General features: G+C 42.5%; 3 protein-coding genes, 2 non-coding genes and 1 pseudogene across 10 annotated transcripts; 4 read left to right on the forward strand and 2 right to left on the reverse strand.

Moving 5' to 3' along the window:
• The first annotated feature begins 8,239 nt into the window (after positions 1-8,239).
• On the forward strand, positions 8,240-8,398 carry LOC121435737. Its single transcript, XR_005972598.1, has one exon. It is a non-coding gene; the product is annotated as a U1 spliceosomal RNA (small nuclear RNA).
• Positions 8,399-11,950: 3,552 nt separating this feature from the next.
• Positions 11,951-17,931, forward strand: LOC121435599 (protein FMC1 homolog). Its single transcript, XM_041635055.1, has 3 exons — positions 11,951-12,072; positions 12,799-13,159; positions 17,641-17,931. The coding sequence occupies exons 2-3, from the start codon at positions 13,022-13,024 to the stop codon at positions 17,842-17,844; spliced, it is 342 nt and encodes a 113-aa protein (XP_041490989.1). The 5' UTR covers positions 11,951-12,072; positions 12,799-13,021; the 3' UTR covers positions 17,845-17,931.
• Positions 12,289-12,361, forward strand: Trnar-ccu. Its single transcript has one exon. It is a non-coding gene; the product is annotated as a tRNA-Arg (tRNA).
• A 4,166-nt stretch (positions 17,932-22,097) lies between the features above and the next one.
• LOC121435727 lies at positions 22,098-22,198 on the reverse strand (annotated as a pseudogene).
• A 7,216-nt stretch (positions 22,199-29,414) lies between these two features.
• On the forward strand, positions 29,415-87,862 carry LOC121435597 (putative RNA-binding protein Luc7-like 2). 6 transcript variants are annotated; one of them, XM_041635051.1, is made up of 13 exons: positions 33,105-33,188; positions 36,614-36,714; positions 43,292-43,359; positions 46,282-46,352; positions 47,938-48,032; positions 60,372-60,470; positions 64,694-64,804; positions 67,093-67,236; positions 69,984-70,160; positions 70,848-70,939; positions 76,058-76,087; positions 82,271-82,462; positions 86,574-87,862. In XM_041635051.1, the coding sequence occupies exons 4-13, from the start codon at positions 46,295-46,297 to the stop codon at positions 86,734-86,736; spliced, it is 1,161 nt and encodes a 386-aa protein (XP_041490985.1). In that variant the 5' UTR covers positions 33,105-33,188; positions 36,614-36,714; positions 43,292-43,359; positions 46,282-46,294; the 3' UTR covers positions 86,737-87,862. The 6 variants fall into 6 exon arrangements, with proteins under 6 accessions (XP_041490984.1, XP_041490986.1, XP_041490987.1 ...); XM_041635053.1 differs by lacking the exons at positions 36,614-36,714; positions 43,292-43,359; positions 46,282-46,352 and adding an exon at positions 29,812-29,861; XM_041635050.1 differs by lacking the exons at positions 33,105-33,188; positions 36,614-36,714; positions 43,292-43,359; positions 46,282-46,352 and adding an exon at positions 29,415-29,861.
• Positions 87,863-94,463: 6,601 nt separating this feature from the next.
• On the reverse strand, positions 94,464-112,633 carry LOC121435607 (killer cell lectin-like receptor subfamily G member 2). The gene is made up of 5 exons (XM_041635063.1): positions 111,842-112,633; positions 104,069-104,170; positions 103,587-103,732; positions 95,365-95,468; positions 94,464-95,022 (listed from the first exon to the last, which is right to left on the reverse strand). Exons 1-5 carry the CDS (start codon positions 112,605-112,607, stop codon positions 94,902-94,904), a joined length of 1,239 nt encoding a protein of 412 aa, XP_041490997.1. The 5' UTR covers positions 112,608-112,633; the 3' UTR covers positions 94,464-94,901.
• Between the last annotated feature and the right edge of the window lie 15,465 nt (positions 112,634-128,098).

A 128,098-nucleotide genomic window follows, 5' to 3' on the forward strand; every position in this document is an offset into this window, starting at 1 on the left:
TGCACTCAAGCAAAACCTCAGATAAGAGGAAAAACTGGTGTCCCTGGCTACTCAGTGCAAGTGGGGACTGTGATAGGCTTAACGTTCCCTGTTAGCCTCCAAGCCATCTGTCTGACCCGTTTCCCATAACTTGGGCCACAGAGATCAACCACAGAGGAATCCTTGCGCTCTTCTGCTCCAGGTGACAGAAACAACCATGCTCCTGTACTCTGGAACCCTGTGTGGCTGCAACCCGCCCCCCCCCAACCCTAACCCTGCAGCCCTTGGGGCCTGTACTCAGCTCCTCCCAGCTGTGGAGCCCTGCAGTGGCTCCTTGTTTTCTCACTGAACCTTGACTGATCCAGCTACCTAGCTGATACACAGAAAGAAATGTACTTTGTGAGTCTTTAAGTTAAAGGTGATTTTTTTAAAGCTATAAGAGATGCTGACATTTAAAAGAAATATGCTATGAAGAGAACTTGACAATGGATGTTTAGAAATGTTTATCACTACGTGACTTTGTTGTTCAAAATAATGTGCTAAAGAATGACTTTTCAAATACCGAACATACTGAATTACATTGTTTTCAATAAAACAATCTTTATTGCGCGAAATTAGGAGTTTTTACTGTTGCTAAATAAAAGTATTTTCTAAATATTGTTTACTTTTTGAAGTAACCCTCATTTCTGCTTTGTGAATGCTTTAAAATAGCCGTACTATGTTGCTGCAGTACTTACTACATGTCTGTAATTTAAAACTACAAGCTTGTGTAGACAGGTAGCCAGTCACTGCCAGGGTTAGACACAGTAAGGATGGGCCTACAATGGCCTAGTTCCCTAGTTTCAGGGCATCAGAAGCTGATAGACACATAGTCTTCCCCACGGAAAATCACACCAATTGTTTATCCCATACAAAACGGTATTGGATAACTGAAAACATACAAGTAACTAAGCGGGTTGAATTTAGGAACATACATATATACACACCAATAATGAAAAAAGAGGCCATGAATTTGAAAGCACTAGGAAGGGTTTGTGGGAGGTTTTGGAGAGAAGAAAGGGAAAGAGAATGTGGTGTGATTATAAAAACCTCAAAAGAAAAACAATTCAAAGAAGTATGGGCATTGTCTTTCACATACACGCACAGCTGAAAACACCAGGTAGGGTCTGCCACACGGGGGCTGGCTGTGCTCAGCATTGCATTGTCAATAAAGACCCCAAACACCTTGCAAAGCCCCGGATCCCAACAACCCCAGCTTCATCACCACAGCGGAAGTTGTCACTGGAAGGTTTAACATGTTGTTTGACTGGAGCAGAAGCTTGGTGAGTAGAGCTGGGTAACACAAAGTATTGCTTGTGTTTATTTCCTTAGCACCTACAAAAAGGAACAGGACCCATAGCCGCTGCTATCTCATCCCCGCCCCACCCAAGATGAGAGCACATGGACTCAAGTCAGTGCAGCTGACAGCTCCCATCAAGGCTGTGACTTTAGGATCAGGACTTTATTCTGAGAGAAGCCAGCTTCAGCCATTGTCCCTGAGTATCTGACAAGTGTTTGGGCTAGTTCTATGTAACAACACAGCTAGTGGCCTTTGGGAAGAGGGACTCAATTGAAAGAATGCCTCGCCATAAGACTGGCCTGAAGTGTATTTTCTTTACTGATGATTGATGGGGAGGGTCCAATTCGCTATGGGTGGTGCCACCCCTGGGCTGGTGGTTCTAGATTGTATAAGAAAGCAGGCTAGGGGCTGGAGAGATATTTCAGAGGTTAAGAGCACTGGCTGCTCTTCCAGAGGTCCTGAGTTCAATTCCCAGCAACCACATGGTGGCTCACAAACATCTGTAATGATATCTGGCACCCTCTTCTGGCGTGCGGGCATACATTGAGCCAGAATGTTGTATACATAATAAATCTTAAAAAAAAAAAAAAGAAAGAAAAGAAAGCAGGCTATTAAAATGCTAGGCTAAGGTTTAGCCATCACACTTGGCTATTTACTATTAACATGATGTACTAAAAGTAGAGCCCTTTGAGAAGATGACTAGACATGTATAAATGTAACATTGATAGGCTAATAAAGGTGATTGAATTAAGAAAAGAAAAGAAAGCGGGCTGAGCATGCCATGGTTTTGGCTAGATTTCCTGCCTCCAGGTTCCTGCCTCCAGTTCCTGTCCTAACTTCCCCGGATGATGGACTACAACCTGTAAGATGAAATAAACCCTTTCCTCCCCAGATTGATTTTGGTCATGGTGTTTTATCACCACAGTAGAAACCCTAGTTAAGACAGCCAGTGACCAGGGCCTGACAGTGCCCTGTGTCAGCCCTGAAAACTGCAATGACTATGACCAGGATGTTTTAATTGAACTAGATCCACAGTAGGTCATCAGGTATTGGGTGTGTAGCTTTGAGCCTGATTTAAGTATTATCAGAAACTTCTGGCTGGGTGTAGCGCCTTGCACAGGTAATCCCAGCACCTGATTTAAGTATTATCAGAAACTTCTGGCTGAGTGTAGCGCCTTGCACAGGTAATCCCAGCACCTGTAAAACTGAAGCAAAGCCGGGCGGTGGTGGCGCTCACCTTTAATCCCAGCACTCGGGAGGCAGAGGCAGGCGGATCTCTGTGAGTTCGAGACCAGCCTGGTCTACGAGAGCTAGTTCCAGGACAGGCACCAAAGCCACAGAGAAACCCTGTCTCGAAGACCCATGTTTGATGTCAAAACACTCCAGTTCTCCAACCCCTCTCAGCTTTGTTGCCTGCCACACACTTCTTTCTCTTGGGCTGGTTCCACCCCCTGTTAGCAGCGCTCCTTAGCAAGTATCCCATGACTCTGGAATCTCTAACATCATGGGTTGTCCAGGGTAATCCAGGCTTCAACTTCACAGCTTCACACAATGGCCTCTCTACTAGGCCTCCAGGGACACCTGTGACATGCCTGGCCTCAGTGGCTTTGTTCCATAACTCCACTCCTTTCTTCTGTCCTTAACTCTAAAGCCAGAACCACATAGCTGAAGCTGCCAAGTTCCACTGCTTGTTGGGACTGGAACATGGCCCCTCATTCAGTTCCATCTTCACTAGCTTTCTGTCTTTTACTGCCTAAATGGCTACCCTGTAACTTGCTCTGTAGACCAGGCTAGACTCAAACTCAGAGATCTGCCAGCCTCTGCCTCCCAAATGCTGGGATTAAAGGTGTGCACCACCACACCCTGCTCTAAGTTTTTCTTTAATTCTTTTTCACAAATTGGAAACTTAGCTGGGTGAGATCTTGCCCTAACGTTACCATTCCCTTTTCAATTTCTTTTTTTTTTTTTAAAGATTTATTTATTAAGCATACAATGTACTGCTGGCAAGGAAGGCACCAGATCTCATTACAGATGGTTGTGAGCCACCATGTGGTTGCTGGGAATTGAACTCGGGACTTCTGGAAGAGCAACCAGTGCTCTTACCCTCCGAGCCATCTCTCCAGCCCCCCTTTTCAATTTCTTAATCAGTTTATCTCCTTGAATGCAGGATTTAGCTCCGTTCCACTTCCTGGTGCTCTTTTTCTCCTCAAAATTTACATTTTGTAATTTACCCTGCTCAGCTTGCTCCTTTTCATTATAAATCTTCATTAGAGTTACCACTAATAACCCCACAACAGAGTCTATACCAGGCTGTTTGGGGATTTCTTCTGCCAATGGAATTAATTCAAAACTCTTCACTTTATCAGATTCTTCAGACAAGGGCAAAAGGCACCCACTTTCTTCAAAATATCACAATAACTATCTATAGGCAACATGTTCAAATTCTTCTCCTCTGAAACCTCTTGAGTGAGCCCCCCAGCAGTTCAGATGACTCTTGGCACCCCTGTTTCCATGCTCCTACTAGTATGGCTCATTAAGCAGTTCTTAAAACATTCCACTGCTTCCATAAACCAAAGTATCAAAGTCCAAATTCCTCAAGAGGAAAACATGTTCTGGCTTAACACAGCAATACCCCAGTTCCTGGTACCAACTTCTGTCCTAGGGTTTCTGTTGCTGTGAAAGAAACACCACAATCACAGCAACTCTTATAAAGGAAATATTTAATTGGGGTGGCTCTCACTTATGTTTCAGAGGTTTAGTCCATTATCATCATGATGGGAAACATGGGGGCATGAACACAGATGAGCTGGAGAGGGAGCTGAGGGTCCTACATCTTGCAGGCAACAGGAAGTTGACTGATACAGTGGGTGGTATCCTGAGCATAGGAATTCTCAAAAGCCTGCCCCCACAGTGACACGCTTCGCCAACAAAGCCACACCTCCTAATAGTACCACTCCCTATGAGATTATGGGAGCCAACTGCATTCAAACTATCAAACCTCGTCTACAGAGTGAGTTCCAGGACAGCCAGAGCTACACAGAGAAGCCTTGTCTGGTGTGGAATGGTCTTTCTGTATGCTGTGAATATGTGTTGCTGTTTTGACCTATGGCATGGCAAGATAGAGCCAGGTAGAAAAATCCAAGCAGGGATACAAGAGAAGGGCGGAGTCTGGGAGATGCTAACCAGCCTCAGATTAAGTAAGACAGGTAAGAAATGAGGTAATAAGCCATGAACCATGTGGCAAGCATAGGTAAGAAATATGGGTTAATTTAAATGTAAGAGCAGACTAGTAATAAGCCTGAGCAGTCAGTCAAACATTTAAATAAACATAAGCCACTAAGTGATTATTCAGGAACTGGCAGGTGGTAGAGAGATCTCAGATTACAAATGATATAGCAACGTGAAGCTATCAAATTTCCATAGAACCTGAGAAAACTTTTAAAAATAGAAAAGGAGGTGGTTCCTTCAAGAGTTTTTGTGGGACAGTGAGTTCTTGAGCAGCTAATATGTTAAGTAGAAACAAACTAAGTAAAACTGCCTGCCACAGCACAAGCATTGGCATTCTAGAGCTCTAGGAAAGGTTTAATGCAATTCTTACTCACGAACCTCCAACTGGGCTGTGAGCTTTAGGCTTGACTTTCAGTACCCCAAAAGTGGGCGGAGTCAGTCACCAAGGTCGTGGGCAGATATTCACTCTGCTTAGCAGTTTAAAGGTTTGTTTTCATCTGGCGATGGATGGAGATAGAGACAGAGACCCACACTGGAGCACTGGACAGAGCTCTCAAGGTCCAAATGAGGAGCAGAAGGAGGGAGAACATGAGCAAGGAAGTCTGGATCTCGAGGGGTGCATCCACCCACTGAGACAGTGGAGTTGATCTATTGGGAGCTCACCAAGGCCAGCTGGACTGTGACTGAAAAAGCATGGGATAAAACCGGACTCTCTGAACATGGCGGACAATGAGGGCTGCTGAGAAGCCAAGGACAATGGCACTGGGTTTTGATCCTACTGCATGTACTGGCTTTGTGGGAGCCTAGCCTGTTTGGATGCTCACCTTCCAAGAGCAAGATGGAGGCGGGGGAGGACCTTGGACTTCCCACAGGGCAGGGAACCCTGACTGCTCTCCAGACTGGAGAGGGGGAAGGGAGGGGTGGGGGGAGGGGGAGGGAAAAGGGAGGCAGGGAGGAGGCGGAAATTTTTAATTAAAAAAAAAAAGAAAAAAAGGCTAAAAGTAAAAGTGGTCTGGACAGAAAAACCTCTAAACAGGTTCCAATTTGCTTTACAATGTGCGTAGGCTTAACAAAAAAAAAATAGTATCTACAGTTATAGAAAGGAATAAATAGTCAAAAAAAAATCATAGCCTTTAAAGAGACAAATGAAATAATAAAAAAGCCAGGGAGTCTGGATCCTGAATTTTGAAATTTTTGATGGCCAATGGGTGAGAGCCAGCTGCTGAGAGACCTGGGATTGAAAGAGAGACATAAAATATACCAACTTAAATATTTTTAAATTGCCTGACTGGGTATGACTAAGAAACTCCATTTACACCTGTCTTCAAAATAAATAAATAAAGAGGAGGAAGAAGAGGAGAAGGAAGAAGAATGTTCTTGATTGCCAGGTCAGACTACATAGTTTCAGACAAGGCAGGGTGACAGACAGAGTGAAACCCAGTCTCCAAAACAAAAACCTACAACCAACAAAACTCCCGGTATCTGATTACTATCATGTAAAAGTAGTTTATCATGTTTTTATCTGATTACTATCATGTAAAAGTAGTTTATCATGTTTTTATCTGATTACTATCATGTAAAAGTAGTTTATCATGTTTTTATCTGATTACTATCATGTAAAAGTAGTTTATCTAGGACTAGTGTCAAAACCTGTCATCCCTGGGGCTGGAGAGGTGGCTCAGTGGTTAAGAACACTACCTGCTCCTCTAAAGGACACGGGCTCAACTCCCAGCACCCACATGTCAGCTCACAACTGTCTGTAAGTCCAAGATCTTACACCCTCACACAGACAGACATACAAGCAAAATACCAACGCACATAAAATAAATAAATTTAAAAAAGAAGAAGAATGTGACAGGTTTACAAGAGTAATGAACGGTTCCAAGAAGGTGCCCGCGGCAGTCATAGCAGGATTGCCGAGGCCAAGTTTTAAGGAAAAAGAAAAAACAAAAACAAAAACAAAAAACCAAACCTGTAATCCCAGTCAGTTAGGAGGCTAAGGCAGGAACAATTTCAAAACCTGCCTAGTGAGACCCTGTCTTAGAATGTGAGGGGGCTGGAGAGCTGGCCCAGAGGTTAAAGAGTGCTTGCTGATTTTAACAGAGGACCAGAGTTGAGTTCCCACCGCCCATGTCAGGCCACTCACAACCACCTGTTGTTATAGTTGAAAAGATAATGGCGGGCGAGGGAGAGACAGCCATCATGTGATGCGACAGAGCTCATGTCGGAGGGCTTTATCAGGAGAAGGGAATGGGAAAAGGAGGAAAGGAGGGAGAAAACCAGACTCTGGAGACAGGAGCAGCTGCGGAAAAGGGGAAAGGGAGGCAGAGAGAGGAAGCAGGCGGGGATGCCTTTTATGAGGGGACATTGGTGTAGTGAGGTCGCTGTCAGGAACCCTGAGCAGGTCAGAGTACTGCCTGAGTACTGGCAAGGGCATCCTGTCAGGTGACGGCCAGCACAATGCCTGAATTGTAACCACCTGTTACTTCGGCTCTGGGCTGATCCGACAGCCTCTTCTGGCCTTTGTACATACGTGTGCACACACACATAAATAAATTTAAACATCTCTTAAGTGCAAAGAGCGCTGTAGACACATTTTAGTGTTAAATCTCTTGCCAAGTGTGCTCAAGGTCTTAGATTCGATCCCCAGACTGTAAAGAATAGAAAACAAGAAAAGCAGGGGAAAGGAAAGATCAGATACTTTTTTTTTTTTAAATTTACAGCTGGGCAGTGGTGGCACATGCCTTTAATCCTAGAGGCAAGTGGACCTCTGTGAGTTCGAGGACAGCCTGGTCTACAAAGTGAGTTCTAGGACAGCCAGAGCTGAATAGTGTAACTCTGTCTCGAGAAACAAAAACAAAACAAACAAAAAGAGTAAATTTGAGATCTTCAGAGACAACAAAGGAGGCTGGAAATATAGAGAAGGCAAGGAGCCAAGTTTACAAAAAGGCATTCTAGTTTACTGTAATACTGAGTGGTGTCACCCCTGCCTGACTTGGGCTTGGACTCCAATTCCCAGCCTGCCAAGCACTGACCCCACGAACCCACAGGGTATTTAGGGTAGCACTAGAACAAGGAACATGTGGTTTTGTGTTTGTTTGTGCCACTCCCTCTGTCTTCCCCCTGCCATGCTCTTGGCCACCCGGTAGTCTGCTGTCTATTAAACTCGGGTACTTAATTTGGTTTAATCTAGTCTGATTGGATTCCTTTGCACCAGCAGAGAGGCTCTGTTAGAAAATATTCCTAACATTTACCTTTTCCTCCATAATAGCAGCACCAGCACTTTAGTGATTACTAATATTTGGGGTTTTATTTTTTATTTTTTGGTGGGGGTGGAGGATTGGTTTTGTTTGTATGTTTGTTTTTTTGAGACAGGGTTTCTCTGCATAACAGTCCTGGCTGTCCTGGAACTCGCTCTCTAGCTCAGGCTGGTCTTGAACTCACGGAGATCCAACTGCCTCTGTCTCTCAAGTGCTGGGATTAAAGGCGTGTGCCACCACCACCCTCCCATATTTGTCGTTTTGAGACAGGGTGTTGGCCTTAAAATCACAATAATCCTCCTGTCTCTGCCTCCCAAGAGCTAGGATTACAAGTATAAGTCACTACATTTGTTAGCCATTACTAAATACTAATTATATGTTCAACTAATTAGCGAGACAGTGTAACTTTGTTCTCACAAAAGAAAAATGATGTATACTTGCCTGGCAGGGGCAATAGCATGACTACAAAGGCGATTCTCCCAGGGGGAGAGTTCTCCATTGCACTCTGGTGTGCTGATCCCTGAGATTTCCCAAAACATGGAAAACTCGACTTCAGAGTCTGTGGTGGGGACTGTGCTCGCACCCTCTCCTGCTTTTATTTATTTATTTATTTATTTATTTATTTATTTATTTATTTATTTATTTTCAAGTCAGGGTTTCTCTGTGTATCCCTAACTGTCTTGGATCTCACTATGCAGACCAGGCTGACCTCAAACTCAGAACCTGCCTCTGCTCCTGAGTGCTGGGATTAAAGCTGTGCACCACCATCACCCCTCTCCTGCTTTTAAAGAAGAAAGAGAAAATAAGAATGGTGTGAGCTCTCTGCACCTTGTTCAAAGGAAATCTCTTCCCTTGACGTGATATGTACACGTGTTAACCAAACAATTCTGACTGTACGATAAATGATAGCTGAGGAGGGCAACAACCGAAGAAAGGTGAATTCCACGTTGATGTTTTAGGGAGACTGTTGTATGAGGTCACTTGTTTGTTTCCCGGCTGGCTGCCCAGACCCCCAAAATAACCACACAGAAACTGTACTAATTAAATCACTGCTTGGTCCATCAGCTCTAACTTCTTATTGGCTAGCTTTTACATCTCAGTTTAACCCATTTCCATTATTTTATATTTTACCACAAAGATCATGGCTTACAGGCAAGGTTTCAGCCTGTCTGTCTCTGGCAGCGGCTCCATGGCTTCTCTTTCACTCTGCCTTTCTTCTCCCAGCATTCAGTTTAGTTTTCCCTGCCTAGCTCTGTTCTACCCCAGGCCAAGCCAGTTTCTTTATTAACCAATGGTATTCACAGCATACAGAGGGGAGTCCCACATCACCTCCCCTTTTCTGTTTAAATAAAAAGGAATGTTTTAACTTTAACATAGTAAAATTACATAAAACAGTTATCAAGCAAGAATTACAGTTACAATATTTATATCTATTTTATCTTTTATCATAACTAAGGAAAACCATATTATTACTATCTACTCTTCAACTCCATCAAAGACTCCATCAAAGGATATAATATTACCTAAGTTAACAGGAAGTGCCTTGTTAGCAACTTCCAAAACTCTAGAAATGACAGAGACATCTCACTGCCTGGACTGTCACCTAAGGTTTTTCTGTATCATTGGGGCATCCATCTTTAGCCCACAGGCCTATAGCATCCAGCAGACTTGTCCATGAAGCAGGAAATTTCAAAGACATTTCTGCCTATATTGGCAATTTGTCAGTCACTTTCTTCTGGTCCTGCAGAATATCTGGCAGACTCTTTCATGAAGCGGGAACCCCAAAGGACCGTCTCAAAGGCAGGTTCAGCAGTCATTTCTCTGTGGGTCCTGCATATCAAGCAGTCCAGGCAAGAGCAGTTGCTTCTCCAAATGGCTAGTAAACTCCATAAGGAGCCTCTTCAGTGCCCATCTTCCTCTTGAAGAAATTGGTGCTGCCAGGAGGAGTTGTGTCTCATAGTCATGAAAAGTCCTAAGTTCTTAAACATTTTAAATGCCATATTCTGAAGGTCTTTGAAAGGTTTGAAGAATGCCCATCCATCTAAAGTACATATCTGTCCATCTAGAAAATCTAAATAATATGACTACAAGCTTGACTATTACAGATGATTATCTATTAACATATATTTCTTCTTCTTCTTCTTCTTCTTCTTCTTCTTCTTCTTCTTCTTCTTCTTTTTAGTTTTTTGAGCTAGGGTTTCTCTGTAGCTTTGGAGCTTGTCCTGTAATTTGCTCTGTAGTTCAGGCTGGCCTGTCTCTGCCTCCCAAGTGCTGGGATTAAAGGTGTGTGCCACCACCGCCTGGCTAACATATATTTCTTAATTATACATTACATTTTTAAATGAGTTATACAAACACAATACCTTAATCAAGAGCAAAAATACATATACACAGTATAACAATATTGACCTTAAATTTGCATCAATAAACCAAGATCCATACCAACGCAAATCTCTATAGCATATCCCCCTTGAAATATAAACAAACATTTATAAACAATATTTGGGAATTTGAGCATAGTTCTCTACAAACCGTTTCCTGTTTTTTGTTGAATGAAGTAATTTTTGAGGGTGTTCACAGCAACTTTTCAGGGTATCTTGGTCCATCAAACCACATTAGCCTGGAATGAATCCACAGGTTCTCATCCTCTGTGGAAACAAAAGAAGAACCTATTTTCCAAAGCAATATATCCTTAGATTCACATTTTAAAATCAAGATACCTTTAAAGTATATATGTTGGTCACTTAGCTCCTTCACGATCAAAAAATTCAAGGAAAACACAATAATACACATAATCCAGACTGTGTATTTTCCTGGGATTACAGGAGTGCACCACCACCGCCCAGCTTGTTTTATGTGTATATTTTTAACAGATTTTTTTTTTTTTACTCGCTAGTTTTATGTCAACTTGACACAGCTAGAGTGACCAGAGAGGGAGGAGCCTCAGATGAAATATGCCTCCATGAGATCAGGCTGTGGGTAAGTCTGCAGTGTAGGTGATTTACGGGGGAGGGCCCAGTCCATTACGGGTTGTGCCATCCCTGGGCAGGTGGTCCTGGACTGCACAAGAAAGCAGGCTGAGAAAGCTAAGAGGAGAAAACCAGTAAGCAGCTCTCTTCTGCGGCATGATAGATGTATGTACATGTGAATGCAGGTGCCCAAGTCAGGTCCCCTGGAGTTAAGGAGAGGTTGTAAACCACCTTATGTGCGCGCTGGGAACTGAACTCAGGTATGCACTCTTAACAACTGAGGCATCTCTCCAGCTTCATGTTTGCTTTATTTAAAAAAAAAAAAAATGTGTGTGCCAGGCGACAGTGGCACAAGTCTTTAATTCTAGCACTTGGGAGACAGGGGCAGGCAGATCTATGAGTTCGAGGCCAGCCTGGTCTACACAGTGAGTTCCAGGACAGCCAGAGCTACACAGAGAAACCAAATCTCAAAAACCAAAGAAAGAAAGAAGGGGGGGAGAGTTGTGTGCCAGTATGCTCACTTGTGTGTGCATGAGTGGAGGTCGGAGGTTGACTCTGAGTATCTTTCTTTCTTTGGAGACAGGCTTGCTCACTGAACCTGGAGCTTTGGCTAGACCGTGCAGCAGTGAGCTCTAGAGATCTTGCTGACTACTCCTCCCCAATGCTGGGGTTATGGATGCTGAAGATCCACTCAGGGGGTGTTGGGCTGGGGGAAGAGTCTACCTGGCTCAGACACCTGAACGGCTGGTATAAAGAAGTGACCGATGCTAGATAAAGGTTAAGACATAAGAAGCTAATGAGACAGGGTCTAGTTTGGCGACTTAAAGTAGACAGAACTGTCTCTTAGAAAATGGAGAGCCAAATGACCTCAAAAAGTGGTCTTCTCCAAAGTATACAATTAGGAATAAACCCAGCAGAAAAGCTAACTCCAAATTATTCCTAATTAGTTCCTTCTATAGTAACTATTAATTTTCCGCAGCCTTATATTTACAGCCCGCTTGAAATTTCGAAACACAGCCATTCTAACACATTGCTGGCGGCGGAAATGGTCTCAGTATTGCAACCGGAAACAAACTGACCACTACACAAACGCCACCTAACGACGGGCTAGAGCACAGACAAACCCTGAAAAGCAGCCCAGTCGGAAGGGGCCTGGCTTTCCGGGGAAATTTTGACGGAGAATGAAATGAGAGCGAGGAAGAACTGGCCACTTTTCTCGGTCGCCGATTTGGCACGGCATCCCCTCAGGCCCTCTATTGCGCAGGCGCAGTTCTACTACGCTCAGCAACAAGAACACGTAAGCAAAGGCAGGAGCCGGTTCTGCTTTCATTGCACCTACTATTTTACAGGGTAAAACCGTTGGCTCTTGATTTCTAAACTACATTTCCCAGCAGGCACCACTTTCATACAGATAATAGATTTGGTTCAGGGATAGGGTAAAGACAACTTTAGGGAGATGACGTATAAACAGGAAATAAGTTGATTATGATGTTTGAGCGCCTCAGTTCAGAGAGCCCCAGTGGCCTAATGGATAAGGCATTGGCCTCCTAAGCCAGGGATTGTGGGTTCGAGTCCCATCTGGGGTGGTCTGTTTTTTTCTTGTACCTTCCTTCTAGTTAAAACGCGAGCATTGAGTCAAATTTATTATTCATTTTGTTTTATGTATTTATTTTTGAGACAGGAGCTCACTATATAGCTCTGGTTGTCCTGGAACAAACTATGTAGAGACCAGACTGGTCTTGAATTCACAGAAATCTGCCTTTCTCTGCCTCCCGAGTGCTGGGATTAAAGGCATGCGCCACCATCACCCAGCCATTTTGTTTTAAAACTAGAGACACTGGTGTTTGCTAGTAAAGCTGAGGGGCTGCGGTTTGCCACATCAGGATACAAGCCCATTTTCTTCCCCGGGGCTGCGGGTGTCACGAAGTTTGGAGGTCGATGCGTTTAGTTTTGACATCCCTGGAAGAAATGGGTTAGACCTTTTTCACATGACCTGAGTCAAATCCACACTGTCTCCTGCCAGCCGCTTTTCTCCTGAATGTCAGCGGCCACCGACTAATGGACGTCCGAAGCGACGCCGTCCGAAGGTCCTCCGGGAGTCGCTACCTTTACGGTTCTCTTCCCAGCGCGCCCCTGGCGTGTCGCTCGCTCGCAGGCGGACGGTAGACGGCGCTGTGGCGCGCACAGGAGCGGCCGTCCCAGCGAGCGCGGCTTCGCGAGGAACCTGGCTCGCCAAGGACAGGAGAATGGCGGCCCTGGGGTCCCCGGCGCGCACTCTTAGAGGCCTTCTGCGGGAGCTGCGCTACCTGAACGCGGCCACCGGGCGACCGTATCGCGACACTGCGGCCTACCGGTACCTGGTGAAGGCCTTCCGAGCACATCGGGTACGGAAGCCGCGTCCGGGTCTCGGGAAGGGCAGACGAGGGTGGGTCTGGGCAGGGTGATGGCGACGTCTTGGGGAAAACGTGTCTGAGCTGACCTGTCCTCCACCTGCGGTTCTCACCACGTAACCCAGGCCCTGGGCTAGCCTGTGCCTCCAGTCCCCCTACTGACCCCAAAGCCACGTGGGGTGCACCTTCTTAGGGACTTCGTATTTGCCATCCCCCAGGGTGGAGCTGTCTCTGACGATTTCATTGGTTTGTCTGGTACATGGGTATGGGATTAAGGGACGGGCATTGTACAAAGTAGGCCCCAGGGGTCCTTACCCTTAAAGGCACAAGGGCACAAACATCCCCTCTCCTCACACTTTCCACATTAAGTTTTTATAGGAAGCAATGTTTTTGTGTGGCGGGAGTGTGTGTGTGTGTGTGTGAGTGTGTGTGTGTGTGTGTGTGTGTGTGTGTGTGTGTGTGAGAGAGAGAGAGAGAGAGAATTTCACTATTAAATTAGCCGACCTGGAATTTGCTATGTAGACCAGACTGACCTTGAACTCAGGTCTCCCCTGTCTCCTGAGCTCAAGGATTAAAGGAAGGCACGGGCCAGACAAAGACAATTTTTAAGATAATGAAGTAGGGAATATTGGCATATGTTTTATTTATGTAATATTTTGTTCACCATTGAGAAAAGCAATGACTTGTATAAAGAGATTGCACTACTAGCTAATTACCTTGCTATATAACAAGATGCATTTTTTAAAAGATTATTATGTATATAGTGTTTCTGTCTGCATGCATAGCTGCAGGCCAGAAGAGGGCATCAGACTTCACTATAGGTGGCTGTTAGCCCCCTTGTGGTTGCTGGGAATTGAACTCAGGATTTCTGGAAGAAAAGCTGGTACTCTTAACCTCTGAGCCACCTATAGTCCCACGTTAAAGGTTTCCCCGCTGTAACAAACATAAATACACAGAATGCGATCCTTAGGTACCACTGTGAAATCCACACTCCATTTCCTCTTAGTAGGAAAGGAAGGTGGTTCATTTCCCAAGTCAGTTCTCTGCCTTTGGACAGCTAAGGCTCAGGATAGTTACCTGTATAAGAATAAGCATAACTAGAATTTAGGAGAAGAAAATCTAATGTCCTTGAGCTTCATCTTACCGCTGAATTTGAACAATGGAAAACCTTAGAACTAAAAGCTGCTTAGCTTTTAGAAAGTCATAATGTTAGGGACTGTGTGTATTAAGAACTTGGACCAAAAATTAAGAGTAAGATTGCACCTGCCAGTGGTGACATACGCCTTTCATCCCCGCACGCAGACTCCTGAGTTTGAGGCCAGTCTGGTCTAGAGTTGAATTCCAGGACAGCCATAGTTTCACAGTGAATCCTTGTCTCAAAACACAACAAAACCGAACAGTAACAGCAAAACTCCTCAGAAAAACACCAACAATTCATGCTCACAACTCCACGGCTGGCCAGGCTGTGGTGGCACACATCTTTAATCCCAGCACTCGGGAGACAGAGGCAGGCGGATCTACAGAGCAACTTCCAGGACAGCTAGTACTGTTACACAGAGAAACCCTGTCTGGAAAAAGCAAAAACAAACAAACTAACAAAAAAACAAAACTCTAGGGCTGACCCACATCTTTAACCCAAGCACTTCTGAAACATAGGCAGGCAGATACCTGAGTTCAGGCCAACCTGATCTATGAAAAACGTTACAAGCCAACCAGAGCTTCCCTGTCTCAAGAAAATAGCAAACAAAACAAAACACCAACAACAAAAACAAGCCTCAGAAATGTCAAGTCTGATGGTAAGAGGCGGCAGGAAAGTACTTGTCTGAGGCCACTAGAAATTCAACTCTAGGTGGTGGCACATGCCTTTGATCCCAGGATTTGGGAGGCAGAGGCAAGCAGATCTCTGTGAGTTTGAGGCCAGCCTGCCTACAGGAATAGTTCCAGGACAGCCAAGATTACACAGAGAAACTCTCTCTCAAAAAACAGAAACCGAAACAAAACAAAAAAGAAATTCCATGCTATTTCTAAGCGAATGCATATAGACTATGGGGAATGATTTCTATTTCCTCCTGGCTCAGGGCTGACAGAAGCTTTCTGTGCTCATCTTTTCTGTTGCCTAGGGAGAAGGATGAAATTATTCTTTTTACATCACACCTGCAGCTTCCCCTCCCTCCACTCCTCCCAGTCCTCCTAACCTCCCATCTCTTCCAGATCCACTCACAGCCCTGTCTCCCCACAGAAAAGAGCGGGACTACTAGGGTCACCAGCTGAACATGGCACAAGATACAATAAGATCAGGCACAGGCACAAACCCTCATGTCAAGGCTGGGCAAGGCGACCCAGTAGGAGGAAAAGCTACCTTCATCTTTTAATGTATTTATATATCTACTTTTGGGGTGGTGTGCATGCCAAACATGTGGGGGCTGGAGAACAATTTGTAGGGAGTCAGTTCTCTTTCTCTACTGTGTGGGTTCTGGGGGACTGAACTCAGGGCATCAGGTTTAGCAGCAAGTATTCTTACCTACTGACTGTGAATTTCTTTTTTCTTTCTTTTTTTGTGTGTTTTTGTTTGTCTTTTTTTTTTTTTTCTGAGATAGGGTTTCTCTTTGCGTAGTCTAGGCTGCCCTGGAACTCACTCTGTACACCACGCTGGCCTGGAACTCACAGAAACCCACCTGCCTCTGCCTCCTGAGTGCTGGGATTAAAGGTGTGCGCCAGCCACCACACCTGGTTTCTTACAGTGATTTTTCAAGTCAGCTAGTATACATAGTGAGACCATTTTCTCAAAAAGCAGTCATACACACACACACACCAAGTTTGACAATGTGATTATGGTGTCACATACCTGCAAATCTCAGCATTTGTAAAACCCTTTTTTGAAGAAGATGGAATTACAGGCCAGTCCATGCTACATAGTAAGACCTTGTCTCTAAAAACATTCCGATTCTAGCAGGTGAGTGCTGCTGGTAATACATTAGATACTACATGCTTGAGTTGTCTAATTTTTTTTTTTAAGTTTTATTTTGTTTGTTTGTTTTTTTGTTTGTTTTGAGGCAGGGTTTCTCTGTCTAACAGCTCTGGTTGCCCTAGAACTCTCTTTGTAGACCAGGCTGGCCTCAAACTCATGGAGCTCCACCAGCCTCTGCCTCCCAAGTGCTGGGATTAACGGTTTATGCCACTAATGCCAGGCTTGAGTTTTCATATTTTAACTGTGGATATTCACAGGGGTAAAACACATCCCCATTCATGCACAATTTCTTGATGTTCCCACTCCTTTTTCACAACCTTGGAAACCCAAACAGTTAAGGGTAGAGTACTAAAACTCAAGTATTATGAAGAACAAGCATGCTATTGAGTTACTCTAGGCATTGATATGGACGTTTTAGCTTGTTCACGTCATTAGAATCCAGATTTTCCAGATGGCTAAATTGTACAAACAAGTTTAATATAAAAACATACTTTATATATATATATATATATATATATATATATATTCACAAACGCATACACATAGATACATATATATGATCTTCATGTTGCTACTGTTGAGTACAAAGCCATTATTTTTGAGATTTTGTAGTAAAAGAGATTTTGTAGTTTCTGATTTTGTAGTAAAAGGTGTTAGGTTTCAGGAAGTCCCTATATCCAGAAATGGGCTACAGAGAGGTTTTTGTACATTATATAAAAGCCAGTATTCCTCAGGAACTTGTGAAACGGGGTTTTCTACCCCACAAAGGAGTCATTTCCCTTGCTCTTGGAAGGTGGGACTTGTTCTCCATTTGATTGCATCTGTGATTGCACATCAAGGTCCCTGCTAGCCTTTGCGCATTCACAGTCCCTACTCATAAGTACTTGTACATTTCCAAGCCCCTGCACTAGCTAGCATCCTGGCCCTGCTAACTGCCCCCTCCCCCAGGCATGTTCCAGCTCTCTGTTCCCTTCCCCGAGCTATTCATTCTCCTTCCAACCCACTATCTCTTGCTCTCTCATGGCCCTGGCCACCATGTTCAGCCCACTGCATCTTCTTCTCTGCTATGGACTCTTCTAGATGAATATTTTCTCTTTTTCACAATAAAAATGATACAGTAAGTCCAGTGATGGCGGTGAATGGCTGCATAGGTAGGCTTGATAGTTCCAGGCCAGCCTGGTCTACTCAGACAGAGATCTAACTGCCTCTGCCTCCTTGAATGTTGGGATTAAAGGTGTGGGCCACCACCACCAGGCTGCTGTTAATTTTCTTGGTGTTGGGAGCTTGAATTACAAATAAAAACATGTAGTAGGGGGCAGACCCGAGGCATGTATGTTCTTTATGTGGCAGAACAAGAGTGCTCCTATGAAGGCACTAACTATACATACAAGCATGTTTGTATTTTCTGTTTACATTGTAGAAAAGCTCATGTATTAACTCTTCCCCTGTGGGTTTGTGGAAACTTTAGAGTGTTAACAGACGTCTGACTTTGTTAATTACTTTTTAGGTCACCAGCGAGAAGTTATGCCGAGCCCAACATGAGCTTCACTTCCAAGCGGCCACCTATCTCTGCCTCTTGCGTAGCATCCGGCAGCATGTAGCTCTTCATCAGGAATTTCATGGCAAGGGTGAGCGTTCAGTGGAGGAGTCTGCTGGTTTGGTGGGCCTCCAGTTGCCCCGTCAGCCTGGAGGGAAGGGCTGGGAGCCATGATGGAGAGAGCCCTCAGATGTCCCTTCATTCAAGAATTTAACCATTTCTACCAATATGTATTTATCATTAAATATTTTTTAAACTGTTTTTTTGTTGTTTAGTCCTGTATTTTTTTGTTTCCTGAGTGGCTAGGGAAATAAAACTGGAGGGGTCTGCAAATGAATTTGCTGAACTTTTTTACATTGGATTAATTGATTTTGTGGGTGTCGGTGCTCTGCACATGAAGGTTCATGTGGAGGCCAGAGGTTGACAAGAGGATGCCATCCTCAAGTGCTTCTCCACCTTACTTCTTTTTTTTTTTTTAAATATTTACTTATTTACTTATTTATTATATATACAATATTCTGTTTTGCTTGTATGCCTGCAGGCCAGAAGAGGGCACCAGACCTCATTACAGATAGTTGTGAGCCACCATGTGGTTGCTGGGAATTGAACTCAGAACCTTTGGAAGAGCAGTCAGTGCTCTTAACCTCTGAGGCATCTCTCCAGCCCTCCACCTTACTTCTTGAGACAGTATCTCTCACTGAATAGAGCTCACTATTTTCGGTCCAGAGACTGACTAGCACGTCCTCAGGACCATCTCTGCTTCCCAGCTTGGGGATTAGAAGCTTCCACTAACATGACTGTTAATGAGGGTGCCAGGGACATGTGCAAACTAACCAGGGAGCCTATCCCATCGGCCCTGATGGACTTGGTCTAATTTTATAACCCAGGGTTCTTTTTTCTCTTCTTTCTTCTTCTTCCTCCTCCTTTTCTTCTTCTTTTTTTAAAGTAATAAATGGAGATGGGCTCAGTGGTCAGGAGTGAGATGAGTTTGGTGTCTAGCCCCCATGTCAGGTACTAACAACTGTATAACTCTAGTTTCAAGGGATCTAGCACCTCTGCTCTCTACAGGACCTGCACTCATGTGCACATACTCATACACATAGACATATTTTTGAAGACATATTTTATGAATGAATGCTATCTGCATGTACACGTTTACGCCAGAAGAGTTCATCAGATCCCATTATAGATGGTTGTGAGCTACCAAGTGGTTGCTGAGACTTGAACTCAGGACATCTGGAAGATCAATCTGTGCTCTTAACCACCAAGTCATCTGTCCTGCCTCCACATATACATAATCTAAAAATAATTTTTTGTTTTACTTTTGCTTATTTTTGAGATTGGGTCTCATGATGTAGTTCTGATTGGCCTGGAACTTGCTATGTAAGCCAAGTGAACCTTGAACTCAGGGACCTGCCTGCCTCTGCCTCCAGAGTGCTGGAATTAAAGTACCACCATGCTGAGCTCTGAACATAAATATTTTATTTATTTCTTTAAAATATTTATTTATTTACTTACTTATTTACTTATTTGTTTATACAATATTCTGTCTGTGTGTATGCCTGCAGGCCAGAAGAGGGCACTAGACCTCATTACAGATGGTTGTGAGCCACCATGTGGTTGCCGGATATTGAACTCAGGACCCTTGGAAGAGCAGGCAATGATCTTAACCACTGAGCCATCTCTCCAGCCCCGAATATAAATATTTTAAAATATAAAAAAAAATAAGTAATGCAAGCCTAATGTCTTAAGGAATTATTTGGGTGTTTTTGTTTGTTTTGTTTTTTTGAAACAGGGTTTCTCTGTGTAGATTTGGAGCCTGTCCTGGAACTTGCAGGCTAGCCTTGAGCTCTTAGGAATTCACCTGCCTCTGCTTCTCGAGAACTGGGACTAAAGGCAAGTGCTACCACTGCCCGGCAGTTTCCTAAGGAATTCTTTTTGTTGTTGTTGTTGTTGTTTTAAAAACAGCTTTGGGGCCTGTCCTGGAACTCACTCCATAGACCAGGCTGGCCTTGAACTCAGAGGTCTCTCTGCCTCCCCAGTGCTGGGATTAAAGGCGTATGCCAAAACCGCCCAGCTAAAAAATTCTATAATTTTTTTGTTTTGTTTTTCGAGACAGGGTTTCCTTGTGTAGCCCTGGCTGTCCTGGAACTAGCTCTTGTAAACCAGGCTGGCCTCAAACTCAAAGAGATCTCCCTGCCTCTGCCTCCCTCCCGAGTGCTGGGATTAAAGGCGTGCACCACCACCACACAGGTGTGCATCTTTCAAAACTTTTATTTTCTTACTGTATGATTTGTATGAGTGCAGGTGTTTGTGTACCACCATGCAGGTAGAAAGGTAAGAGGACAATTTTAGGGAGTCAGTTTTCTCCTTCCACAGTGGGATCCAGGGACTTGAACTCATGTTCTTATTCTTATGCTTCAAGTGATTTTACCTACTTGCTGGTCTACTGTGTCTTTTATAAAAGTACACAACTGTAACCAGGTGGCGACGGCAGTGTATTCCTTTAATCCCAGCACTTGGGAGGCAGAGAGGAGTGGATCTCTGTGAGTTTGAGACCAGCCTGGACTACAGAGCAAGTTCCAGGACAGACGCCAAAGCTACAGAGAAACCCTGTCTTGGGGGAAAAAAAGGACCCAACTGTGATGTGTTAGGGTCCTGACAAGAAACAGATGGAATAAGCCTGAGAAGAGTTAAAAGGGATGTGTGAAGATTTGGGAAGAATTAAGTGATGTCAAGCAGTAAGCTAACGACAGTGGGAGGTATTACTTCCTTAGGCCTGAGAAGCAATGGCTTCTGTGGATGATAGCCACAGCTGAACCCCAGCCCATAGATGTCCAGGAAGAGGGCAACATCTACCGCCTACTACTGTCAACTTGCTCTTCCTTTTAAACTGCACTTGAACCAATGTTCCTAATGCGTTTGGCTAACCAATACAAAACTTGGCCTGTTTGGTATAGGTCTCCTTGCTCTCCAAATGTATTCTGTGACTTCTGCATCTTCTAGTTCCTCCTTATTCCTCTATCTTCACCTTGTCTGCCTCAATTCAAGCACTAATAATCCTTTTTTTCTGATAAAAATTATTTACTGACAATTCTTTACTACAATACTGAAGATAAAGCCGGGCGGTGGTGGCGCACGCCTTTAATCCCAGCACTCGGGAGGCAGAGGCAGGTGGATCTCTGTGAGTTCGAGACCAGCCTGGTCTACAAGAGCTAGTTCCGGGACAGGCTCCAAAACCACAGGGAAACCCTGTCTCGAAAAACCAAAAAAAAAAAAAAAAAAAAAAATACAATACTGAAGATATACAATACAGATTTTTCAGAAGCTGCTAGGTAGTGGTGGCACACACCTTTAATTCCAGTTGTAGGGAGGCGGAGGCAGGTGGATCTCTGTGTGTTCAAGGCCAACTTGGTCTACAAGAGCTAGCTAGGCCCAGGACAGACTCTAAAACTACAAAGAAACCCTGTTTCGAAAAACAAAACAAAACAAAAAAGAATTTTGAGAAGCCAATACCAGAAGAATAAAGAGAAACTGAGCCAGTAACGGGGAACATATAAATTTAATGTTACTGAGTACAAGTTCCTATGCTGTTTTTAGAAGTCACATGAAGGTTAAATGCCTTAAGTATCTTAAAATTCAATTTTCCTAGTACATAGAAAGGAATTTTAACTTTTAGTATTTCTTTCTAGTATCAATCCCAATGAAACCAATTTACTAAACTAGTTTAGCATTTCAGGAAAATGTATAATTAAAAATTTTTTGACTGAATAGTTCATAGAAGAAATTATATTTATGCAACTGCATGATATTTCTGATATAAATAATAATTTGCATTCACAAATAAATATTTTACTCTAGTCAAAATAATCCCAGCACTTGGGAGACAGAGGCAGGCAGATCTCTGTGAGTTCGAAGCCAACCTGGTCTACAAGAGCTAGTTCCAGGACAGACTCCAAAGCTACAGAGAAACCCTGTCTCGAAAAACCAAAAAAAGAAAAAAAAAAGAAAAAGAAAAAAAGTGTAGAAATAATAGACTACTGAACCAGATGGTGATGGCACACCTTTAATCCCAGCACTTGGGAGGCAGAGATAGGTAGATCTCTACAAATTGGAGGCCAGCCTGGTCTACAGAGTGAGTTTCAGGACAGCTAGAACTACACAGAGAAAACCTGTGTCAAAAAAACCAAAAGGAAGCCGGGCCGTGGTGGCGCACGCCTTTAATCCCAGCACTCAGGAGGCAGAGGCAGGCGGATCTCTGTGAGTTCGAGACCAGCCTGGTCTACAAGAGCTAGTTCCAGGAGCAGGCTCCAAAAAAACGACAGAGAAACCCTGTCTCGAAAACCAAAAAAAAAAAAAAAAACCCAAAAAACCCAAAAGGAAAGAAAGAAATATATATTACTAAAATTATAATTTTTACCTGATTTAAAAAATATGACAGTTTCACAAATTTGCATGTCCTCTTTGTGCAGGGCCATGCTAATCCTCTCTGTATTGTTCAATTGCAGTGTAAGTGCTACAGAAGCAAGGAAGTGCTGGGATTAAAGGTGTGGCCACCACCACCAGGCTGCTCTTAGTTTTCTTGGTGTTGGGAGTTTGAATTATAAATAAAAACATGTATAATGGGGCTGGAGAGATGGCTCAGCGGTTAAGAGCACCGCCTGCTCTTCCAAAGGTCCTGAGTTCAATTCCTGGCAACCACATGGTGGCTCACAACCATCTGTAAAGAGGTCTGGCGCCCTCTTCTGGCCTGCAGGCATACACACAGACAGAATATTGTATACATAATAAATAAATAAAATAAATATTAAAAAAAACATGTATAATGAATCAGATGTTCGCCTTCTACAATTTTGTGGAGGGGAAAGAAACCAATGCACTTTTGAACTATAAACAAGTTAATTTAGGCTAATTTGTTATGTACAGAATTTTTTCTTTCTTTCTTGTGGTACTGGGGATTGAACCCAGGACCGTACGAGTACTAAACCAGTACTCTACTCTTTTGTTTTTATTTTGAAAGGGGGAACACACACGCAGACACACACACACACTCTTTCTGTTTTTTTTTTTTTGTTGTTGTTGTTGTTTTGTTTTTTTATGGCAGGGTTTTTCTTTGTAGCCCTGTCTTGGAACTCACTCTGTAGGCCAGGCTGGCCTAAGAGAGCTGCCCGTCTCTGCCTCCGAAGTGCTGGGACTAAAGCGTGTGCCACCACTGCCCAGCTGTCTTTCTTATTTTTTCTTCCTTTTTTGATTTTTTCTTTTCTTTTCTTGTTGGGACCAATTGAATCCTGGCCTTCAGCTGCTCTTCCCTATCTAGAGCCTTCTAATTGAAGTTACTAAAAGCTGTGCCTTACCTAGAAGATCAGAGGCTGGGATTTTCACCTGTTGGCCATTGACGGCTGTGTATTTAAGCCTCAATGGTGCTATTCCATACTACAAAAAGGAAGAGAAAAAAGAAAGAAAACTAGGGGCTGGAGAGATGGCTCAGCGGTTAAGAGCACTGACTGCTCTTCCAGAGGACCCGGATTCGATTCCCAGCACCCACATGGCAGCTCACAACTGTCTGAAAATGCAGTTCCATGAGATCTGACACCTTCACACAAACAAACATAATAAAGTTAAATAAATAAATAAATAAATAAAAGTTTAAAAAAAAAAAGAAAACTAAAACAACACAGGATTTAATAGTGCCTGGGCTCTCAGAGAAATATTCCATAAAAGAAAGATAGGAACTACACTCACTTGCATAGGATTCCTTTAAAGTAATATTCATAGCCCAAAAAATGTAACAAAGCCATAAAGCATTCACAAAGGAAAAGGTTTGATTAATAGAAGCCTGTTCAGCCGGGCGGTGGTGGCGCATGCCTTTAATCCCAGCACTCGGGAGGCAGAGGCAGGCGGATCTCTGTGAGTTCGAGACCAGCCTGGTCTACAAGAGCTAGTTCCAGGTCAGGCTCCAAAACCACAGAGAAACCCTGTCTCGAAAAACCAAAAAAAAAAAAAAAAAAAATATATATATATATATATATATATATATATATATATACATACACATACATGCCTGTTCTATCGCCATATTGCTTAAAGCAGTTCCAGCTGTATAGTTTGAGGAATAGAAAGATGAATACAAAGAACTAGTTTGGCTCACTGATCAATACAAGGGGGTTCCTTACCAGGCTTCACACAGTGCTTTCCGCTTGACTGGGACTCACCAGGAGGCTCATCAAGAGAACGACAGGTGTCATTCTCAGGCCCATCACAGGATCCTTTCTCATCATTTTCCACAGCCCGAACATATCGCTCTGGTACCCAAATGGGCTTATCCGTTCCTGGAGGGAAAACACAAACAGCTCCTCTCACCCTAGCCAACAGGGGTGCGGGCTCCTTCCATTGTCCTGTAATAAGTTCTTTCCATCGTACCCATCCTAAGGACTGATAACTTTTATTCCAATGTCTTTCCATGGCTGAGTGACCCTCACAATCCACAGTTAAAAATTTAGAATAAATAAAATAGAAGCCAATTGTGCATTGGGAGAATATACTCCCCCCTATTTATTTTTGTGAAATACTGTTTTATAACCATATGCATTCTTTCTACTATTGCTTGTCCAGTAGGGTTATATGGAATACCTGTAATATGTTTAATATCATTATTTACACAAAAAGTTTGAAATTTTCCACTAGTATATGCAGGCCCATTATCTGTTTTAATAACATTAGGTAAGCCCATATAAGCAAAAGCCAGCAGGCAATGAGTTATCACATCCTTAATTTTCTCTCCACTATGCAACGAAGCAAAAACTACTTTAGAGCAAGTATCAACTGAAACATGCATATATTTAAGCTTTCCAGCTGAGGGTAGGTGGGTAACATCCATCTGCCAAATGTCATTCAGTTTAAGACCACGAGGATTAACTCCAGCAATGGGTGTATTATGAAAAGGAGCACAGGCCGAACATTGAGTGGTTATTTGTAAGGCAGTGGCTCTGGAGAAACCAGTATGGTGCTGCAAAGAACGAGCATTTAAGTGATATATATATATATATTTTTTTTTATGGAGTTTAGAAGCCTTTTCTTCAGGGCTGGCAAAAATATTCAGGTATATGCCTCTGCGAGTTGATTTCCCTTGGCCAGGGGTCCAGGTAATTGACTAATATGAGTCAATATGACTCACAAAAATAGGATCCCGTCTGGACCATAATAAATATTGTTGTTGTATACAGGACATTTTCTTTCTTTCTTTTTTCCAGTTTTTCGAGACAGGGTTTCTCTGTAGCTTTGGAGTCCGTCCTGGGACTCTTGTAGACCAGGTTGGTCTTGAACTCACAGAGATCTGCCTGCCTCTGCCTCCTGAGTGCTGGGATTAAAGGCATGCACCACCAGCACCTGGTTTTAATTGTATTTATGTTTGTGTGTTTGAATGTGGGGACCTGGAGTCAATGCTAACTTTCCTGAGTTGGTTCACTCTTTCCCCTGTTGGTCTGGGGATTGAACTCAGGCTGTTAGTCTTGCACAACAAGCACTTTTACCCACCTTCAACACATGTTCCTATCAGTTCAGGCGGGCCTTCGATTCAGAACGATGCCAGAGCACTTTGGATTTTTTTTTTGTTGTTGTTGTTCATCTTGCCTCAGTCTCCCAAGTAGCTGAGATTAGAGGAGGATACCACCACACAGATGGTAATTTCTTTTTCTTTTCTTAAAGATATTTATTTATGGGGCTGGAGAGATGGCTCAGAGGTTAAGAGCACTGCCTGCTCTTCCAAAGGTCCTGAGTTCAATTCCCAGCAACCACATGGTGGCTCACAACCATCTGTAATGAGGTCTAGTGCCCTCTTCTGGCCTGCAGGCATATACACAGACAGAATATTTTTAAAAAAATATTTATTTATTTATTTATTATGTATACAATGTTCTGTCTGTGTGTATGCCTGCAGGCCAGAAGAGGGCACCAGACCCCATACAGATGGTTGTGAGCCACCATGTGGTTGCTGGGAATTGGAAGAGCAGGCAATGCTCTTAACCGCTGAGCCACCTCTCCAGTTCCCTTTTTTGGTTTTTCGAGACAGGGTTTCTCTGTGGCTTTGGAGCCTGTCCTGGAACTAGCTCTGTAGACCAGGCTGGTCTCGAACTCAGAGAGATCCGCTCTTTCTTTCTTTCTAAGGCAAGTTCACTGTAACCTGGATTAGTGGACTCACTATGAGGCCAAGGCTGGCTTTGAATTTCTGATCGTCATGCTTCCTTTTTTTCAAGTGCTACAGACATTTGTCACCAGGATTGGCTTTTTTTTTTTTTCCTTACGGGTCGGGGGAGAGGGGGCTTCGTGGATTCTCAATACAATTGTCATTGAACTCCTAGAAGACGGAAGAAACATGTATACTTCAAAACCCCCAAAATTTAAGTAGCTAACATTAAGGAGTGAGGATAACCTGAAACCTGACTTCTTGGGAGTTGCAGAATAAAAAATTATCTAATACTGCAACAGAATAAACATCTTTTCAGATGAACAAAAATGGAATTTACTAGCAGTCAAAAACAAAAGCAAACTCTGAAGCAGGGGAGGTAAATGTCCATAAAGAATAAGTCTTGCAGGTCATAGAGTATAGCGTCTTCTACCCTTACAACTCTTGGTTACAGGGCGAAAGCTAGTGTAGATAGCAGTGTGAGCCTGGAAGTGTTCCAGTGAAAGCTGATTAGAAACACAGTACCGCTGAGCTGGAATCTCAGCACTTGACAGATGGAGGCAACATGACCATTTCAAGGCTATCCTCCAGTACACAGCAAGTTTAAGGTCAGCCTGGACCCTGTTTTACAAAATTCAAAAGCAGTTAGTCATAGTATTGAATAGCTCTAATCCCAGGACCTAGGACGAAAAGGCAGGTGGATCTCTATGAGTTTGAGGGAAGCCTGGTCTAATGGGTTCCAGGCCAGCCAGGGCTACAAAGTGAGACCCTACTTTAAACTAACCAGTCAACCAACAAAACCAAAAGAGCGACTCTCCCAACCCCAAACCAAACAAGGCAGTGGTGTGTATTCAGTTTCTGGGCAGCGGTTTGCAGAACCTAAAGAAATCTTCAAACAAAAGCAAATGATCCCAAATGGAAAGGCCGGGGTGTCGGAGGGGATGAAAAGGAAAGTGACGATATGACCACTGAATATATAAAACCCAACAATAGAAGGTGGATGCAGATTAATGATAGAAGGCATGTTCAGCATGCTCAAGACTCTGGATTTGGGGCAGTAAGATGGCTCAACAGGTAAAGACACTTGCCACCAAGCCTGCCAAGCTTTGATTCCTGGGATTCACATGGTAGTAGAGAATCAGCTCTGAAACTGTCCTGATCCCTACACTGTAGCACACAAAATAAATTTTTTGTTTGTTCGTTTGTTTGAGACAGGGTTTCTCTGTCGCTTTGGAGCCTGTCCTGGAACTAGCTCTTGTAGACCAGGCTGACCCTTAGATCCACCTGCTTCTGCCTCCCGAGTGCTGGGATGAAAGGCATGTGTCACCACTGCCGGCAATTTTTTTTTTAATTGGATTTAACCCTACAAACCAAAACACTTGGTAATAAGGCATAGGCAGGCAGATCTCTTTGAGTTTGGTTTAAGTTAGTTCCAGGCCAGTCACAGTTACATGGTGAGGTCATCTCAAAAAAACTCACTAAAATCCCCTCAAACAATTAATTACTCAGTCTTTTAGTGCTTTTTCTAAGAATTCATTTCTCAGGATAATACTGTTCATAATAGTGCATTTTTTCTAGAATATATTTAATTTGTACAGTTTTCTACCATTTTACATCAATTTCCTTCTTAAAAACATTTTTATGCATGAGTGTTTTACCTCAGTGTATGTATGTCCATATATGTATTCATGGCGCCTTTAGAGGCCAGAAGACAATATCAGATCTTCTGGCATTAGAGTTAGAGGGTTATGAGCCGCCATGTGGCTGATGGGAACTGAGAACTTGGGTCCTCTGCAGCCAATGCTTTTAATCTCTAAGGCTCTCTTCAGCCCTTTTTGTACAACAATTTTCAAAATCTGCAAGTATTTTGGAATTGTTTAGAATTTAGCGTTTTTTTTTTTTTTGTTTTGTTTTGTTTTGTTTTTTGTTTGTTTTTCGAGACAGGGTTTCTCTGTGGTTTTGGAGCCTGTCCTGGAACTAGCTCTTGTAGACCAGGCTGGTCTCGAACTCACAGAGATCCGCCTGCCTCTGCCTCCCGAGTGCTGGGATTAAAGGCGTGTGCCACCACCGCCCGGCTGAATTTAGCGTTTTTGAACCGGACATAGTGGCACACGCCTAACCCTAGGGTAGCTGAGGCCGGATGGCAAGTTTCAGGGCAGCTTGATTGAGCTACACAGTGTAAGGAATAAGTCATTTGGTCCACTGTCAGCATGAGCTGCATTTAGATAAAGCTCGTTATGGAATCAGGGGTACGCAGGAAGCCCTGGGCTCCTGTATTCTCTAATTGGCAGCTGGCTGCCTGTCTGGTCCCTCTTGATTGATCCCAGGGTTGAAAAGTTACAGTACGTTACCCGAGTGGGCTCACAAATCAGAAGAGGAAATCTTGGTCGTCCAGACATTCACTGATTGTTTTGTGTCTTGAACTAAAAGGGTGAGGAATTTGAGGAATGGGCAATATTGGAATTTCGGAAGACTTTTATGTCCCTAAAAAAACACACCCACCTGCTTCTGCCTGCTGGGATTAAAGGCGTGCGCCACCACCACCGCCGGCAATAATTGCTTTTTTTTTTTTTGCAAATTACTGGATAGCATTACTATAGTTTCTATTGGTCCAGTATGTACTTAATTTGCTGAATGTGTGTGCAATTGTAATGAAACTAAAAAAGAAAGAAAGAAAGAAGCAAAAAAAAAAAAAAACCATTTCCCTCCTAAGTATCTAGAAAGTAGTGACTTTTCACCTTAATTTTTTTGGCCAGTTTGTAAAACCAGCACGCAGTCGTGGCCTAGGTATTTCCCGTTGGCTCACTTGGGCCTCACGAGAATGAGTTGTTCTGTCACCCCACCAGGGGTAAGATTAAGAAATCAGCTACCGCAGTTAGCAAGAGTGCAGGGCGCCAGCCTGCCAGGGAGCTACGAGGCTGTCCGGAGGGCCCTGCAGCCGACGCGCCGCTGTGCAATACGGCCTGCCCCAGTTCTCACTTGCAGACTCGAATTTAGACTAGCAGCTTTCAGTTGTCCTGAACGTAGCAATAGGGTCGGGAGGCCTGCTCTCCAGTGTGCTGATTTCGCGTGTTATTTCCTGAACCTGACGTGTCCCAGCTAGGACACAGATAAGGGGCAGTGGCTAAAAGCCGGAGGAAAAGGTTAGGCGTCCTCGGCTCGGCCCGGGCCCTCCTACGGGTTCGCGACACTGGCAGCGTCCGTCCAGAGAGCACCAACCCTGAGAACTTCAGCCCAACTACTTACTCCGACTCGCTCTAAGCTTGGCACTTGCTAATTTGGGGCTGGGCCGCCAGCGCAGCCAGCAGAGAAGGCCTACATGCCACCAGGCAGTCTGCAGCGCAGGACCTAGTCCCGGGGGCCCAGCCGGCTCTAGGGTGGGCGAAAGAGCAACGCTCTCGCGAGACCTGGGCCCAGAGGGGCGGGGCCAGCGCGCGTGCACGCGCCCAGCGGCCGTTAGGGCGGACCTCTTCGCGGGAGGGGCAGGGCGGGGCAAAGCCAGCTGCGTGGCGATTGGCCGAAACCTCACGGGAAACGACTCGGCGCGAGCGACGTGCGCGCTCCCGTCGCGGTGGCGGCGGTGGCGAGCGGCGTCAGAGCTCGCTAGGGGGGGTTGACGGCTTCTGGCGGGTGTCGGTGTCGGGAGGCGGCGAGAGTCGGCGTAAGCCCGTGTCGCGCCTGTCTCAGGAACCTGACGGAGAGCGAGGACGCGAGGGCTTGCTCTCGAGGGTGCTGCCACTTTCCGCGTCCACGCCGTCGTGAGGAGCGCAACCCGGACACTCCCGCGACTTCTCCGTCTCCCCACACGCAGGCCTCGAGGCCGCGGCGGCCACCGAGACAGCGCCGCACCTCCCCCACCCCTTCCTCTCGTTCCCCCCGCCCGCCAGGGCCCGCTCGGCGCCCCACCCCCGTCCGCTCAGTCGCCCGCCCGCTCGCTCCGCCGCCGCCATGTCGGCGCAGGCCCAGATGCGCGCGATGCTGGACCAGCTAATGGGCACCTCCCGGGACGGTAAGTCGCTGCCAGAGCCCTGGGGGTGGGGGAGGGGACGCGGCCGGTGCGGGGGGGAAGGCCTCCGGGGGAGCACCGGGCGCGTGCGTGCGGTGGAGTAAGGGGGCTCCCAGATTGGTAACACGAGGTCCTGGGCTCCCATCCAGACCAATCAGGGCTCGGCAGGCGGGCTTGGGGGCGGTGTCTGTGCGGATTGGCGGGAATGGCTGCCAATGGGGCGAGGCGGGGCCTGGACGCAGAAAGGAGAGTTTGTGCTTTTTTTTTTTTTTTTGCTGTTGACTTGGCCGGGTGTGGAAGCTCGCTAGGCGGTCTTGCCTAGTGGGGCGGTCAGTTTTGACTGTTCACCGGGGACCGGCGGAGCGCTAAGGCCTCCGCCCCCAGCTCTAGCTTTTTCACCCTGGGCTTTCGGAAAGATCACCCCTCGTCGCCGCCCTCTAGAGTGTGCAGAGAAGCACCTCCTCCCCTGAGTCTCCGAAACCTTTACTAAAACCCCCAGTTCCAGGGACGCCTCGTCGAGCCCTCCAGAATCAACCTTTTTTTCCTTTCTCGCTCTCTCTTTTTTTTTTTTTTTGGTGGAAAATCTGACCCAAACCATGGTTTCTTAAGGTGGGCGTGTTTGACCCCATTTTGTAAGTAGGAAAGTGTTTAGGCCTATTTTTTCCCGAGAGACTTCCATTTTGTTAGACAATTTAATAGAAGCTTTCTTAGTAAATATTGACAGATTTTACGTGTGCCCTTAACACAGCTACTTTGGAAATCTGAGGCTTACCGAAGTAGAATTGAAGGAAACAAAGGGCTTTTAAAAATGCAGTTAGGTTAGAATTTTTATATTGCGTTATCTACGCATTGAATTATTCTTTGTTTTAGATAATTTCTAAAGTGATGAAATGTTGCTTTTGGGTGATAATTAGTATTGTACTTTCAAAAATGTCAAAGTTCAGTACTTACTTAAAAACCAATCCAAAGTCAGATTGTGGTGGTGCACGCCTTTAATCCCAGCACTGAGGGTGCAGAGACGTACGGATCTCTGTGAGTTCAAGGCCAGCCTAGTCTACAGAGCAAGTTCCAGGACAGGATACAAAGCTACAGAGAAATGCTGTCTTGAAACCTCCCCTCAAGAAAAAAAAAAAATTAAAAGCGGGATGCTGGTGTTATACACCTTTAATCCCAGCACTGGGGAGGCAGAGGCAGGCGGATTTCTGTGAGTTTGAGGCCAACCTGGTCTACAAGAGCTAGCTCCAGGACAGGCTCCAAAGCTACAGAGAAATCCTGCCTCAAAAAACCAAACAAACAAAAAACCAGTCGAAATCATGACTTCTAAAAACTCGTTTGGGCAAATTTTTTAGCAATCAAAATATATTTTGATAAGTTGTTTAATTTATCAGAAAACATATTATATATATATTTAGCTTAGTTGTAAATCATGTTGAGATAAAACCTATTTCAAATCTTTTTTAGCAATACTGACACTGCTTTCAGTGAATGGTTAAGTTTTAATAAAACTCACTGGGAACTTTTCTTACTAGAACATTAAGATGAATGAGGTGGATAACAGATTTATTGTATATAGAGGAGGGAATAATTGGAAAGTAAGAATTGTGTTTAGTAAGTAATCCCTTGAAAATTAACGTTAATTACAAACACCACTGGAATAACCTAACTGAAAATATTTGGGTAAGAATGCTTATAATTGCAGCATGTCTTAACATCGTAACCTGTATCTTTTCCATCCAGAGAGAGGGTGTTTAGAAGGGGCTTCATATAGGATCTTAACAATTCATCTTTGTAATAACATTTTAGAAACTTTGAGACTTACTTTTTGCAGTCCTTTTTAATTTGGATGGATGCCATTATTGGTATCTTTTGCATAGATAGGATTCCCTTATATTACTCCAGAGGGTAGTTGGAGCAAGGCAACTATGAACTATCAAGGTAACAATTCTCTGATAACAGCCCCTCTAGCATTGCAAAACTGAATACAATATGTATGTATATGTATAAATTTGTTTCTGTGTAGTACTGGCAGGAAGCTGGATTATTAAAATTCATTGTATTTAAATTTACATTTGTGTCTCTGTCCCTGGATATCTTTTTAATTCTCTAGATCAGTTGAACTTATGGTTGAACTCATGTTTATGAGTAAACAATAGTATTTAGTTGAAATGATTCCATTTTCAGTGCTGTATTGATTCAGAAGAAACATCAATTCTGGCCTGGTGGGAAACTGAGGCAGGAGGATTTCAGTGACTTCAAGGCTAGCCTAGGCTACCTAGTTACAATCTAGTCCGAATTAGGACAGAACCCTGCTTGAACAACAACAAAAAAGGAGCAAACTATATGTATGAAAAAGTGGGAAGAAATGATTGAATATTTAGCCAGGTATGGTAGTACAGTGAGACCATAACGCAATAAAACAAAAAAGACTTTTTAGATACCCCTGTTCTTTCATACATGCAGGATAATATATTACATTTCCTTCTTATCACATTTAATAAATATGTAATTAATGATTTTGTTTTTTTCATACAATAAACTTAAAGTTATCTAAGGATAGGGAAGTATAGGGATATTCAATAGGAACTATGTCACTGAATAGTACCATGTAATTTGAACCATTTAGTGGAAAATCTTGTGTTACATACACAGACAGCTTACCAAAAATGCTGTTTGTGTGTTTGGTCTGGGGACCCAGAAAGTGGGAGAGAGATGGAAAGGTAGGTGAGGGTGGGTATTTAAAGGCGCTTTGGTTTTGTTTGTCCCTGTAGATGAACTATAAAAGAGCAGTTGCGTAGTGGTACCTAAGATGGCAGTTACCCCCTATCCTTTAGTTTTGAATTTGTGAAGGAATTTGAAATGGTAAAGGAATCCTGGTTCTCTGGGAAAATGTTGCTCCCTCTTTGCAAAGATTTCTTCCCTCTCACTTTTCTAAAAGTTTTTAATTCCATTTTAACTCTTGGTTAAGTGCAACTTCAGTTACTTAAATCAGTTAATCACTTAGGTGACTCAAACCTTATTAGCATATCAGGAATAGGAGTTATGGTGGTAGTAAAATAGATGACTTGGATTACTGGGCACTTCAAGAAAGGAGTCCTTGGTGAGTGGGGGGGGGATTTGGACAGTCAGAAGGGCAGCATGGTGGCATTGGGAGGTTGGGCAGGGGGATGACCAGGAGGTGGGAAAGAAATGCATAAGGGAGATGGGAGGGCCAAAGACAAACTTTGCCTTCTTTGCAATTTTGCCTAGGGCCCTGGTGGTGGCAACCGCCTGTGTGCCACTGAAAATCGTGCCGATGCCTGGCATACTGCATAAATGGAAGCAGGGTACCGCGTGAGTTGAAACATTGGTCACACTATATAAAGTTTGTATATGTGAATCAGTGTAACTCAAACCCATGTAACTGGGGGTCTGTCTATATTTGGAATTTTCTAATAATACATTATAAGTTAAGGAAAAGAACACTGGGCTGAGACTCAGGAGACCTGGTTTCTAATTAGAAGCTTGGGTAAGTCACATAACCTTTTTCCTTCAAGTTAAATATATAATTTGTTATATGGAAAGCCATATAATTTCCTATGTTAACACTAAAAAATGTTGAATAAATAATTTTTTTGAAAAAGTCACAAGCGGATACCATTACTAATATTTTACCTTAAGTTTAAGATTAATTACATTTTTAAAATCTTATTTTTAGAAAAGAGAGATAATTTGCTTTCCCTGAACTTATTCTAGATGCTAGCAGGAGGGACCACATAGGAAATTTAAAGGAACATTTTAAGAGTTGTTTTGTGGCAGTTGAGAGAAAACAGTTCAGTGCCCTCAAACAGACCATAGTCATTTTGACTAGATAGAATTAATTGCAAGAATGTCCATTGGCATAAAGTCTCTTTGTGAGCACATAGTTTGGTTGGTTATAAGTCTCTGGCCATGATTCCAGAAAGACTTAGGAAGGTACAATTAATGAGAACTAAATAAAATTGAGGTGGACTGGAGTACCACCCACACCCCCAGTGATAGGGCTCAAACTCTGGGCCTTGCACATGCTAGGGAAGCTCTGAGCCACTGAACTGTACCCTTAGGCCTAGGACCTGGGCCTAGATTACATCCTAAATGTAGAAGTGTGAAGTTACAGAAGGTTATTCTGAAGGTACCATGTTTTAAAATTGGTTTAAATGGGAGCACAACCCATATCTGAAAGGTTAAAATGAACCAGGAATGGTGAGGTATATATATATAGTATAGATCATAGAAATAGAATTGTGTGGTATCATCCATAATGATGGACTGTTTTGATCAGACTAAAGTTGCCTTCAGCTGGGGATGTATCTCAGCAGTGGAGTACTTTCTTAGCATGTGCAACAATCCTCCCCTGGGGGACAAAGGGTGCTCCAGTGGCTCTGTAACTCCAGCAGGGCTCTTCTGTCAAGTCAGTGTTCTTGGAGTAGAAGATCATGATTGCTGTGCATGGGGCCCTCCTCTGATCCCAGCATTTGGAAGGCGGAAGCAAGAGGATCAGGAGTGCTCCAGACTCAGCTACATACTTAGTTTGAGGCTACCCCAGGCTTCAAGAGACACCATCTCAGAAAACCGAATCAGCATAGCACTAAAAACATATAAAAAATATTAGATAATTTTAGCTATTTGAGGTAGTAATTTTATTGAGCTGTATGATAATACTTCAGTTAATACAGAATGTTAATCTTAACTGCTATTCAGTTATATAATGTGTGATAACATAAAATTGAAAGGATAGTCATTTTAGGTAATATGCTTTGGAAAGTGCTGTGCAGAAAATAATTTACCTGTTCTTAACACAAGCTTAACTAATGGATCTAATCTGTGTCAATAGAACAGTACCTTTGCAAAATTATTGAATCAAAGATTTGTAGTGTTTTTCTTCTGTGGGTTATCTTCATTGTAAAATCATCTTTATTGTAATATGAGTTTCTCTTGTCATCAACACACATACTCTCTTAATTTTTTTCTCATCTTAATGAATCATATCTTGGTTAGTTGTAAGCCATCCTTTTATCATACTTGGTTCATTTCATTTAAGTAAAAGAGGTACAGCCTTTACTGTCCAAGTACACATTTTAAAAAGCATAATCATAGGATATTTCATAGTCTAGAGCATGTTCATTCTTTTAACATAAAAAATTTAGTAAACCTAAGGCCAGTTTTCCAGTGTCTGTAACTGATTTTTGTCAGGGTTCAGGAATCTCCAAAACAGTGATCAGTTAAAAGTTTCACCCCTCATTTTGCATTTTGAATTCTAAATAATAATTCTATCTACAGAATAGCCCAGAAAACGATAGTCTCACTTTATAGAACTGTTGTCTTGGAACTCTGCAGTTTAGCACTCCTCAAGTAAGCCTATGTTTCTGAGACAATATTTCAGGTAAAAAAATAAAATAAAAGAAGAAAGATTATTTTGTGTGTATGTGCAAGCACTGTGAGTGGCAAGTATGTTTTTAGGTAAAGGAGGGTGTCAACTAAGGTTAAAAGTATTTAGAATGGGGACTACAAAAGCAAGTATGTGTTATCATGCTGAGGTTCATCGAATCTTTGTACAGTAACATGCTAAGAGTGAAACCTGAAGTTGCTGAGGGTTCAGACAAGCAATGAAACCAAACATATATATATAGATGGCTTAACACTAAATGAAGTGTGGCAAGACTAAGTGACACATACCTCTGTAATCCCATCACTTGAGAGACTGAAGCAGGAGTACCTAGAATTCCAGGCTGGGCTACAGAGTGAGAGCCTGTCACAAACAAAAAGCAAAATCCCCCGTCCCCAAAAAGGTGAATTTGTAAACCTGGAAGGATTACGTTTTTAATCCTCTACCATTTGGGAGGCTGAAGCAGGAAGATGGTGAGAGGTTAGCCTAGGTTGCAAAAAAACAAAAAATTTTAAAAAGATGCTTAAAGCAGTAGGTCAGTGCTGAATTTGAGGAAATATAAACAGTTCTGCTCACCCTAATCAGTATATGAAGAAATTGTAGGCAAGAAGATGAAAGAAGTTAGAACATCTGGTTGGAGAAAAAAATGAGGGAGAGAATTCTGCAGGGTAAGTTTCTGATAAGAATCTTACCACTTTAACACCCTAGCCCTGGCCTCCCTCACACACACAAAAAAAATGTTCCTTTTTTGGTGGGTATGCGTGGGTATGTGTCTGTGCATGCAGGTATGTATGTGTAGAGGTCAGAGAACAACAGCTTCGTCTGTCTCTCTCTAGGCAGTTTGGCATTTACAAGTGTGTACCACTATGGATAACTTTGATTTACATGGGTTCTAGGGATCAAACTTGTGCTTGAAGAAAAGCACATTAGCAGTGAAGTTATTGCTCCAGCTGTTTGTTTTATACTGGTCTTGAAACTCCTAAGACACAAGCAATCCTCCAACCTTAGCTTCCCAAATAGCTGGGACTACAGGCATGTGCCATTCATTGTTCTACTCCTGTTCTTTTGGGTTTAAATGATAATTTACTAGTGACTGCTTGGGTAGAAATGGGAAGGCAAGTCTAACATAGATTAATTTTGTAGTATTATTGAGGATATAGAGGAAAGTAATATTTTAAAAATTAAAATTTACATCATGGTTTTGGTTTAGCTGAATAACTTAACAAGTCAAAAGCATCAGAAAGTGACATACAGCTCAGTCAATTGATTAAATGTTATATTTTATTTCTTAACATTGATCAGAAAAAGAACTTTTTTTGTAGAAAACACTATTGACCCATATTTTTTAATTTAGTTGTGAACCATGTACAACTGATGTTTGACCTATTTGACTCATCGTGAAAAGAATTTAACCAGCTGCCCTTGCTGAATCTTTTGTCCTGTCTCAAGAATATGGTAAATTGTTTGTTTTTATTTTCTTGAGACCTCATTTCTGTAGGCCTCAATTTTATATTTTAAACTATTCAACACTTGGCTTCTGAGTAGGGAGGGTGGATAGTTATGGAGGATGCATAGTGTATCAAGTTTTGTACTGTAGACTGTCATGCTGTTTATATATTATGCCCTTTGCTGTTAGTGCTTAAAGATGTTTTAAATAAAGGTTTAAACTTATTTATTTTTAGAAGTATGAATTGTTATAACCCTCGGCAAGTGCTTTACAAATAAATGCTCATTTCCCAGATATAGTGGCTCATACCTGTAATCCTGCCTAGTGGGAGGCTGGGCAGGAGAATTTCTGTGTTTGAGGTCAATCTGGGTTACAGAGTGAAACTGTCTCAAACTCCAAACCCCCCAAATCAAAACATTTGTTGGCTACTGTTCTAGATCGCAGACTAGCCACAGTTACATACACAGTTAACTTCCCTCCCCCACAGTTTCTCTTGGTAGCTCTAGTTTGCTCTGTCGACCAAGCTGTCCTTGAACTCATAGAGATCCTCTTGCCTCTTTAAAGGCACAGGCCGCCACCCCCCAGCTCAAATTCTTATTCTTGAGGCGGGGCCAGAAATCTATTTTTTTTTTCTTTTTCTTTTTTTTTTTTTTTTTGGAGACTTGAGTTTGTGTGGCCTTGAAACTCCTTATCTAAACTAACCTAAAGTAGACTGGCCTGGAACAGAGATCCAACTCTCCCTGTGTCCTGAGTGCTGAGATTAAAAGCATGCGATACCATGCCTGGTTCTTACAGTTTTTGTTTTTGCTTTTTCAAAAAGATTTTATTTATTATGTATACAGTGTTCTGTATGTATGCCTACGTGCCAGAAGAGGTCACTAGATCTCACTATAGAGGGTTGTGAGCCTCCATGTGGTTGCTGGAATTGAACTCATGACCCTTTGAAGAGCAGCCGTTGCTCTTAACCTCTGAGTCATCTGTCCAGCCTCTAAAAGAAAAATTTGTTTTTCAAGACAGGGTTTCTCTGTAGCTTTGGAACCTGTCCTGGAACTAGCTCTTGTAGACTAGTCTGGCCTCAAACTTACAGGCCGTCTCCCTCTGCTCTTACAGTTTTGATGTAACTAAAAATTCAAGAAATCCTATTGTAGATAAATATTTCCCACCCTTACTGTTTATGTTTTTGTTTTGTATTAATAATTTTCTTTTTTCTTTCTGTTCGTTTGTTTTCAAGACAGATTTTCCCTATGTAGATCTGGCTGTCCTGAAACTAGGCTGGCCTTCAACAAAGAACACTGCACTGCTTGTATTATATTTCATCTCTTGATTTTTGAAGGTTTTTTTGTTTTGTTTTGTTTTTGTTTTTTTCGAGGCAGGGTTTCTCTGTAGCTTTGGAGCCTGTCTTGGAACTCATTCTATAGATCAGACTGGCCTCAAACGCACAGAGATCTGCCTGCCTCTTCCTTCTGAGTGCTGGGATTAAAGGTTTGTGCCATGGCTGGCTGGCTGGATTTATTTATTTATTTGTTTATTTATTTATTTTTTAAAGCAAGGTTTTGGTGTGCGTTCCACGTTGGCCTTTATCATCCTCTGTTGTTCCAGGCAGATTTCTAAATTGTGGTACTGATTCTTCAAGCAGTTGACATTACAGGCCTGTGCCTCAAACCCCTGCTTAAGTTAATTATAGAAAGATATTTGTATTGCCATAAAAATAAATACAAATAAAAAGGCATGTTATAATGATAATGATACAGTTGAACTTTTTTTTTTTTTTGGAGACAGAGTTTCACTGTGTAGCTCTCACTAGCCTGGAACTCAATACAACAGGCTGGCCTCAACACAGAGATCTGCCAGTTTCTGCCTCCCAAGTGCTGGGATTGAGGGAATACATTACCATGTTTAGCTTGTTAGAATTCCATATATTAAAGGTTAGAATTTGTCAGGTATATTAAATAGAATAATATTGCCAATAGAAACTTCTTTGTTGAGTTAATGTTTCATTCTCTTTGGTAAGTATCTTGACAAAATTGAAAAACACCCCAAACCTTGTGCCAACTCCATATTTTGGAAAATACTGTTCTAGGTATTCATATAAGATGTAGAGTTTAATAAGAAGCCTGAGCTAATAGGTCAATCATTTTATAACTTAAAAAAAAGATGTAAAGTTATTTGCCAGTATATATCCAGCATATATCCTGGCCCATGAGTAGGAATGACTAACCAGAAATGACAAACTTTTGAAATGGAACATTCTCAGTTATCTCTAGGGAGGTCATCTAGACCTGCAGAATGAAATCACTTTATTTAACTTGGCTTCTCAGTTTTTTCTTCAGTGTTTTGGTTCATGAGAGTCACCAGTTCTTAAGATGTTACTAACAGTGGCAATGTGAAATAGGAACACGACAATAGAAACCCCGGGGAGAGCATGATTCTGGTTTATGGAAGGGGACAGAGAGGGACATTCTTCCTAGGAAAGAGATGATTTATCTAAGGCACTAGAAACTTGGATAGTATGATGAATCTGTCACAATTTAATTTGTAGTATTAGAGGAAATATTTATGGCTGGTGGTTTTTTGATACTTGTGTTGTTCTTTGCTTTTAAATTTATTTGTGTATGTATGCCTGTTTGTATGTGTGCATCATGTTAGCGGTACCAGAGGAGAGCAGAAAAAGTCATTTGATCCCTTGGAACTGGAGTTACAGGCAGTTGTGATTTGCCTGGTGTGGGTGTGGGAAAACAAGGCTAGGTTTTCTCTTCAGGAACATTCAAGTTTCTTTAACTTTTGGACCATCTTTCCAGCCCCACAGTAGTGTTTTTAATTGATTGTTGGTTGACAAACTTTAGGATATAATTCATTGATAGCAGTAGAATCTCAACTACTTTGCTTGGTGTCCCCCAGTTTGCTTTAGTCTTTCTGTTTTTGTTTTGTTTGAGATAGGGTCTCTGTGTTTTGGTTGCCCTGGAAATCCCCGTATAGATCAAGCTAACCTCAAATTCACAAAGACCTGCCTGCCTCTCTCTTCAAGTTAATTCTTTTTCCTAGAAATTTGAGGTGTATTTGATTCATTTGTTTGTTTGTTTCTCTGTCTCTCTCTGTCTCTCCCCCAAGCTATCTTTGAATTTAGGTGGTGATCCTGCCTCTGTCTCCTGAGTGCTTGGATCATAGGCATGAGCCTACCAGTAATCCCAGAAAGATCAAAAATCTAATATGTAAATATTTACAAACATGTATGTTTAACACTCTTTAGTTTGTTTTTTGAGACAGGGTTTCTCTGTGTAGTTTTGGTGCCTGTGCTGGAACTCACTCTGTAAACCAGGCTGTCCTCAAACTCACAGATCCACCTGCCTCTGCCTCCTAAGTGCTGGGTGTAAAGGTGTGTGCCGCCACCATCTGGCAACACATTTTCTTTTCTTTCTTTCTTTTTTTCTTACTGGTTTTTCGAGACAGGGTTTCTCTGTGGTTTTGGAGCCTGTCCTGGAACTAGCTCTTGTAGACCAGGCTGGTCTCGAACTCACAGAGATCCGCCTGCCTCTGCCTCCCAAGTGCTGGGATTAAAGGCGTGTGCCACCACCGCCCGGCTAGTTTCTTTTTTTAAAGATTTATATATAGTATTCTGTCAGCATGTAAACCTACACGCCCGAAGAGGGCGCCAGATCTTTTTACAAATGGCTGTGATCCACCATGTGGTTGCTGGGAACTGAACCTCTGGAATAACAGTGAGTGCTTTCAGCCACTAAGCAATCTCTCCAAACCTGGAATAGAGTTTCTTTAGAATCTCTGTTCTTATATTTCCATCATTACTGTTCTGTTAGCATCTTAAATTTGCTGTAAACCCTTTCTCTAGCTTCTTCCTTTTTTTTTTTTGGTTTATTTATTTGTTTTTTTATTTTTTTTAAATATTTATTTATTTATTATGTATACAATATTCTGTCTGTGTATATGCCTGCAGGCCAGAAGAGGGCACCAGACCCCTTTACAGATGGTTGTGAGCCACCATGTGGTTGCTGGGAATTGAACTCAGGACCTTTGGAAGAGCAGGCAATGCTCTTACCCTCTGAGCCATCTCTCCAGCCCCTTGTTTTTGTTTTTTGAGACAGGGTTTCTCTGTGGCTTTGGAGCCCATTTTTCCACACAGGGTTTGTCTTTGTAGCCTTGGCTGTCCTGGAATTCAGCTCTGTTGACCAGACTGGCCTTGAAGTCATAGAGACCCGCCTGTGCTCTGAATGCTGGAATTACAGGCGTGCACCACTACCTCCTGGCCAGTTTCAGGTTTTTTTTTTTTTTGTGTGTGTGTGTGTGTGTGTGTTTTAAGATTTATTTATTAAGCATACGATGTACTGCTGGCAAGGAAGGCATCAGGTCTCATTACAGATGGTTATGAGCCACCATGTGGTTGCTGGGAATTGAACTCGGGACCTCTGGAAGAGCAGCCGCTGAGACATCTCTCCAGCCCCCCAGCTTCAGTTTTTAAAATAATTTTGTTACATGGGTTTTCATACATAAGTGAGATTTTTAAAGTTTGTAAAATATCAGAAGTCTTTGATCATATACAGCAGCATTGAAATTACTAGCTATGCATAGTACATGCTTATAATTCCAGAATTTGGAGGACTGGGGAGGGAAAGTGTTTTGAGTTTGAGACCAGCCATGGCTGCATAGTTAAACTCTATTTCTAACTCCTATTCTTCCCCACTAACTCCCACAAATATTTACTTTGGTAGTTCTTTTTTTCCTTCCTTCAGATACAATTATTTGAAAGTTTTTAAGCTTGTCAGGAGGATTATGGTTAAAATTATACTAGTAGCTATTAATGATTATTAAAGTGTAGGACTAGCTGGACAGTGGTGGTGGCGCACGCCTTTAATCCCAGCACTCTGGAGGCAGAGGCAGGCGGATCTCTGTGAGTTTGAGGCCAGCCTGGTCTACAAGAGCTAGTTCCAGGACAGGCTCCAAAAGCTACAGAGAAACCCTGTCTTGCAAAACCAAAAAAAAAAAAAAAGGTAAATAAAGTGTAGGACTATATTAATCAAAGCCTTTTCTAAACTGTAAATACCATTATGTTTACATTTTCTGAAGAGAGAACGCTGCTACTAAGTGTGACCTATACATTCAGAAACAAATATCTTGACATTCAGTTGGAAGACTTGTAACTTTGCTTTTGTATAAAATATATGATGTTATTATTTAGATGTCTTGAGTCCTTTTATAAAGCATAATGTAAATTGCTTAAATATACAGTAGCTCAGACTGAATACATTTACTAAGGTAGCATGAAGGGGAAAAGTATTTTATAAAGTAGCTTAAGAAAAACTGGGCATGGTGATGCACACTTAATCCCTTGGCAGGTGAATGCAAGAAGAGCGGAAATTCAAAGTTATCCAGCTAGATAATGAGTTTTGGGCACCTGGGCTACAGGAGACTCTGTTCTCCCCCAGTCCCCAAAAAAACCCCAAACAAGAAGTACTTAGGGACTGGAAAGATGACTGGTTAAGAGCACTTGCTGCTCTTGTGCTCTTGTATCAGTTTCCAGTACTCACATAACATCTCACAACTAGCTGTGCTCCAGTTCCAGGGGAATTTTGTGCCCTCTTCTCACCTCTAAGAGCACCAGGCACAAGTGTGATACAAATACATACATGTATACTCATACACATACATATACATAAAAGTAAGAGCACAAGTAATTATAAGGTATAATCCCAGTACTTGAGGAGGCTGAGGCAGAAGGATCATGAGCTATAGTTTGAGGCACTAACCTAGCTTCTCTGTCTCAAAAGCAAAAACCAGTTGCAGAAAGGTTTATATAAGTGAATGTTAAAGGACTTAAAGATAAATGAGATTTGTAAGGTGCAAGGAGTACTGTATTATAAGAGTGATCAGGTTGGCTGACTTTTCAGTATAGTAGATAGTGGCTAGCTTTGCTCATGGGAAGATGCAAGGTTTTATTTAATTGTACACTTCTTAAATTATCTCCTTGCCCTGGAATAGTTGAGAAACTGGATATAGGTTTTTATGTAATTCCTACACTATTAATGTGAATGTGCAGCTTATATTGGAAGAAAGAGTATTAATAGCTTCTCTTTATATTAGGGGGATTCAAAAGAGGGTAGGCAAACAAGAAGCTAATCATTTTCAACTCTGCTTCTTTCTAGCTTTAGTTTTCCTATCACTGAGGGAGTGTAGGTCTTATTTCAGAAGGAACGAGCCTGTTGTGTACCAAGCTAATTGAGTGATAAAAGGTCCTACAGATGGTGGTGGAGAACACTTTGCTTGTTATACTAGAAAATGTGGGAGAACATTCCTGTCTCTGCCTTTACTATTAAATATGGGATACTTTCATTGCTTTGTATGCTGATGCATTTCCTGCTCTACTCTTTGTTTTTCCTAAGCTGAGCTCTGAGCTAAATACAAAGAAATATTCTGTACAAAGAAATATTGATTGTTTTTATAATGCTTGCCATTAATGCCTGATGATATACAGTAAGATAGGATTCTGCATACAATTAAATATGTCAAGTATTACAAACTTTAAGGTTCTTTTGAAATTACCATACTAAACTCAGTTCACTTTTGCTAACTTCACAGTTGTTGATCACATAGCATGGTCATCCACTCACAGCTTAAAAAAATACAGGGAGCATCGGAGAGAATGGGTAAAGTAAAATTTTGATGTTTTTAAAATAGCACCTAAATAAATGAAAGTTGATTTGGTTTATTGTTTGTAAGGGAGGGAGAGGGTGGGAGAAATTGAGGGGGAGGGGTGGGTTTTGGGAAAATAGCATGCACTGTGTATAATGTCAGATACTACTTAGGCCAAGGTTTTATGTGCTACTAATAAAATTTATATCAGGTCATAGGATCATAATTCAATATTGGGTATTGCAGTGGGGCTCATTTTCCTTCACAGCAGATTGAAGGGAATTTTGAGAGCAATATTGGACACATTTGAATGGGAACCCTGGTTTTAGAGGAGGCCTTTCTTTCTATTTCCCCCTGTGAAACTGATGCTTCAGTATCACCTTATGTTCATTTCTAACTAGAGAATTAAGTAGCATGCATTTCAGTTTTATTGTATACTTGTGACCCAGCTGTTTTCAAGTTTTACAATTTATGACGCCCAAGAAGGGATTGTACAAAAGAAGGCAATGGAGTTGTAATTCTGAAGATAGTTGTTTGGTGGACATTATTAATAGAACTTTGGTGCTTCTATTCAATGAAAAATTTGTGACCACCCAAAATTTTAAACCGGAGTCCTCACTGGCTGTGGTGTGACATGACTATGTATAATTCCAGAGTTTTGGAGGTAGAGGCAGGAACATCAGCATTGTGATAATTTTTTATCTGTATAATTAGTTTAGTTGAGCTACCTGAGACTGTGCCTTAAGCATAAAAAGCCTAATTCCTCATTCTAAAATCTTGCATTGTGGTTATATGTAAAACTTAATTAATTTTTGTGGAGGCCATGGGTCAGAGAGACATGTTTTTATAGGTAAAATGATTTGTTTTTGTTGTTGACTATACTTGGTCTAATCACTGCCTCATAAATTTTTTTTTTTCTTCCAAGGTAGGGTTTGGGGTCTCTGTATAACCATGGCCTTACTGGAACTTTCTCTGTATACCAGACTGATGTTACTGAGATTTGCCTGCCTCTGCCTCTTGAGTGCTGGGATAAAAGGAATGTGCCACCACTACCCAGCTCAAAAATTTCTTGAAAAGTTCAATTATATACAATAAATACATATTGAAGAAAGATCTTAAGAACCAAATTTCACCTTCCAAAAATTGTTCCCTTGGCTCCAATTTGTATTCCCAGACATACTCTGCCATTTGCCAAAGCTGACTATGGTTTACTTACTGTTCCCCAAACCTTCAAGCCCTTGTAAACTTTGTCAAAGATACTATTCTGATCTGGAATGTTCCTCTTTCCTCTTAAGTCTTGCCTGAAGCGTTTAGATTTTGGCTTCTACCTACTCCCTGAAGCCTTTCCCACTTTCTCCAACCTTTACATGGTAGTTCTAGTATGTTTAAAATATCCCTTTGACACTTGAATTATGTTATTTTGTGTTATTGTTACTTATTTCCTATTTCTCTAGGGAAAATGTGGGCTCTGTAACTCCATTTTGTAGAGGATAGAGTAACTAATAGGTTTGATTCAATGATTAGGATCTAGCTAGTATCATTTCCCCCATAATTTATTATTAGTTTTTAAACACGTGAAAATTTATTGGGAGAATTAACTCATATTTGTTTGTATGATTCAATGACCAGGAAACACAAACATAAAGCATGTTAAATTGATAAAATCCTGTATTGTAAGAATCTTTTGTCATTCTCTTTGTAGTCTTTTTTTTCCCCCTTTATTTTTTTCTCTAAGTGGTTTGTATTTTACCTAGTTGCTTTTGAAAAACATGGTTTGGGCCAGATGTTGTGACAAAGATAAAAATACAAGCATTTCTGTTTTAAAATTGTGTAGTTAAATTATACTATGTCATAAGCCCAAATTTATTCAAATGCTGCATGACTTTGTATTTTTGTAGCCAAATTGTTTGAAAATATTAGCCATAAAGTCCTAAGTAGAACTTTTAAAATATCAATAGAAAGATCCTCATTTACATGTCCTTCTCAGAGTATTGTTTTATTTTGAACTATTAATTTTATTATTTTAGTAAAAAGATTTTTATAATGGCTAATATTTGAAAGCTATATTTCATATTTTTTTCTACAGTTACCAAGTGTTAATGGAATACCTGCTTATTTGTAGTGGAATATTTTAGATGCTTTTTTGGCATTTATAGAAATTGATTTCTTTATTATTTTAAAGCTCACTGGGGCTACTGTTACTATGTTTATATATTTGTAATTGTTCATGTTTTTCTGATAGTGTTCTTCAGGCCATGTATCCCTTGTTAATACACCTAATGTGATTTCTTAAGCAAAAATGGGCACCCTATTAGATGAGATGTTTGATTAATAAAACATCTGTAAATTTTAACTCAGTCTAAGACCTCATTTTTAACCCTTCTACCAATGAGTCTTGTTTTACAATAGACTGAACTGACATTGCTGTTTCATTACCAGAAAACTTAGACAGGTGTAGCAGGGTGATTCCTAGTAAGTTCCCCCCCCTTAGAAATTTATTACTTTAAAAATTCTTAACATAATCACAGTAGAGTTTTAAGCAAAGCCTTTCTAGGATCAAAAAGCTTCTATTCTAGTTTTAGCTTTCTCATGTGAGCTTGTGGTAGTTTGGTTCTTGAATGAGATTGAGGCACTCAACTTGTCTTCCTTGAAACATACTTTGAAAGAAACATTTCTCATGTAACCCAAGGTCCACTTGTAGAGTTCCAGTCTTGGGCTTTAGCTATCTTCAGTAATGTTTTTTTTCTGGGCTTATACTTGTTAAGTCAGTATTGTAAAAACAAAACAGAAAATAAACACTCTGATTTTGTTCACTTTTGTTTTCATATACAAGAATCTTTACAGTCAACATGTACTTCTAGGTGCTGTATTGAAATTGCTGGCAGAGTCTATTCTATACAAACTGAACAATCTGGCCCCTTGTTTTATTTGTAAAGGTTCAATGTATCTATGCCTGCCTACTTCAATCTGCAAGGGAGTTTCAGAAAGGCCCCGCATTCGCCGAGCCGTGAGTTATCACTAACTTTTCAGATGTGTTAATGAATGTGGAACAGAAGCAGCTGTGTTTAAAAGAAAATAAAAGTCCATCAAAGTGACATATTATAGTAGCAGGCTTGAACACTAAATAGATTATTCCAAATTGTGTCACAAATAACATACTAGAGATTAGCCTCAGAAAACCTATTGTTGAAATGCTCTGAAGTTATGAGTTTAGCAAATTATCTTTCTTAAAAATGTATGTGTCCTACTTGCAAATCAGAATGTTCTTTACATCTTCTTAACCAAGCTAAAACAATCTGAACAAAATCTTACCCCATAGTGTTTAGTTGACTTTAATTAAAGTTAAGCTCTTCAATATAAGACCACTTAAAGGGGGTAAAGTTTGAACATTTTTTTTTTGTTTGGTATTCACATATGAAAGTACAGAACTTAATTTAAGAATTGCTTCCTAGTTGAAATGTTTGGAGTACTTTAGGTATCATGTGAACTACAGAGGTATTTACAATCTCTCTTGGTTTGTTTCAACAGTTTTCGCTTCAGTAATTCACCAGTAGGTTTTCATTTATCAGTGATACCAATTTAAGGCTAAACCACATTCTTTAGGGCTTATCATTCTGCATAAAGGAAACTACCGTGTGAGTTTTTCTTTTATTTCTTCAGAGATTCTAAGCAAAAAAAAAAAAAAGTTGTAACTAACATTTGTATTTTTACTCTAGCTAGTTACCTTTCCTTAGACTCTTTAAGCTTTTGAGTAAATAGCTATATTTGATAAGCAGGTTGGTTGCTTCTGTTTAGGAGTTGTGTTCTTTTATGTGAGCACAGAATATATTTTATTTTGCCTGGTTTGGCAATGTAGCACAGACCACATAAAACATGGAATATGGAATCTTTGGAGGTATTAAAGTTAACATTTCATTTAGGCAATGTGCCCTTGTTTGACTGGTGTGTAAGTCCTTCTTCCAGGTTTGTACACTCTTAAACACCTTATTCTACCCTCTAACTCCTCCCAGCAGCAAAAGGGAGACACTTCAACTGGAACAAAATAGTGGAAGAAATGGCGTCTGGGGTTCAGTGGGGATTCGCAGTGTGTATGCAATGTTTGCAAGATTATTTTTTTTATGTTTTTCAATTAATGTAAATAATTACAAAATAAATTAGTGTTTACTGTCAAGAGACCATTGTATACCAGTAGAAACTCTTGGTGGGTCTGCTGCAAGTTGCTTAACCTGTTGGGGCCTCAGTTTTTTCATCTGCAGTATGAAGGAGTTGGACTTGATAACCTATAAATAAATGAAGTCCATTCCTGCTCTAAAATCCTATGCTTTTCTGAAGTACTTTTATTTAACAGAATGCTTTGCTTTCCCACTTTGACTATTTGAATTACATTTGCAGTACATATACTGCAATTGCATGTTGTCTAAAATAGTTTTTCTATAGGATGGCATATAAAAAACTAATCCCTCCTGGGTTGATTTATAAGTGTCTGTAAGTAGATAGTCAGACACCAAAAGCTAGTAATAACTAGGACTTTCAGAATATAAACACTGTCTGTTTGTCTAACCTTGAGTATTATTAACTTTCCTATATTACAGGAGACACTACTCGACAACGAATCAAATTCAGCGATGACAGAGTATGCAAGAGCCACCTTCTCAACTGTTGTCCCCATGATGTCCTTTCTGGAACTGTACGTGGTTAAGTTGTTTTATTACTTACTAGTGTGCTACAAAAATGAAGTTCTTGGTAAACTCTTAATTTTTTACCAAATTACTTACTTTTTTAAACAGTGTTAGAAAAGATTTGCATCCCTTTCATTGCTTGTTTATTCCCACTGATAATTTAAATGTTCAATAATGGGTTTCCTTACAGAAGTAGTTGTCTTTTCCATTTCCCCCCACCATTCTTCTACTGGTTTTGTTATTCTTGTTTTTTCTTTTCTTCTGGTCTTAGAGATGAACATGGAACCTTGCACATGCTAAGCACATACTGAGCCACTGAGGCACATCCCAGGTTCTCTGCTATTTTGTTGTGGTGATGGTGGTGGTTGGTTGTTTTTTGTTTGTATTTTGGTTTTTCGAAACAGGGTTTCTCCATATAGTCCTGGCTGTCTCCAAACTCTTTCTGTATACCAGACTGGCCTCAAACTCAGAAATCCACCTCTCTCTGCCTCCTGAGTGCTGGTATTAAAGTACCATCACTGCTAGACTGTTTTTGTTTTTGTTTTTTTTTTTTTTTGAGGCCTGTCTGATGGTTCAAACTGGTAACCTTGAACTTGAACTTTTGACCTTCACACTTCCAACTTCTTGGATCATAGGTGTATCAGAAAACTACACCAACAATGGGTTTTTTGGTTTGTTTGTATTTTTTTCTTCCCCTTTTATTTATTTACTTATTTTTATCTAAAACGGGTATATTGGATTGGTTCCCCTGTGGAGTTGGGATTTAGGATACTTTTAGTGCCACTTTCTCCTGAATTAGCATCCTTCTATAAGCCTTGCTTTTCTTTCTGCCTCTAGGCTGACAGAGAGGACAGTGTGATAGCCAACACACAAGACCTGTGTGATCTTATGGCATTCTGGGTATTTCACACCCGTTAACTGGGAATTGGGATTCTGTACCAGGTGCTTTTTCTTATTTCCTCTTCTCTTCTGAAGAGAGGTGAAGAGATCTTACAAGTGGCATATTCACATAGGGAGGTGGTAACTGTCTCTTGGAAAGCATGCCCCCTCTTCTTTAAATGGTACAGAGGATCTTTAACTTCTGAATTTGATTGAAATTACAATGAGTAATTTCCCTTCACAGATACTTTTGTTGATGGGGAACTGTAAGGGGTTAAGTCTTGACTTCATTTTATTTCTCATTTGCCAGAAATATCTAGAATAAAGAAAGGATTTCCAGATTACTCTTTCATAAGCAGTGAGTAAGTACTCTTAGGCACGGATACCCAAATGAATGTGTTTTTTTTTTTTTTAAGTGAGATTAAGGATATCCCCCAAACATAAAAATATCAAGACATGTGCAATAGGAAGCATCTTTGTCATTTCTTAGTGGGAAATGCAGTTGAAACTATTATGTGCCTAAGTCTGGTATGGTGATCTAAATGCGGAATTCAGCATATTGCCAGCCTGAAGACTGAATCTGAAGTGTGACGCCAACAGAGCTACTGAGTGAGACCTTGTCTCAAACAAGAGTCTGAAAAAAGTTTTAAGTATAATAGACATAGTAAGAAATTTAGTTTGTGGGCAAGTTCAATACTTGAATTAGGACTGTGACAAATATTAACAGGTAATAAAATGATTCTGTAATGTTTCTGTAAGTACTTCCACTTTAAATTTTATTTTGTTTATAATCCTAACTTCAGGGATCTAAGACATGCACTACTGCATAGCTTTTTTTTTTTTTTTTTTTTTTTTTTTTTTGGTTTTTCGAGACAGGGTTTCTCTGTGGTTTTGGAGCCTGTCCTGGAACTAGCTCTTGTAGACCAGGCTGGTCTCGAACTCACAGAGATCCGCCTGCCTCTGCCTCCCGAGTGCTGGGATTAAAGGCGTGCGCCACCACGGCCCGGCCTACTGCATAGCTTTTTAAATATTTTCTGTTCTATTAATTCATTTGTAATCTATGACAGATCTCTCACTTGTAGAACACTGTTATTGTCCACATTTAAATCATTTATATTACGTGTAGGAGTGCTTTGCCTGCATTATATCTGTTCACTATGTGTGTGCCTGGTACATGAGAGGCCAGAAAGAAGGTATTGTATACTCTGGGACTGGAGTTCTAGGTGCTCGGTGAACGACCTTTTATGTTTGGGTACTTAAACCCTGGTCCTCTGGAAGAGCAACCAGCGCTCTTAATTGCTAAGCCATCTCATCAGCCCCACAGTTAGTGTTGTAGGAAATTTGATGATTAATTTGTTTCTATTTTATTAGGAGTGCATGTGTATGTTTTGGGTTGTGTTGGCACAAAATATGGAAGACAAAAGAGAACATTGGGTGTACTCCTCAGAAACACCCCTCACCTGCTTTGTGATAGGATCCTGGCCTGGAGTTTACTGATAAGGCTAAACTTGCTGGCCAGTGAGTTCCAGGAATCCCCGTGCTTTCATGTCCTCAGCACTGAGATTACCATGTCTGCCATTTTATATGGGTGTTAGGCATGCTGTCTAGTTTTATGTGAGTTTCACACAGCTGACGTCATCGGGAGAGAAGAAAGCCTCAATTGAGGAAAAGAGTCAAATGAATTCTGTCCCTCCAAGTTGTTTTTGGTCATGGTGTTTCATCACAGCAATAGCAACCCTAAGATACTGGGGCTCATCCTCAGATCTTTGTGCTTGTAAAAGAAGCACTTTACCAAATTTATCTCCCTAACTACAAAAAGACTATTTAGTGGATAAATTATCACTTCTTATAAGCGTAGAAAATAAAAGCAACAAAATTATTTCTTTCTTTCTTTTTTCTTTTTTTTATAAAAAAAATAGGAAAGGATATTATGTAACATTGCCTGTCTTTGAATTGGTTCTGTAGCCATGGGTGACCTTGAACCTCAGATCATCCTGCCTTCACCCACCAAGTGCCGGGGTTACAGATTGTATCCTAACTCATCTCTCTTTAAATTTCTATGTATATTGGAGATACATATATTTAAATTGTTTTTTCAGGACAGTGTAGTTTTTAGAGTTTTTCCTGGAACTTGCTCTGTAGACCAGGCTGGCCTCAAACTCAGAGATCCGCCTCCTGATCTACCTCCTGAGTGCTGGGATTAAAGGTGTGCACCATCACCGCCCGGTTATTGCATGCATTTTATGTGTGAGTGCTTTGTCTGCAGGTATGTATGTTTGTGCACCACATGAGAGTCTGGTTCCAGTATTGGATCCCCTAGAACTGGATCCATCTGTCTCTGCCTTCGGAATGCTGAGAAAGGAGTGTGCCATCACTGGCTAGCCAATTTTTTTTTTTTTTAAGATTTATTTATTATGTATACGACATTCTGCCTCCATGTATGCCCTCACGCCAGAAGAGGGTGCCAGATATCATTACAGATGGTTGTGAGCCACCATGTGGTTGCTGGGAATTGAACTCAGGACCTCTGGAAGAGCAGCCAGTGTTCTTAACCACCAAGCCATATTTCCAACCCGTGTTTTTTTTTTTATTTATTTTTAATTTTTTTTAATTTTTTATTTTATTTTTTTTATTTTTTTTCAAGACAGGGTTTCTCTGTAGCTTTGGGGCCTGTCCTGGAACTAGCTGTTGTAGACCAGGCTGGCCTCGAACTCATAGAGATCCGCCTGCCTCTGCCATCTGAGTGCTGGGATTAAAGGCGTGCACCACCACCACCCGGCCTTGTTTTTTTGTTTTTTTTTTTTCTTGTAGCTTTGGTGCCTGTCCTGGAACTAGATCTTGTAGACCACTGCCACCACCGCCCCTGCTCATTAATTTTAAGATTTAATTATTATGTATACAGTGTTCTGCCTGCATGTATACCTCCATGGCTGAAGAGGGCACCAGAACTCATTATAAATGGTTGTGAGCCATCATGTGGTTGCTGGAAATTGAATTCAGGACCTCGGGGAAGAGCAACCAGTACTTTTAACCTCTAATTCATCTCTCCAGCCCCCAATAATTTTTTTTCTTCTCTCTCTCTCTCTCTCTCTCTCTCATTCAAGTTCTATAGATTTTTGGGAGACAAGATCTTGTATATGCACCCTGAACTGGTCTCAGTCTCCCTTTGTATTGAAGGATGGCTTGATCCTTTGGTCTATTTTCCTAACAGGCACCTGGCTTTAGGTGGTGCTGTGGATAACTGAGTGGTGTTGACAACTGGTTATGAAGACACACTATGTACCCAAGGCAACTCTTACAAAGGAATGGGACTTGCTTACAGTTTCAGAGGATTAGTCCATTATCGTCATGGCAAGGAGACAGGCAGACAGCATGGTGCTGGATTGGTCACTGAGAGTTTCATTTACATTCTACTCCACGGGCAGAGACAGACAGGGGACCTGGTGGCATGCTTTTGAAACCTAAAGCCCACTCCTACTGACATACCTCCTTCAACAAGGCCATACCCACTAATACGTCCTAGAGAGTTTACCAGCTGGGAACTAAGCATGAATATATATGAGGCTGAGAGAGTCAATGCCGTTCCAAACCACCATAGGTATCCACTTTAGCATTAGTGTAGTTAGTAACTCATGGCTTGGATTGGGGCTTGAACTGTAACAAGTCAAAATTCCTAGCTGATCAGTAAGTGCTTACTACAGAAGGACCAAGAATTTTCCTCTCATTTTTCGCTGAACACCATAGACCATTTTAAGAGATTAGTGGTGGTGGTGCATGCCTTTAATCCTAGTGCTCAGGTGGCAGAGGTAGAATGATTTCTGTGAGTTTGAGGCCAGTCTGGTTTACAAGATCTAATTCCAAGACATCTAGGGCTATACAGAGAAACCGTGTCTTGAAAAACTGAGGGGGGGGGGGGGAGATTTGGTTGAGTTTTATAAGCAGTATTTTTTTTCTACAACTGTAGCACATTCCTCTACAAGAGAGGATGCAGAAAATATTTTTAATATTAGTGGTTGTGTAGAAGAAGGCTTTTGGATCTATATCAATATCATAAAAGATTGCACCTGCTGGAAACACCGAAATTTGAAAAACTCAGGAGGCTTAAGTAGTAAAGAATGCCAACATTTTGATGTAATGAAAAAAGACCCTGTTTTTATTCGGCTTTGTTTTTGACACATTTTTTTCCCCTGTATCATGTTTTGTGATCCTCCTGCCTCAGCCTTCTTAAGCAACTACTACCAGCATGTGCCACAATAGCCAGTGACTGTTCTGGCATTAATTTTCATGGGTTTTGTTTTTGTTTGTTCTTCGTTTTTATTTAATATTTATTTATTTATTTATTATGTACAAAATATTCTGTCTGTATGTATGCTGACCAGAAGAGGGCACCAGACGTCACTACAGATGGTTGTGAGCCACCATGTGGTTGCTGGGAATTGAACTCAGAACCTTTGGAAGAGCAGGCAATGCTCTTAACCACTGAGCCATCTCTCCAGCCTCCTTTTCTTCGTTTTTAAAGCATAGATTTTGTTCTTTTTTTTTTTTTTTTTTTTTTTTTGGAGACAGGATTTCTCTGTGTAACAGCCTTAACTGTCCTGGAACTAGCTCTGTAGACCAGACTGGCCTCAAACTCACAAAGATCCACCTGCCTTTGCCTCCTGAGTGCTGGAATTAAAGGCTTGCGCTACCACCTCCTGGCAAAACATAGATTTTTTTTTTTTAAAATCATGACTTATTTCTCCAAGTAATCATGCATTCTTCTCTTCAGAGTAAATTTTGCATTTTACTAATTTTTAGAATTGTTCATGCTATCGTAAGTGGTAACAGACCATTTTAACATTTCCCACAATCCTCTTCTAGAAGTCATTTGATTCTAGTTTTATCATTCTTTGTTCTCCAAATAGGATAAAATTATTCTCCTTTCAAAACATATGCTAAAATTTTTGCCTCCTTTTTTTTTTTAAATTTATTATGTATGCAGTGTTCTATTATGTATATAGTCTGTGTATGCATGCAGGTCAGGGCACCAGCTCTTATTACAGATGGTTGTGAGCCACCATGTGGTTGCTGGGAATTGAACTTAGGAGCTCTGAAAGAACAGTAAGTGCTCTACAGCTCTGAGCCATCTCTCCAGCCTCTCTTGCTAATTTTTTGCCTGTGTAAATCATCTGTACTTTTCCTGCAAACATACCTCATACATACCGATACTTGATAAAGATAACTTTTTAAAAAAATATTTATTTATTTATTATGTATACAATGTTCTGTCTGTGTGTATGCCTGCAGGCCAGAAGAGGGCACCAGACATCATTACAGATGGTTGTGAGCCACCCATGTGGTTGCTGGGAATTGAACTCAGGACCTTTGGAAGAGCAGGCAATGCTGTTAACCACTGAGCCATCTCTCCAGCCCCTAGAGATAACTTTTTATGAGTTGCTTTGAAAAATGGTGGCACTAGAGAGTTATGAGCCAAAAAATGAATTCTTTATCCATCAATACTTAATATTGTATAATAAGATCCTGAGCACCTGTTAAGTGGTAGCACATTAGAGGTCTCAGGTTTATTAACAGTGATCAAAACTGATGAATTTATCATTTCAGTTTGGTCAGTATACACTACATTGATAGCGTCAATGTTCTTTTTTAAACATCTTAGTATACATAAATCTGGAAGTACTTAAGAGAAATGAATTTTTCAGGATCAGGTAATTGGTAAGAGATGAGTAGATTTTTGGTTTTTTGCAATTATTTCAATGCCCAATATATTTTTATATCATACCCATGGTTTTCTCCATTTACAAGTGTGTGTTTGAGAAATAGCATTTTATTGTTTAAATTGTTTTGACATTTAATTGATTTATTTCTTGAGACAGGGTCTCTTTTAATCTAGTCTTCTTGAGTGTCCTGGAATTCACTATGTAGACCAGGTCAGCTTTGAACTCACAGGGATTCTTCTATTTCTGCCTGCCCAGTGCTTGGATTAAAGATGTATATTACCATGCCCAGCTTGTGTGTGTGTGTGTGTGTGTGTGTGTGTGTGTGTGTGTACATATGTACGTGCCTGCCTGCCTGCCTGCCTTCCTCCCTCCCTCCCTACCTAATTAAATGTTGTGATACACACACATACAGTGGTTTTTTTTTGAGACAGGGTTTTCTCTGTAGCCCTGGTGTGTTGGAACTCATTCTGTAGACTAGGCTGGCCTCAAGTTTGCAGAGATCGCCTACTTTTGCTTCCTGAGTGCTAGGATTAAAGGCATGTTGCCACCAACATGTGATGTAATTTTGTATTTCTATCCACTGATTATTAGTATATTAATATCAATAATTTATTTCATTTGTTTTTAGTTTGGGTATACATTATGACAGTAAAATATATGTTTGTGTATGCCAGTAGTTATAATTGGATCTGTGTAGGTGTAGGTACATGTTCTGTCAAACTCAGGTAGTGAGGTGCTTAAAATTTTGTTTTTTGGGATAGGGTTTTTCTGCATAGTGACTATCCGGGAACTTGCTCTGTAAACGAGACTGGCCTCGAACTCGGATTTGCCTGTCTCTGCCTCTTCTTCCTTTTAAGGCATTGGCCACCACAGACCGCAGAGAGGCTCTTAAAAATATTTCTTTTTTCTAAACCAGAAAATGGCATTGTAAAGCTTATATCCATGTACTTCTGTGCATGTTTTATTCTTTAAGTTCTTGGAATTGCTTATTCAAACCAGGTTTGTGTAATAGTCATGATTTGGACAACATGGGGAGTATAAAACATAGTCTGTAGAGATGAACAGACATAGACCATTTTTCTTAGGAATCTTAGAGTCCTTTTTGTAGTGGCGTAAGCGAATGCAGACAGATTGTAAAAATATATATATAGCTTTAATGGAGACTTAGAGAACCACCGTTCCCGCGGAGACCAGGAAAGCAGAAGCAGCGACTGGGAGCCATGCTCGCCAAATTTATGGGCAAACATTAGCCCGAGGCGAACACGCCCCCTTAGGGGCGGGACTTATCCCTACATCTCCCCTTTTTGTCTAAATAAGACAGAACTAAACCAAATACAACTATATACAATAATAACAAATAATAAATATAACAAACAATATTGAGAACAAAAGTTTTGCTAAACATTCTATCTCAAGGAGTCTAAATAATGTAGAGAGTAACTACAATTATATAATCTTCAACTCTGTCAAAGATCTGAGAAGGGAAAATATTACTTAACAAACGAGATATATCCAAAATGTGCAACAATTGACAGAGACAACTGACTACCTGGGCAATCACCCAATCACCCAAAGTCTCGTTTGCAATGTTGAGTCAACCAACTTTGGCTAAGGCCTAACATAACTGACATACCATTATTAAAGGCAAGGAACTTTTCAAAACTATCTTACCCTGTCTTGGCAGGATATGACAGTCCTGTTTTATCCATTGATGCACGCTCTGTATCTCTGTCAGTGGTTGAGGTATGGGCATTTCTTTGCCCAAAGGCCAGTTCTGCCAAAAAGAAAGGCTCCAGGTGGAGTGTCTTTGGTGCTCAACATTCTCTCGGGAATAGAGCGGTGTTGCCAGGAGCAATTGTGTCTCACTATCACGAAAGTTAGATTAAAGGCCATTTTCTACAGCTCTTTGAAAAGGTTGAAGATTATCTATCTATACTGAGTATGATCTCTATATCTCTAGAGAACCTGATTAGTCTAATTATAAATGACAAACTTAGATGACTATTTATATAATTCTCAATATCTATCTAACTTAAAGACTAAGACAATAAACAACTGTGTAACAAATGAGGATAATGACCTCCAAATATAAACACTGTACAAATATACATTGCAATATGGTAAATATATATCAATACACAAACATTATATAAGTATCTTAATCAGAGGTAGAAATGTACACTGCAATATGGTAAATATATACAATATATTTATCAATATATGTCAATACATAAAAAATGTTTTAAACAGATAAAAACATGCATGCATACAATAGTCAATATAATTTAACTTTGTATCAATATACAAGAATCGATACCAATATTTTTGTCTAAAAGCAGTAACTCACAATTATAAATCTATCATCCCATCCTTCCCTCTTTTTTTTTTTTCTTTCTTTCAAAATGATCCCTGAGCTTATAAAATTCCTCCCCCAACCTCCCAACCCTTAAATGATGTCCCTAAACCCAGGGGTAAACTTTACTGGGAGAGGGGACGTCGTCCTCAAGAATTACTTCCAGCTGTCATGGGGGCGACGTTCTTTCTGGGGGATCCTGTGAAAGTAAAGTGATGGTTAAATTTCAAGATCAATGTCTTTTAAAATTGCAAATAGTCTCTGAGTATTTTGTGCAGGTCTGACCAGAATGTTGTACAAGATGTGCACCATTTCAGCTAACCAAGTTGGGATCGTCTTGTGCAGCTGGTATCCAAAACAGGTCTTGTAGTAGTGCTATATCAGTATCATGACATCGTATCAACCAGGTAGAGTTGTTGTTGTGGGGCCCCATCTTCTTCCTGGAAACTTCAAATGTCACTTCAGGAAAAACTCATTGTTCATTGAGAAAAACTTAAACATTAATCATATAGACATATATAGACATACATATATATATATTCTATGAAAGGCATGATAGTTATTTTCAATGAAAAGTATGATAGATATGAAGAAAAGCAAAGATGTTTTCTAAATTCATATTTCTTTCTGTCCCATATCATGGCTCTTGACATGAGACAGAAAGTCCAGAAACTCTGGGTTTTTCTCTTACTAACAGGCTTGGAATTGGAGAGGGACTGAATCTTATGGTCCAAATCAGCTGTTCCCTCTTCCATAGTAATGAATTTCTCCTTAATATCAGCCACTAATGTTTCAGTTCCTACAGAAAGGGACTGAAGCTTATGATCCAAATCAGCTGTTCCCTCTTCCATAGTAATGAATTTCTCCTTAACATCAGCCTGGAGAACTTCAAACTGATTCTTGAGAAGATTGTTATCAGCCTGGAGAACTTCAAACTGATTCTTGAGAAGATTGTTGTCATTCTCAATTGTTTTTAAGCGTTCAATCTCTGCCTTAAGAATCCTGGATTCGTCTCGTAAAGACTTTATCATATTTCTATTATCAAACCATTTAGTGGCAATGAAAACTACGAATCCCAGAAGGATCCATAGATGTGGGGTGATAGACACCTCTTGTAAAATCTCCCACATGGTACAATTAAAAAACTGTTAAATTCTTGAATACTAACGTGTTCAGACATTTTATTTAGAAAAGAAAAATTTTTTACCTACAATGATTGATTCCTGCCAGTGGTGGTCTCTGTGTTTTTGGAGCCTGTCCTAGACCAGGCTGGCCTCGAACTCACAGAGATCCGCCTGCCTCTGCCTCCCGAGTGCTGGTATGAAAGGCGTGCCCCACCACCACCACCACCACCGGGCCAAGTCACTTTGTATCAGACCAAATCTGCCGCTGTGGCGGCTTTTGTTGCAAAATCTCAGGTACTTGAGCTTCTGTTAATTCAGGCAGTGGAGTTCCACTGCAAACTTAGCCAAGGCAGGCAGAATGGGCCTGTGTGGCCGAGTGTGTCTCAGACTCGGCACTGGGGCCTGAGTCAAGAACTAAAAAACAACACCTGGGAGGGTGCTGTGTTAGCTAGCAGGCTACCCACTTGAGTCGGGGGCAAAATAGCCCCACGTTGGGCGCCAAAATGTAGCAGCGTAAGCGAATGCAGACAGATTGTAAATATATATATATATATATATATATATATATATATATATATATATCTTTAATGGAGACTTAGAGAACCACCGTTCCCGTGGAGAAGCAGCGGCTGGGAGCCATGCTCGCCAAATTTATGGGCAAACATTAGCCCGAGGCGAACACGCCCCCTTAGGGGCGGGACTTATCCCTACACCTTTTGAAATGATAACATTGATTTTTCAGAAATTAAAAAGTTAAAAGCACTTAACAGAATCTACTTTATTAAACAGAAAAACTGTAGAATGTGTGGAATTTTAAAGAAGAGTTATTAGGATCAGAGATTTGGGGAAGCTTCTTGAAGAAACAAGTTTATAATGGGGAAAATAAAATGTAGAGCTGAAGTTTTGCAACTTACAACTTGAATGTCTGTTAATTACAATACCTGGAATAAACTTGTGGAAAATTATAAGAAGCAAATTATTCATTAATTTTTAAGGAAACTCTTTTAGTCATTTGAAATCAGTGAACAAAACATTTTATTTTGTTTTATTAACTTATTTATAAAGAGAAGTACCACCACCAGCAGCCAATGTTGGATCATTTGGTGTTGGACGCAGTAGTACTTCATTAAGTGTAATGTGAGGATGGATCTTGAGACTAGCAGAGGTGCTGGAGAATTGTTTCCTATTCCTTGTGTTTCTATTGTGTTTTTTTCTCTAGTCACTTTGTACTGGTTAGGAGACTAGGGTTATGGTAATTGTTAGCCATGGTATGATTTCCCTTGGATTGACGTTTACAATGGCAGGTAGTTGGGAGTTTCTTTTTGGGCTTGTTTGCTTTTTTTAATGCCATGCCTGGTACCATGTCAAAGCAGATATTTAGTCATGGTGGTATGTAAAGAGTAAACAGATGACTGGTTTCTAGAATTCAAAGACTCTATTTTGTAATTCCAGAAATGTGCCACTACGTGAAATTGTAATATTACTACAATTCTGTTCCTTCATCCTGTCTCTTCCCTTCCTCCCTTCACCCTATTTTTAAGTTTCATTTTTATTTAATGGGTATTTTGTCTGCATGCCCAAAAAGCCACTGTCCCATCTCTCCGGCTCCAGACTCAATAGATGATACTTGGTACCATACCCAGCATTGCTTCCCTCTCTTTGGATCCAGTATAAATGCATTCTCATGAGAAACATTTTTTGGGGGGTCACGAGATGGCTCAGTGACAATATGTGAGTCAGTCGATCCAGGATTGGTGGAAGGAGAGAATCCCATGTGTGATTCTCTACCCTCCACATACATACCATGGCAAGTGGTCTTTTTCTGGCTTCCTCATTGCAAAAAGCCTCTCATGTAGTATATTGGTATTATTAAGACTTGTAGTTGTTTTTCATAGTCTTTCTTTTGGTTCATTTTTCTGAGAGATGGTCTCATGTATGAGGCCAGGCTAATCTTGTATTTGCTGTGTCAATACTTCTGGCTTTGAACTTCCAATGCTCCTGCCTCTATCTTACAGAGTACTGATAATACAGGTCTGTACTACTGCATCCAGTTCATGGAGAGCTAAGGGATTAAACCTGGAACTTTGTGTGTAACAGATAAGTACTTAGCAACCAAGTTAACTCCCCAGCCCCAATTGTCTTGATTTATATTTTGAAGGTCCATTAAATGAACATATGAACTATAGGACATAACATATACTCTGAAGAGAACTGTGATACTGATGAAATTTTATAATACATGTTTTCAGTGAAATGTCTTCTTTTTTTTCCTAGAGAATGGATCTTGGAGAATGCCTGAAAGTCCATGACCTGGCTCTAAGAGCAGATTATGAAATTGCATCCAAAGAACAGGACTTTTTCTTTGAACTTGATGTATGTGATTTTGCTTTCATGTTACATTGTCTCTTGCAGTAAAAATATTTTGAACATGAATTAATGTCTCTTAGAAGGAAAGACTTAGGAAGATATCTTTGTAATTAGATGTAAATAGATGAATAAGGTACTGCCTCCCTCCACCCCCTATGTGCTCAAACCAGCCTCAAGTTTACAGTGATCTAATTGCCTCTCCCTCCCAAGTGCTAGGATTAGATATGTGCTACCATGCCTAGGTTAAAAAGATACTTTTTTTTTTTTAAAAAAAGAAAATTAGTTTATTTTTCCCAACAAAAGTAAAAATGTTTAAGAAAATATTCGTTTCATCAAATCTAAGCCACCCATTTTTGTTGTATTCAAAGTCTTTGTAATGAAGTCATCTACTGAATTTTTCCATTATTAGTTACTTTTACTGTATTAATAGATCATTAACTAGATGTCTCCAGTTCTGGGATGAAATTCAGAGCCCTATTCACAGTAGGCAAGCACTGTATATTGCCAGGCTACACCTGCAGCCTTGGGACCATATTTTTAGTGTAAAATATAAAAGAAATAGAAAATACTGCTTAGGCATCAGAGGTACCAATGTGATTTAATATAGTTGTTATATAGAAGCATTTCATGTATAAAAATAGAAAAATTTGAGGCTAAAGAGATGGCAGAGAACCCAAGTACACAACTTCCATCACTCAACATTTTGGCTCTCAAAGGATAATTCCAGTTTTAGGAGATCTAATGCGCTCTTCCTGATGTTTGCAGATACAATGTGTACACATGGTTCACATAGATACATGCAGGCAGAGCACTCATATGAAATAAATAGTTTAAAAAATAAAAATAAACTAAATTATATAAGATGTTTTAAAGAACACAACACCTTTCAAACTTTTTGCATTTTTATGAAATACATGCACATAAGACAAAATAATACATTAGGTAATTTTATTTAGTTGAAAATAGCAGTAAATAGATAATTGTGACTTTTTTGAACATTTAAGAACTTTTTCTTATGGATATGAGAATTATCTATAGAATATATTTAATACTGTCTGGGCATAATAAACAAGAGATTGTTTGCTGTTGAACGTTGTGGTTGGATAATGAGGTTATTTTCAGTCTTTCTGCATTACTGGTGAAAATTATAGCTGAGCCAAAATGTAATTTTATAGATAATGCTTAATTGCTCATTGTGACAGTATCAGCTATTTATTTTTGAGTAATACATTAGACTTTTCTTGGGTGGGCTACACAGTGTTGTTATACTGTCTAAATACTGCTTATAATACCAGTTTGAAAGATCTTTTCTGTTTTGACCCAAAAATAATTCTCACCTATGGTTTCGTCTCTGCTATATATTTTTAAGTTTTAGATTTATTTTATGTGTATGAATGCTGTGCTTGCGTGAGTGTGCCAGGCACATACATGTTATCTCTGGAGGCCAGAAGAGACAGCATCAGGTCTTCTGGGATTGGAGTTCCAGATAGCTGTGAGACACATGTGAATGTTGGGAACTAAACCGAGGTCTTCTACAAGAAAAGCAAGTGCTCTTGACTGCTGACCAGTCTCTCCCAGCCCCCATGAGTGATTCTTTTTGTATACTTAAATCCTTTGTACATCTTGGATTTATTTTGCTGTAAGAAACAGGTAGCTGGGGCTGGAGAGATGGCTCAGAGGTCAAGAGCACACTGCTCTTCCAGAGGTCCTGAGTTCAATTCCCAACAACCATTTGGTGGCTCACAGCCATCTGTAATGAGATCTGGTGCCCTCTTCTGACCAGCAAGCATACATACATACCTACAGAACAGTGTATAATAAATAAATAAATAAATCTTTTTTTTTTTTTTTTTTTTCGAGACAGGGTTTCTCTGTGGCTTTGGAGCCTGTCCTGGAACTAGCTCTTGTAGATCAGGCTGGTCTCGAACTCACAGAGATCCGCCTGCCTCTGCCTCCCGAGTGCTGGGATTAAAGGCATGCGCCACCACCGCCCGGCTTATCTTTTTTTTTTTTTTTTTTTATAAAAAAGAAGAAAAACATTAATTAAAAAAAACAAACAGGTAGCCAAAATACCTCCTTCATAGAACCAACAGTATTTCTTGATAAGGTCATTGTTATTTTCACTACTTTAGGATACTATATTTGACTTTACGAAATGAAAGTAGATTTTTGCTATGATTTAAAAGGTGATAGTCACTCTGCCTGTGTTATTTTGTTGGAGTTCTTATTTGGCCAGTTAAATTCAGTGCGTGCAGAATAAATTTCTATTGTTATTTGATGTATGTACTAATCTCTTTTCTTTTGCTATGATAAAATCACCAGGATCAAGGTAACTAATTTGGATGTGAAGTTCATCATCATAGTGGCAGGGTGGCGTAGGGTAGAGGTGGCAAAGCGGGCTGGCATCAAGTGAGCTTATATCTTAAAAGACAAGCAGGAGGCAGAGAGAACTAACTAAGAATGGCCTTTGAAACCTCAACGCCTGACCCTAGTGGCATACTTCTTCCAACAAGGCCACACTTCTTAAACCTTTATGACCAGGATTACCAACTGGGGTCTGAGTCTTCAAGTGCTTGAGAATATGTAGGATATCTCTTCAAACCACCACAGTTGAACATTTAATTTTCTTCCTTTCATTTTTGGAGAAATGAGTTTTGTAGCACTAATTGTCCTGTAATTCTGTAGACCTGTCTGGACTTAAACTTGGAGGTCTGCATGCCTTTGTCTTCCAAGTGCTGTGATTAAAGGTTTGCGCCAGTATGCCTTGCTTTAAAGTTTACTTTTATTACTATTTAGCTATAAATATTAAATATACCTCAAACTAAATACAACTTTGTTAGATTTTTTCTGGTGTAGGCATTGTTAAATTTCTTAATGGTGCATTTCATCTTTACTGTAAAAATTTGAAAACTGCAGAATACAGGCAGTTATCTAAATATTGAGAAATAACTCTTGTTGACATTATAATGGTCTTACATGGTGTGTGTGGGATGTGTGCATGCCTGTCATCAAAGATTAGCTTTCAGGAGTTGGTTCTTTCCTATCGTGTATCCTGGAGATAGAACTCGGGTCATTAGGCTTAGTAGCAATCGAGTCATATTTATGACTCAACCATTTCTCTTTGGTTGGTTGTATTTTTGAGATACGATCTTGGCTGTATTGCTTTGGTTGACTTGACACATGCTATGTCACTTAAACTGTTCTTGAGCTTGTTATTCTGCTCCAGTCTTCCAAGTACTGAGATTACAGGGGTTCACTGCTATATTATTACTGGGTGTTTGTTTTTTGTTGTTGCTTTGTTTTTTGTTTTTTTAATATTTATTTATTTATATGATATTCTGTCTGTGTGTATGTCTGCAGGCCAGAAGAGGGCATCAGATCTCATTACAGATGGTTGTAAGCCACCATGTGGTTGCTGGGAATTGAACTCAGGACCTTTGGAAGAGCAGGCAATGCTCTTAACCACTGAGCCATCTTTCCAACCCGTTGCTTTGTTTTTTGAGACAGGGTTTCTCTCTGTAGCTCTGGCTGCCCTGCAACTCACTCTGTAGACCAGGCTGGTCGCAAACTCAGAGATCTGCCTGCCTTTGCCTCCACCTCCCTGATGATGGGATTAAAGATGTATGCTTCCTCTATGATAACATTTTTAAGAATGGAATTATTTTTATTGTTCTGAGGTTTTATTTTTAAAAGGTTCTTTTCTCCAGACTTTATATTTAATTAATTTTTATTTATTTATTTATTTTTTAATGTGCGTGGTTGTGTTGACTGCATGAATGTCTGTGTACCATCTCTGGGTACCATGTGTGTGTTCAGTGCCCCCAGAGGCCAGAAAAAGGTATCAGATCCTCTTAGAACTGGAGCTATTAGCTGCCATATAAGTGCTGAGAATTGAACCATGGTCCTCTGGAAGAACAGTTAGTGCTCTTAACCACTGAGCCATCTCTCCAGCCAACTTAATTCATTTTTTATAATTACTAGAAATCCAGGGCCTCACACATTCTAGCCATATGTTCTATTACTAACAATTCTTCAACTTTGTGTTTTTCTTGTTTTAGGGTTGGGCTGCAGAGAGGAGTATAGCAGATTCAACCCAGTGCTTTCTACATAATAGGAAAGCACTTCTGTGCTTAGGGCTTCATTCCTTACCAAAAATACAGTGTTTAGTAAAAATATTTCTGGATAACATTGACTTTGTGGCAGTAATTGTTTTGTATTAAATTTTCTAGGCCATGGATCATCTGCAGTCCTTCATTGCAGATTGTGATCGAAGAACTGAAGTGTCTAAGAAAAGATTAGCAGAAACTCAAGAAGAGATAAGTGCTGAAGTGGCAGCAAAGGTAAGAATTTTAGTCATTTCATTAGTTCAAAGTAGGCTTGTTTTTGTTTGTTTGTTTTATTTTGTTTTTGTTATTATTGTTCGAGATGCCTTTTTTGCCTAGGCTGTTCTGGTGCTCACTTTGTAGACCAGACTAGCTTCAAACTCATAGAGACCTGCCTGCTTCTGCCTTTGCCTCCCAAATGCTGGGATTATAGAGTATAGTTTTAATTTTAAAATATGTATTTAATTTTAATTTTATTCACTCCATTTTTAAAAAATTTTCCCTCTTGTATATTTGAGACAGGGTCTCACTGTGTAGTCTGTGGCTGACTAGGAACTTACTATATGGCCAGGCTGCTCTTTAACTCAGAAATCTACCTGCCTCTGCCTCTGAGTGCTAGGGTTAATAAAGGCATATGCCACCATGCTAGGCTCATTCCAACTTTTTGGTTTTTCAGTAATTTAGATAGTAAACTTAAATAGGGAATTCTCTGGAATTGTTTTTACTTACTCAAATGCTAACTAATATAGCAATCATATAACAAAGTAACACTGATAATTATGTTTTATTCAGAATTGCCAGTCATACATGCATTCATTTGTATGTGATAAATATATGTATAGTTCCTTCCTTCCTTCTTTCATTTATTTAGTTTTTGAGAGGATTTTTCTGTAGTCCCAGCTTTCCTGTAACTAGCTCTGTATACCATGCTGGCCTTGAACTCACAGAGAACTTCCTGTCTTTGCTTTTTTAGGTTTTGTGTATACAGTGTTCAGCCTACTTGTATACCTGCAGGCCAGAAGAGAGCATCTCATTCATTACATATGGTTGTGAGCCACAATGTGGTTGCTGGGAATTGAACTCAGGACTTTTGGAAGAGCAATCAGTGCTCTTAACCGCTGAGCCATCTCTCCAGCTTCATGAGTGAATCAGAACCCCTGAAACTGGAGTTAAATTGTGAATCACTTGATAGGGATGCAGGGTGCTGAACCTGGGTTCTCTAAGTGTTGAAAGAGTTCTTAACCACTGAACTATCTATCCAGTTTCTTGATTCTTTTGTTATTAAAACACATAAGCTTTTGTAGCTACCTCCACAGTTTAAGATACTGAGGTAGCAATAAAAATAATTTTATGGCTGAGGTCATCACGATATGAGAAACATTGTAGCAATATTAGAAAGGTTGAGAACTACTGATATAAGGGATCATGTATCTCATGCTTAAGCTGTCTACCAGTGGTTAGGTTCTACGAACCTGTATTGGTTATAACCTCGAACCATAGTGACTCAAACTGTGTAATAGATCAATTAGAGTAAACTTGATTGCACAGTACTCTTGTCTTAGCAGTCATGTCCTGGCACATGTTTTATAGTCAGCTGGAGGCTGCTGAGATATTCTTTGAGAGCTAAACTAATCATTTTCTTTTAGTAGTTGCAGAGGCAGAAGCATCATACTCACTTATGCCGTGATTTTCAAGCCTTTTCTTAGGACATGCTTGTTCTCCATTGCTACAGTAAAAGCAAATGTACGAGTATGTTTAGAATCAAAGTACAATTGTGGGTGCATATGTAAGGAGGATTGAAGATCTTTGGTTAAATTATCAGTGTTAATTTAAAGAAAACATCACTTTGATAAAGAATAGTCATAAAAGAGTTGGGACCCTTGAAGAAAGGAATGTCTTCTTGGATTTTGGACACTTTAAGAAGTAAATATTATTGAAATACTACTTTGTTAAGATCGAATGTTTCTATTAAGTTAAACTTTTATTTATAAGTGTGGTGTTGTACTTGCGCTATATCATGAGTCCGAAATACATTGTTTTGCTCCTTTCAATTTTTTTTAATGTTATGGTTCTTTTGTGTATGTATGTGTGTGTGTTTTGCTTGTGAGTATGTCTGTGCATCATACACGGGCCTATGGAGGTGCCTGTGGAGGTCAAAATAAGGCATTGGGTTTCCTGGAACTGAAGTTATAAATGGTTGCTAGCTGCAATGTGGGTGCTGGGAATTAAACTCAGGTTCTCTAGAAGAGCAGCCAGTGATCTTAACTGCCGAGTCATCTTTTCAACCCTTCATTCTGTTTTTCTTTATTTTTTTTTAAAGATTTATTTATTTATTATGTATACAGTATTGTTAGTATCCTGTATCTATGCCTGCAGGTCAGAAGAGAGCATCTCATTCATTACATATGGTTGTGAGCCACCATGTGCTTGCTGGGAATTGAACTCAGGACCTTTGGAAGAGCAAGCAGTGCTCTTAACCACTGAGCCATCTCTTCATTCATGATATTCTCTTTTGTTTTTTCCAGGCTGAACGTGTTCATGAGTTAAATGAAGAAATAGGTAAATTGTTGGCCAAAGTGGAACAACTAGGAGCTGAAGGAAATGTGGAAGAATCTCAGAAAGTCATGGATGAAGTGGAGAAAGCACGAGCAAAGAAAAGAGAAGCAGAGGTAAAATTTGTTTGTTTGTTTGGGGGAGGGGGGTTGGTTCTGTTTTGAGATAAAGTGTTACTGTGAGACCCAGCCATCTTAGAAAGAGTTAAGTTCTTAATAGTGGTAAAATGTTAGTTTCTGTACTTCTTACAGAACATATATTTAACTGGAAATTATTCAAAATTTTATTAAAGGAAATTAAAACAATTCAGAAATGTTTAATTGCTATTATAATATTGGGTTCTGTTTTAAAGTAGCTTTTGGAAAATTGGAGCCATTGCTATGTTGAAATTTATAACTCAAATGTAACCAAACCAATTACCCACATAAAACAAACACACCTTTAGACAATGTGCTACCTACCCTTTTCCTCAGTAGTTTTACTTACCTAACAGTATCATCTGCTTTTACCTTGGGGGGCCTTCTCTGGTTCATATTTTATATAGGTAAAAATTCTAGCATCATGTAAACAAATTCTGTTGTGAATTGGTATACCCCCTGATATGTAGAAACTCAAATATATTTTGTGGAGATTGTGGAATAGTCTTTTTCAGTAGTTTCTATTGAACTTACAAACTGATGACATTTAGACTGCTTCATGATGATCTCTGTCTTTTCAACTCTGGGCAGTAAGCTTTTTTTTTTTTTTAATTCTTAAATCTCAAATTTAAAATATTTTCATGCTTAGAAGTGCAGAGTTGCAGATAAAGTGATTCACACCTGCAATCCCAACAGTTGAAAAGCAGAGTAAGAGGATCATAGATTTGTAACCAACCTATCTATTGAGACCCCATCTTGAAATAAAGAAAAAGATGGCAAGATCTGTTGTGACAAGATTAAAAATGAAGCCCTATCATTCAAACTAATGTTGGGTACATACTGTTTTTACTTCTGTTCTGTTCTTGTACTCTGGTTCTTCATACCAGTGTGGAAAAACAGCAAAAGGAAGCAATTTTAGTAAGTTCTTTAGCATATTACATATCTGAATGTAAGGATTTAGTACAGGAAGGAGGATAAAAGGAAGAAGTCATCATTGTTCCTTATAGCACCTGTATAACACCCATATCATATGATGACCCTCAGACATTAAAGAAAATATTATCTGGAGGAAGAGAAAGGCCTATGACATTGAATGCACGTTAGTTATTTTCACATAATTCCTCTTTCTTGGAGTTTAACCTGGAGCTTCATGCAAGCAGGCAGGGTAAGCACTCAACCATTGAGCTTATATTCACACCCCGCTTTTTTTTTTTTTTTTTGATTTTTTTCAAGACAGGGTTTCTCTGTGTAGCCCTAGTTTTAGAACTGGGAGATTTGCCTGCCTCTGCGTTCCAAGTGCTGGGATTAAAGATGTGTGACCCCACTGTGTTTTATCCCCTTTTAAAATTTCCTTTTGAGACAGAACAGGACCTTGAAGCTGCTCAGTGTAGCCTTGAACTTATGATTTCCCCTGTCTTCATAGTTTGTGTAATTTCTGATGATAATAGCAATTCTCCATTGGGAAGTGTTTTCCTTTTGTGATTAGTTAAGTAACTTATTTATACTTTGAAATTACCCCCCCCCTTAAAAAGTCTTAATTGTTTAATATATATGAGTGTTTTGCTTATATGTATATATATATATATATGTACTTTGTACATATGCTCATAGGCTGGAAGAAGGCAGTATACACTTTAGGGTTGGAGTTATGATAGTTGTAAGCTGCAATTTGACTACTAAGCATAGAACTGAACGGAGTAAGTAGCCAGTGCTCTTAACCACTAAGCCATCCTTTATAATATTTTTAAATTTATAGGTTATATTATCCATTGATGATTCGTGTGTGTGTGTGCGCCTGTGTGTACATAAATACATATTCTCACATGTGGGTCCATGTTCATGTATATACATATGTGAAAAACAGAGGATAACCCCAGGATCTGTCTGCCTTTATTTTGAGACATAGTCTCTCAATGGCTTGAAATTTGCCTGGTAGGTAACCTGACTAGCCAGCCACTCAGTTCTAGAGATCTATCCACTTGTCTTTAATCTCCTCGTTATTGAGATTACAAGCACACACCACCATGCTGTCATTTAGAGGAAAGGGCTTGTGTGGCGTGTAGGTGAGCAGACAACTTCTAAGAATCAGTTTTTTTCTTCCACCTTGGGTTTTCTTTTACAATGTGGGTCTTAGGAATTGTACTTCAGTGATCACGCTTAACAACAAGTGTCTTTACCCCCTAATCTATTTTTTCAGCTTTGCCTGGCAGCTTTTTGTTTTTTTAACTTTGGTTACAGGGATCAAACTCAGGTCTTAAGGCTTGTAAATTAAGCACTTAAAATTGAGTTCTTAGCCCCTTTATTGGAGATTTCTTCTTTGATCTTTTAATTCTCTTTTAAAGAACTCTGTACATTTTTATCCAGCTATTTTTATCAGTATTATTCTAGCTAAAGCTACTTAGGATTGGAAAATGTTCTTAACTGCCATAAACAAAAAAACAGAATCATCTTAGTAAACGAAAGGAGGATAGTGGATTGGCAAATTTACCGGTATGTATTGTTCATTGATGAACACCATGTCAGTGTTTGGCAACAACTCATCAGAATCCTGATGAATATTAACCTTTCATCTGTTGACTTGGGGAGGGGGAGTGAAGGATAGATGAATTTTTGATCTTCAACAGAGCTCTCAACGACTTTGAAAACATTTTGTGTGTATACATTATATTTTCTTACAGAACTTTTAAGGACATTTGTGTGATCATTGTTTTTCTTATTTTATTTAGGAAGTTTATCGGAATTCTATGCCAGCTTCCAGTTTCCAGCAGCAGAAACTTCGAGTCTGTGAAGTTTGTTCCGCATATTTAGGTCTTCATGATAATGACAGGCGACTTGCTGATCATTTTGGGGGTAAACTGCACCTGGGATTTATTGAAATAAGAGAGAAACTCGAAGAATTAAAGGTACATTGCATAAATTAATATTGCTTACTTTATCCTGGTTAACCTAGTTCTTTTACTCTGTATCTGTTTTCTTTTGGTTTCATTGACTAGGTCTTTGCTGTGTAGCTCTGGTTCATCTTGAACTACTGACAGTTCTCTTATCTCAGCCTCCCTAGTATTGTAATTACAGTTAGTTTTTGAATAGTACTGTGCTGAGAAAAAGAAGGTCATGTAGATGTGATTTTAAAAAAAAAAAGATTTTATGTGTACATTGTTCTGTCTGATTGTTTGCCTGCGTGCCAGAAGAAGACATTGGATCTTATTGTAGATGGTATTGAGCCACCATGTGGTTGTTGGGAATTGAACTCAGGACCTTTGGAAGAGCAGGCAGTGCTCTTAACCACTGAGCCATCTCTCCAGCCCTTGTTTTTTTTTTTCAATGTTAACTAAGGAATGATGGGGGACGGACTAAACTCAATGGTAGCATCCTTGCCTTTCATGCTTGGAAAAAGACAAATCATGATGAAATAAAGTTTTAACATGTTTTTCACAATTCTGGAAAGCTAACTTAGGCTAATAATTGTACATGACAAAATTTTAAATTGGGTTAGTTGTATTATATGAGAAACCAGATAGAGTTTAAAGTAAGCATAATTAAGGATTTGTCCAGTAAATTTACAACTGGTTTTTAAATTATTCATTTTAAAGAGAGTTGTAGCTGAGAAGCAGGAGAAAAGAAACCAGGAACGTCTGAAACGAAGAGAAGAGAGGGAGAGAGAAGAACGGGAAAAACTGAGGAGGTATGTTTGGGTCAGAAATAGTACATGTGTTTGAAACTCAGTCTCTAGCCTAAAGGGTATATGACTTGAAGGTGCTATTAAACTGGTTCTGGGCATAGAAATTTAGAAATTTTTGCCTTTAAAGAATGTTGTTACCATGCAAGCTGGGCATGCTATTACTCAATCCCAGAAGGTGGAAAGTGGAAGACAAAAACCAGTTCCCAAAAGTTGTCCTCTGACCTCTAAGAGCATGCCATGGCATACGTGTCACATGGGGGTGTGCAAAATAAATTAAAATTAATAATTAAAAACAAAACAATTAGAAATATTAAGTGGTGTGAATATAGAATGAGGCAGTCAAACACATTTATCAAAGGTTTAGAAAAAAGTCAGAAACATAGTGGGGCTGGACTGCGGTTGATGCACACCTTTAATCCCAGTACTTGCGGGGGGCGGGCGGATAGGCAGGTGATCTCTGAGTTTGAGACGAACCTGTTCTACATAGTGAGTTCTAGGACAGCCAAGGCTACACAGAGGTACACTATCTCAGAATATAAAAATAAAAGCAAAACAAAATTACCTTGCAAGACCATTTGAATAGGAATGATACAGATTCAGTAGCTTGTATTTATCTAAAATGTTTTAACCAGAAATGTTTCAAAATTTGGAGTGTCTGAATTGGGGTATATATGAGTAGACAAACCTCACCTGTTTAGCATCTCTAATTTAAAATCTGAAATGATCCAGAAATTCTAGTATTTGAGTGTCATGTCTGAATTTCACATTTTCCTGCTAGGGGTGTTCAGCCTTTATAGTTCTTAGCTAGTCAACTGAGCTAATATGATTTCCTTCAAGATTGTAGAAAAGCAAATAAGGAATGTTTCATGTCTTTAGGGTGAATGAGTTACAGTAAAACCTCTTGCTACCCATTGATTATTTTTTCCCCCTATACTGGGCTAGATTTGTACCTTCTTAGCACAGAACTGTGGCCTTTCCTTATTTTGGTGGTGATGGTGGTCTTGGGACTTGAGCCCAGGCGTGGTATATGCTAGGCAAGCACTCTAATATACCACCTTTTATACTTTTTGAAGAAGGATTTAGGAGATTTTGGGGTTTTGTTGTTGTTGGTTTTTTTTTTTTTATGTTAAACTATTACTGTTTTCTCAGTTGTAGGAGCCGTAAGTTATTATTTTGTTTTGTTTTGTTTTGGTTTTTGTCTTTTGTATTGTTTTTTCAAGACAGGGTTTCTCTGTATAGTCCTAGCTGTCCTGGAACTTGCTCTGTCTTCCCCTTCACCACCACGTCCAGTGGAGCCATAAATTATAAAAATTCATTAACTTGATATAGCAAGTCTGCTTATATTAACTCATTAATTAGTAAATTTAGTATTTTCATATTTAGAGTGTTTGAACATCCTTTTAGTCATTGTTGCCCATTAACATGTTCATAACTTTAAGCATTTTATAATAGACTGTCATACCACAAAGAAATTTACCCTTTCATTACCATGTACATTGCTCGTGTACATGGTGGGCATACATGTGTACCCTGCTTAGGTGGAGGTCAGGACTTTTCACCATGAGAGCCAAACTCAGGCCACCAGGCTTTTATGGCAATGCCTTTTCACTAAGCCATTTCATTGACTTGCTGGTAGTCTTTTTATTTTAAGAATAGACCAGAACAATGCTATGTTGTTGTCATCTGTTTTGAGAAATCTTTTGTCTCTTGCTCTTTTTCTTACTGCCTCACCCCTTCCCCATTTCTAATTCCCTGTGTTTTACATTTAACAAATTTTATTTCAGGACTTCTTTGTTTTTAGTGTATGCTGAGGTTGTACTCCCTTATCTCCCCAGTTTTTTCTGTTAATGGGGATGTGTCAGTATCTTTATGTATGTGTGTGTTATGTGTGTGTGTGCGCGCGCCTGCGCCGCGGCAGGGGATTGATGGGCGGGGGATGTGAAAGTCCGAGGACTGTTTTTTGGAATTGGTTCTTTTTTCACCTTATTAAGGCAGGTCTCTTGCTTCTGCGTTTTTATCTGCTGTTTTACTTTTATTATAGTGACACGGTCTCTGTATCCCTAGCTGTCCTGAACCTCTGTAGAATAGGCTAGCCTCGAACTTACAGAGATCCGCCTGTCTCTTAAAAGCATGCGTACCACCATATCTAGCTTACTTGATTGTTGATTCTAGGTCTTGTGTAACCCGGGCCAACTTCTTGAGTGCGTAGATTTCAAGTACTTTGTCACTATGCTTAATCCTAGGCTGTTTTTTCTAGAGATATTGTTCAGAATTGCATTATTTAGAATAGTGTAGATAAGCATTATATATAGTGTAGAGTAGTATAGATAAGCATTTTACATAGTGTTGGAATTCACAATTTAAGATTCGACTGATATAGTCAAATGACCTCATTTTTTGTTGTTTGTTTGAGAAAGGGTTTCTCTGTGTAGTCCTGACTGTCTGCCAACTTACTCTGTACACCAGGCTGGCTTCAAATTTACAGAGATCCTCCTGCCTCTGCCTTCAAAGTGTGGGATTAAAGGCATGTGCCACCAACATGCAATTACCTCACATTTTTTATAGGATTGTAGTATTTGTAGATGGTGAGAAAGTTGGTCACTTATTACCTCTCTTTTTTTTTTTTTAATTTCAAAATATATCCCCATCGAAGAAATATTTAGCTAGGCATGGTGGTGCATGCTTGCAATCCCAGGACAAAGGAATCTAAAGTAGAAAGGACCTGCAGCCTTGCTGCTAGTTTAGGCTATGTAGAGTTTGGTTATATAGTGGGTCTTCATTCAAAAAAAAAAAAAAAAAAAGAAAAGAAAGAAACAACAAAGCAGGTTGGGTGGTTCATATCTATAATCTTAGCATTCAGTAGAATACCTATTTCAAAGCCAACCCGGCCTGCTGCAAAGTTGAAACAGTTTTTTTAAATGCTGTGGAATTGAGGAAGTACTTTAAATACGTTCATAAGACAGAGTTATAAAATAGTATAACATTATACAAGCTGGTTTTTAATTGCTCCTAATATAATCATTTACTAAAAATAAAAATGTATGTCACTTACTAGCTATTTATATGCCAGGCTATGTGTTTAGAATTTGCCTTCGTTTATCTAATCTGTGTTAGTTAGGTTCAAACTGCTGTTTGGAGATTCTTGAGGAAACAGTTTAAAAGGAGAAAGATTTGTTTTGCTTGTAGACTCAGAAGTTTGAGCACCTAGTTTGCTCGCTCCATTGTTGTGGGCCTGTCATTAAGGCCCACACCATAGAGACTGAAAGACACAAAGGGTCATGATAGAGAAAAGCTACTTACTGCAAGGTAGGCAAGCACAGTAAGCTGACATGAGAGATTCAGACTTAAGATGCTCCCTTCAAAGAACCTACTCCTTTGAACTAGGTCTCATATACTGGTTTCTATAACAACAGAACCATCAAATTAAGAATCTTTTATCTGGGACTGGAGATATGGCTAAGGATGCTTGCTGCTATTTCAAAAAACTGAGTTCAGTTCCCAACAGCCACATTGAGTAGTTCACAACTGCTTGTGACTCCCAACTCCATGGGATCCAACACCTTCTGTCTTTAGATTTTATATCCATTGATTTGGGTAAAGAGCCCTTATGATTGAGTTGGCCTTTGATGATTAGATATACCAGTTGGTGACTAGATCATTAGCACATTAACTTTTGAGGGACATTGCATAGCCAGTAACATTTATATTGCTATTCCTGTCTTTCAAATGATAGATTAAACCAAAGGAGGATATATAACTTTCTCCTAGTTGCACAGACAGAGCATGGATAGAATCATAGTTAATATAGCTCAAAGCATACTTTAAAATATGCTTGCTGTTATTTATACATTCACACTACAAAATAAACCCTGCAGTGTTAGAAACTAGAATTGTTTATTGAGTGCTAACACTGCTGGGAAATGTCAAGGGTTGTTATATAAAGTGATAATCTGGTGTTGGATCATTTGGAAGGTAGAGAGATGGTTTGCTGGTTTAAATATATTTAAACTCACATATTTCCATTTCTGGGGATCCAGCCTCTTCTGATCTCAGACATGCACATGGGTTACATACATACATGCAGACAAATACGCACTTTTTTTTAAAAATGGAGGAATATAATCATTTTGGGATTGGAAAGATGCTTAGTGATTAACAACATGCACTTCTCTTCCAGGGGACCTGAGTCCAGTTGCCAGTATACACGTTGGGCAGTTAACAATTTCCTGTGACTCAGGCGCCACAATATCCAATGCTTCTAGCTCCTGAGTCATGCATAACCAGGCTTACATGTACACATACACACTTAAAAATATTATTTTCTGGGCTGGAGAGATGATGGCCCTGCAGTTAAGAGTTAAGAACACTGACTGTTCTTCCAGAGGCCTGGAATTCAATTCCCAGCAACCACATGGTGGCCCACACCGTCTATAATGGGATATAGCGACCTCTGTTGAGCAGAGGACTATGCAGGCAGAGCACTCAATATACATAAATAAAAATAAATTATTTTCTTTTTTAAGGAATATATATGTTCCCAGAAGACAAAAGCACAGTGATAGTGTGAACGCTATAGAAAAATAGGTGTGTGTGTGTGTGTGTGTACTTTTTTAAAATTATTTGTTTGTTTCTGTTGTTCTAGTATAGGAAACAGTTTCTGGAGAATTGCTTTTGTGATAAGCACACAGTTTCAGTCTCCAGAAGAATATTCTTTTATAAGTCAAGTGTCTATCTAGTTGAAGGAACTGCTGTGACAAGGTAGAGAATTCTATAAAGTTGTTTTTTTGTTCTTTTTGCTGGGGGTAGACTCCAGTGCATAAGTACATGCTTTGCTTTTATAGAAGTAAATGTCAGAGGCCAGGCTGTGGTGGCACACGCCTTTAATCCCAGCACTCAGGAGGCAGAGGTGGGTGAACCCCTGTGAGTTCAAGAGCTAGTTCCAGGACAGGCTCCAAAGCTACAGAGAAACCCTGTCTCGAGCTCCCCCTCCCCACCCCCCCCGCCCAAAAAAAAAAAAAGAAGTAAATGTCAGAACTCAAGGAAAATATCATTTACAAGTACAATGTACCAGTTTAAAAATTTATATAGTCACTTTTCTAAAAGTAGATATTCTTTTTTTAGGTCCCGCTCACATAGCAAGAATCCCAAAAGGTATGTACCATAGAAGATGGATAAAATAGTGAAGCTGTATTTTTCAAATGTATGTTCTTTGGATTATGTATCTCTTAAATTTGAATGACAGTAAATTATTATTGACTGAGCTGGGCAGTGGTGGAACACACCTTTAATCCCAGCACTTGGTAGTCAAACCCTGTCTTGAAAAAAAGAAAAGAAGTTATTACTGACTTATTCTTTTATAGTTCAGGTTTGAGCTGTTTCTTTAAAAATCTTTTGGAAGTTCAGAAAATATATGATAGGATTTTTTAAAATTTTATTTTATATACATTGCTGTTTTGCCTGCTTGTATGTCTGGGTGAGAGTGTCAGATCCTGGAGTTAGAGGCAGTTGTGAATGTCCACGTGGTTGCTGGGGTTGAACCAGGGTCCTCTGGAATTTCAGCCATTGCTCTTTGCTGCTGAGCCATCTTTCTAGCCCAGAATTCATTCATTCATTCATTTCTTTCATAGCAGGGTTTTTCTATAACTATCCCAAGTCCTGGAACTAGCTCTTGTAGACCAGGCTGGCCTCAAACTCACAGAAATCCACCTACCTTTGCCTTCTGAGTACTGGGATTAAAGGCGTGCATTGCTACTGCCCGGCAGAATTTTTTTAAAAGACAGTTTGAAAAAAATAAATCAATTTGAGTGGTCCATTTGAGAAACAATAGCCTTAACATACCTATTGGGAATACAAATAGGCTAGCCAGCTGGGGATTTTGTTGTTGTTATTGTGTGGGTTTTCTTTCGTTTCGGTTTTTGAGACTGTATCCATGTTGACTCCAGTTTGTCTTCTGGAACTGTTAGTAAGGATTACAGGCATGTGTCAACATACTTGTTTTTTCCAGGCAGGGTCTTGTGTGAATTAATTATCTTTCTACTTAGTGATAAGATTACAGCTGTGTACAACCACATTTGACACTATATCCTTAGTGGGTGTCTGTGTATGTCGTCCAGTGTGCCCTGAGAAAGTTGTTTATATTTGTTTTCACATTAATACCATTTGTTTTCACAGTAATACTTCCCCCAGTCAGTTTCTGTAAGCACCACTTAGAGCTTCTTGGTTTGAATGATAAAATACTTGATCTTCATATTTGTTAAACCCTAATTTTGCTCTTTCCTCACTTCATTGTAGCCAAGCAGGTTTTGTCAGCCTTCGACATGTTCAACTTGCTCTCATTCCAGAACTTTATACCCGGATGGTCTTCTCTATGCTGACGGATTTGCTTCCCTTTTTTCAATCTTTGCTCAAATGCCGTTCTGTCAGAAAATCCTCCTATGCCTGCTTTATGTAAACTCTTTTTTTTTTTTGGTTTTTCGAGACAGGGTTTCTCTGTGGCTTTGGAGCCTGTCCTGGAACTCGCTCTGTAGACCAGGCTGGCCTTGAACTCACAGAGATCCGCCTGCCTCTGCCTCCCGAGTGCTGGGATTAAAGGCGTGCGCCACCATCGCCCGGCTTTATGTAAACTCTTACTACCCATATCTGTTTGCTTATTTCTTTACTAGAGGTAGATCTCTAGAGACTTATTTCTTAGACTGTGAACTCTAAGTAAATAATAAGTAATAAGTTCAGGGACTTATTTTACTGTTCTTTTTTCTCTTGTAACTAAAAAGGTGCAATGGGCTAGGTACTTAGCAAATATATTGTCATGAATAATTATTATCTAGACATTTTTAAAAGTTGCATTAAATTGGACTGGGTAGTGATGGTGCACGCCTTTAATCCCAGCACTTGAGAGGCGGAGGTAGATGGATCTCTGTGAGTTCGAGGTCATCCTGGTCTACAAATGAAGTTCCAGGACAGCCAGATCTTTCTCATGAAAGATCAACTTATTTACCTATGTATCTGTCATGAGAGGTCTGTCTGTCTGTCTGTCTATCTAGAGAAACTTATACAAAGAATCCCTGTCACAACCAACAAACATGCATAATAAATAAAAAATTCATTTAAAAACAAACTATCACAATTATTACACTTTTGAAGTTATGAGAAAATACTTTTTGTTTTTGTTTTTTGTTTGTTTGTTTTTCAAAACAGGGTTTCTCTGTAGCTTTGATGCCTGTCCTTGGAACTAGCTCTTTTTAGACCAGGCTGGCCTCGAACTCACAGAGATCCGCCTGCCTCTGCCTCCCAAGTGCTGGTGCCACCCAGCTGAGAAAATACATTCTTATGGTAATTTGAAACTTTCTTTTTCAAATTAGTAGCTATAGTATCCTAACCTGTCCATGAATTTACTATCTTCCCACTTCCTCCCCCTGAATGCCGGGATCACAAATAAGCATCACCGTGTCATCAGTTTTGTCGCTCTGAAAGAAGTGAAACAGTATGCTTTTTATCTTTTTGCTTTCCTTCACATATTTCTGTTCTTTTAATGCTGTCTCCATCCTCATCTCTGTCTGTCTGTCTGTCTGTCTGTCTCTCTCTCTCTCTCACTCTCACACACACACACACACACGAGCTTTGGAAAAATGCTTAAATTCTGTTTGAATTTTAGCTTATTATAGGCATTCAAAACTTTAGTGGTCAAATTGTAATTTAAGTACGGAATGATTTATCCTTAAGTATTCTTTATCATTCTCTTTATATGCATCAGATATATATTTTTTTTCTTTTTTTGTGGGGGGTTAGTTTTTTGGTGTTGGTTTTTGTTATTATTTCTGAGTATATGCTGTGTGTGTAGAGGGGTGCCCTTGAAAGACAGAACATTAGGTTCCCTGGAACTAGAATTATAAGTGATTGTTTGCCACCTCATAAACATGTTGGGAATTAGACTTATATTGTAGAAGAGCAGCATGCATTCTTAGCTTATTGAGCCATCTTTCCTAGACCCCTAAATTTCTTAAGTGTGCTCAGAATTAAAAAAAAAAAAAGAAATTTCAAAAACTTGGCATGAAGTGGGAATACTTATTGTTGCCTTCATTTTTCATTCATATTCCTGAGGTAACTTTTTTAAAAAAAAATTTGCCAAGCAGTGGTGGCATATACCACCTCTAATCCCAGCACTCGGGAGGCAGGGGCAGGTGGATATCTGTGAGTTCGAGGCCTAGTCTACAGAGCTAGTGCCAGGACAGGCTTCAAAGCTGTACAGAGAAACCCTGTCTTTGGTTGGGGCGGGGGGAGTTATTTATGTTTGCATGTGGGTTTTTTGTTTGTTTTGTTTTTAGGTATGAATGCTCTGCATGTATGCCTGAATATCTGAAGAGGGCATCAGATTCCATTATAGATGGTTGTGAGCCACCATATAGTTGCTGGGAATTAAACTTAAGAACTTTGGAAGAACAGTTGTATTCTTAACAATTGAGCCATCTCTCTAGCCTCATACATCTTATTTAGAGTCTCACTATGTGTATGTAGCTCTGGCTGGCCTCAAAACTCAGTGTGCCACCACAACTTCCCCTGATTAATCTTTTTATTACTATTTTTGTTGCGTATGTGTTTTTGCCCGTGTATCTGTGAGTCTATGTGTATATGTATGTTTGGTGTGATTTCCTGAAGAGAGCTTTGGTATTGTCCTCTCTAACCCCTGTCTGAATCTGGGGTTTGTGTTTTCTCAGCTAGGGTGTAAACTAACAAGTCTCAACAGCCCTCCTGCCCTTTGTTTTCTGCTGAGGTTACAGGTGTGTGCTGAAATCTACACTCTAGTATTCATGGTTGTGCAGCAAGCACTTTTATCAACTTAGCTTTTTTTTTCCTGTCTAATAGTGGGGGTGGGTCCTTTTAGCTCCTTGGATGTTAGCAACGTCTGTACCACTGAGCTACAATTGTAGTGAGTCTATTACTGTCCTGCCTGCCAGCTTCCAAATAATCACATGGAGAATCCTTAATAGTTATGAAACCTCAGCTGGTAGCTTAGGGTTGTTTTTAGCTAGCTCTTATGAGGCTTGTCCACTTCATCCTGCTTCCTCTGTGTCTCCTCGTCTCTGCCCTTCTTTTCAGTGTCCTCTGTGCCTGGAAACCCAAGATATTGACCATTCATCTTTTTATTAAACCATCTTCACAGTATATGAAGAGATTATTCTGCAACACTACCCCCTTTTTGTCTAAAAAGGAAAGATTTTAACTCTATCACAATAAAAACTATATACAATATGAACAATTATCAGGTAGGAATTATACTCACAATGTCCAATTCATTTGTATTTGGCAAAGTTGGAGAGAGTACTGAATTATCTATCCTATTTTAGCCCAAAGTCTCATAACTAAGCCATTTTATGTTATAACTTTTATTACCACTGTTAAAAAAATTTTAGATCTTAAAAAATCTTTTTAGATAAACAACTTAAGCTTTTGTTTTTCAGCCTATATATTTTGCATCTCTTTAGTAAGTTTTCCTCTTTAATTTAATGATAGTGAAAACTGCCTTGTCTTCAGCTCCATCCGATACCCAAGAAGGATAAAATTTTACTTGAGTAAACCAGAAGTGCAGAGCAAACAACTTCCAAAACTATAGAAATGGCAGGGACATCTGACTGTCTGGACAGTCACCCTAATGTTCCTCTGTAATGCTGGGGCATTTATCTTTGGCCACAGGACTAGAATATATGACAGACATTGTTATAAAGCAGGAATTTTGAAGGACTGTCTTACCTTGTCTTGACAAAGTTTGGTATTTGCTTTCTATTTTGTCCTGTTTGTCCAGTTTGAACAGCATACTGTCAGCAATCGAGGCAAGGGCAGTTTCTTACTCAAATGTCTAGCTTTTGTCACAAAACAAACTCCTTATGGAGCTTCTTTGATGCCCTTCATCCTTTTATGAAGAATTGGTTCTGCCAGGAACAAACATGTCTCATTGTCATATAAAGTCTTATGTTATTAAAACAGGTCTTTGAAATGTTTGAAGACCATCTGTTTAAAATATATCTTTGTTTGACTTTGAAAACATACCAGGAATGACTATAAATCATGATTATTACAGATGACTAACTGCTAACCTATATTTTTTAATATCCTAAATAACTTTGAAATATCAAAACTTTACATAACCTTTTTAAAAGAGCTGCATAGGTAAAATACCTTAAATAATAGTAGACATTATATATATACACAGTATAACAAAAAGACCTTAAATTTATATCATATACAAAAATCCATACTAATATAAAATATTTGAGGCCAGTGGTTGTTTAAAAGTAGATTCAAAGGTGCTGGAGAGATGGCTCAGTGGTTAAGAGCATTGACTACTCTTCCAGAGGTCCTGAGTTCAATTCCCAGCAACCATATAGTGGTTCACAACCATCAGTAATATGATCTGGTGCCAACTTCTGTCTTCAGGGACACATGCAGGCAGACCATTGTATACATAATGAATAAATAAGTTTTTTAAAAAAGTAGATTCAAAAATCCACCTTTTTATCTCATCTTTTCTATATTATATCCCCCCTTTTTTCTTTATTGCATTCCTAGTTAACTGACATAAATTTATACAGTATGCATTGACTTCTGGCAATTAGTGTTCTAGGTTTTATTTTGAAATCCTAGTTATTAGTCATTAACATACTAGCAATGTGTTGCCATTGAACATATAATTTATTTAGAATAGAATTGCCATCAAGTACAGCTACTGAAGAATAACTTCTCAGTCCTGGCAAGATAGCTCAACCTGAGTTCAATTCCTGGGACTCTTATTGTGGAAAGAGTCTCCCCAAAGCTTGTCCTCTGACCTACACCTCATATCCTGTGATATGCTCATTGGCACACACATCCCTTTGTTTCTTTGTTTTTTGTTTTTTCCATGTAGTTCTGGCTGTCCTGGAACTCACGCTGTAGAGGAGGCTGGCCTCAAACTCAGACATCTGCCTGCCTCTGCCTCCCAAGTGCTGGGATTAAATGCGTGTACCATCACTACCTGGCCACACAAGACCTTTTTTTTTTTTTTTTTTTTTTTTTTAAATAAGAATGAGCTTTGGGCTGGAGAGATGGCTCAGTGGTTAAGAGCATTGCCTGCTCTTCCAGAGGTCCTGAGTTCAATTCCCAGCAACCACATGGTGGTTCACAACCATCTGTATTAAGATCTGGTGCCCTCTTCTGGCCTGCAGGCATACATGCAGACAGAATATTGTATATGTAATAAATAAATATTTTCTTAAAAAAAGAATTAGCTTCTTTTTGAAGAAAAATTTAAGTGTGAAATAAGAATTGTAGCACTAACAATGAATGAAGTAAATTATTTTCTTGTAGATCTAGATCCAGAGAGCATCGTAGACACCGATCTCGCTCCATGTCACGAGAACGCAAGAGGAGGACTCGATCCAAGTCTCGAGAGAAACGACATCGCCACAGGTCCCGTTCCAGTAGCCGCAGCCGCAGCCGCAGCCACCAGAGAAGTCGGCACAGTTCTAGAGATAGGAGCAGAGAGCGATCCAAGAGGAGGTACTGAAGTGCCGATCAGAGGATGCGGAGCTACCTTTAAGTTTTAGCCTTTTAAGTTTACTTATGTTACTTATGCTTAGATTATTGGTTTGAAACTTGCACCTGGTGTTGATATGTACCCAATTGTAGGTGTATACATTTTTTTCTGATTGTATGAGTAGTTCATGCAGAGTAATGTGTGAGCCAGAGTAAGAAATTGGAGCCAGTATGTGCAGAGGTTATTGCTTTTCTTTACTTGGGATGTTGGGAGTTGGGAGGGGTGCTGATAAAAACAAAAACTATTTTACAGGCAAATAATTTTAGGTACTAATACTCATGAGGTTGTGGGGATTTTTGTTTTCCAATGTGTATTAACAAATTAGGGACTCTGAGGTCCTTTCATTAAAAGAATTATTTAGTTCTGTTTGCCTGTTTTCCAAACTTGGAGCTGGTGCACTTCTAAAGAGCAAACACATTCTTCGATGTCATTTAATCTGCAGTATAAAACATAACATTTTGTGTTCACCTTTAGTGTGATGGGAAGATTCTGAGTTTTGAGATGCTACAACACTTCTTAGTATATCAGGAAACTTCAAAATATGCAATGAGAGAAGACACTGGACCTGATCATCTGGTGCGAGCAGATTAAGGATTAGAATATAGTGGAGCTGTTAAGCTCCCAAAACTCAGGTCACATGATAATCCTATGGAACATAAATTATACTTAAAATTACTTATTCCCTTCCTTGACAACCATGCATAGGTTTATGTAAGAGAAACACTTGGAGTGCCTAGTTACTAGTCTTAGGTGTTCTGTGGCTTACTCCACATAAAGTTCATAGCTGAATCCAGAGAAAGTTGGCAAAATCTTTTTAGACTGAATTACCCATTCCCTGAGATCACAAGCTTAGTTTCTTAATAGCCTTTCAGTCAACATTTTATTACATATATATCTGTCCTTGTTCTAAGTAGTCCTTCAAGTGATTCTAGTTAGTTTTTGTGTGTGTGCTTTTTGGGGGGTAATGGCAGGGGAGCAATGGCTTAATTGTAGCCCAGATTGGCCCGAGATTCATAATCCTTTTGCCTCAGCTTCCTTTTGAGTGCTGGGATTATAGGCATATAAGACCCTGCCTGCTTTATGAATTAGATAACTTTCCTCTGTGTTAGCCTTAGTTAAAAAAAAAATAGCAAAGAAATAATAGTATATTATACAATCATATTTATGTTGCTCTAAGCTGTTTTCTGTTTGGGAGCATACTTGACCATGGATTATAAAGCGCTAAACTGGATATCATAGGGCAAATTTTATTAGATGATGAAAATTTCAAAATGAGTTTTAAAAATGTTTTCAGATAATGGATCAGTCTTGAATAAATGGTGTAATTAGGTTGTAATTAAACAAGTAGGCAGATACCTGTAGGTCTCTTTCTCATATTTTGAAACTGGAATTTGGAGACTATCTTCAGTGCCATGTTCAGAAACAAACATTTTCTTAATGTTCTTGATGATTCGAAATCTGCACACTAAAATCTGAGAATTCATGCAGCTAGGTGGTAAAGGATCTAGATGATTCTGTGTTGACCTGCCCAGTTGTCACTTCTCTGGTATTTATCTACATGTCTTTATTGGTGGTGGAAATGGGAGGGATGTCCTAGCATTGTGTCATCCTGATGCTTCCTGAACTTGTGAAGTTTATTTATATAGGAAAACTTCCTACCATACTCAGCATGTTTAAAAGAGGATTATTTTTGTAAAACTATTAAAGATTTTGCTTTTCTCAAAAGTATTTCATATCATTGAATTCAAATTACTTTTAAAACGTTGTTTTTTTTTAAATGATTGCTACTTGTTATTTCATATATATAACATCAAATTATTGGTATATATGTGAGTTTTTGATGATAAAAAAAAAGTCCATTAAAAGTCTTGACATTTTGCTGTTTTCTTGCCCTTGCTGTGAAGTTCTGGTCTCCGCTATAAGTGAGTTATCTATATGAATCTTGTCTTGGCAGCAGTTCCCACAGGTCAGTGAAGACCTTCAGCAACCTTGTGCTTTTCAGGTGTTCTGTCATGTAGTACATACTTCAAAGTTAAACTACTTGGGTTCAGAATTCTTTGCCAAATAATTTAATTACATCCTATTGTTTTACCCTATCGTTAAATAGAAGTAATAGGAATATTTGGCTTATTAGACTTTCAGCAGTCACACTTAAGAAACTTACTGCATGTAGGGTATGTGTGATCTTGTACAACCATTAATTCATCTTTTTCAGTTACTATCACTGACCTCAGGGACTTGCCAGCATCTAATGTCATTGTTCTATTGATCATTTCTATGTTTAATAGTGGCTTTGGAGATAGATGGCTTGTGTGACTTGGAATGTGACTTTTTGTCTTTTAAGCATATTATTTTTTAAATGCTTATTAAGCATGAGCTCCTGTAATGCTACTCTAGGGCCTGAGGCAGGAGACTTGCCACAAATTGAGGCCAGCTTGGGCTAGGGAGAAAGACCTTGACTCGGAAAATAAAACAAAAGGGGGGAAAAGGGCATATAAAACCTCAAGTAGAATGATCTAAATTGGTGTTAATTTTTCAAGCTTTTGTTTTAATCATTTGTTACCATATTTTTGTATTATGACAAAGCACTTGAAAACAACATGAAGGTTTTTTTTTTTTTTTTTTTTTTTCTCTCACATTGTCTGAGATTTCAGTTCTTGCTTTTGGGCCCGTGCCTGGTGAACGAGAACACCAGTGCAGAGAGCCTATAGTGGAGTAAAGAGGTTCACCTTCTGACAGAAGAAAGATAGAACAAGGGATTAGGCACAAGATATAAGATACTCCCTTCTTGACTTATTTTCGTCCTGACAGAATCTTCTTAATGGCTATTTAGCTATGAACTTAGAGTGGATTAATTCATTGGCTGTACCGTCTTCATGACCTCGACGTTTTCTGTAGCACCACCCAGCAGTTTCAAGTCAACAGTACATGAGCCTTTTGAACATTTTATATTTGAACTACAATGCTCTCCTTATCTATATTTTTAAAACTGGTTATAGTAGTATTTTTATCTTGCCTTATGTTTTCCTGAAAGTATTGCTTTTTTAGGGCTAGTAGCATGCAAACTTAGCATATTGAGGTCCTAGGTTTAAACTCCCAATTCTTGACAAAAAAAAAAGTATTATGTAGTAATTGGCAGTGCCTCTGATCATAATTCTAAACCTTGGTTGAGAAATTTGTGTAAACATTCTGTATCACCTGTAAAGAATAAAATAAATGTAATATTTGTTAATTCATTTTAGGTGTTGAAAGTATATATTCTATGCTAATCAATATAGTTAGATTCTATGTAATGTCTGTGTTTTGTTTTCTGGTTGAATTTCTGAAATGAAGTTTTGTTTTTGTACTTTCTTTGAAAATGGGTGTGAGAATGGAGATAGTATTAGAAACAGTATTTTATTTTGGCCTAATCAGTTTTTGATACCTTCCATCTTGGTTTTAATGAATTCACTTGAGGAGTAAAGCAGATTTTGAAATAGCAAATGGTTATTTAAAGCCATATTATTGAGTAGTTCTATTTCTTGAGTTTGCAAAGTGCTGCCTGTAGAACAAATGTGATGAGAGCCTGTTTTTGTACAACCAGCAAGCTATGGATGGTTCTGCATTTTTACATTTTAAAAGTTGATAGAACAGAAAGACTCCTACACCCTGAGATTGTGTATGATTTACACTTCCTTATTTTGTCCACCCATTTAGCCCAAAAGATATGAATCTATACTAATTCATTGATCTCCATCCAATTTGGAATCTGATACCTTTCACTTTTAAAAGCTATTACCTATACATTATTTTTATATTAAATATCTATTAATTGGAGAATGTTCATGGTTATCTCAAATACTAAGAATTAAATCATTGTTTAATTTAGGCCTTTTAACATATAGCTATTTGTTGCCACCAATCTTGTTTTGGTGCCCCTGTCAGCTATAGCCATGCTCTTTTCTGTCAGAAAGTCTGCTGTCAGATGTATTCTAATCTGTTTCTTCAGCTATCAGAAACTTAATATTTCTCCTAGTCTTTGATTGGATTTTGGGTGTCCCAACATATTTTGCTCCTCAAATTAATATTTTTCAGATCCTCAAAAGAAAGATTCAGAGACCAAGACTTAGCATCACGTGACAGAGACAGATCACCTCGTGACCGAGATCGAAAAGATAAGAAGCGGTCCTATGAGAGTGCTAATGGCAGATCAGAAGACAGGAGGAGCTCTGAAGAGCGGGAAGCAGGGGAGATCTAATTAGCCGTGTATATATCTTCAATCCTTAAGCTTCCTATGGAGTTAACATGCTATTATTTAGTTCACAGCCATTTGGGGTGACAGTTCTAGATACTGATCCAGGCTAGATATGAACCTATTTTCCTTGATAAAGCCTAAAACTACATCCATAGTTTCTGGTGAACCTGTAATACCATTCTGAACGTACAGTTTTACATAATAAGACGCTGATCTCTATTCTTTCAAGTAGGAGTGATAGTGTATGAATTGTGTTAATGCCTTGCAATTTTTGAACATTTGTAAAATTCTATCTTCTATTCCAAACAGCAGCAGCTTTGGGAATTTTTCTTTTATAATTCTTCTTCCTTTGACTTTTGTATCTCCTAATACCTGTGCCTCCAACTGTAAGAGAAAAGGGGACAGGGAAGCAATATAACTTCTGTTCTAAGGTTCTGTTCACCTCAATTACTAGTTGATTATAGTTGAGCATTTCTACTGGATTGTGTGCTGGTGAAACTTACACAGGGCTGTCTTGTTTGGGGCCCTATTAGAGTTGAACAGCTGTTGCGTTACTTTTGCTTTTTTATTGAAAGTTTGAAACCAGACTTGTCTTTATTTTATTTTTTTTGTTGTTGTTCTATTAAAACTGCTATGTTCAGTATATTGGGGATGGGGCAGGGACTGTTTCATAATAAGCACTTGTTTTATTGTGTGTGTGTGAGTGTGTGGAGTATAAAGGCTATACTCTTAATTGTAAAAATAATAAAAGGAAAAGAAACAATCATCATCACTACCATCATTACTCTGTAACCTGTTTAGTAAGTTGTCACTAGAACTCTTTGCTGTGCTATTTTCCTCTGTTCTGTAACATCCTTAACAGTGCCTTACTGTACAAGGCACCAAAGGTAGTAAATATGTAATTGTGGATTTCAGATGAACTGTTGCTCCACCCAAATCTCTTGCTGACTATACTCCACTACTTCAGAGCTGTGTTTAACAGCTTCTATAAGGAAAGATTGGACCTGTAGAAGCAACTAAGAGTCTCTTGTTTGTATTCCTTAATTGACAAGCCTGAATAAAGTCAATATGTAACCAATATAATGAAACCAACAGTTTCTGCATTAAAGTGCTAATTACTTACTAATGACTACCTAGTAGTTAACAAATAACTTTTGTCCTTCTAGAAACAATATATTAACTAGTAAAATTAGTATATATAAGATAATTTTTGGGAGGAGTTAGGTCTCATGTAATCCAAACTGACCTAGAATTCCTGACCACTGTGCCTTTGCCTCAGTGCCAAGAGGCACTGCCTGGTCTTGGGTCGGGGGGACGGACACAAATTAGTGGCCTGCTGTAGTCTCCTTTGAGACAGGATCTTATTGACCTGGAGTTCACAGATTAGGTTAGATGTCTGGCCAGAGCCCTATGGAGGACACACGGGAATGAGAATCGCAGCACGGGAATTGCAAGTGGGTACTACCACACCTGGCTTTTTGCTGGGGGTTGGACTTAGGTTCTCACGCTTACAAAAAGTGCCTTCTTAACAGATCCAGGTTCCTTGCTCCATCTTTTGGGGCCAGGCTGACCTCCAGTTCACTGTGTCGTCAACGATGACCTTGAACTCCTGGTTGTCTCGCCTCTACTATTCAGTTTAAGGATTATAACCATGTACCACCATACCTGGTGAAAATACTTTAGGATACCAGTAAGACAATCCCAAGTCCCTTTTAATATTTCTTCTTTCGTCTGTTGTTTGAGACAATAGTTGTTCTTTGGGTGTTAAAACAGGTGATGAGGGCTTTCTGTTTGTAGAGATAGGGGGTCTATCAATGAGCATTGCCAGGGCCAGAAGATATTCCTGAGCTTTGCGAGGCCTGCATGACAACCATGTCTGAGGATCAGCCTAATTTCCCTAGCTAGCCTAGTAGGTGTTAGGCTGAAAGCCAGACATTGATCAGACCTGGATCAGTTGAGTTTCTAGGCATAGTGTGCCTAAGCTGGGAATGACAATAAAGGAGCCTCAGGAGTGCTGGGACAAAATGAGAATGAAGGAAAGCTGTATGTGGCACTGCCGTTTCTAGAACCCCTTTGTTACAGTCTTGGTTTACTTCAACTTTTTCTTTTGAACCTGAAAATAATCAGCAAAATTGGGATGTGAGTTATGTTAGGTCTCAGAATGTTCCCCCAGAAAGTGTGGTAGAATTTACTTGACAGCTGGAGTGGAGCTCAGTGATTGAGCACTTGTCTGTCTGTATGATGTCCCAGAATTCGTTCCAGAGTTGCAAAAACAAATCCATGATATCAATAGGAATTACCCAATATCTCAGAGTAGTCTGTCAAAAGTGTCTGCTGACAAGCACTCCACTCCCAAAGTCCAGGCATGTTGAGAAGTTGAGGTGGGAGAATTTCAAGGTGAATACCAACTAGCCTGGGCAACTTTTGAACGTTAGGCAAGGTTTGTTTGTAAAAATGTGATCTCTGAATAGTCAGTATCGAAATCACATAAGGACCCGGTCTTAAAAACAGGCCCAAGTTCTAATTTGTAGGAAATAAGATAAATTCAGAATGTATGTCATTTTACAAAACAACTGGTCCAATTTCTTCAAAAGGTCAAAGTTTTAGGTTAAAGGAGACTAAACCTTTAACCAGTTGGGGCTGGAGAGATGGTTTAGTAGTTGGGAACATTGATGAGGACCCAGGTTCAATTCCCAGCACTCACATGGCCACTCAGAATTAACTGTAACAGTTCCAGGGGATCTGATACCCTCAGACAGACATGCATGCAGACGGAACACTTATGATGCACATAAATAAAAAAAAAAATTAACCAAACTAGCCAGTAAGCATGTTTGTGGTCTAAATTAGTTGGGTATGGTGGTTTATACCTGTAATCCAGACACATGGGAGGCAGAAGAATTGCAATGATTTTGAGGCCAAACTGGGCTACCATAGAACCTGCTCCAATGTAAGGGGAAAAGTAGAGAAACAGGGAGATTGTATGGACTGAAAAGAACTTTTTAATTTGTTGGGTGGTAAACTTGCATTATATAAAAACAGTTATTTGATGTCTGAAATATCACATGAAACATGGCCCAGTTGTATGCACATATACATAAAAGTGAATGTGTAAAATGTTAAGTATTAGAGAGCTTTATGAGTGTTTATTTTCAGTTTTTCAACTTGAGCGTTCTGAGAATTTTTATAAAGTTGAGGAACACTTGGATTTTCATCTAAATTGCCATTTTTAAAATGTTCTAGGGCGGTTGTGGCGCATGCCTTTAATCCCAGCACTCGGGGGAGACAGAGGCAGGCGGATCTCTGTGAGTTCAAAGCCAGCCTGGTCTACAAGAGTTAGTTCCAGGACAGGCTCCAAAGCTACAGAGAAACCCTGTCTCAAAAAACAAAAGTTCTGTCCTGGGCTGGGAAGATGGCTGTCAGCACATGCCTACAATGTGCTGAGGTGGATCCCTAAATGTCAGGCATGGTGGTATGGACTTACGATCTTGACTGTGAGGATCACAGGTGGGCTCCTGGGGCTCACTGACAAACCAGACTAACGAACTGGTGAGCTGTAGGCTAATGACAGACCCTGCCTCAAAAAGACAAGGTGGGCTGGCTCTGAGGTTGGTCTCTGGCCTCCACCCAGTGCCACCTGTACACATGTATGAATACAATACAAGTAAAATGCTCTAACCTGGCAAATACATGGATTTTTTTTTTAGACCTATTAATGTATGTTGTATGTCAGAAGAGGGCATCAAATCTCATTACAGATGGTTGTGAGCCACCATGTGGTTTCTGTGAATTGAACTCAGGACCTCTGGAAGAATAGTCAGTGCTCCAGCCTCCACATATGGGTATTTTAAGCAAGATTTCTCAATATTTGATCTTTGAACATAATGAGAATCACACAAAGGAAATGATCACCAAGTGTATACACACACAAAATGTGCCTGAGGCCATCAGTCATGAGGCACCACCGCATACCCACTGGAATGCCCCACAGGAAATGGATAGCAGTATTGAGTGCCAGTGGAGACAACCAGCAGCTGGAACTGCCAGCAGGACTGAAAATGGTACCGCTGCTCCAGCAAAGGAGGCTCAGCAGCTTCTTGTTAACTAGGCACGTCCTTACCACAATTCATTAGCAATCTTTGTACCCAGGGAAACGAAAACATGGGTCCACACAAGGTTTGTGTTTTAATGCTTGTAGCAGTTATGTTGATAGTAGCCCCAAACTACAAATACTTGAAATGTCCATCGATTAGAAATCAGACAAGTGATCCATCCACACAAGGGAAATGATTGTTAATAGAAGTAGAAACGAGTAACTTGAGAACGTACCCAGTGGAAGGAGCCAGACCCAGAAGAGGGCAGTGCACAGTTCTCTTCATGTGAACTAGAACAGGCAGAAGTAGCCTTTACGCTTTGCCTCATAACTGGGTATTAGAGGATATCTGTACCTTGAGTGGCAATGCTCATGGGCTGCCTACATTGTCAGAAGGTACTCCGTGTGCTGGGCATGGTAGTACATACCGGGAAAGCTTGACTGGCCTATATGAGATCTTGTCAAAAATGGCTCCTGAAATACTCTGTTTTGTGGAAGTCAAATCTCAGTTACTGATTTAAAACAGGCCTAAATTTTAAAACTGCTTGGAAAAATTTTTGCAATATGTTTTGGTCATGTTTTCCCTTCTCCCATCAAATTATTACATTTATTGACTGTATGCATGCTTGTGTCACAGGGTACATGTGTAGGTCAACCTGAGGGAGTTGATCCTTTTACTATGTGAGGGATCAAACAGGTCCTCAGGCTAGTGACAGTATCCACCGAGTCATCTCAATGGCCCACCAAGTTACACAGAGAAACCCTGTGTCAAAAAAAAACAAAAAAAGGCTGGGCAGTGGTGGCACACGCCTTTAAGCCCAGCACTGAGGAGGTAGAGGCAGGTGGATCTCTGTAAGTTCAAGGCCAGTCTGGTCTACAAGAGCTAGTTCCAGGACAGGCTCCAAAGGCAACAGACACACTGTCTCAAAAGAGAGACAGACAGACAGACACAGGCACACAGAGAAAATAAAAAGTCCAAGAAGCCTGGTAGAGTGGCACACAACTTAGTGGTACAGTGCTTGCCATACAAATGTAAAGATCTGAGTTTAAATCCTAGAACTTACATAAAACCTGGTGTGGTGGCTCCTACCGTGAGATAGGAGCCACAGCCAGCTAACTTGGCATGTGCAGCAGCGAACAATGAATCTCTGACTCAAACAAGGGAGGTGAAGATTGTCTTCTTCCACAGCAGTGAACAATGAATCTCTGACTCAAACAAGGGAGGTGAAGATTGTCTTCTTCCACATGCACACTGTCACACCCCACCTACATTCATGTGTGTACAAACACATCATACATGCTTGCTCACACATACAAAAATTATACTTTTTTTTTAAAAAAAAAAAAGAGATGTGGCCAGATGTAGCACCTTCAATCCCAACACTCAGGAGGCAGAGGCAGCTGGATCTCCGTGAGTTCGAGGCCAGCCTGGTCTATGTCGTGATTATCAGGACAGCCAGGAATACATCCATCTCCAGGGTCAATACTCATAACCTCCCCTCTGCTGCCCTGTAAGTCCTTTCTCTTCCCTCTTTGACTCTCAGCTTTAGAATAGGGGAGTAGCACATGCTTGGAAGATTCTCACTGTCCGCTGTACTGTTTGCTTACTCTCCTGTTCAGGAAACTCACCCTTCCTCCCACTGTACTGGTACTGAAGTGCGGTGTCCAAGTTCCCATTTTGGTTGCAGTGTAACTGACTTCAGCAGTCCAGAGTGGCGCTTGCACCTGCCTGAGAGGTCACCTTTCTGTGACTAGAAGCTTTCATCTTGGGTTGTCTCTTTTGATTTGAGGATGGGTTAGTGAAGCACATTTGGTGACTGTGTTACTCTACTGAGGAAGTGGCCCAAAAGGAGGAAGGTAGACACATGGAGAGAAGCCTCTTCAGTTCCCCCTTTCTGCTTGGGCTACTTAGAATCGTTTTTTCTTGTTGTGTATAGTTATAGTTAGAAGTCCAACTTAACCCCTAGTTTACTAGGTCGTGGTGGGAATTAGATGTGCTAATACTGGCCAGTACACTAGCTAGAGCACCGGAACTGTTAATGGAAGAAGGTAGACAGTTTTCCTGGCTGGAATTGCTCAGCATTGCTGTTTGGATTCCCCACTGTTCTTGGGGTGTCCTTGGACTTACATGTACTTTAACTCACAGATTCACGTGCATTGTGGGAAATGCCTTTGCAGTTTGAGGTGAGCCTCTCCCCAAAGCATAGGTTGTCCTCTGCTGGTCAGAACTTGGACAGGGACTCAAGTGTACCTTTAAGTGGGGGCTGACACCTGTGCAGCAGAGCTTCTACCCGCTGAGCAATCTTGCTAGCCACCAAATTTCTCTTCACCAGTCATGTTTGATGGGCCACACAGATGGCCTCATTTTTACCTGATTGCACACAAACACACCACTAAAAAGATCACATTACAGGTACTGGGAATTAACCTTCCATAGTTTGGGAAGGGACCCGGGTCAGTAGAGGGGCACAGTTCTGATTGTAGCACTGCTGGCTTCATTTCCACCCACTCATCCCAGCACTAGTAAATTGAAGACTCAAAAAGCCAGGCTAATGGTCTGTAAGGGCATGGACTTTCCTCTTCTTCCGGACCCATGGCTCCGCTCTCTAAAAGGATGCTGGCTGGTTGGACAGACTGACATACACAGTAGACTTATAGTGTGGGGATGCTGGGATAATGCAACTGGGCTTGCTTCTCCAACTATACCCATGAGCAAACACCTCAAACCGTTCTCCAGAGAAGCATCAGGGAAGGGGTCCTAGTGACAGGAACACCTAGCAGCTTGTGGAAGACATTAGGGAGCTGGTAGAGCTCAGGCCTTCAAAGTCAGTGTCACACTGGGGAGCAAGACGTGACAGGATGTTCCAGTGGTGTGATGTTGGTACGTGATGGTGTTGGCACCCAACTCATTTCTCTTTATTCACACCAGGATCCCAGCCCATGGAATGGTCCAATCGCATTGAGAGTGGGTCTTTCCACATCAACCCAGCCTAGAAACTCCCTCACAGATACACCCAGAGGTCCCTCTCTTTTTCTCCCTCTTTTTTTTCTTTCTTTCTTTTAATTTTGGTGTTTTGAGACAGGGTTTCTCTGTGTAACAGTTTTGGCTGTCCTAGAACTCGACTTATAAGCCAGGATAGACTCAAATTCACAGAAGTCCTTCTGCCTCCCAAGTGCTGGAATTAAAGGCATGTGCCACTGCCGCCCAGCTTCTTTCTCAAGTTTAAAGTACTGTGGTTAACTGGATGGGTGGTGGTGGTACATGTCTTTAATCCCAGCACTCAGGAAGCAGAGGCAGGTGGATCTCTTGAGTTCAAGGCCTGCCTGGCCTACAGAGCTAGTTCCAGGACAGCTTGTGCTGTTACACAAAGAAACTGTCTCAAAAAACAAAGGAGACTCTTTTTTATTTATTTGTGCAGTATCCTGCCTTGTAGGACAGAAGAGGGCACCAGATCTTATTATAGGTGGTTGTGAGCCACCATGTGGTTGCTGGGAATTGAACTCAGGACCTCCAGAAGAGCAATCAGTGCTCTTAACCACTGAGCCATCTCTCCAGCCCCAAAAGAGACTCTTGAAATTGAACTGAATGCATTTTGCATTATGAGTTAGCCATAGGCTGGGTGTGTTAGCATACAATCTCTGTACTTGGGGAGAGTTGCCCAAGAACTTGAGGCCACTGTGGACCACACAGTAAGATCCAGACCAACCAGGGTTACACAGAGAGATCTTGCCATGCGTCTTCAGGGGACTTGTGACAGGAATGCCCCACTTTGAATCTGAAATGCCTGTTACCAGTTTGTTTCCAGCTGGTAGTGCTGGGTTTGGGGGCTGGGGGAACTTTCGGAGGTAGAGCCTGGACTGTGGAGGTATGTCAGCAGTGATACAGGCCTTTGAAACCTGTTCCCACCCCTGGCTCCAGCTTCTGTGGACTGGGCAGCTCCGCCAGGTGCAGCCCTCTGACATCACGAGCCCGGTAACTCTTGCCTCCTTGAAGTAATTTCTGTCAGATGTTCTGGTCACACCAAAGGAAAAGCAATGGATACGGCTCCAGACAGCTCTACCACAGGACACCAAGTTACTTGGTCTCCCTGGCACAGACCCAGGGTCTCGGAGAGCTGCAGTTCAGAGCTACGAGCCTGCCTTCTTCCAAACCCCCACAGCTGAAGTCTGGGTGGTCGTCGTTGTCCTCTGGGGACCTGAGGTGGGGTGAGGTGAGGGAGGAGAAAGAAGACACTCAGCTGCTGGGCCCCCACTCCTGGACAGGACGGGCACTGCAGCAGCCACTGCACATGGGCAAGGAATATCTGCAAAGAAGCCTGGCAATGTCCCCCACTGGTCATCTACATGGCACATGTGTTCCTAAGCCACAGACCTTGTATCTGAAAAGTAGACATGACAGTTCTGCCTGGGTGAATGGGTTGGGGACCCACACCAGGGTTGGAGTGACAAAGATACAACAATGCTAGCACTAGCCCCCCTTGGCTGGGTGGAGCAGAAGGAGGCTATAGTACATCAGAGGAGAGAACCCAGTTACTCACAGTTGGGATGGCAAGGGGACCCCATCAATCCAGTGCCAGCCTTCAGGGCCTCGTTGGGCCCCCACCCAGGAGTCTTTGGTAATCTGGTATTTTCTTAGGAAGTCCTGAGGGAGAAAAGCAAGCAGCTGTTCTTTGCACAGCATGGCTTACAAGGGCACCCATTTCCCGAGGCCTTTGCAGGATCCCAACATGCCCCTCCAGGAAGGAATCTGATGTGGGAGTGATTTCTTATTAATAAAGAAACTGCCTAGACCCATTTGATAGGCCAACCCTTAGGTAGGCGGAGTAAACAGAATGGAATGCTGGGAGAAAGAAGCTGAGTCAGGGAGTCGCCATGATTCTCCCACTCCAGACAGACGCAGGTTAAGATCTTTCCTGGTAAGCCAGCTCGTGGGCTACACAGATTAATAAAAATGGGTTAGATCAATATGTAAGAGCTAGCCAATAAGAAACTGAAACTAATGGGTCAGGCAGTGTTTAAAAGAATACAGTTTCTGTATAATTATTTCGGGTAAAGCTAGCCGGGTGGCGGGACACAGCCTCGCCGCTCTGTATTTCAACAGAATGGCGCCCGACGTGATGGACTAAATCCACTTAAAAACCTGAGAAGGCTTAAAAATAAGGGAGAGAGACTTTAACACAAATTTTTGCTGTTTGTTGGTGGCGTGCTGTAGAGAGATTTCCTGATTCGGCAACAGCAACAAAAAAAAAAAAAAAGCTGCGTCATTTTAAAGTGCGGCTTCTTGGGACTGTGCCGCCAGTGCAAACTCTGGCTTTAAAGCATTTCAATGGATTTTATGGGACTGGATGTTTGTGTTCCCGCTTGGGATCAGAAGGAGAGTGCTCTCAGCGCTCCCCGCCTGCACCTGGGCAGATGGCAGAATCAGGCTTAGGCAGGCGGAAGAGCATGGTGAAAGAGACGTGTTTTCAGACTGCGCAGTGCTCTGCGTGTCAGATTTGGTTGTAACTTGGATAAAAAGAGTTTCTGTGCTGCATGCTCAGTCTCAAAATTAAACTACTGAGTGCGGCTCCAATGAGGACTTGCTGTGTGCCTGGAACTGTGCACAGCTCAGGGGCACCAAATGGATCTGAGGCAGGAGCTGCTCGGCTCTGCCATGATGAACTGTGCTGGTCTCAGGCAGGAACTACCGTAATTACCATAAAAACAGCTTAGTTAAGGTTTAGACTGGGCAGGAAACAGGCTGTACCTTATTACCGTATTACCTGTACATGGTTCAACTTAAGTTTTTAAGAACTGCTTAACATTTTAAGAAATGCTCCTGGATAGTAAAAAAATGTTAGAGATTCACAATAAAACAGATTCAGACATAAAATACCACACTGTTGGATAAATATACGTAGGCTTGAGAGAGAGAAGAAAAAGAATATAGAGAATAAAGTTAATGGTTTAAAAAAAAAAAGGTAAAGTCTTTAAAGAGACAGAGTACAGATAGTTAAGAGATTAAAAAAATAAAGAAAAATAAGCCACGTAAAAATGAAAAATTCACAGAGAGTCTGGATTATGTACATTGTACTTTCTTTAAAATTTTTGACTGTGAAGGAGCTAAGTACAGAGAGACATTTCATTACATGGGCTGCCAAGCTAAACCAGGATGGATATAAGGGTATTACGATTTCAAAATTTGGGTCTAAGGATATGATGCTTTGGAAAGGGTCTTCTTTTGTTTTCACAGAGGACCAGACCCTGTGGATTTCTTCTATCCCAATTTGGTATGATAGACCACGACCTCCTGAAAAGTTCCTGTGAACACCATCAAAAAATTACTTTACTCAACTGGCAACTGAGATAAACCTGACACACAGGTTACACCCTAAATGATCTGATTAACAGCGCCCCCATTCAGCAGGAAGCAGTTTGGAGAGAAAAAACTGCGCCCATGTTCCCAAAATATTGTTTGTAAATGTTCTTTTACATTTAAAGGGGGAAATGATATAGGTATGAGTAATTTGCATTGGTGTGGATTTTACAGTCAATTTTGTTATATGTATATGTATTTCTGATCTTGATTAAGGTATTGTGATTGTGTAGTTCATTTAAAAATGTAATGTATAATTAAGAAATATAGGTTAATGGTTAATCATCAATAATAGTCAATCTTGTAGTCATGTTAGTTAGATTTTCTAGATATATAGAGATACATTTCAGTTAGATAGACATTCTTCATATCTTTCAAAGACTGCAGAATATGGCATTTAATGTTTTAATAACTTAGGACTTTTCATGACAATGAGACATATCTGCTCCTGGTGGCACCAATCTACTTCGAGGGAAGATGGGCATCGAAGAGGATCCTTATGGAGTTGGATAGCCATTTGGACAAGAAACTGCTCTTGCCTGGACTGTTGCATAAAATGGACACAGAGAACCCGCAGAGAGAGGACTGCTGAACTTGCCTAAAGGTGAGACGGTCTTTTGGGGTTCATGACTCATGAAAGAGTCTGCGAGACATTCTACAGGACACAGCAGATAGTGACTGAACTGTCTTTGAAATTTCCTGCTTCATGGAAATGTCTGCTGGATACTATGGGCCTGAAGGCTGAAGATGGATGCCCCAAGCATACAAAAGAACTTTGGGTGACTATCCAGGCAGCAAGATGTCTCTGTCATTTCTAGAGTTTTCTTATTTCTTGTTTACTTAGGTAGTATTATATCCTTCTGGAGTCTTTGATGGAGTTGAAGAATGAATAGATAGTTATTGTTTTCCTTAGTTATGATAAAAGATAAAATAGATATAAATATTGTAACTGTAATTCTTGCTTGATAACTGTTTTGCTATATGTAATTTTACTATGTTAAAGTTAAAGCCTTTCTTTTTTGTTTAAACAGAAAAAGGGGAAATGATGTGGGAGTGATTTCTTATTAATAAAGAAACTGCCTAGACCCATTTGATAGGCCAACCCTTAGGTAGGCGGAGTAAACAGAATGGAATGCTGGGAGAAAGAAGCTGAGTCAGGGAGTCGCCATGATTCTCCCACTCCAGACAGACGCAGGTTAAGATCTTTCCTGGTAAGCCAGCTCGTGGGCTACACAGATTAATAAAAATGGGTTAGATCAATATGTAAGAGCTAGCCAATAAGAAACTGAAACTAATGGGTCAGGCAGTGTTTAAAAGAATACAGTTTCTGTATAATTATTTCGGGTAAAGCTAGCCGGGTGGCGGGACACAGCCTCGCCGCTCTGTATTTCAACAGGAATCAGCTCAAAGATCTTGCCATGTAGAATATCTGTAATTATGGAAGTTGACCTGGATGCTCACTGGTAACCTGGTCCCCTCTGTAGACTTGGGGACCAGAAATGAGAGCGATGCCATCTCAAGAGGATATGACAGTCACCACACAATGGGGGACTCAAGCAGCTCAGAGGAGAGAAAGAGACCCTGGGCCAAGTTGGGAGACCCAAGCATGCCCAGGCATCAGCCAGTAGCCAGGAAGGGTTGGCTCATGGGGACAGGGGTTGATTAAGGTGTAGAGGAGTATGGGACAGATTAATGTTGCAGTCTCCTACAAGAGCAAAATTATCTTGCACTGGATCAATAGTATTAAAGCCACCACAAAGGTGAGTCTGGGGCTGGGCATGGGCCTGAGGTTAAAAGGCTTGCTGCCTGGCCTGGTGAGCTGAGTTCAATCCCCGAGACACACAGTGAAGGACTGAACCAACTCCTCTGACCTCCACACATACACTGTAGTGGGTGCATGTGTGTGTCCCCCACTCAAATAATCAGTACACTAAAATGTGGCATGACCTTGGCAATAAGAAACAGCCAGCGGTGCTGATGCACGCCTTTAATCTTCGTACTCAGGAGGCTATGAGTTTGAGGTCTACGGAATAAGTTCCAGGATAGCCAGGGCTTCGGAGAAACCTTACCTTGGTGAAAAACCAAACCAAAATGTGTGCATGAATATTGACTTAAGGAGTAATAGAATCCAAAAGGAGTTATGATAGGGCTAGCAAAGAGAAATGTCCTTCTAAATACTGGTCCTTGATTATTCTTGCTTGCTTTTGAAACAGTCTCTCACAATGTAGCCTTGCCTGGCCTGAAACTCCAGATTACTTGGTAAATGGGGTCACCACATCACCACATTTAGCTGGCCTCCAGTCTCCCGTCTCCACTTTCTAAGGGATAGGGGTTGCAGGAGTGTCTGCCGTATACACCTTTATATTACTTTTTAACAGTAAATCCAAATAGCTTTGGTGGTCTGAATGAGAATGGCCCCCACAGGCTCATAGATTTGAATGCTTGGTCCCCAGTTAATGGACTGCTTGGGAAGGATCAGGAAGGGTGTCCTTGATGGAAGAGGTCTAGTCTGTTTTGGAAGTGTATCGCTGGAGGAGGATTTTGAAATCTTACAAGCCCACGCCATGCCCAGTGTCTCTCTCTGTCCATTGTCATGCTTGTCTGCTTCCCACCATGATCATGGACAACCCTCGGAAATCGTAAACAGGCCCCTAATTAAATGCTTTCTTTTATATAAGAGCTGCCTTAGCTGGGTGATGGTGGCACTCACCTTTAATCCCAGCACTCAGGAGGCAGAAGTGGGAGGATCTGTTCCAGGACAGGCACCAAAGCTACAGAGAAACCCTGTCTCAAAAAAAAAAAAAAAAAAGGAAAAGTGCTTGCCTTAGGGCTGGAGAGATGGTTCAGAGGTTAACAGCAATGATTGCTCTTTCAGAGATCTTTTTTTTTTTTTTTTGGTTTTTGGAGACAGGGTTTCTCTGTGGCTTTGGTGCCTGTCCTGGAACTAGCTCTGTAGACCAGGCTGGTCTCGAACTCACAAGAGATCCACCTGCCTCTGCCTCCCGAGTGCTGGGATTAAAGGCGTGCGCCACCACCGCCCGGCTCTTTCAGAGATCTTGAGTTCAATTCCCAGCAATTATGTGGCTCAGAACCATCTAAAATGGGATCTGGTGCCCTCTTCTGGTGTGCAGGCAGAACACTGTATACATAAAAAATAATTTTTAAAAAAAGAGATGCCTTGATCATTGTGTGTCTTCATGCAATAGATCAGCAACTAAGACAACTAAAAAAGAAAAAGAAACACGCACACACTTAAGGATTTTGTGTTTATGTATGTTCATGCATGTGCAGATGAAAAACAGAACAAGTCAAATCATTTAAGTATCATAAAGAACACATTATGATATGATTGTGTTCAGAGCACTGATCCTTCGGTTAGATTGTACAAATGCTTGATCTCAAGCTGCTCCAAACTGGATGGCTAAACACACCTTTGCCCCCAGATGGAGGAGGGTCCAAGGTCACTGTGGGTTGAATGCGTCTGATCTGTCTGAGGGCAGGGCCAGGCTGTCTGGTGGCAGTTAGGACACTGGCTGGCTGTTTCAGGAGGCATTAGCATAGGGCTTAGCTGGCGAACCCACACTTGCTGGTCTTGCCCCAGCTTCACGCACTCTCTAGGGACCCACTTCTGGACCTAACCATGTCTCCACTGTTTCTATTCTGCAGATGCAGCCAGGCTGGGTGGGGCTTTGATGCAGGGAACTGGGCTGGTTTCTCGGCTTAGACTGCTCTGATTTAAGCTCTAAGTTCTCCATCAGTGCTCAGGTCTGAACCCAGGGAGGTCCTTGGGTCCCTAGAGGTGTACCCTTGAAGAAGCTGTAAGTTTATCTCTGCTTCCTGGCTTATAGTAGAACCCTTCACTCCTGCCTGCCACCACCTGCCACCCATACTAGAACTGAACTGATATGGGCAACCATGCCCTTCAACTTCTGAAGCTGAGCTAAGCGGATGTTTTCTCGTTATAAAATTAGCTATGGAGGTGAAGAAAAGGCTTAACTGGTAAAGAGCTCGACACACGAACACGAGAAGCAGAGTTTGATCTCTAGCACCTACATACTGAGCCAGGCAGGTGTCAGGGGGCTCACTGGCCATTCAGCCCACTCAAACTGGTGCGCCCCAGGTCCCAGTGAGACCCCTGGCATCCGCACGCAAGAACACACCCACGGCTACACATCCACACGTGCTTGTGTCAGCCTGACACCAACAGAGACATAGCTGGGGGGATCTTGATTGAGAAGATGCCCCCCCCAAGAGTGGTCTCTAGGCAAGTCTGTGGGGGAGATGTTCTTGATTAATAATGGCCCCTGTGGTGGCTAGTCTTGGTTGTCAACTTGACATCTGAAATGAACTAAAACGCAAATCTGGGCACATCTGTGAGGGAATTTTTCTTTTTTTTTTTAATTTATTTATTTATTATGTATACAATATTCTGTGTGTGTGTATGGCCAGAAGAGGGCATTACAGATGGTTGTGAGCCACCATGTGGTTGCTGGGAATTGAACTCAGGACCTTTGGAAGAGCAGGCAATGCTCTTAACCTCTGAGCCATCTCTCCAGCCCAGGGAATTTTTCTTAATTAAATCATTTGAAGTGGGAAATCCCACTTCTGATCTGGATCTTTGAGGTGGGAAGATCGACCTTTAATCTGGGTCACAGCTTTAGCTGGAAGTCTATATAACATGGAAGAAGGAAGCTTGCTCTCTTTGTTTGCTCTGGTTAGCAAGGCCATTCCTTTGTTGACATTAGAGCCTACTTCTTTGGGATTCCAGCAAATACTGAAGACCAGCTGGGACATTCAGCTTCATGGGCTAAACTATGGGATTCCTGGACCTTCCTTTAAAAGACAGCCATTGAGCCGGGAGGCGGTGGTGCACGCCTTTAATCCCAGCACTTGAGAGGGAGATCTCTGTGAGTTCGAGGCCAGCCTGGTCTACAAGAGCTAGTTCCAGGCCAGGCCCCAAAGCTACAGAGAAACCCTGCCTCAAAAAACAAAAACAAAAGCACAGTCATTGTTGGATTAGCTGGACCACAGCCTGTAAGCCACTCGAATAAATCCCTTTATGTAAACAGAAAGTGTGTGTGTGTGTGTGTAATTCATTCTATAAGTGCTGTTACTCAAGAGAACCCTGGTACAGGCTTGTGAGAAAGCAGGCGAAAGGGCTAGAGAATGGCTCAGAGGTTAAGAGCACTGGCTGCTCTTCCAGAGGACCTGGGTTCAATTCCCAGCACCCATGGCAGCTCATGACTGTGACTCCAGTTCCAGGGGATCTGACACCCTCACACAGACATACATGAAGGCAAAACATCAATGCATATAAAATAAAAGTAAATAATTATATATATATAACCAGTCTAGTGAAGCCTTTGCTTCCCTGGGACAATTTATGCTGGTCAGCAAGGGCTGTGACTAAGAAGAGACCGGCATCACTGAGGCAAACCTTCTGGGACGTGTTTCCTTGGGGTCAGCCACAGAGGCTGTGGTCCAGAGGGGACCAAGGCTCGGGCTTATGCTGGTAGCTAAACCTAGTGATGTGTAAGAGTTTCCCAGGTGGTGCTGGTTTGGGAGGCACAAAGAGGTCACCAGCAGCTGAGGCTTGCTTTTTCAGAGGAGCTGAATTTGGTTCCCAGCATCTCTATCAGGTGACGCTCACAGCCCTCTGCAATTCCAGCTCCTGGGCCCTGTACTCACATGCAGACACACTCACACATCAACAAAAATACATCTTTTCAGCTGAGTGTGGTGGGGAATGCCTTGAATTCTAGCACCTAGGACACAGAGGCAGAGGCAGGTGGACCTCTGAATCTGAACCAGCCTGGTTTACATAGAGAGTTCCAGGCCAGCCAGGACTACATAGCGAGACTGTCTTTTAGAAAAAGAAAAGAAAGAGGATTGTTTATGGTCACAAGGCACTAAGTAATTTCTGAGATACTTTGTTCCCCAGCACTTACAGCCAATCCCTGACACTTACACACCAATAAACATGCTGTATTTTCTTTTTCGAGACAGAGTTTCTCTGGCTGTCCTAGAATTCAATCTGTGGACCAGGTTGGCCTTGAACTCACAGAGGTACGTCTGCCTCTGCCTCTGGGTGCTGGGATTAAAGGCATGCGCCACCACAGCCCTGCTCATGCCGTCTTTCTATACCACATCCTGAGAGGGCCCATGGGTCTCTCCCAGCAAGCCTGCCTCTACTGTTAACTGGCTAAGTAACCCAGGCTGTCCTAGCTCTGCCTTCTTAGAAGGAAACCCTTGGACACCTGATATCTGGTCCCTGTGCATGTGACTTTAGCCCTTTGGGGCCTTGGTGACTCTAATAGCATGAAAGACTTGATCTAGAGATTTCTTCCAGGGCTAAAATTCAAGGACCTGGGATGGCACATCCCTCTTCGAGCCAGCCTTTCTTACCTGGGTGTGGCCCAGCAGGGGCAGCGTGGCATGGTGGGCCGAGCAAAATGCTTGGCTGCCCTTCCAGTCTTGGGCTTCTTCCGAGAGGTAGTAACAGTGTTCCTGAGACCACAGCCAGTCTTGAGGGCATGGCTGGCACCTGGTTCCTGAAAGCAGAGATCTGTGGGTCAAGGAGAGATTCTAAGGAGCTGTGCCTGAATACACGGAAAAAACAAAACCCGGCCATGACCTCTGCTAAGGGAGTGAATCTATGGGTAGGGAGCTGGTGAGCTTCGAGGTGGGAAAGAGGGTGGCAGAGAGACCCTTAGGAAGGTTGTACAGCCTGCACTGTGAGAAGCTCCCCTGGAGAGGGGCCACAAGCTATGGCCAAAGGGAGGAAAGGGCCAAGCTTTCTTCAGGCTGCACATTGCTCTCTCTGGTCTCAAAGGTGCTTCAAGGACACAGGGTAGGGACGGGATATTATGATATCTCTAATACCATACCACCTCTCGAGGCCAGTGCCACAATGGCTACAGTGCAGAAAGCCAGGAACACAGCCATGACCACCAGAGCCCAGCGCAGGGACTTCATGTACAGGGGCAGCCCTGGAAAGGGAACAGAAAGGCAAGTTATGAGACCACCACCACGACATTCGACACAAAAGCCACACTAGCCTCCGCCCACCCCACCCTGGCACCATCTCCATGGTCACCCAGGCAAAGCACTTGGGTTAGATCGGAGCTTCATACTGAGGAGACGTGCTGGAATATGCTCTGCCTCCTTCTCACATGCTAGGAGATAAAGGCTCTGGAAAATGCAGCAAGCGATGCACACACACCATGTGGTGTGCCTGTGTGCCAGACAGAAGTGTAGCTGCCACAGCTGTGGATGAGGGGGAGAGAATCCAGAACACCACGGGCACTGTGTCACAGAAGAAGGAGCAGGGGCTCGACCGCAGCTCTACAAGGTCAAAGCCAGTCAAGGTCAAGTCCTGACTCTACACGATTTTTTATCAAAATCTCAGCTGCCTTTCTAGTCTCTAGAAGTGAAGACGGGGGAAAGTGAAGGAGGCGCCATGGAGCCGCCAGAGGAGAAAGACGCAAGCTGTCAGCTGGAACCTTGCTGGTAGGCCACAAGCCTCATGGTAAAATATAAAATAATAGAAACGGGTTAATTTAAGATGTCAGAGCTAGCTAGAAATATGCTTAAGTGATTGGCCAAGCAGTGATTTAACTAACATAGTTCCTGAGAGATTATTTCTGGGAAATGAACGAGTGGCCTCTGACCACAGGGGCAGACTCCGTTCTCCACAGCCGTGGGTGGTCAGCAGCCATGGGCCTGGTCTAGGGCTCAAAGGCCAAGGGCACCCGGTAGAGGGGCTGCAGGCAGGGAATGAGTATGAGGGGCGGAGAAAGGACACAGCCACCTGGTTTCTGTTATCCTGCCTTTAGGGGTTTTGTTTTGTTTGAAGCAGAGTCTCTCTGTTAGAGGTTCTCAGCCTTCCTAACACTGAGACCCTTTAATACAGTGACCCCAACTGTAAAATTATTTTTGTTGCTACTTCATAACTGTCATTTTGCTACTTTTATGAATCTTTTTTTTTTTTTTTTTTTTTTTTTAAACTAATTTTATTTTTATTTATTTTTAAAGATTTATTTATTATGCATACAGCATTTTCCCTACATATATGCTGCAGACCAGAAGAGGGCACCAGATCTCATTACAGATGGTTGTGATCCACCATGTGGTTGCTGGGAATTGAACTCAAGACCTCTGGAAGAGCAGTCAGTGCTCTTAACCTCTGAGCCATCTCTCCAGCCCCTACTTTTATGAATCTTAATATAAATATCTGTTTTCTGATGGTCTTGGGTGACCCCTGTGACCCACAGATTGAGAACCATTGCACTATGGAGTCCTGACTGTCCTGGAACTCACTCTGTAGACCAGGCTGGCCTTAAACTCACAGAGATCTGCCTGCCTCTGCTTGCCAAGTACTGGGCTTAAAGGCGTGCGCCACCTCACCCAGCTGTCCTTCCATTTTGAGACAGGTCCTAAACTCAGGTAATCCTCCCACCTCAGCCTCTCAAGGAGCTGGGATTACAGGCTGTGACCAAGGCCAGCAGATGGCTCAACAGGGCCTGATGTTTCATCTCTGGAACCCGCACAGTAGAAAGAGAAAGCCCACTCCCACAAGTTGTCCCCTGACCTTCACACTGCATGTGTGTCACCGACCACCAATAAATAAATAAATATATATGTAAATTTTAAGAAGTTGCCATCATGCCTGGCCCAAGCCCCGCCTTTAAATGCTGCGTGTCATCCTGACAGTGAGGACGACGGTATCTTAGTTCCTATTCCTATTGCTGTGATAACACACCCTGACAAAAGTGACTTAGGGAGAAAGGGCTGATTGCGGCTCACAGTTCAAGTGTACTGTCCTGGCGGGGAAGTCAAGGCAACAGTAGCTGGAAGCAGCTGGTCACATGACTTCCACAAGATGGAAACAGTGAGGGATGGATGCATCCCTAGTGCAGTTGGCCACCCCATTTTATACAGTCCAAGACCCGCGGCATAGGGAATGGTTCTGCCCACAGTTAACATGGGATTTCCCACATCAGTGAACACAATCAGAGAAACCATCCCCACAGGCCTCCCAGAGGTCCATCTCCCTGCCTGAATCTAGATTCCACCAAGCTGACGAATCCATTAGCCTACACACCTGGAAAGTTGGAGCGACAGAGGGAGAAGCTGTGGGGGAAAGCAGCAGCAGCAGCGGCAGCCGCCAGGTCGGTGCTTCAGCAGAGGCGCAGGCGCGATGGAAGCCACAAAGCCCTCCGAAACCAGATCTCTCCGGACACGAGAGCACCGAGGGCTGCGGCCTCCTAGAATCTGGCTGTGAGGCCATCGGGGTCATTCGCTTCTCAGAGATGAGGGACAGCAATGGGTGTGTGGTCTTGCGAGGGTGAGGGTGGTAGGAAAGTAGTTACCGTATTTCCTCAAGCCGCAAGAAAGTCAAGACTGTTCTGCTGCGGGACTTTATCTGAAGTGAATAATTGTGCCAGGGCTGGTGGTGCACGCCTTTGATCCCAGGATTCGGGATGCAGAGGCAGGTGGAGCTCCGTGAGTTTGAGGCCAGCCTGGTCTACAGAGTGAGTTCCAGGACACCCAGAGCTTCACAGGGAAACCCTGTCTTGGAAGGTGGGGGGGGGGGGGGGAAGGGGATAAAACACTGAAAACTGTTTTTTTTTAAAATTTTTTTAAAAATTTTGTGCTGGGGAACTAACCCAGGCTCTCAAGCATGCTGAAGCAGTTGTTGACCCACTGAGTCCTAAATCCAGGCCTAGAATATTAATTTTTTTCAGATTTATTTTTAACTACATTCATGTGTGTGTTTGCTTGTACATGCCCTTGGAGACCAGAAGAAGGTGCTGGATCCCACAGAGCTGGAGTTATAGGTGGCTGTGAGCATCCCACTGTGGGTGCTGGAAAGTTCTCTTAAGTGCTGTGCCATCTCTTGAGCCTCTGTGGAATTTTTAAATACACGATTTGTCTTTTAAAGGTATTTTCCAAGATTTCTATCAACTGATAAGTAGATAATCAAAACACAATATATTCATGCCATGGAATAATATCCAGCAATAAAAACGAGGAATAATATCCAGCAATAAAAACGAAAGAACTACCAGGTTCATGCTACAGCACGTACAAACCTTGAAAGCAGGTTAACCCGAAGAAGTCAGGCAGCCAAGGATGGCGGCACAATCCTGTAGTCCCAGCATTCAGGAGGCTGAAGCAGGGACATTAGGAGTTTCAGGCCAGGGGCTGGAGAGGGCTCAAGGATTAAGAACACTGGCTGCCTTTCCAGAGCACCGACATGGCAGCTTACATGCCCTACTCCGAGCCCACGGCACACCTGGGAAACACTCATACACATAAAAGTAAATTAATTAATTAGAAAAAAGACTTTCAGGTCTGCCTGAACTACATGGGAAACCCTGTCAACAATCAAAACAGAAAGAAGCCAGATGGAAGGGTGCATGTTCTGTGAACCCAGTGACATGTATGTCCACAGAGTGTTTCGAGACAGAGAGACTGGTGGATCTGGGGGTGGATCTGGGGGTGGAAGGTTTGTTCTCAGCATGGAAAGAAAAATCTAAAACCAATTGGTGGTGGTAGCATAACCTTGAATGTGTAAAACCCCTTGAATTGCACACTGTAAGATGGCTCCTTGTATGTTCTATGAAGTGCATCTCAATACACCTGTTACCAAAAGGGGATACTTTACAAGGAAGATAAATTCACCAGCCACTGCAATTCTTGTAGCTGAACCTTTGTTTAGCTCTGATCTTCAGAAAGCAAAGCATGAAAGAAACCCAGGGGGTAAGTCCTCTTAAACCAGGCAGCGGACCCACCTAGTTCAGGCCCCTGCAGAGTTAAAGCAGAAGCCCCCACACCACCATTTTCTGTTTTGGGTTTTGAAAATAGGATTTCTATAGTCCAGCTGGCCTGGAGGTTTCTGGCCCAGACTAGCTTCAAACTTGCAACAATCCTGGAACAACTCTGGCATTCTGGGATTACGGGCTTCCCCACACATGCCACTTTTTTTTTTTTTTTTTTTAAAGATGGGGTCTCCACATGTAGCCCTCTGCTTCAGCTTTCTGGGTGCCAGGGTTGCAGGTGTAAGTCACCTTACCGGCCTACTAAACAACTCTTGGTCACACAAGTTACACAAATACACTCTCAGCTGGCAAAAACACTGGTACATCTGGGTTCCCTTAACACGTCTTCTCCCTACCCGCAGCCCTGCAGTTACTGCTAAAAGACATCATGTCCCCAAAAGAACATAAGGGGCTTATGCCAGTGGAAGGCTTAGCAGGTTCCCCTGGCCAGGGCCTCGGCTCCTCTCCATGACATGGACGTCTCCTCTGCACTGAGCTCCAAGAACATCCTTGCTTCAAAATCCTAACCACTCCCCTGAGACCCATCAAACCTAGGCCATCTTTGGAATTCTAACGCTGTCTCAGCGCCACCAAAGAGCCCTCATCGCCAACAGGCTCCCTGCCCTCTGCCCCACAGTCAGACTAACTTGTCCTCTCACTTTGTGACCGCTCCCCACTGCATGGCCACCTGGCAGTATGGACTCCCGGAGGCCAGGGGCTGGGTGGGGCAACCCTTCTCCATAGGAGGTGTGCCAATTGCAAGACAACCACGGAGATCAAACACTGTCTTCTCCCCAGAGGGATGCAGGGAGTAATAAGTTCTGACTTGTACGAATAGACAGACTGTCTGAGAAGCCACTGTGTGCCAGGTGTTGGAGAGCAGGCAAGTCGGTGCCTTTACCTTCCATCCCCCCCCAAGGATATACTTTGGAGGCCATCATGGCCCCTGTGAAGAATCCTGGGATAATAAAGCACAGTCCAGATGAGAGTGTGAGGTAGCAACCCTAAGTTCCCTTGGGGATAAGAGTCCAAGCCAAGATGTGAGGGAGAAGAGGAGGCTACAGCCCTTCACCTTTCTCAGCTTTCCCACCGCCTCTCCCTCCTGCCAGCTGCCCGAACAGTTGGTAGAACACTTGCCTGAAGCCCCAGATGTGATCCCCAGCAGCACAGAAACCAGGTGGAGTGGCACATCCCCCAAACCCCAGCAGTTCAAGGTCACTCTTCAGCTATATAGTGAGCTCGAGGCCAGCCTAGTATACCTGAGACCTTGTCTTAAAATATATCTCTCGGCCTTTGGTTCCTTCACTAACAGCTAGACAGCTCCTTCAGTACCCGCCCAAAGAAAGAAGGGACTAGACCAAGCAGCAGTATTTCCAGCCCTCTCCACAGTGGTTTGCTCCTTCTACGTACACACAGGACTGAGAAGCAGCTGACCTGGCGTCCAGCAGATCAGACTCTTGTTTACACTGCCTCTCTTGTTGAGATAACCTGCTCAACCTCCCAGGATCAAGCGCTCGGCAGAGTTCCCCAGCCAAGCAGGAGCCCACAGACCAATGTAACCCCTGTTTATTTCTCCATCTCTTCCGACGTTTTCCTTTAAGAGCTGACAATCTGCCATCCAGTCAGACACCTGGGAGAGACCTCCCCTTCTAGCTTAGCTCTATCCAACCTGTGGTCCTGCCCACCTACTCCGCCTCCTGAGCCCCCTCCTCTACCATAAATCCTGACTCTTCTCAGCCTCGAGCTGCCTCAGCCTTCCTCCATAAGACAGTCAGAGCTAATTTCTCAAGCAAATCCAGCAACGTCACTTCAGTGCTGGTTCTTCTTAGGTCACAGATTCTTGTGAGTTCGAGACCAGCCTGGTCTACAGAGCGAGTTCCAGGACAGGCTCCAAAGCCACAGAGAAACCCTGTCTCGAAAAACCAAAAAAAAAAAAAAAAAAAAAAAAAAAAAAAAAAGAATCTGCTCCTAATCCCAGGACTCGGGAGGCAGAGGGAGGATCTCTGGTATAGTTCAAGGCCAGCCTGGTCTAGGGAGCCAGTTCCAGGATAGGCTCCAAAACTACAGAGAAACCCTGTCTTGAAAAAAAAAATCTGAGCCAGGTGGTGGTAGTGCACGCCTATAATTCCAGCCCCTGGGAAGCAAGAAAAAGAATCTGATAAAGGAACTGGAGAGATGGCTCAGTGGTTAAAGAACACTGGCTGCTCGTGCAGGAAACCTGAGTTGGATTCCCGCACCCACAAGGTAGGTCTTACAACTGCTTTCAATTCCAGTTCCAGGGGATTTGATACCCTCTCCCGACCTCTGTAAGCACCAGGAACAAAAGTGGTACACAGACATACATGCAGACACTCCTACGTATAAAATAAAATTTAAAAGTAAACATGAAAAATAAATATGAAAGAATTTGGTAAAAAGCTATAGGCTGGTATACCATTGCCCCAAAGATGTCCCTAGACCTCTAGAACCCTAGAACCAGGGAATACAGGTCAGCTGATCCTGAACTGGAGGCTGTTCTGGTCCCAGCGTGATCATGAGGGTCCTTACCCATGAGGAGGGAAGCAAAGCAAGAGAGCAGAAGAACCCAGCCTAATACCACTGGCGCTGACAGCAGAGGATCTGAGCCTCCACCCCACCCCCAGAACCTCAGCGAGAGGCACAGCCCTGCTGATCCCCCCACCTTGGAGTAGGAGCCCGTGTCAGACCTCCAATGCAAGAAAATGAATTTGTTTGAGCAAGAGGCACCTAGTGTGTGGAAAACTTAGAACAGCAACGGTGAACTCATATCCTCCGCGGATAACTACTCACAGAATTCTCCACGGTCTTAGAGATCTAAGGCTCAAGCCTTCCCTCTGTCTGAGGACTCCCAGGAACGTGCTGGCTACTGTCCTGCCTTTTCATTGCCCCATATTGGGGCAGTTGACCCGCTGGGCAAGGCACTTGGCCCCTTCAGACTGGTCTTGCCAGTCTCTAATGAACCTCTACCACCCCCAACCAAGGATGGTCCCGTAGTAAACCTAAACAACAGAGCCATTCCTCACTCAGAACAACTTGTAACCTTTAGGGGGCTGGCTGGTTACTGTTTTGTCAGCTTGAGACAAGCAAGCGTCATCTGGAAAAGGGAAGCTCTCTGGAGAAAATACCTCCATCAGTTGGGCATTTTAGTATAAAGATGGATGTGGGAGGGCCAAGCCTACCGAGGGCGGAACCACGGGTGGGATGGGGGTGCAAGCGGGGGGTGGGGTGGTATAAGAAAGCAAGCCAGGAAGCAGCCTTCCTCCGTGGTTTGGTTTCAGTTCTAGCCTCCAGGCTCCTGCCTTGGCTTCCCTTGATGGACTGCAACCTATAAACCAAATAAATCTTTTTCTCCCCAAGTTGGTTTTGGTCAGTGCTTTATCACAGTAAGAGAAAGCAAACTAACACGGGGGCTTTCTTCAGTGTTTGGCTCGCTTCCCCTTCACAACCAAAATAAAACCTACGCACATCCCAGACGTCTGGCACTAGGCCAGCACAAGGTGCGCGGATGGGTGACCCTCCTCAAGGCGGGGGGGGGGGGGGGGGGGGGGGAGGGGGGGGGGAGAAGCCTCGTCCTAGGAGGCGTACCCAGGCCACGTGATTGTGAATCATTTCCCCTCACCCGAAGTTCCTTCTACTCGTACTTCTCCAAGATGCCGCTCACACTGAGAAAAAATAAGAAAGTTCCCCGGGGGAGGGGCAGGATCCTGGTTTGGTTCTTATTATTTCTGAGACGGAGAAGCAGGATGGGCTTGAGGCAGCCAGCGGGGCTCCTGGTTAGTCTGGTTCAGGGCCTGGGCACCGAGACTGCTGAGCACTCACCTATGAGCGTGATGGCCCGTGGCAGTTTCTTGCTGTCCATTCCTGCGCGCTGCAGCAGCTCGGCATCTTCTTTGCTCAGTCCGGGCTCCTGACAGCGGCAGCGACAGGTAGGTGAGCCCGGGGGGACAGCGCTGCCCTCGGCGGGGCCGATCCACTCGGTCGGGGTGGCAGCCAGTGGCGATGCACGACCCCACGTGGAGCCCGATGACGGGACTCGTGGCAGCCGCGGGAGCGTGGACGCGGAGCGGCGGGGGAAGGCGGGCGATTCTGGCACCGGCACGGTGAGGAAGCGCGTGGACGGCGCGGGCGAGGGCGAGCGGCTGCTTCCCGCCGCGCCCACGGGTTTAACGCGCACGTCTACCTGCAGCTCCATGGGCGCAAAGGACCCGGGCTCTTCTGACGCCGTCCAGGGCTGCAGCTCGGCCTTGCTGTCCCGGGGCTGCTCGGCCCACTTGGGGCTCGGCGACGGCGGCTCGCGGCTGCATGAGCCCAGGCGGCGGAAAGCGCCATAGCCCAGGCTGAGCGGCGGCAAGCGCGGGGGACCAGACCGAGCCGGAGGCTGCGGCTTCTCCTCCGAGAGCTCCCGGAGGTCGGCGTCCGCCGCCTCCCGCCCAGTCCGCTCCGGCCTCGGGATACCGTCGGGAACCCGGGGTTGCGGTGCCTCCACGGGAATCCGCAGTTGCTCCGTTTCCGGGCTTTCTAAGGGCTCCTCTGGGGACCCGGCCGCGGCCTGGCCTCCCCCAGAAGCTTCCCGGGTCCATTCCATCCCGCACGCCGAGTCCCCAGGACACGCCGAGCGCTGTAACTAGGCAGGGTTCCCAGAAACTTCGCGTAGGTCCCTGAAGTTGTCAACTTTACGCTTCTCTAAAGGACCCCTCTGTGATTGGCTGTGGTTACGAATTGGCCACGCCTCTCGGAGGTCCAGCCCCGCCTTTCCGTGGCACAGGTTGCTGGGCGGGGTTGGCGGAGCGAGTCACAGGGTGGGGTGGCTCTAAAAGCAGCCCTGGGAACCTGAGACCAGCAGATTCCCCGTCTCCTTCATCCCGAGCCCCACCCGTTCCCTGAGTTGGCTTTGTACCGCGTGTGTGGGTTCTGTTATAGATTAGGCGGGAAGCCATTGGCTAAATCCGTGTGGACAATGATTTCAGAAGTATCAGAGCAAAGGAAAGGGATGGGATGTTCTTCTAAAGAGTGGCAGAGGGTCACTGGTTGCACAATTTGGGAGAGGGTAAAAGATTCAAGTCCTGATTCCAACTCTGGAAGTGTGAAACTAACATATTTGGAGAATGAGGAATGAGCTAGGGGCCTTGGCCCACACCTTTAATCCCATCACTCTAGGGGCAAAGGAATCTGTGAGTTCAAGGCCAGTCTACTCTACGTAGGGAGCTCCAGAACAGTCAAGGTTTACACAGTGAAACCCTGTCTCACCAAAACAAACAATAACAATAACAAAAAGGAGTGAGAAATGAACGCTCATACTCCCACGAAGTGTGGGGCCCTCCGCCTGCCTGGTGAGGTAGCAATACAGATTTGTGGGGTTTTTCATTTGTTTCGCATTTTTGTTTGTCTTTTTTTTTTTTTTGAGACAATTTCTCTAGGTAGTCCTGGCTCTCTTGGAACTTGCCCTCTAGATCAGGCTAGCCTCGAACTCACAGAAGCACTGAGTGCTGGGATTAAAGGCGTGCACCACCACGCTTGGCCTGCATATGGTGTTTATTATTGTAGATTTTCTTTTAGCATTGAAGTGTGTATAGCAGGGTGTCTAACGGAGCTCTTGTGAAGCTCGGGCATCTTGAACCTGGAGTTACAGGTATTTGTGAGTCGCCTGATGTTGGTGTTGGGATTTGAACTAGATTCTTCATGATAGCGCAGCAAGTTCTTACCGTTGGACCATCATCTCTCCCGCTCCTGAATAGCCATTTAAAACACAGATTCCTTGCAGGGTCCTTCCACACTGCCTGAGTCTGCAGAGGCACGGGAGGTCACTGCTATTGTAACCAGTGCTCCAGGGTAGGGTTATCAGACAAAAAGAGACGACTCAGTTAACTCTGACTTCAGATGAGCAAGACAAGTCTCCTGTTTACATGGCAGGAGGCTTACCAGCTGAGCTATTTTCTCCCTAACACCATGAAAATGCATCTTAAAAGGCACCTGTGATTTCCAGGTGGGTATGGGGTGACCAATGCCTGTAACCCCAGCACTGAGAGGGGGAGGCTGGAGGATCAGGAGTTTAAAACAATCTTCATCTGCATATATTTCAAGGAAAATTTATTTCAAGGAAAGCCTCTTTTTTTTAAAAAAAAAAAGATCTATCTATCTATCTATCTATTTATTATGTACACAGTGTTCTGCCTGTATGTATACCTGCAGGCCAGAAGAGGACACCAGACCTCATTATGGATGATTATGAGCCTCCATGTGGTTGCTGGGAATTGAACGTAGGACCTCTGGAAGAGCAGCCAGTGTTCTTAACCACTGAATTATCTCTCCAGTTCAAAAAAATCTTTCTAAAACAAAAATTACAAATAAAACACCCAGGCTGAGCTAGTGTATGATTTTAATCCCAGCACTTGGGAGACAGAGGCAGGTGAATCTCTGTGAGTTCAAAGCCAGCCTAGTCTACAGAGTGAGTAGCAGAGAGATCCAGTCTTGAAAAAAACAAAAACCAAACTAAGACCACCACTACCACCACCACCACCAACAACAACAAAAAACCTAATAAAACAAAACACATGAAAAAAAGGAAGAAATAATGAAAGAGAAGGGTGCAAAAACTATCAGAGGTTTATAAGGGACACATGATCAGAACAGAGTCTGCTGGATTTGATGGCAAGGGTGCCTCTTCTGAGGAAGGTTTTGAGAAGGTAAGAAGGATGACAGAAAAGACAGCAGAGGTTTGAATTGTACTTGGGACATGAACAGAGGTAGTGGGTGGGGACAATTCTGTTAGAGAAGGTTGGTGGTGACAAAGGTACTAGGGATCAGACATACATCACGGCACCTGGGTATGTTCCTGTCCTCGAATCCTCCATCCTCGCTTTACTAACACCAAAGCCAGCTGGGTTTCCTCCTTCCCTTTGCCTCTGCTGCCTCAAATCTGCCGTCTTCAGCTGCTCTCCACTTTCCATTTTTCAGCGGGAGCTGTTTCCCACCCAACAGATTTATATATTGAAGTCTTTTCTCCCAGGACCTCAGCTGGAAACAGGGTCATTTAGCTGAGGAAAGGCCATACTAATGCAATATAGCTGGTATCTCTAGAAAAAGAAGACATTTGCAGAGACCTGTGCTCAGAGAAAATGCCAAAACTTGAAGGCAGAGATTGGGAGAATGTACCCAGAAGCCAAACAAACCAAATAAATTATGGAGGATGCCATCAAAGCTAGGAGAAGCTAGGGGTAGGGCAAAGAGTAGATGCTTTCCTAAGGAGCCAACCCTCCTGACGCTGTGATCTCGAATTTCTGGTCTCCAGAATTGAGGGGATAATTGAAGCCACTCAGTCTGTGGGACTCTGCCTTGGCAGTCCTTCCGACCTAGTAAGCTGCCTTCCTGGGAGGGCTTGGCCACCCTGGGTGGTCAGCACAGTATGCTTGTGCCTATAGCACCCGCCTTTCCCTGTGACTGCCATATGAGGTCTTCCTTTGTAGGAATCTAGCACTTGATGTGAGAAAGACAGAGCTGGAGTGTCAGAACTACAGGGGAGAAACTCCAGGGAGAAGATCTACAAACACTGCCTGAGTCTCCAGGTTCCTGTTGTCAGCAGGGCGGTGCTTGTGAGTTCAATTCTGTAGGCTTCATGAGACACTGTGTATCCTTCTGCAGTCGTGAGTTCAATTCTGTGGGCTTCAGGAGACACTGTGTATCCTTCTCTGCTCATAGGTTCAATTCTGTAGGCTTCAGGAGACACTGTGTATCCTTCTCGTGTGTCTGCCGTCCTTTTGCCATACTTTAGTGTTCTAGTTTCGGTTCAATTGCTGTGATGAAATGATAGAAAGCGTCTCAGAGGAGAAAGGGTTTATTCCGGGTTACAGTCCATCACTGAGGGGAAGTCCAGGCAGGAATTCAAGGCAGCTCGTCACATCACATCCGCGGTCTAGAGCAGAGAGGAATCAGTGTGCTCACATTTCTTGTTTGCTTGTGCTTATAACTTGACCTCTCTTACACAGTTTAGAACTCCCTGCTTAGTGAGTAATGCCACCCACACTGGGCTGGGTCTTTCCACATCAATTGCCAATCAAGACACTCCCCCATCCTCTAGATACCCTCACAGGCTAACCTGATCTACATAGTCCCTCAATTAAGGTTGTCTTGGGTTAACATATCTGCACGGCACATTCTTTACTCAAAATGCAAGTGGCAGAAAGCCCAAGTCCTACCACGTCTTTGGATTCCTTTGAAATAAGAGCTAGACTTTGATGTCCCTGCACTGTCACAACAGCCCTGGTGCCAGAAGGCCATTTCCAACTTCTTGGTGGAACATCCTAAGCCAGGCGAGCTACCCAGCTCTCTTGAGTGATCAGATGTAGAAAGAAGATCAGATACCCACTGCGGTCCTTAATCCTCTCACTCTTCTCTCTTCCCCTCACTTTGGGCTAGGCGTGGAGGTTCAGCAAGCAGCCGTGTGTGTGTCAGGGCGGTCAGTGTAGCATCAGGGAAAGAATGAAAAAGCCCAGAATGCCTGGGGAAATGTACTGGGGCCCTGGCCAGCATCAGAAAGAGACAGAAGACATGGAGGAGGTTGCATCTTTCTGAGTCAAGGGGCTCAGCTCTAACTCACTCAGGGAGTCAGATCTAACATATCCTTCTGGTTCTGTATTGACTGTTCAGAGGACTGGGGTTCTGGGAAGGAAAAGCACATTATCTCATTTAGGGAATAATTATTTCTCCCATCTTTAGCATGGCCTAAGGTGAATCAGCCTTTCTGAGGGGTGGTCCCTTGGCCAGATGATTGATAGGCCCAATGGATAACTCTTACATTTTGGGTAGCTTGAAATGTCAGGTCTCCACCCAAGGCTAGAGGTAGAGTCCCTTTTTTTGACAGGAAGAAATAGATTTCCCTTAATGGGTTTCAGTAGAATCCGGTCAAGGCTACTGTAACGTTTCCCGTCCTGAAAAGGTCACTCTACCATCATTTAGGAGATAGGCTGAAATCGGGGAATAGATAGAAACCATTTCCATCATGAAAATCCAGAGATTAAGTTCCACGATTGCTGGGATTAGTGTCTGGACTGGTCTCCAGCCATGCCCTTGCGTATAGCCTCAAGGCAGGGACACTCATTTACCCGGAGCTGAGAAACCAGAGCTCTCTCTTGGTGAGACCAGAGAGCCAAGGGCGCTGGAGCTGCTGCTTTCCGGCTTCTGCCCCAGCTGCCTGTCCAGTTTCCATCTCTGGTTCTCAGCATGAATACCGCCGGCTCTGCAGTCTCCTGGATGATTGAACTGCTCTCTGATGTTGTAGCTACTCAGATCTTTATTTTCAATACGCTGCCCCTGCAGGTGAGCATTTGAACTGTTACAGCGGTGCAATGCCTCCGAGGGGCCAAGCTGTGGGTCTGATGCTCCGTCACCATTCCTGTAGCTTGTTTTTAAAAGCGCGTGTTTCTAAACACCTCAGAGTAGATTCAGTCGAGCGGAACAGCTGAGCTGATGGGTGGTCACAATTTCAAATGTGATGGGTGGCTCCCAAAGACCCAGTCGAGGCTGGGCGAGCAGTCTCTAAGTCTCATTCCCTTCTGCCTCACCAGGGCCCCATGCTATCAATCTCCTTAGCTTTCAAACAGCAGACGGATGAAAATATTGAATTTCAACGTGCGTTTCATTAATTATGCATGAGTGTGAAGTTGAACGTCTTTTCATTTGTTGATGGTGTTCCTGAGAATTGCCTGGGCCGGCTTCATGACCAGGCTAAAGGGCCCCTGAGAACACCTAATGCCAGTTCCAGATCACTAGCTGGTTCCAGGAAGTGGCCCGGGAGGAACCCTGGTCACGCCTTAGAGTTCACTGGTCAAGGAAATCTGACGGTAACGGGCTTGTTTGCCTGTGCGCGTTTACCACAGCCTGATTCCACATAGAGGAACAATTATGACCACTTGAATTTGTGGCTATGTCCCCCGTCCCGGGCATCCTAGGCCTTTCTAGGGCCATGGGCACACACGAGGACAAGTGGGTGGTTCCTTTTGGCATGGCTCCTCTGCCCCCGTTCCTCCACCTGCTCAAAGGTTTAGAGGCGGCCGTGGGAGCGTGACCCACCATCCCCATCTCATTCTGGACATTGAGCACTGTGAGTGGTCAACAGGCTCGTGTGTTTGTTCTGTCATTGAATGCTTGTCTCTGGCGCTCTAGAAATACTTGCCAGGTCTGAGATCAAAGTCTGACATGTCCATTCCGACTCTGGGACGATGTCATCCAGTGGTTTAGTGAATACTTGCTCAAAGATAATGCCAAAATGAGGCAATGGGCAGGGTGCTTGGCTCACCGTGTCTCCTTTATTCTCTTTCTCTCCTAGATTGTAGTTGACAAAATTTAAACATTAAGGAAAGTGGAAATACAAATACAAAATGTTGTGATTAATCTGTACTGTGGGAACACTTCCCTGGTTTCTCCAGAGAGACTTAACTGTGGGGAGGACCTGCCCTAAATGCAGGCAGCCCCATCCCCTGGACTGAATGAAAGGAGGAAAGGAGCTGAGCGCCAGTATCCATTGCTCTCTGACTATGAATACAATATGACTGGCTGCCTCAGGCTCCTGCTGCCCTTCATTCTCCCCCAAGATGGACTGGACCTTCAAACTGCAAGCCAGGCGCTGGAGAGATGGCTTAGAGGGTAAGAGCACTGACTGGGTTCAATTCCCAGCAACCACATGGTGGCTCACAGCCATCTATAATGGGATCTGACATGCCAGCATGATTACAGGCAGGATACTGTATACATAATAATTAAAAAACCTGTGAGCCCAAAGCAGTCTTTCCTCCCTGCCTTCCTTTGCTTCAGTGATGTATTTTGCCAGTAACGAATACACACAGCCAAAATTCCTCCCACCTAGATCCTGCAGCTTGAATTTCATAATCCCTGTTTTATTTTTCTGCTCCCATGCATACATGCTTTCTGCTACTGTTGGGCCCTTGGTGGGGAGGGAAAGCCTCCTGACGCTTCCTCCTTCATAGCATCAGCACCATCCTCCTCTCGGAGCAATGTCACCACACTAGAGACCACGGTTAGAGGTCCCAGTGATGTTCAAGCCATGTTCCTGTCAAAGGAGCCATTGGGACCATTCACTCTGCAATGACTCTGAAAGGTTCTGTTGATAGTTTGAATCCCAAATTCACTTGTGGGAGACATACCCCTCAGGTTCCGACTTCATGATATTTTTAGGGATGGGGCTGTTGGGAGATGATCAGACAGGAGTCCTCAGAATGGCTAAATCCACTCACTGGAGCTGGAGAGATGACTCAGAGGTTAAGAGTGCTTGTTGCTCTCGCAGAGCACCCAGGCTCCAACTCCAGCATCCACATGGCAGCTCACAACCATCTATAACTCCAGTACCAGGGGAGGCTGGCATTCTCTTCTGATCTCCTCAGGCACCAGGTGTGTACATGGAGAGCTTAAATATATACAAGCCAAAACATGCATACATGTAAAAGAATAAAATAAATGGAAAACGTTTTCACTGAAATCCGCTCACAGATTAATAGCTTCCCCCAGGAGTGGCATTGTTATAAAACTCAAGCTACCTCTCACGTGCTTCCATTTTCTTGCCGTGGGACTCTTGCCACCATATTATGACACAGCACAAGGCTCTCACCAGGAGCCAAGCAGGTGCCAGCACCCAGTCCTCTTGCTTTGCAGGCATGTCATCCTCACGCTGGCTGGTCTGGTTTCTGCAGGTCCTGGGCTAGTGTGGGGAGGTCCTGGCCAGCCCCTGCAGCTCCGGCTTCACCTAGCTCCTTAGGTGAAGTGTCTTAGGCACGAGTCTCCAATGCTTGCAACTCTCTTGCAGCTCTCAGGGCTATTTGTTCCCTGAGGCATAAGGCATAAGGCAGCTCTCATTTAGTAAAGGACTCACCTGTAGCTGGGCTGGGCCTTGCAGAGACAAATGAGTCCCTGGCGGCGGCCCAGAAGGTGGCTTCCCATCAGGCGTGTTGATGAGGCAGGCTTGGGCTTTAGAAAACATTCCTGCTGTTTGCATGGATGTTTACTGCAGACCTGGAGAAAAGCCATCTATGGGAAAAATGCCTCCCTGAGTCATCAATGTCAGAACACACATGGCCTTTGTTGGGAGTCCCACCCTGTTATGTTGGGATATAGTGGCCTCCAAAAAGCTCATACATTAAAGGCCTGGTTCTCAAGTGCTATTGAATGGTGATTTGATCCCTAGGGTGCTAACCTTATCAATGGGTTAATCCATTGATGAATTCATAGCTGAATGAGCCTGGCTGTCATAAGGTGAGCGGCATCTTTGGCCACAGCCTTCTGCCACCACGCCTAAAGTCAGGGATGCACCTGCCAGTCTTGGACAGGAACTGAAGCATTGTCCCCTGCTTTGGCTGGGGAGATTCCCTCCTCCCAAATTCCATCTGATGCTAGCTACTGGGATCTTATGCCTGGAAGGAGCACTCACACCAGGGTACAGGTAGGTCAGGTTTTGTTTTCAGTGGGTGAGCAAGCAAAGCCAAAAGATTACTTCCCAGGGTGGGGCGCAGACAAGAGCCTCTATCTCTAGTGCTAGGCTTACAATATTAAAAAAAAATATTCATCTATTTTATCTGTATGGGTGTTTTGTCTGCATGTAAGCCTGTGTACCATGGGCATCCAGGGCTCAAGGGACACACAAGGAGATCAGATCCCCTGGAACTGGAGTTACCGACGGTTGCAAGCCACCATGTGAATGCTGGGAATCGAACTCTGGGAACTGTCTGGAAGAAGAGTCAGTGGTGTGAACCACTGAGCCATGTCTCCAGCCCCCAGCTTACAACTCTTGACCCATCAATTGCCCCCCTTCTGGTCCCCACTGCACCAGAGGATCCCTTTCTTAGACCCCGGTGGAAGCGGAGAGGTTTATTAGGGGAAAGGCAACAGTTTCTCGTGTTGCCTCTCAGGGAGTGGCTTTGTGGGCGCCTACCAGAGCCTGCTGAGATTGGCGATGCTCTTTCTCCTCCCTCCTCTCTTCCCTCCCATCTTGGCTGGCTTAACTATCTCATGCCCCAGTGGAAAGCTGGCTTATTATCTTCTCCACCGCCCCAGCTCTTCAGCCAACCTTAACATCCTCAAGTTGATTTTGTTTTCACTTGGATGTTTTGTCAGAGTGCCATAAGGCTGACTAAGCCTCCCTTTGGGATCCCCAGTCTCCTGGGAGGTGGGGTCATAGCTGATGGGTGTGAGTGGACAGCACTGACTGTAGAATTTGTGGCAAGCTTCCCTGTACCGTGAATTAACGTCCCCGGTCACAGCTGATCTTTCTGGGTCTGAGGTTCAATGCTTAGAATGATCTAGTTAGGGCCACGTAGGTCCAAAAGACTCAGGGGGAACAAAGCCGTACAGTCCAACTGGGGGATGCAAGACCTAGGAAGCGGCCCCCTCCTCACATCAAGGGTACCTCCTCACATCAAGGCTTTTCCTGACAGACTGGCAGGGTACCTAGGGTCAGAGTCTGAGGGAGGAGACACATGTCCTAGGAGCATCTCGAGGGGAGGGGGTCACCCAAGGATGGGGATATAGTCCTCTTGTGAAATAAATCGGCCACTGGGCATGAAACTTGCTAGCCTAAAGAGACATTAGGCAGGGGGGTTTCCCATCTCAAATCACCTTGCAAAAGTCTACTGGAAGGGCAGAGAGTGTGTCACCAGGAAGTCATGAGAAAATAGAAAACAATAGTCTAATCAAAAATATTGGCAGCCAGACAATGTGGTTCAAGACAAAGGAAAGCAGGGCGGTGGTGGTGCATGCCTTTAATCCCAGCACTTGGGAGGCAGAGGCAAGCAGATCTCTGTGAGTTCGAGGCCAGCCTGATATACAAGAGCTAGTTCCAGGACAGGCTCCAAAGCTATAGAGAAACTCTGTCTTAAAAAACAAAACAAACAAACCAACAAAAAACAACAACAACAACAACAACAACAACAAACAAAGGAGAGTAGCCACAGGTTTTCTGGAGGAAAACCCAGAAGCAGTTCTCTCAGGGACTGGTGGCAATGGGGAAAGAGTAGGGTACTACGACAAGGTCTCTAAAGTACAAGAGCCCAGCATGCTTTTCCAGTACTAGCCAAGACAGAGACACAGCAGCTAGTCTAGTTCCCATAGACATGGGCACCCTTGCCTGCCCTAAGCCACCTGCTGCCAAGACCCTGAGGACCCATGAGTAGAAGCCAGCCTGGGAGCTCCCGGGTGTGCAAGGGGCTGCTTCCCCATCTAGCCCCGCATGCAGGCCACTCTATCTCCCTGGCTTCAGCCCAGACACCTAGGCCCTTCAGAGGTTCCTAGCCACACTCTGAAGCCTGGCCAACAATTGCTAATTGTCTTCTAATGGCTCCTGGCCATCATCCCTCACCCACATGGGCTTGGATTACTGGATCCTTTAATCTGTGATGAACACCGTCACTGAAAGCCATGTGTGACACACTGGCTCCTTAGACTGGCCTGGAACTAAACTAACTTTTTCTTTCTTTCTTTCCTTCCTTTCTTTCTGTTTTTGTTTGTTTGTTTGTTTTGTTTTGTTTTTTGAGACAAGGTTTCTCTGTAGCTTTGGAGCCTGTCCTGGAACTAGCTCTGTAGACCAGTCTGACCTTGAACTCACAGATCCGCCTGCCTCAGTCTTCTGAGTGCTGGGATTAAAGCCACTACCACCTGGCTGGACCTGCAACCTTCTATTCTCCTGTGCTCCTCATCCGTCTTGATTTCTCAATCTAATCTTGATTCTTGTTTTTTAGGTAGTTTCTTGCATAGAAAGGAGGGGCCAAGCTGAGTTCCCCCCCATCGGTGTGAACAGTCCCTTGTTTGGGGCGTGTGTGGCTGGGGGCTCATCTGCTTGATTTTCAGGTGAGAGCTGACAGAAACCAGCTGGTTCCAATACCAGCGTGGAGAGTGCCCACTCTGACGTCTGGCTTACGTTTAAATGTAAGCCCTCACCTTTGGGAGTATCTTTGGAGATGAACTCGTTGCTAGTTGAATTCTATCACCTTGCTTTGTTATTTATTTATTTATTTATTTATTTGTTGGTTTTTGAGAGAGGGTTTCTCTGTAGCTTTGGAGCCTGTCCTGGAACTGGCTCTGTAGACCAGGCAGTGGGCAGTAATGTGCAATTTTGGACCTGATTCAGGCATAAGAAATGCTGCCTCCTTTCCCTCAAAGCGTGGTCATTCAGTTCTTACGAGGGTGTGTACCAGCTGTACTGAGTCCATTTTCAGGGCTGCCGTGTTCGGGGAATTAGACCAGGATCTCAGGACTTACATGTGTCCTGAAAGCCCCGTTTTCATCCTTTCACCCAAAGCATATCCAGCGCCCAGAACTTGGCTGTACATCTTTCGGACTCAAACACCCTCCCCTTCAAGTGTGGACACTGACAGTCCTCGCCTCTGCCGGCCCTGCAGAGTAGTCCCCTCAGAGGCTCTAGGAATCTACTCATGCCCTCTGCAGTCTGGGCCCTGACACTTCCTCACAACCTCTGGGAACATCTGACCTAGCTGAGTGTTCTTCACCTTGGGCTATTCTGGGGACTCAGTGCCTGGATCATCCTCTATCCCAAACCTCCCAGATTATTATTTTATGAGCGAATGCTTTTAAAAGCAAATTCTCTACTTTTTCCTGGAGCTAGGCACACTTTCATCTTTGGAACAAAAAGTGCTTTTAAGAGGAAGGTACAAAACCTTCCACCTGCCCCTCCCCGCTAATGTACGTAGGAAGTGGAGGGCTCATCCTAACCCTGCTATTATTCCCGCTTACAGCTGGATACTTATTCATACTCAGCGCCTGGGGTCGTCCCCAGCAGGCTGTGGGCTTGGGTCCTCAGGGGCCCAGTAGTTTATAATTCCTCTTCTAGATCATGTGCCCATGTCTCAGTGAATGGTGAGCCCGCACAAAGATTGGGGACTCCCTGCAAAACCCATGCTTCATTCTAGACCCAGCTATGTGGAACTTGAGGATGAGACCGAGTTCATTGCAAAACCACCAGACTCTGGTTGTACCAGCCTCTAAAAGGCTGGTGCTTCTAGAAGTTGGCTGCTCTGGGGAGGGTGGCCACCGAACTAGGTGGCAGGCTGGAGGCAGTGACTAGCTCTGAGATGTTCAAGACAAGGCTAATCTAGAAGCCTCCGGGGCACCGTAGGTACCTGGGAGGCTCATTTATTCTGATTTTGTCTGGTTTTATACTTGGCTGTCTCAGACTGAACTGATCTGGCCCATGTTACCCTACATACCCAAGTCCTAGCCCGTGTTAATCCTGTGACAGCCTGTTCCTGTTCCCAGCTTCTGCTGCCGTCCTAGGACCGGTGGGTTGGCTTTATTATGGGTACAGAGATGGGAAGAGCTTGTCCAAGTGTCAGACAGTGGGGTCTCTTTAAAAACAAGCTTAAAAGTTTTTCTTTATTTCTATTTTGTACATATCATGGTTTTGCCTGATTGCTTGTATGTACACCATGTTATTATATGACAAAACATTTCCCGAGGAGATGCAAGAAATATCTTACCCTAGATCAGTGTAGTGCACCACGCCCGTCTGTGCTCTGTGTGCTACCAAACAGTTCATGAACTGGGCAAGGGGCTGGAGATTGAAACACACAAAGACTCAGAGACACGGATCATTCTTGATACCAGAATGCCCCTTTATTGTGTACCAGAGCTGTATCCTTAACTGATAGCCACGGCGCAGACAAATGCACCAGAAACCACTCCCCTGCCATCAGAAACTCCTGAGGGTCTCATGCTCAGAGCAGCTGCAAACATTACAAGTTGTTTACCAGAAATTCAGGATCTGGGGGGTTCATAGTTCCCAACAGATCAGGAGCCCACAGCAGACCAAAGACTAGGTAACACCAAAGTCCAGTTTGGTAAAGCAATGAGTTTTATTGGGTTTACTTGGAGGAGTGTGGGTGAACGGCTACTAACAGGCTGCTCACTGAAGCTGGGAACCCAGAACACACTGCACATGAGCACAGACTGGAAACTGTCCATTCCAGGTGACTCTGGGCTAAACCACTTCCAGGCAGCTGGTCCGGTGGCCTCAGAGTTTTCTTTGCAATTTGGTCTGCAGCTCAACTTCACTCCTCTGAGGGACTCTCAGTTTTATTGCTTACTCTGACAGAGAGGGACCTGGTGAATCTGGTCAGTTTTAGGGACTTCCTGAAGGTGTGTTGTGTTTACCTTCTGTTGAGGGAGCTTCCCTGAAGGAAGGAATGCTTCCATCTCAGAGGAGACTGTTACTCAACACACGTGCATGCAGTGTCCTCAGAGACTAAAAGAGGGCACTGGGTCCCCGGAACTAGAACAGTGCTTCTCAGCCTTCTAATGCTGAGACCCTTAATACTGTTTCTCATGTTGTGGTGAGCCCCCAAACAAAAAAATTATTTTTTTGCTGCTACTACACAACTCTAATTTTGTTACTATTACGAATCATGATGTAAATATCTGGTTATTTCTGATTGTCAGAGGGGTCGAGGACCCACAGCTTGAGAACCACTGAGCAAGCGTTAAAGTAATGAGCTGAGTGTGAACTAAACCCAGGTCTTCCAGAAAAGCAGGAAGTGCTCTTAATCACTGAGCTGGTGGCTCTCCAGCCCCTTAGACAGGAGGGTCTTACGTGAGCTCTGTGATCTCCCAGGGACACCTCCTACACCAATAGCGTGAGAATGAGGGGGCTGGAATGGTTGCTCAGGCTGGAGGTGTTCTGGGAACAAGAAAAATGAGCTTGGCTGTTAGAGATAGGCTTGCGGCACCAAGACAGAGTGGTAAATAGGCATCAATACCAGCCTTCCACACAAGAGCTAACTCCAGTCACCAGAAATGTCTCCCTGGCGGGCAACAAAGAACCTGGACAAAGTTAGCCTCCCAGACCAGTGTTCTCCCGGGCTGGCGCCCTCCCAGGCCAGTGTTCTCCCGGGCTGGCGTCCTCCCAGGCCAGTGTTCTCCCGGGCTGGCGCCCTCCCCAGCTAGTGCCCTATCAGGCTAGTGCCCTGGTACTCTGGAGGAATCTCCCCATGTGGGAACAGGGAAGGAGCCTGGATGAAGCTTCCTCCAGGACCCTTGCTCCGGGGAGCATTCTCTGGTTCCCAAGGGCTGCAGATGGCCTCCCATCACTGTGGCAAAGTAACAGACAAAAATAACTTAAATTACGTGGAGAGGTTGCTTTGACTCAGTTTCAAATCATGATGGCCAGGAAGGAAGGGTGGAGTCCTCGGTGATGGGAGGAGTGGCAAGGCCTCCTCTAGTCTTGGTGAATAAGGAAACAGAGAGCCTGGCAGAAACGCTACTGAGTGGTGGCGCACGCCGGTAGGATTTGCTGAAGGAGGCAGAGGCAGGCGGATCTCTGTGAGTTCGAGACCAGCCTGGTCTACAAGAGCTAGTTCCAGGACAGGCTCCAAAACCACAGAGAAACCCTGTCTCGAAAAACCAAAAAAAGAACCTCCAAAGGTTGGCCCCTACTGGCCGAAGCACACAGTCTAGAGGCCACATCCCACAGCCTCCTACAACAGCACTGGGCTGGTCCAGGGTCATCAAAACAGGCACGTGTAGGGATGTAGGGGACTTTTCACATTTAAACTGTAGCAGCCGCTCTGTGCTTTTGCAAAAACTAGACAAAGAGAGTCCCTGTCGTGTACCTTCCTGCTTACAAAAAAACTCTTTAGAAAACTGCACCCCTTTCTCTCAGCACATAGCCCCTCACAGGAAAACCCAGCTTTGCTCTCAGATCAGGGTTGAATTCCAGATCCCTACGGCTCCCAGGCCAGGAGCCTGTGCAGTCAGCAACTTACACAGCCACAAGAGGCAATTTTGGTTAAGCGCCGCCCACAGCTTGCATCTGACCTGTTTCTATTGCCGCGTGGGTGGGAGATAAATCCCATTGCCCAAAAAAGGCAGCTGCAAAAAAGACCGGCAACGATCTCGGTGGGTACCTAAGGAGTCTGGATTCTGATCTTGCGGTTTGCGGTGGGTGCCAAAGCCCTTGCTGTCTGAGTCTACGTGTGATTAGGGCAAGAGGGAGTGGTGGGGCGAGGTGACTGGAGGAAGTAGTTGCAGGGACCAGGAATCTTCAGTCTGTAACAGGCGGTGCCTCGGGGTAGGGGGTCGGGGTTGGGAGCCCTCTGTTGCCTGCAGCTTGGAGCAGGTAATGTGGTCCTCAGTCAAGCTACTTCCAGAAGAGTATGCTGGAGGTGTGCCCTCTGGGCAATCCTCAATAGGGCAGTCACCAGGAGGCTTCGCTGCGATCTTTTCAGGCTTTGTGTGATTAAGGAGGGCAGGGCCACCAATCACGCCCCTTAGCAGGTTCTGCCAGCAGGCTTATTCCCCACCATCAAACTGTTTTCATAAACCAGAAAGTTCCACCCAAATAAAGGTGCCAGTCTTCTCCAGGTCGTCGTTACGGAGCAATACTCCCTTTGCCACTAGAGGGCGGCGGTGTGCAAAAGGAAAACAGAGCGCGTCTGGGGACAGCCCTGTGGTGGCTGGGGACATGGGTGAATCCTCCAGAGAGTGAAAGCGATGTTAGGCTATGTTAGTATCTTCACATGACCAGGCTCAGTGGGATTATAGCTTGCATAATTAAGAAGTAATTAATATTAGGTATATTAATAGTCATAGTAGTAGTAACTGTAATATTAACGAGAATGGGACTAGCGCTGCATGTTCAAAAGCTTCATGTATGCGAGTGCATACACACACGACACACACATATGCACACACACACATACGCACACACACACACGACACACACACATACGCACACACACGCATGCACCAATATGCATGCACACACATGCACATATACACATGCACCTCCCCTCCCCCCTTCTCTTGGTGACCTACCTACCTTACTTCTCCTAGGCTCTACCTCCCAATAGAACCCCACACTGAGACCCAAGCCTTTCAGTTGTGAGCTCCCATGGTTTGGAAGTGAAATGTCAATCAAATCTTGGAACTGAAGACTTGGTCCTGGATGAGGCAAGGTCTAGAGGTGGGGCTTTGGGAGTGGCTGGATCCACAGCGCTCTAATCTTAACGATGGGCTTTTGGGAGGGGATGGTTGTGAAGCTTCTCCAGAGTCTAATATTCTCTCTCTCTC

This window comes from Microtus oregoni, unplaced genomic scaffold (genome assembly GCF_018167655.1).
Source record: "Microtus oregoni isolate MIOR12 unplaced genomic scaffold, Mior012 000046F_ref0000063, whole genome shotgun sequence".
Lineage (NCBI taxonomy): Eukaryota > Metazoa > Chordata > Mammalia > Rodentia > Cricetidae > Microtus > Microtus oregoni.

Excerpts from the sequence above, each read along its gene's own strand:
- LOC121435599 (XM_041635055.1), top strand. The coding sequence starts at position 13,022 with ATGGCGGCCCTGGGGTCCCCGGCGCGCACTCTTAGAGGCCTTCTGCGG. Across the intron at positions 13,160-17,640 it reads AGGCCTTCCGAGCACATCGG|GTCACCAGCGAGAAGTTATG; the intron begins GTACGGAAGCCG and ends ATTACTTTTTAG.
- LOC121435607 (XM_041635063.1), bottom strand. The coding sequence starts at position 112,607 with ATGGAATGGACCCGGGAAGCTTCTGGGGGAGGCCAGGCCGCGGCCGGG. Across the intron at positions 95,469-103,586 it reads CCCTGCTGGGCCACACCCAG|GACTTCCTAAGAAAATACCA; the intron begins GTAAGAAAGGCT and ends TTTCTCCCTCAG. Across the intron at positions 95,023-95,364 it reads GTCCCCTTGCCATCCCAACT|GTCCCCAGAGGACAACGACG; the intron begins GTGAGTAACTGG and ends ACCCCACCTCAG.
- LOC121435597 (XM_041635050.1), top strand. The coding sequence starts at position 29,801 with ATGTCGGCGCAGGCCCAGATGCGCGCGATGCTGGACCAGCTAATGGGC. Across the intron at positions 60,471-64,693 it reads ACTTTTTCTTTGAACTTGAT|GCCATGGATCATCTGCAGTC; the intron begins GTATGTGATTTT and ends TAAATTTTCTAG. Across the intron at positions 70,940-76,057 it reads GAACGGGAAAAACTGAGGAG|GTCCCGCTCACATAGCAAGA; the intron begins GTATGTTTGGGT and ends TTCTTTTTTTAG.